This window comes from Sturnira hondurensis, unplaced genomic scaffold, assembly GCF_014824575.4.
Source record: "Sturnira hondurensis isolate 20B ecotype Veracruz unplaced genomic scaffold, ASM1482457v3 Scaffold0003090, whole genome shotgun sequence".
Classification (NCBI taxonomy): Eukaryota; Metazoa; Chordata; class Mammalia; order Chiroptera; family Phyllostomidae; genus Sturnira; species Sturnira hondurensis.
In genome coordinates this window covers 2,556,366-2,698,555 of record NW_028075721.1, presented here as the reverse complement: position 1 = coordinate 2,698,555, position 142,190 = coordinate 2,556,366, and the positions used below count along the sequence as shown (strand labels likewise).

Here is a 142,190-nt window from a genome sequence, read left to right as displayed (position 1 = left end):
AAAGCCAGTCCTCAAGTTATACTTGGATTTGAACCACAGCTACCAATCAGGATCATCTCAGCTAGCCTTGCTTTTAAAGACACGGCCTTGATTCACGTCCCCGCTGACGGAAGGGGCCTGGGCAGCCTGTTTGCGTTCCATAATCTTCCCCATGCCTGAATGGCCCAGGACTAGACACCTGACCCAAGCTGAGCCAATCGGATTCTTCCTATCAAGAATTTGAATCAACAGCCAGCCCTTGTGATGGCTGGAGAGTGATACCCAAACACACAAACAAAGCACATATTAAAAATCACCTGACAAAACACAGATTGCTGGGCCTCATCACCAGGATTTCTGACTCAGCAGGTCCAGGATGGGGCCAGAAAATGTGTCTCACTGACAGACTCCCAGGTGCTGCTGCCGCTCCTGGTCCAGGGCCCACAGTTGGAGAACTGAGTTAAATGGTGTCGAGCCCGGTCTTGATCGGGTCATGAAGACTCAGGCTCACAGTGGTATCATAACAACTTCCTGACCAGCTGAGGCTGGCCGGTGGGGCTCCTCAGAGAGCTGCAGGAACAGAGACCTTGGCCCAAGACAGAGAAGGCTGAGCAAGCCTGGCGAGGCCTCCTTGTGAGGGTTCCCTTCCTGGCAATCGTATGTCCCTCATTGGAGGAAAAAGTTAAGAAGGCTGAAACCAAGCCTCTGAAAGGTACCTGGGGACAGGTGTGCTGTTCCAGCATGGTAAGCTGAACATATGTCTGCAGCGTGAGGCCCCATCGACTGGCATCGCTGTACATCAGACCCTGCAGAAGGGAAAACATAGCGATTTACTTTAAAGAGCTCTATCGATAGAATCGTGGTCGTTTTGGTCACAGACAGCCATCTCATAAAACCCGTGTGGGGCTGAACTGGGGCCAGATATGAACCCAACGTGGTGACAGGGCCCTGAAGATGGAGCAGACGGAGACAGACACTGGAGCACTCACGGGACAGCCTAGTAAGAGCTGTCGTGGGAGCCAATACAAAGCAGGGAACATTCATTCAGACCTTCGATGAATGTCCCCTGAGTCCCTGGAGTCCACTCTCCATCCACAGCCAAAGCCCCTTCAACCTAAATCAGTTCTTGTTGCTCCCTGCTTACGACTTTCCAGTGACTTCCCACTGCGTCCAGAATCAAGTTCAAAGCCCTTACCAAGGCCCACAGGGCACCAGACAACCACTTCCACCTCCTGTCATCCCTCACCATTCTTCCGCTGGCTCAGTGACTTCCAACTACACGAGCCTCCTTAATGCTCCCCAACACCTAAGCACAACCCCACCTCCGGGCCCTCGCATGCGCTGTGCCCTCTGTCTGAATGCTCTCCCTCCAGATGTGTGCATTGCTCACTCCCACATGTCATGGTATAGGTCTCTGCTCAAATGTCACCTAATTAGAGACACCTCCCCCAGCTACCCTGTCTCAGCTAGAAGCCCCACCCACCACACTCTATTGCCTGGAGATGCAAAACATTTCCTGCTCCAGATTCCACTTGCTAGTAGTCTTACTCTGCTCTCTTCCCCATTTCTTTTTTTTTTCCTTGCGAACCCATGAAACTCCGTCTCTGCATTGAAAAGAAAAATCTCAGAAAGGTTAGGAGACACACTGCCTCTTGTCCGAGGGCTACGGAAACAAACATCTCTCTGCACCAGAAAGCCAATTCAGACAGAAACCTTTCACAAAACTGCCATGCTTAACCTTCTGTCCAGAGTGGAAACCTGTGTAAAAATATCTGAGTCTGTTACCCTTTGTATTATAAAACTGTCATTGGAAACGCCCTCTGTACCAAGGATCCTCAGACCCGGTCCTTGAGACTGGGATGGTGTCCTGCGAAATGTCACCGCCCTAATCCCTATGTCTGTAACTCTAGTCGTCCTGCTCAAAAACCCAGCCCTGGCCCCTCCCTGTTTCCTAGAAAGTGAGAAGGTTTCTGAGCCTTTTCTGTTTTGCCCAAAGAGAAGGACTGGCATTCCATCTTCTCTCTCACGCGTAGGGGTGAAAACTCTTTTCATGTCTCTGGGATTCTTTATTCAAAGACTCTGAGAGTTTCTCCTTGATTAAAACAGTATCTTTTTTTATCTGCTTTAGATTTCTTCATAACTCCAATCACTACCCGCCATATCACACATGTGATTGTCTTCTGTCCCCCCCCCCCACCCTGGAATATTAGGGCCAGGAGAGCAGGAGTGGGCAACAATTACTGGTTGCATGAACGACCAAACAAGCGCCTACTAAATGCTGGGCAGTGTTCTGTGTCCTAGCAAACAACAGGGAGCCAAATCAGAAGTAAGATCACTGATGTCCAGGCCTTGGGCTCTGCGCATGCGCAGGCAAGCCTCCAAGATGCTTGACCTTGGAACACCTACGAGCTGCCATCTTCCATTTGTCCCCTCCTCCAACCCAGCTAAGAGCAAGGAAGTGCGTGGGCAGGGGGCAGGCTCAGGCACCGGCACCACCCTTCCCAGGCAGTTAAGAGGAAGCTGTTTGTTCACGCAGGAAAAGAACACACTCACCAGAGGATTATGGCCACGGATGCTTCTCCACTTGGACACGGGCTCCGGACACACCTGCAAGGAAAGAAAACAGTGAAAGGCTGCTGTCCCTCAGCTCTGAGCTCTATGAAAGCATCTACGCATTGTGGAGGGTGAGGGGAGAAAGAATCAAAATCTGAGTACTCAAGATGAACCAAAATAGCTGAGCAGCCCTCTGTGTGGGGCCTCAACCCCACCTAAACATAACTTCCTCTCGTGACTTCCAGAAATGACCCAAGAACAACTCCACCCATATACATGAGTATAAGCAAAGGCCACCTCCCTGGCTGCTGGGGGGGCTCCCTGGGAGCAGAGCAGGCTCTCGAAACCCCTCCTGTGTGGGCTCCAGCCCAGCCCTTACTGCCGTCATGTCCAGCTGGGCGGGGGGGTGAGGGAAGCCAAGAGAAAAGCTAAGTCAGGCACTTCAGTCTGCAACTTGAAGCCCAACTTCTCTGCCTGGGGACTCTCCCATGACCTTGGCAGCCAGCTCTGCCTCCATTCTCTCTCTGATCACTGCACTGGGCACCGTGGCACCTGAGGGTCCTGTTTCTTTAAGACACTCCCTAGGCGGCTGTGTGGGTGTGTACTGGAAAGGATTTAAAGGGTGTTCTTGGGGCCAGGATTTTGAGAGTACCCTAATCCATCTGGGGACCTCCAAGTGCATGTGAGCAGGCACCAGAGGTCATGAGAGACCAAAGGAAAGCAATGAACAAGACCGTGGAAGAGTAACCTCCCCCAAGTCTTTACACTTCTGTGCCTTCACTCATGGTATTCCTTCTGCCCAGTATGCCTACCCCAATGCATTTCACATCAATTTCCATCATGTGGAAAACTCCTACACATCCTTCAAGATCCAGTTCAAATATCCCTTCCTCTGTGAATCATCCACTGCCCCTCCCAACCCTCCTCTCCCTCTGGGTCTTCAGCACTCCACTCCTGTGCCCTGAGTGGCACACGCTGTACCATTCGGACCTTGACCCTCCATCTGTGGCACTGTCACTCAACAAGCACTTGCTGAGCACCCACTATGCCAGGTGCCATGGTCAATACCAAGGAGAACAAGCACAAAACCACCCAGGCCTGCCTTCCTGGAACTTGAAACTGACTGGAGGAAGCAGATGATCAAAGAAATTGACATACATTTTCAAGCCTGAGAAGTAATATAAAACAGGGGCAGGGGGTCAGAAGAACTTACACCAGGGAGGATAATCTAGTTGGGGAGGTCAGAGAGCATCGAGCTGAGGTGGGAAGGCCGAGTGGTTTCCTTCCAACAAAGGCCTTCATAGTTTAGAAGAGCCAGACACGAACGTGGGCCCTGGAGCCAGACAGCTGGCTGACCCTGCAAGCCCGGCCAAGCAGTTTAACCTCACTGAACCCCAGCTTCCTCCTCTGCAGCTGAGGTAATAATAGTACCTATCTTACAGCGACTATTTTTGTAAAGATGAAACCAATGAGACAATAGAATGGAGCCTCCACACAGTGCCTGGCATATGGTTGCATCGCCTTAGTGTTAACCGCGATCGCTGTTACTATCGTGGTTGTTCATTGGCCCCACGGTCTCCAGGGAGAATACAGGTACGGTCCACCCTTGAACAACATGGGTTTGGACTGCATGGGTCTGCTAACAGATTTTTTTTTTCAATAAATCCCTGTAGTGTTTTTAGTCTGTGGTTGGAAGCCTACAGATGTGGAGGGTTGATTTGTGCCATTTTATAAGGGGGAACTGAGCACCTTGCAGCTTTGGTATCCATAGGGGAGAGGGGGGTTCCAATCCCCCACAGATACCAAAGGCAGTTAAGTTTTGGGGCTGTCAAACGTTATGCAGAATTTTGGACCACATGGGATCAGCACCCCTAACACCTGTGTTGTTCAAGGGTCAACTGTACTTTGAAAGCGTCAACAAGAGTGACGCCACTCAGGCAGGTGCATCAGGAGTCCCCAGGACCTCCGCCTCCCCAGGTTTGGTGATTCACTGGGAGGCCTAATGGGACACGGTATATAATCGTACTCAGAGCTAAGGTTTATTACAGTATGAAGATACAAAGCAAAACCGGCAAAGGGGATGGAGTGAAGTGTGGAGAAAAAACCAGGCACAAGCTTCTCAGGGGCCTGTCCCATGGGAGTCACACAGGACACCCTCTACCCCACAGCAGCGGGCTGAGACACGTGTGAAACAGTGTCTGCCAGGGAAGCTGGCTGAGCCGGGGAGTCCAGGGCTTTTATCGGGGCTCACTCATGGAGGCGGCCTCTGTCTGACACACAGAGGAAAACTCTGGACCCCTTGGAATGGATCAGGCATCCAGAAGAAACCGTACTGCGTGCACGGTTCAAACCCAGGGAGCTACACCTGTCGGTTAGCAAATGGGAGGAACTCTCCCAAAATCTATGTTCCCACACGCCAACCTAAGGGCTGACCTTGAAACTAGCCTCGTGAAGGACAGCAGTCTCCGGCCTGTGTAACTCTTTTCTGCACGGCAGGACGTGAACACAAGCCAGACAAGGGCTAAATAATGTTTACCATTTCTATCAAATCATATATATGTTTGACACACGTAAAAACAGGGAAGAAGGAAAGCAAATGACCCTAAAGGTATGGAAATTACAGGATCTGCAATAACAAAAAAAAAGGCCATAAACAGAAAATATGACACCAGTGAAACCTACAAAGCAAAAGAGTTGGCTCAGGGTCGTGGTGTAGAGATTATTCTAAAACTCATGTGCGGTTATTTTTGGTGACCGGGCTGTAGATAAACCAGAAATTATGTTAACTGACGATGTGTAGTAATAGTCCCTGATGCCTCGGATGTACCACCGCACCATTCCAGCCATTCTAAATAATCCGATTTCTTTCCCATGTAAACCCCCCAACCGAACTGCAGGGAGCCGTGTCCCTGCACCGTCTGCCACAGCGGCCATGAGCCACACGCAGCCATTACAAAGCTGAAAGAAAACAAGTCCAAATGGAGGTATTCCAAATGTGAAACACATTCCCAACTTCAAAGACTTAATATGAAAAACAGAATGTAGAACACCTCACTGATGATTTTTATATTGATTACCTGTTGACCTGATAACATCTGGAGTATATTATGTCAAATAAAAGGTTCTTTGGGGGGTTTTTAGCAAGCTGTTAGAAATTTTACATTCCATGTGCGGCTTGCATTTGTGGCCTGCATTCCATTTCTGTTGGACGGGGCTGACCCACACCCCCCCATAAATCACTCTGTCAAGCTTACGCAGGTTCCTTCAAACCTGCCGTGGAGGCTGTACCTCGATGTCCGTTGTGTTGGAGAAGAACTCCAGGCATGTCGTCTTCCCACTGGCAATGTTGCCCTCGATACAGATCTAGCAAAAGATAAATGCACATTAGAACCAGAAATCAAACATCTGTGGGAATAACGGGGAAGAATTTCTAGAGTACTGCTCAGGGAAACAGCATAATTGGTTCGGCCCAAGACTTCAATCTGGACACAAAAAGTCCCTCCACAGGCAACCCCCAAGGTCCCTGTGTTAGTAATAAACACACTGCCCCTCCCCTCCAGTGGCAGGCTCCAGGCCCTCCCTGGGGGGCACCAGACCACTGCCCTCCAGCACAGACCCGCCCTTATGTCAACCCCTAGACCACAGGGTTGTCCTCAGCCACCCCAGCTCTGCCCTTCCCTGGCTCGCCCCTTACACTATTACCTTTTAGGCCTACGTGTCTTGCCTTCTTAACTTCTAATGGCTTTGAGATTAGAAAGCATGTACATGCTCCCAGAACCTAACTCACAACGCAACGCTTGGTGCAGAAGAGTGTGCTCAGTCCTGGACGGGAAGGCATTGGGACAGGAGAGAAGGACTTGGCTGAGTGCCTGCTTGCAAGCCAGGGCCTAAGAGGGGTAACATACACCATGGCCACACTTGACCTCACCAGAACCTGCGAAGTGGTCCTGACATTTTCCCTGGGAGACCACTGAGGCTTGAAGAAGGGAGTAAAGCAGGGAGGACAGCCTGAGCCTGCACGCTGCTCACACTAACTGCTCTGGGGGAGGGAGGTGTCACAGACTGAAGGGAAGGGCCACAGAGAGCCATCTGGGGGTTATCTGTACCAACAACCAAGGACACTCCCACCAGTACCTCACTGTGGGAAGAAAGCATTCAAGGCAATAGTTTTCAGTCTTGAATAGACACTAGAATCACCTGGGAGCTTTCAAAAATCTATACAAGGGAGCCACAGCCCAGACGGATCACAGCGCAATCTCTCTGGTGGGACTCAGGCCCAAGGCTTTCCAGGTCATTCCAATTGCAACGTGCAGAAAGGCGAGCATCACTGGACCACAGACACCCTGCTTCGGAAGCACCAGACTCTCTGAATCAGACTCTGGGTGGGGGCCCGCATATCAGCTGCCCACCAATTCTGACAAGGCTCTGCTCCACCAGGCATTGCCAGGGACTTTGGTTCCAGCAGATGGCAAACGCAAATGGGCAGTTCTGCATAAGTAGGAAGACAAACTGGCCCTTGAGAACACCTCTGAGATGTCCCTGGGCCACAGAGAGTCAGAGGAGGCCTTGTTCTGCTGCACAGTGACCTTGATGCTCAGGCTGGAGGCTCCCAGAGAAATGCGGGCCATTTAGGTGACTTGCCCAAGATACCAGGCCTAGCAGGAGAAAGAGCTGTAATTCACGTCCAGGCAGGGCAGACCCCTCCTCATGACCCCAGTGGAGCCACAGTCACACCCTACATAAAATGTGAGGTCACAAGTTGCCCCACTTCCTATAAACTCTGTCCATGGACTGTAAAGGTTTCCCCCTGCCTTGACCCTAAACAGGTACCCGGGAGAGCTGGATGGTCACACTCCCAACAGACGCCAGGCCGCCCTCTGTTGGGAACAAGAAAAATAGTCTCAGCCCCAAGGAGCCTGCGTCCCTAGCAAACATCCTGTAAATTGATAGCCATCTGTTTAGTTTCAAATTTTTCCTTTCAGTTGAGTCAGACCCCACCCTGTTCCCCACGAACGGGCTCTGTAAGCCAATAGCTAACCGCCACATCTGCTTCTGTGCAACGCTTGCTTGCTTGCCTCTATATAAGGACTTGGCTGTAAGCGCTGGGTGCGACTCCTGTTTGCAGCCCCTGTGGGCACCGTGTCTCCAGACACTTGGAGAGTTCGCCCCTGCACAGGTTAAACTTGGCCAATAAAGTAACATCTTTGAAACCCTGAAAGTCTCCAACATTTGTTCTCGCGGTTGGTGGATGCAACACCCTCCAATTCCAGCTGCCTGCCAGCTCCCTCCTTTGGAACTGGAAACCACAAAATGAACCCAAGGGAGTGCACAAAAGGGAGAATCCCATTAGGGCACCTGCCATGTCCAATGCTAACCAGGTCGGTTGACACAGTCACGACTTGGAGATGACGGTTTCACAGAAGCGTTTTCCAGCAGGACGGACCTGGCATTAGTGGATATATGGTGTTGCTTTTATTCTTACTGTTTCTTAGTATTCTAACCTTCACACTTCTGATAACTTGGAATCTCCTAGAATTAATGACCACTCTCAGAGAAAAAGCAACAGTTGGCTCAAGTCCTAAGCAATATCACCCTGGCTGAATTTAGGCATCGTACTTTACTTATTTGTTCCTTTGAAAGCCACCCAAGAAAGAACAGTTCAGGGAAAAATATGTATTCCCACAGAACTGCCTCATAGAATAGCAAAAACCCCTTTAAGAAAATAGCCCCTGATTGTCAAAGAGTTGTTAGAGTAACAGCCCCTCCTTTACCTTGAATAGGAATATATATCAATTAGAATTAGACAGGCATAAAAACAGAAGAAGCTGGTTAGCTATTACAAACTAAGCACACAGAAACAACTACCAAGGAGTTAGAGTCCACAGTATACAAAAAAAAATTTTAGACAGCAAGATAGATAGCTAAGTTAGACATTACAAAGGCTTATAATGAATTTCCTAACCTCTGCTCGGTCTAAGCGTACCTGTTGCCCATGACAATTTCTGAGAACTTTAATAAACAGTAAGACATTCAAACTGTGTACATAGAACTATTTCAAATTGTCTGATTAATGGTTCTCCTGGTCAAAATAACTTTTGTTTAACATAACTGATCCTATGGGAACTTTCGTACTTTTCCTGGTTACCTTTGTATTGATTTTTTCTGCTTAACTGATCGTGCTATGCACCTATAAATGTTAATCACTACCAGAAATGAAAATATAAAAACCTGCTTGTACTTGCAATAAACGGAACAGTGCTTCACCTGCCTTTGGCTGTGTAGTTGCCTGTTACCCAGCACCAACGCCTACTCTCACCTGAGGGACCCTTAGATAAGCTGCGGCCAGACCTCAGCAGGCACCAGCAGACTTGACTTTTCATCGTTGTTCCTTAAAGGAAACTCTCCTCTTCCTAAATATTTAAAAAGAGCTTGACCAAACGTCATTCCGCACAGACTTTGTTTCCTTCCCATTCACTACAAGGGACATGTTGTTCAGATGAGAACTTCTGCGAGAAACACTTGTTTCAATTCCCACCGTGAAATCCTAAAAGCGGGTACATCTAAGGCCTTCGATTAATGCCTGGGTTCCCCGGTAGAGCAGACAAAGCATGAAGAACCCCACAAAGTCCCCCCGTCGTAGAGGGGAAAAAAGAGAAGCCAAGCAAAGGTCTTTCATTTTTCTTAAAAGTAATATCTAAAACTATTATAAGAGGAGTGTCTGCCCATTGAAGAAAACAGAAAAAAATCATAGAGCAGAAAATACCACTACGCTCCACCACTCAGAGAGAAACATCATTGCATCTCAGCAGGTTTCAGGCAAGCATTATTTTCTATACACCTTTCTCATCTTTGTCTTCTGACTGCTCATTGGAGGCCTACTGGGTGCCAGGCCCTGTGGACTCGGGAGCCAGTCCTGGCACCCACGAAACACACGAGTGTGAAGCTGGGAGAAAAGTGACAGGAGAGGGCAGGAAAGGAGGTTCGCCACACTGCGGAGCATGTGGCCAGCCTGGCCCACCTCCACTTTCCCCGTCCATTACACTCTGATTCCAGCTTCCCGGTGGTCATAATTAACCCTGCGAGGCACCAGCTGGGCTTAATTTTTAAATAATAATATTTAACCTTTCCTAAAAATAAAAGTTGAGCATTCTCACAGTAGGGAATACTGCAGACTAAAAGAAAAAAAATAAAAATCACTCATAATTCCAGAGATAACCACCATGCAGGTGTTCAGTCAGAACCAAGCATTCGAGAGGCAAACAGGCTCTCATTCCAAAGCTCCGAGAGAACCAAAACATACGGGATCCGGCACAAATGACGCCCCTTCTTTTTATTACAGAAACTTTCATTACAAGATCATAAGCATGCAACTCTGTAACATACCCATGTCACGCTCAAGCTTCACCATATGACATTTTAGGTGAAATGTTATTATTAAAACTATAAATGATTACATCCATATTATTACCCTACCAACCACACTGAAGCAGGCCTTACTCCGACTGGACCCTGTATATGTATGTCCAGTTAAAGACCCTGAGAAATAGTCAGTAAAATGGAAGCTTGCCCAAAAGTCTGACGACTCATAAACAGACAGAGTGTGGTACATCCACACAATGGAATACTATTTGGCAATAAAAAGGAATGGAGTATTAATACATGCTGCAATGTGGACGCATCTCGCAAACACGCTAAGTGAAAGAAGCTACACCCAAAGGACCAAATGTCGTATGATTCCATTTCACAGGAAATGTTCAGAAAAAGTAAATCCAAGGACAGGAAGTAGATTAGTGGTTGCTTGAGGCGCCGGCAGTGACTGCAAATGGGCGGGAGGTTTCTTTTCCTAGTGATAGAAATATTCCAAATTCCACTGCAGTAATGTTGCACAACTCTGCCAATTTACTAAAATTCATTCAATCGTACACTTAAAATGAGTGAATTTGGGGGTATCTAAATTAAACTCAATAAAGCTGTTTAAAAAACACCGTTTGATTTCATTTAACATGTAAAGAATGAAGGGAAGACTCCTCACCCCCCAAATTCTCTCTCCCTCTCATTCAAACCCACTGTTAACATGCCCCAATTTTCCCTCAATTGGACTGACAATTTCTGCAACAGTTTGTAAAATTTCTTTCCTGTTTTTTTCCTATAAAAAGTTTATATATTATTTCATTTGAATGATACTTCATATGTTTTTATCTTTTTTATCCCTTATGTAATGAGTATCTTTCCAGGTCACTAAATATTTTTCAAAACCATGCTCTGAATGGGTGAATAATAGTCCATATAAAAGATACCCCATGGCCTCTGGGGAGGGAGACTGAGGCCCAGGGATGGGGACAGACCTCCCTGTCCCTGGACATCCTCTGGTATTTGTTTTCTTTACTGTGAACATTCCTTCACTCTCCTCCTCAAAAAGAAATTTCTATATGGAAAGTGCACATAAAAGAGGGACTTACCACTGACTTTTTTTCTTTCTCATTTTCTTTGTCTTTATCTACAAAAGAAAGGAAATCAATGTTTAAACTCAGTTTTAAATGGATCACTCTTCTGTGTCCTGATTTGCTAAACCACCACAAAAACAGTAATTTCTCTGCTTGCTCCTTGACCTAAAAATGTTTTCCAGGACCCATGGGACCTTCCATGGGTGGACAGAGGCAGACGCTCTACAGCTGTCCGTCTGCTCTTGCGAGACGCTGTGCAACTGCTCTCTGGGTCCTGTTGGCACGTCCGCGCCGCGGCTGTACGCAGCTTTCTTCACCTAGGATATTATACTCTCCATCTCCCAAACATTTTATATCTATGATCCAGCAAGTGGAAAACGCAAAGTGGACTCCACTCGAAGTGCATCAGTAAGAGTTGGCTGTGGCCTTAGGTTTCGGCCCATGGCTCAGGTTTCTCCTGTAGGCCCAAGGCTGATAGAGAGTCCTACCCACCTCACAGGTGGCTCTAGGATGCCACCCAACAGCCTGAGGCCAAAGAAGCTGGCTCCTGTTTGTGAAGGGGAGGGCCTCCACCAGCTGTGGGAGAGGCAGGGCACCCAACCTAACACACACCCCCCGCCACCCGCTGGGGGGCTGTTTATCTGCAGCTCCCAGCCCCCATGGCCCCCTAGGCCAAAAGAATCAGACCAGAAGATGGACTGGGGACTGGAGCAGGCCCCACCCACGGGGAGTGGTGTTCTTTCTGCTCTTTAGAGGGCTCCCTAACTCCGAAAAAGAGACGAGCCGGGAGCCCCAAGGCCTCACTGGCTCGCAGCCGGCTTCTATCTGGCATGGGCGCCAGGGGCTGTCCCTGCCCCTTCCCATAGCCACCAGGAGTAATTCCCCAACGCTTCAGGAGGAAGCGTTTAGGGTTCGGGCGGGCCCCAGGAGCCCTAGGAGAAGAGTGGGGCGGAGGCAGCTGAACGCTGAGGCGTAAGCGGCATCGGTTGTCCGCAAGGTGGTACCCTACCCAGAAACGTTACCTTGAGGCCAGGCCCGGCGCTGCGCCCCTCGCAGCCCGTGGCCCCAGGCGGGGCTCCCTGGGCCAGCCCCGGGCAGTGTCCGGGCGGCCCAGCTCCGCAGCTGCCGCAGAAGCATGGCCCCGCGGACAGATCCGGCCAGTCTGCGCTTCCTTCCCCTTACGAGTTAGTGCGAGTCAGCTGGATCAGCGGCCTCGCTGGCCACATTCTACGCACCGCCTCCATTCCCCCGTGGGCCGAGGAGGGGCGCCTGCTGGGGCTGGGCTCTTAAAGAGACCGGGTAACATTTCACCTCATCGCAGAGAGGGAAAATAATTCAAGGTGAAGGTTAGCTAATTTTAGCCAGGAGGTCTTCCTGCTAACGGGATACTGGCAGAATTAACCCATGACTTGGCAAGACTGGAGGATAGGTGGCCAATAATAACAGCGACTGACTGGTCAATAATTACTGGAGATCACTTAATTGAGCACCTGTTCTAGTTAGGCACACACAGTGTATTTATTCTTCCCAAGAACCCTGGGAGTGGATATTGTCACTCCCATTTTCCGAGCTGAGCTGACCATTAGAAACTTAGACAACTTGTTTAATTTATCAGAAATGCTCATTACGAGCCCTGGCTGGTGTAGCTCAGTGGATTGGGCGCCAGCCTGTGAACCAGAGGGTAGCGGTTCAATTCCCAGTCAGGGCACATTCCTGGGTTGTGGGCCAGTTCCCAGTGGGGGACACATGAGAGGCAACCACACATTGATGTTTCTTTCCCTCTCTCCTTCCCTTCCCCTCTCTCTGAAGATAACTTTTTTAAAATATATTTTTTTAAAAAAGAAAATAGGGGGAGGATAAGAACAGTATAGGAGATATAGAAGCTAAGGAACTTACAAGTACAACCCATGGACATGAACTGAAGTGAGGGAATGTAGGTGGGAGGGGGTGTGCAGGGCAGAGGGGAATAAAGGGAGTAAATGGGACAACTGTAATAGCATAATCAATAAAATATATATTAAAAAATAACCAGCCAACTTTTTTACCTAATATAACTTCCTTATTTCTGCTCCCTTCTGCCTATAAAAATCTTCCATTTTATGCAGATCCAAGGAGCTCCATTCTATCTGCTAGACTAGACGCCACCCAGTTCAAATAGGTTTTTGCTCAAATAAGCTTTTTTAAGATTTTGTTTATTATTTATTTTTAGAAAGGGGGAAGGAGAGAAGCATCAGTGTGTGAGAGAAACACATTGATTGGTTGCCTTTTGCTCACACCGCAGCTGGGGACAGCCCGCAACCCAGGCATGTGCCACGATTGGGAATGGAACTGGTGACCCTTTGCTTTGCAGGAAGGCAAAGCTGAAGCCACACCAGTCAGGGCTCAAATAAACACTTTAACTTTTTAATATTGGACAAGTAGGAGGTGGGGAGGAAGCCTATAAACCCCATCCATAGCCAGGTAGCAAAAAGTTAGCTCAGGTGTGAGGTAGAAGCAGCCCAGGCCCTGCAACCTAAGCTATTGCAGGCAGGTGCCCACCCCAGTGCTTGGGTGGAGGGGTTTCCCAGCTCTCCCAAGGAGGGCAACATGCTAGAAGTCACCTGGTGGGCACAGAAAAGGAAACCATTTGAGACAGGGTTCACTCAGCCTCTATATCTGTTACCGGAAACCCTCAAGCCTGCCTTTCGCTTCCTGTAATATCTGCCACAGACCTATCACATGGCAAGTCTGTGCCTTCCATGAACAAACTTAAGGATAAAGTTCACAGCCTTTTGCAAGTAATTTGAGATGAGGCTGTTGGAGGTACCTGCTGATCAGATTTGACTGAATGAAATGGACTGAAGCTGAGATGGGCAGGATCCAAGAGGTCTGAATGGCAGGGCAAGGAGTGATGGCCAAATTACCCAAGACAGGATTTAAGTCACATAAATGCAGCCACACACCCTGGCCAGTGTGGTTCAGTTGGTTGGAGCGTCATCATCCCATAGCCCAAGGGTTATGGGTTCAACCTACCGTCTGTGCACCTAGGATCCCAGTCTGAGAGTGTATGGGAGGCAACCAATTGATGTTTACCTCTCTTCCTCCCCCTCTCTCTAAAAGCAATTTTAAAATGTCCTCGGGTGAGGATAAAAATAAAATAAAATAAGCAAAAAATAAAAGGAGCCACACATAACTTCATACCCCTCGAAAGAAAGGCTCCAAAATGGTGACTAGGCTTCCTAGGAGCCCTAGTGAAACACAGGAGTTGAACTAAGTGCCTGCGGGGCCACAGGCTGTTCTAAGGAAGAATCAGCATCAGTGAGTGGGAGGCCACAACACACTTGCGCAGAACGAGCAGGCTCACAAACCCAGGTCGTGATCCCCTGGGGGCAGGTGCAGGGACAGGGTATGAGGCTTAGGCCATTAGTTCAGACTACGCATATTCTATAGCTACCCTGTGCCAGACCCTCGGGACCCTGCAGGGAGAAGCACACTGGCGGACCCCTGTTTTTGTGCAATTTATATTCTTAAGGTATGTACACACCAGCTAGTGGTAAATGCTAGGAGCCGAGAGTGATGGTGGCTACTCCAAACAGAGTAACCAAGGAGGTAGCATTTGAGATGTCCAGAGTCTGGAGTGGCAGGATGGCCATTCCTGGAGCGCTTTCTGCCAGGAAAGTTACAGCGGAGAGCTGAGGAGCGGTTGTCTTCGGTGCCTGGCAGGGAGGGGCGGGGCGGGGCTGGGTGGTGCAAAACCCCGGCGCGACTAACTCCAGTATGGGAACGCAGAGTTGGGCAGACAGCAGGGACATGCGCATGCGCACCTGTGGGCGGGGAGGGAGAAGCCTAGCCGAAAGGGAGGGGTGAGGGTGGGCAGCTGCAGCCGTTGCAGCCGCTGCTGGAGGCCGGGTCTGCTGGGGTGGGAAGCTGAAGGGCTAGTGCAGTTGCTGACTGTGCGGGCGCGATGCAGGCCGGGAAGCCGAAGCATCGACCTTTCTGCTTTAGCGTGAAAGGCCATGTGAAGATACTGCGGCTGGTGAGGGCCAGCTGCGTGGTGGGGGCAGTGTGCAAGCGCGATGACGGGCAGTGAGAGGGCTATAAAGTGGGAAGTAGAATGTCCTGTCCTCTCTTCCAACCTTGTGTATCAAGGCCGCCCCAGAGGCAAGTCATTTCACTGTGAACCCAGAGGAAAGGAGAGAAATAAGGCACTGTCCTCACTTTTGGGGACTTCGCACAAACGTAAAGCAAATCTACCTGAATGGCCTACAGTTGGACCCAAAACCAGGTACCGAGGTGAGGCAGCTGCAATTGTACAAGTTGGCAGCTGCAGAAGCCAACAAGATAAGAAGACTCAGGTGGATGCTGTGTTTACTTACTATAAGTCAGAAGGGACCCAGCTCGAGGCTGATACAGCTCAGAGCCAAGACTAGATGGAATTGCCGTTCCTGGCGCCTCCTACCTACCCACCAGGAGCACTGGGGTCAGGCGGTTGAGGAGAATGAATCATCATTTGGAGAACACTGACCTGCCTAGTTAGAAAAGGGGCAACTACCATAGGAGAATACATTGAAGGAATTCAAGAGAAAGAGGGAAGGAAAAAATAATTTTTAAATTTTAAAGGAGTGACATGTGGGAAACGGGGTGGAAATAGTTAAAAGTTACAGGGAAACAGCTCTGGTTAATCTGAGGAAGAATTTTATATTGCGAGAGTCCTCCAAATTAAATGGGCACATGGGAAGGTAGTACATTCTCGGAAAGCAAAAGTAACAGGCATAGATAAGCCCCCTTGGTGAGAATGTTAAATAGGTAAACAGCTTCTGTCACACACATGCACACACTACACATTTTAGTCGTTCCTCTGTTAGATGTGTGTGGCAGAAACTGGTTTATTGAGCTAATTTTGAAATGATCGTTTTTACAGCTTAAACTTGTATTCAATAATCATTGATAAATCATGTTTTTCCCCTTACAGGCATTCGCTGTTACCTCTATGACCTTTTTTATCATCTCACAAGCCCCCGAATCATACATTGTTATCACTGGATTTGAAGTCACTGTGATTTTCTTTTTCATACTTTTATACATGCTCAGACTTGATCGATTAATGGACTGTATGTTTTGGCCTTTGCTTGTAAGTGTTCAGTTTCATCGTTAAAATTAACTACTTTTTCCTGCCATAATGAGACATTTTAATAAACTCTATTCTTTCGTTTTCTTGAGCCAGTAAGGACCTCTGATAGGCGTAGGAAGAAGGAACTCGACCCACTGCTAATGTGCTCTGTATAGTGCCCAGGAGAGGTTCTCAGGGAACCAAGGCGATCACAGAGCAGAAATTCTCCCTTGGGCTCCATTTGCAAGTTGATGTGGCTGAGCCTTCTGTTAGAAGAATTCACCTAAGTGTAGCTCTTCTCAAGGAACTGAAAGTGAAGATCACGATTAATTATAGATTATTGTTCACCTTTACCTCCCTGTTAAATGCATGTTGGTATGGCCTCAAAATTGGGGGACAGAGACAGAGGCAGATACACAGTATCTGTATCTTGCACATCCCCAATCACTAAATGGAAAATCAAAATATTGGGGAGGCTCAGTAAGGCACAAAATTGCCTTACTCAGAAATGTCTGCAATTATTAATGCTAAGCAACTTTTAACTCATCTTGTAGAGCCTTGTTTGGGAGCATACGGATTTCATCTCCCATATTCATAGCATTAGGAATAACTGCCCAGTGGGGTGCCCAGATGGTTCTGTGAGCTCTCAAAATAGGCCAGTTGAAGACACTGAGGTGTATTCGGTCCTTCAGGCTGGACGATAAACTGGTTCTAGGACTGAGTGACTTCAACTCTCTCTCCTCTTTCAAGTCTCATCCTCAGCACCGTATCTCCATAGACCTCCCTCCGGAGACCCTCGGCTGCACCTGTGTCACCCTCTGAACGTGCTGGCACCCAAGCTGATAACCCCTATTTAAGAAAGAGAACATCAGAGTTATTCTGTAACTATAAGCATGCCTTAGAGTAGTACCTTCTGGAACCATCTTTGAAGGCCAAAGATGAACATTTCAGGCTAATTACAAGCTGAGAAATCCCCAGAGGGTAAAGCTTGAAATCAGATAGGGTCTTCACAGCACCTCTCCAAATGCTCACTTGATCTACACTTTAGACCAGGACCTGACTAGAGGGAAGTCTAGGAGAAGAGATAATAAAGCCTTTGTCTGCTGGCCCTCAGAGTCCATAACATCATTTAGTGGCAAAAAGACCTAAGCTAAATTATTCCAAGGATTTTTTTTCAGGGAGATGATGGACATCCTCAGAAATAACACTATAATTGGCCAACCATGGCATATAGATGTGTGGGAGTTTCTTCCTAAAAATTACCACTTTCTTCTAAGTTCTTACTGTGTTTAGTTTTATTCACTGCATTTTAGTAACATTACAAACTTGTCTGACTTCCAGTGCAGACTACTTCACACTTCCTCCTACATTGCTACAATGGGCATCCTGCCTTCCCAGAGTACCTACCAATCTACCTTAAACCGTCCACAAATGACGTCGCCCACTCCTAACCTGATGAGTTCTCACTCCAAATACATTTAAGGAGGGAAAAATAAGCCCGTTAAGTAGTTACATGATTGGTGCATTATAGGTTAAGAAGGCTGCTGGGCACCCTTGTAGACCAGACACACTACAGGTGTTATTTTACTGTGGCGGTTTGGTTTCCTAAAATATACACAATAAATTTGTTTAATAAAACTGAATTTTTAAAGTCTTTAGGGGGCTCTTTTTTGTGTGATCTTCATGTAAAGCTGACCCTTCTATTATGTGTTTCAGGATATCATCAACTCATTCGTAACGGCATTATTCATAATGATCATATCCGTGTTGGCGCTGTTACCAGAAACCACAACGTTCATACTCCTCGGAGGGGTAAGTGGCGGCCCTTCTGGCTTCTTCCTTCAAGGTGGATGAGAACTCAAATTCATCTGGAAAACAGATACAGGAACAGAAAACTATACTGTACCCATCCTTGGGTCTCCTAGGCCAGGTCATGGTACCCAGTGGCTGAATACTTTTTTTGTATGAATACATGCCCTGATTAACATGAAAGAATATGAGTTCACACTAAAACTAATAGGAAGTTAACCAAATAAAGAGGCTCCTATGTATTTCTCGTAGGTAAACAGGGCTAGACTAGACCGCAAAAACACAGACTGAGAAAGACTACCGAAATCAGTTACAATACTCAGCTCTGAGAAACGTGATTCGAAACACCACCGTGAATGAGTTGCATAACTCTCCCTTAAAAACAAACAAACAAAACAACATACGACTCATTAAGGTGAGACAGACCATTCTGTACTCAAGTATCTCTGGTCCTTGTTCGGAGGGAACACAATGACTCATGGTAAGGGAACGGTGGTGGGAAACCTTGTGACTGAAGGGTTATGTTGAACACTGCTTGCTGGGACAAAAATCCGTTTAATCAGACTTTATCCTGAAAAGCAAGCCAAAGGAAAAAGTGTCCAGTCATGTAGTTGAAAGAGTCCCATCTGCTATTCTTCTGAGATTTATTTTAGGAAGTCCAAAATCATTTGGCTTTTCAAAGTGAATTAGAAAGTTCTTAAATAAATCTCTCTCCTACTTCCTCACCTTTTCATAGCATGGGCCACTTAGAACCGACCACTCTCAGATAGCCACGCATGGCAGAATCCATGGCTTTGCATCTCCCCTGTTAGGCCCTAAGCAACTTCATGAGGGACGGGAATTATTCTGGAAATGAGATAGTACTGTAACAGCAATTTTCCCCGTTGTCTTTAAGATAAATCTAACCTCCACTATGAAGAAAAAGGGACCAGGCACAGGATTAACTCTGATTCACTTATTCATTCATTCACTCATTTATTCACTCACTTATTCTTCAAGTGCACTTTAGCAGGGGCTGACAAAGTATAGAGATATGCTGTCCAGTGTGGTAGCCACTGGCCACATGTGGCTGCTGAGTACTGGAAATGTATGTGACTAATCAGTATTGAAATGAGCTGTACCTGCAAAATGCACACTGAATTTCAAAGACTTACTACCCTGTTTTTAAAGAGGATGTATAATATTTCATTAATACCTTATTATACTGATAACATGTTAAAGGAATATTTTGGATACATAGGGCTAAGTAAAATATATTATTAAGATTAATTTCACTATTTTTTCTTTATTTTTAAATGTGGCTATTAGAGAATTTTTACTTAATTACATGGCTTACCTAGACTGGTGACTCCCACTGCATTTCTTTTGGACGGCACTGGACTGGAGTGTGAGCCCTGTCCACAAGCTGCGTAGAGCCTAATGCAGGAAACACAAGTGCAAACAGCTGTCTGTAAGCTGGTGACAGGACTGGGCACAGAAAAGAGAAAGCAACTTTTCTCTGGCGGTGGAATCAAAGTTAGCCAGGAACAGAGGGACCAGGGGGCATGGCTCCAGATGGAGGAACCAGCCACATGCAGGGTACCAGAGCCATGAAAGGATAAGCAGGAGGTACTTAGTGTGGTCAGAACCTAGGAAGCCACACTTGAGATTCAGGGTGGAAAAGAGGCTGTGTCTGGAGCCAGCAAGCCAGATTTGCAGGCCTTTAGATGGAGCTGAACACACAGCGTGCATGCAGGGAAGGGCATCCGCCTTCTCCAGCCCAGGCACCAGGCCTCACTGCCTAAAGACCGTGTTCGAGTTTATTCCCTTGATGTTAATTTTACTTTCCTAAGGCCTACATAGAGTCCCACCTCTTACGTGGACGCACCCAGCCTTTGAGAGATCCCTTTGAATTATTTTATCATGCCGGCTCTCCCAGGAGAGAGAGCTCTCGGCACAGCTCCCATCACCATGGTTGAATCTTGAGCTGGTGTTAACTTGGACCCTTTCTCCAGCAGAGCTTGCAACAGGAAAGTAAACCGCGGACCACTGGGGATATAAATGTAGACTGGTAATCATAAATATTGTCAGTAGGCCTTTAAACAAGACTTTCCAGGAGCAAGTCAAGAGATCCAGACAAGTATTTATTTCAGAGGCCAATCTGGTAGTACCCCTGCCCAGTAAATCACCTTCTCCCTTTCTCTAGGCAAGTATTGGGAAAACCTGGGAGTGAGAATAAGGTGATCTCTGAAGTCTCTCCCCAGTTTTAGAATTAGGTGGCTCAGTAGGGAGCAATCCCAGAACCCTGGCAGGAGAGGAAACCAGTGGGCAGACCACTGGGCGGGGGGGGGGGGGGGGACNGGGGGGGGGGGGGGGGGGGGGGGGGGGAACCTGTGTGAAAGACGGAAGTCCAGATGACGGCCACAACAGTGACACTGTGTCCTTGTTTCCAGGTGTTTGGACTCCTGACAGTGGTGTGCTGCATTGCCGACGGGATTCTTATTTATAGGAAGCTTCTATTTAATCCAAGTGGTCCTTATCAGAAAAAAGCTGTTCATGACAAAATATAAGTTTTGTAATTTTATATTCCTTTTTAATATTAAACCTATCTCTTTATTCTCCCACATGACTTGTGCAGTTGTTCTCCTTTTAATCTCAGTATGGGGGCTGGAGGAAGAGATTTAGGAATTTTGAGCCCAGGGTTCACCCGTACTGTGCTACGAGTGCCAGGCGGGATCGGTGTGGTTCTCCGCTTGGGGGCTGGTCGGTGGTGGAGGCGCTGGGACTACTCTAAATGGCCTTCGGAGCCCCCTTCCTGGCTGGCTGGCTGGCTGGCCGCACTGGAGTTGGGGGGCGGGGGCGGGGCAGACACTGAGTTCTCAGGCTAGGCCACTACTCTCACCTCAGGTGGCGAGGAAGGTGGCTGAAGAGCATGGTGTGTCCTCGGGCAAGGAGAGCTGGGAGCGCGCGAGCGATGGGCAGCCGACAGCCGGCAGCCGTTGGGGCGCAACGCTGATGACCAGGAGAGGACCTGCGCTGACCCTGCACAGCCAGAGGCGCAGGGTTAGCCTGACATAGCCAGTCCTGGATCCACCATGCAGCCTAATGACGCCAAGGAACCTTCAGGGGACTTGCCATCCCATGAACATCCCCAGACCCATCCAGCACCCACGGGGCATCCCGCCTCCCAGCATCCTGAGCTCGGCGCACACTCAGGGCTGCAGTCCCAACGTCCAGTGCAGCCCACAAGCTCTGGGCATCCGAAACCCAGTGTGCAAACCGCGCCCTCACAGGAGCCCACAGGTCCCCCACTACGGAAGCCTCGTGAACCACGGCCCCTGAGTCCATCAAAGAAGGCGGCTATCCGAAAACGTGCGGTGGGCCGGACCAGAGTCCCATCCAAATTCAGGGACAGCATCAAGCGGTTTTTCTTCTCGCCCACGGGAGCGTTGAAGATCCTGAGGCTGGTGAGCAAAGAGAACCGGTGACTTGGCCGGGCAGGTGCTGGGCAAGGGCTGGGCGGTTGCGGCCTCAGCCGCGGACAGCTCCCCTGGTCCCCTTTGCCAGTCCCCCTGGTTTTGCCTCATCTTTTCCCCACCTGTCCCCTTGTTCCTCTTCCACATAGTGGAAAATAAAAACCACTAAAATAACTGGAAAGACATATTTTGTTCTGGAATAGTAAGACCAAATGTTGTAATTTCCAGATTATAAATTAAATGAAATCCCAATTAAAATACCAAAAGTCTTAGTTTGGAGAACTTGACCAAAACAAGCACGGAAGGCCTAAACAATCTGAGAGAAAGGGGATCCAGGTCAGATTATATGATATAAAACAAGTTTCTTGTAATTTCAAAAGTACTAGAGAAGAAATCATGTAATCAATGGGAGCAAACAGTCTCCAAAAAGACCCAAATCCACCTGAGAAGTTAGCATATAAAAAAGATTGGGCATTAGATCAGTGGGGAAAATACTGATGTTTCCCAGTAAATGATGTTGGGATCAGCAGCAGCTGTTTGGGAAGAAAGCTGGCTCTCTCCCTCACTCTATCAAAATCGATATATACTTACTCTAATTGTATATACATACTTCTTCCTGGTGTAAAACATATACTGTTAACAGTGGTTACTTTTAAGGAGACAGACTAGGGTTGGGTTAAGAGAGGAGAAGTTGATGTTATATTTTTGTCCTTCTAAACTGTGTGCATTTTCATTATTTGCATGCATTATATCATCTCATAAAAATATTTTTAAAATTCAGAGTAAAATGTATGTGCAAAACAATATAGTTTCAATACAATCATATTTGCATTCTGACAGTTTATGTTCTTGTTTAATAGCCCACGCACATTAAAACAAAATCTTTTTTTTTTGTTTAACTGCAGGGTCTTCTCATAGGATCAGCAATTTGTTTCCTCATCGCAGAAGCCCATGAGTCATACATAGTAATCACAGTTCTGGAAACCTGCATTGTTCTTTTTTTTATCCTAACATATATGCTAACACTTCACCGCTTGGTGAATTTCATGCATTGGTCCTTACTTGTAAGTGTTCATTTTCATAATTCAAATATAAGCTTTGCCCTCGGCCCCAGAGGAGAGGCTGACTTCAGGGAGAACACCCAGAGCTATCTCTCTGGACAAGGACACAACTGAGATGTCACAGTTGAGGTGTTCCCTGTCCCTGGGGGAGAAACTAGCCTTGGTCCCCTCTGTCTGCAAGGCAGCCAGCACACACACCTGCTTCCATCTCATTAGGGCCCTGGACACACAGGACTTTTCAGCTTGTCCTAAAGAAAATTTTAATTCATGTATTTGTAGATACCCATTTCTTACTATTGCTCGTAAAGCAGCACAAGCTTCTACTTTCCAAACAAAGCAAGAGGGGACGTGGTGGAGCTGTAGAAAGACTGAAGGAGCCCTCCTTCCCATGCGTGTTCAGGGTCCATGCTCCCAGAGGGGTGCCAGCGGGTGGAGGGGACATCGCATGGCCTTCTTCCACAGCTGTGTCAGAATCCCACATTCTTTCACAACTGAAAGATAACCAAAGCTGATCCCTCGGGTCTCAGAGAAATGCTGCTTCTTGTGGAGCCTGAGGCGCTCTCTGCCTCCTCACAGACTAGACAAGGACTGCGGTTTTGTCCAGGTCCTGACACGGGCCCAGTTCCCTGCCCTGCACCTTCCTAGCTCTGCGAACTTTAGCCTCAGTTTCCCCGTCTAGGAACCTCAGGGAAGGAAAGGTGTGCCTTTCCTTCTGCCTCCTAGCATGCCTGTGACAGCACAATGCTTGGCACAAAGTGTGATACTCATCACGAAAAGTCTGGCAGACTCCATAAGGTAGCTGGGCAGCTTTTACCATTTTAGTTTGCACTGTGAACAATCCTAACTCTGAGCTCAGGCCTCTTCTGCACCCCACTTCCTAATAGAGCTTTTTTCTATCCTGAAGGTAGAATTGGTTGCTATTGAGCTAAAACTCAAAATATTTTCTCCAAGTGTCTGAGAGATTTTCTGCAAAGGCTTGCTGAGCTTTCTCTGCCCCACAGAGTGCTGAACAACAAGAAGCAGACACAGCCGAGGCTGGGCCACTGTAGCTGGACTTAGGGAAGACCCTCCTAGTTACAGAGCACCGTAGCCACGCGGAGGGTTCAGAGGGGACACTAGAGTTTCTGTCCATGGAAACTGTCCAGAAGGGAAGGTAACGTAACTGTTCTTGAGCACGTACCATGCGCCAGATGCATTTTTCATGCATCTTATCTTATTTAATCCTCACAACCACCTGCCAAGGTTGTGGTCTTGCCTCACTCCCTGTTTGAGGGGTGTGCACCTGGGGTTGAAGTTGCCTGTGGGCATGTGTGGGCATGGGAACTGAGGTTTGGACCCAGGTCTGTCTCTCTCTGCAGCCCAGATTCCTTCCCGGCTTCACATATGCCCTATTGCTTTGTGATGGCTTCTGTATCTCCACGCTCCCTCCATCTTCGTTTTCCCCAGATTCTCTGAATTTTACGTTCTCTGTATCTTGTCCTGTTTCCAGGGGTTTTCCTTCAAATTTGGAGCCAAGGATGAACTGATTATCCTGGGGGAGGGGGAAACAGGTCTTTGGGGTGAGTGACAGAGGGCTGCACAGTACCAAGGTCAGCGGCTGTGGGCAGGAGGACCCTCTGAGCAAAGGCCCACTGCCATAAAGCAGGAGAGAGGTGCCAGGCACTCTGCTTCACTGTAAGGCCCAGGCCGGTGTCCAGGAAGTGTCTCAGGCAGAGGCAAGAGGTGGGTGTCCTCAGCATGAACCAGAAAGGTCCGGGGAGAGGAGCTATTCTCACAGCGGTCACAGGCAGCTCAGGCCAGCTTTGCAGAGTTGCAGGCCTTCGGTGACCTCTGACAAAGCCAGGCCTCTTCCTGCTCCCTCTGTCCTCGGGTGAGAGCATTCTCTTTTCTTTGGATGGCTGTGGGAGCGTGATTCAGAGTCCCTGCTTTTTCCTTGCCTCCGTCCTCCAGGGTGTGAGCCAGGGCTGGGACCAGCACATGGATATGCCTGGTGAACTCCCGGGAGCTTCGTAGGTGGGGGACTTTGTCCTACCACAAAGATTGTCCAGTTATTCTGATGTTCAGCTAACTAGCAGTCCACATCAAAGCACCCACTTACTAACCAGCACAGTTGGTCAAGTGGCGAGTGATCTAATTGACTTGGAAGTTTTCTGAAAACACCCATGGAAACAAGATCCAAAACTGCATTCTCTTCTGTCCAGTCCCTCCCTTTCCAATCTGCCCTTGCAGACCCTGTAAGGCGAAGGACGTGTACATATTGCTCAGGGGGGTCAATAGCTACAACCGGGTGGTAATAGGGAGGCCTTGGCACAGTGACAACTGTGCTGGCTTAGTGACAGCACTGATGCTCAGGAGGTGACTAAGTGAAACGTCAGAGGGTGGGTGGACTTGGAGATGCGCCAAAGTCTGTAGGGACCTTGCCAGAAGGTCAGTGCAGCAGGCCAGAGACCACATGACCCGTCTGATACTGCCGCTGTTCCAGGTCTCCACACAGGCCCGCAGCCCTGTCCACACACAGGCACCACTTTCTTTCCGCTGTTCTCTCCAGGCAAGATGGTTTGGTGCCCAGGAGGCAAAGGACTAGAGTAAGGGGCATTGATTTTGAGTGGCAATTTCCGTAAAGGCTCGCAAAGATAAAGTTCCTGATTCCCCTATTCTCATTCTTCTCTGGGAAAGAGCTAAGGGTGAAAGTCCCCAGCAGGGAGCTGGAGAGTCTGATGAATCAAGGTGTTAGACCCTCAGCAAGGTGGCACCAAGAAGTACTGGCCTCATATAAGATGACCTACTGAGGTCTGTGGATTCCGGGACCATATTTTGGCAGGAGATATGTTGGAGCCTGGGCTTGGGGGCCCACACCCCAGTCTCAGTTGCAGCTTTTCACTTCTGTGAAGGTTGCACCAACGACCCTGACACCCATGGGGAGGGCGCAGATCCAACCCTCAGTCAGTCCCTGGCTTGTCGGCATGGCTGTGCATCAGAACTAGTTGGAATGCAGCGTTCCTCGCCTCGCTGTGACAGGCTCCCCCTCCTCACTGTTAGACTTCATCATCAACTTTACCCACCCCGGTCCAGTCTCGATACACCATGAAGAATATAAATTGCACATATTGTCTTCTGAATCGCCCATGATTTTAACACTTCTACATTGTAAAAAATATTACCCAGGACAGTCAGAGAAACTGAGTCCTGGTCAAGCAGATGTTTTCGCCCATAGAAGGCAATTTTTAAAAAATATTTTATTTATCTTTAGAGGGTAAGGGAAAGAGAGAGGGAGAGAAATATCAATGTACGGTTGCCTCTCGTGAGTCCCCTGCTGGGAACTGACCTGCAACCCAGTCATGTGTCCTGACTGGGTAGAAGGCAATTTTTAAAAAAGAACATAATAAACATGATTTAAAATAAAACTCTGTAGAAGCAATGATTCAGAAACTACCAGCAATATCTTTACATTTATCCATGAGAAGTTGCAGCTTTAGAACGTCCCCTTCAAATAAGACGAATGGAAAACAGCGGTTCTGGCGACTTCTGATGAGACCCTGCCAGGTGTTTGGAGAACTGGCCCGAAGGGAGCCAGTGAGAGCCACAGTTAAGCTAACCACCACCTCGTGTGTACTGTGTATAAAGTCGTGTTACAAATGCCACACTTTGCGAAACAAATTTAAATGTTGAGCTTTTTTCTAACAGTGGTATTCAAAAATTAACATTCAACATTAGCATCTTTTTCTTTCCCAGTTATAATTCTCTATCATTTGATTTAGAGAACAGTTTGAGAGCTCTAAGGGAAAATAACCATCAAGTGACAAACCCACGTCTCAGTCTGGCCAAGAGGAGGTGCCTTGAGTTACTAGGGTATTTAGTAAGGGGGGGGCACATATGAGGGATAAGGATGGCATGTATGGGGAAACCAGAAGTCCTGTGCACGTGGCAAGGCTCAGCTGCAGTTTTACCTGATCAAGGAGAATGCATCTCTCTGTCAAAGATGAGGTTAATAAGAGGGTCTGAGTCTAAGGCAAAGGGGGAGGGGTTAGTCGGGAGAAGGCCCTTGGACGCTCAAGTCAGACTGCTGAGGGTCATGGCCACTCGCTGGCTGGACAACCTCTGGTCAGTTGCTTCCTCCTCTGTAAATTGGAGGTCATGAAATTTTGTTGTGAGAATCAAATGAGATCACGTATTAACACCCTGGCACAGAATGCGGCACATAGTAAGTGCTCAAGAAACGTGAGCTACAGTAGGAATGTTAGGTACAAGGCAAACATTAGCCCCAGGGGGCAGTTCAGGAGAGCGCTTCCTTCTGAGTCAGAGAAAACTGTAACATCCAGTAGTCCAACGAGGAGACGGATTCATGACAGGGAGTCAGCGGCTGGCTAGGTAGGACCTCTTCTGCATTTGGTTTATTATTAGTATCATTATTAGTGTATTTCCACCCGAATTTTCAATGGCCTATGACCACAACTAGTTAATTTTTATTTTAAAAAGTCTATACTCTGCTTCTTACTTGTAATAGTCCTTGTTCACATCTTCAAACGTCTCAGGTGCACAGACCTCAGGTGCTGAGTTTCCTGCAGAGCTGCAAACCACTGTACCTGTCCCATGGTTGCCAGACCTGTCACTCAGCCTACAGACCCCAGCTGGAACTTACTTCCAACCCTCACCAGCCCTGCTCCATGTATGCCTTCCAGTGTTACCCACCAGGTGCCCAAAGAGACATTAGTACCCTTCCGAGAAGCAAGTTCACCCTCCACAAAAGGGTTCCTTGCTTGCCAATCTCAATAGGAAAAACGTCTGGAGTCTGCCAAGTTTACTGTCTGTGCATATTTTGAGGACAGACATCACAAAGCTACGCTTGGATGCACCCCCACCACCCACAAATGCCAGGCATCTTCCCTGATGCTTTCAGATTCCTTCGGCCATGTAGTCCTCAGATCAACCCAGTGAATCCCAGTGATTATCTTCACGTTAAAAACTAGCGTGTGGGCACAGAGGAGTGATAAAACATGCCCCAGGTCACACGTCTAGGAACTGGCGGGCCAAACATGAGTTTGACATGTGACGTCAACGAAAGGCACGGTCACCTCTTCTGTCCTGTACCATGCTGACCCTCCACAGCCCATTCCACAGAAAATGTCAAAGGCAGATGTTGCACTTCCCACCTAGAGGGACAGTTCATTTCCTCCTTATTTGGGTGTCTCTCCTTGGCAGATATTCAATCTCAGGCAATTTAATAACCCTCTCTAAGCCCGTTACATCTTCTTCAATGGAGAGCATAAGAATGCTGGCTTTGCAGGGTACTCATGCGGGTTAAATGAGATAGTGACGGGGAAAGGCTCGGCCCACTGACGAGCTCCACGGGAGCCACGAGGACGCTATACCCTGGGTGGCGGGGCCCTTGCTGTGTTTGGGGAGGTACACCAGGCAGGCTGACACTGTCAAGTCAGGTCACTTTAAAACTAAAGATGTTCAAATTAGACACCTGAGCCACACCGTCCTTATAGCACCCTGGGCTTTTGCCCGTCTCTTCCATTATTGTTCCACTACCAAAGCCCAGCCTCTCCTGTACTCGGGAATGCACCCCACCCACCCATCCCCACCCCATATTTAGCAGTTAAAGAACCCAGTACTGAAATGCAGAAGGAAGGACACAGTAGCCCGTGGACGCCAGGGCCCTGTCTTAGGAAACCGCACCTGTCCATAGCGCAAGCATTTACTCTGGAATATCAGGCCTGCTCATCGGATGGGTTCCCAACTTCTTCAGATGTGTGATCCTACAGAATAAAAGTGACCCAACTTCCAAAGGCTTGGGAGTGGAATTAAATTGGCAAAGTCCTGCTCTAAATTTTTATTTTTATATGAAAACAAGTGTATTGTGGAGTAGACTACAGAAGTACATTAATTTAAAATATAAGGCTTAAAAAGTCATATGTATAGAAAATCAATATGGGGTAGGCCCCCCAGATCTCTACCCCTTTTTTAAATTTTATTTATTTATTTATTTTTAGATAGAGGGGAAGGGAGAGAGAGAGAGGGATGGAAACATCAGTGTGTGGTTGCTTCTCCCATGCCCCCTACTGGGCACCTGGCCTGCAACTCAGACACATGCCCTGTCTGGGAATCAAACCAGTGACCCTTGGATTCGCAGGCCAGCACTCAATCCACTGAGCCACACCACCAGGCAGGGCTCTAGATTTTTTTCACGCTCACTTTTCTATGGCCTGTAAGAAAAACCTGATGGAAAAGTTGTCAGCTTTTTTTGTAATGGTGTTCTTTGATGAAATTAAACCTGTTTCTATTGACAAAGTCTTATCCAGGACCTTAAAGTCACACAAACTCATGCCTCTGTAAGATGTAAGAATTATGCGGCTGGAGGTTTCTCTTTTTTTTAAAGCATTTTTAAAATTTAATTATTGTTCAAGTACAGTTTTCCGTCTTTTATTCCCAGCCCAGCCCACCCCCCAGTGCTCCCACCTCCCTCCCATTTCCACCCCCCCTTAGTTATTGTCCATGTGTCCTCTATACTTGTTCCTGTGAATCCTTCCCCTTTTCCCCTGAAATTCTGGAGGTTCTTCTTAATCAAAGAAAAAGTTTTCAAAAGGCATCTACCTTTAGCTGGGTAACTGACCAACTGAAATATTTTTTGAAATTACATGTTCATGTAAAGTTGACGATTTTTAATTCTGTGTTACAGGATCTTATCAACAGTTGCATTACAACTGTGTTCCTTTTGATAGTTGCTGTCTTGGCAATGCAAGAAAAGAAAAGAAGGCATTTATTCTACATCGGAGGGGTGAGTAGAGGTTTTCGTGACTCTCTTTCAGATGAGTATCTCGAGGCTCTTTGGAAAGGGAAGCTGGCAGACCTTCATTATTTCACCCCCAGAACAACGTCCTAACCACCCCTCCTTCCTTTCCCCATCGACTTCAGAAGATGTGAAGTTGCACCAACGCTAAGCTCAAGAAAACCTTCCTTCTAACACTCATTCTCCAAATAGGGACAAAAACACGTCTGTGGAGCCCCTTTTGAGAGTCGTGCACACCGTTTTTTGAGCCCTTGCAACAAGTCTATAAATAGGACTTTGCCTTTGGATTAGTCCTATAAATAGGACTCTTTGGATCAGGGAGTATTTTAAAGGCACGTGAAAACAGTGATTGGAGTCGGGAGTGGGTTGTGGAAAGTGGGTGCCAGCCTACGCAGGGAGGAAGAAAGGAAGTTCCCAGCATGTGCCCCACATGAGGCGAGGCACATTTTTCCTTCATCCTTACAACTCATTTTACAGATATGGTGGTAAATACCTTGCCCTGGGTCACAAGGCTGGGGTGGACTGGCACTCAAACCCTCATAGAAAGAGCACAGAATATGGCAGATTACACGCTTGGAAGGTGTGGGGTGGGGAGTGGGGAGGTGAGACTTTGGTTCAAGAAGTTAAGCAATGGTAACAAATTAATCCAGAAAAAAAATTTAAGTTCTTTGAATTCATTCCATAAGCAGTAAATATTTGCCAACCCCGTTGGATAGTGCCAGGCTTAATGCCAAGGTGAGAATTCTTGCCCCCTGGGGGAGCTCACCTGGGAAACGTTCATGGAAGCAGCCAGGGGATTAAGTGGAAGTGACCAGAAGGAGAAACATCCAAAGCAGAGAGGAGCTGATCCCCATCTGCTAACTCAGCCACCAGGTCTTCTCCTACCTGCAAGGGTCTCCATCAGTGCTCACCTGGGTGGTAGGAGCCCCACCACCATCCACTGGTCCCCTGCCTCCAGCCTGGTTCGCTCTCCAGTCACCTCCCCAGTCAGCAAGTGGGCTTTAGCAGGCTGCCAGCCGACCTCCCCTTGATGAAGTCCCAGACCCTGCATGTCCCCTCCCTCAACAGCCCCAGAGGTCTCAGCCACCCCAGACTCCTTGGAGACCTCTGTCCAGCACCTGAGTCCTCCTCCCAGCTGGTTCCCTTGGGCACCCCTTCCTGCCCTTTGAAATTTAGCCGCAGAGTTCTGCCCTCCAAGCACCACCTCAGGGCCCCAGCCCCACCTGGGCCTCCTAAGGCCAGGGCCCATCTCTGGTCCTTTCCTGTGTCTCAGGGATTGGATGAGGCCCTGACTGGCAGAAAAACACCCCATTTCCAAAATTCCTTTTCCTGGGAGCGGCAGAAAGGGTCACAGCAGGAGTTAGAGGATCGGAGAAGGCCACGGGGCCACCAGCATTCAGGGACGGGGATAAGGAAGACAGGCTGCTCCTGAGCTGCACAGTAACCCCTCCTTTCCTTCCCGCACATGGTCCTGTGTCTGACAGTCCCTGTGTCTCAGTGCGGTAGTCGTATGTCTCATCGATGCGATCGTGGTCACCAAGAAGATGAGGAATCTCATGAAGAGAGTGCTGAGATTCGAAGGCGAAACCAGTTCCTCCCCAGACCGGGCAGAACCCGCCGCAGAATCCCAGCAGCTGCTCATCCCAACACCCTCTCCGGCGCCCGTGCGGGCACCCTCGCGAGCCCCCTCTCCGACACCCTCTCCGAAACCCTCGCAGGCACCCTTGCAGGCACCCTCGCCGACACCCTCTCCGACACCCTCTCCGAAACCCTCGCAGGCACCCTTGCAGGCACCCTCTCCGACACCCTCTCCGAAACCCTCGCAGGCACCCTTGCAGGCACCTTAGCGGGCACAAGCGGCTGCGTCTCCCTCCTGCTCCTTTCACCACTGAGCTCACGTTCTGTTACCCATTTCATCCCACATGTGATCATAAAATCAGGGCTGCTACGTCGGGAACACTTCTGCTTCCACGTGTTGCCTGTGTAAAAGTCGCGTTACATTTTCCCCCCGCACAGGCAGGTGCGCCCGTGGGGCTCTGGGCACGACTGTCCCGGGGGCCGGCGAGGCCACCTGGCGAGGCCACGCTGGACTGTGAGGGGAGCTCCGGGCGGAGGTGGGCCCCCGGCGGGGGACCCAGAGGTGGGGTGGGAGGACATCTCGGCCCCGCGGTGAGGTGGGCGAGCCCTGCGCAGTGAGGAGGGGCGCATGCGCACGTGTGCAGGGCGTCAAGCGTTAGCCTAGCCGGTCTTGGCCGTTGGCTGCGGGTGGCCTCTGAGGAAGCCAGTTGGCATCAGGCTGGCTCAAAGGCCAGGCCCGTCTGGGGACAGCAGCTGAGGAGTCCCACGCAAACATGGCCGACAAGGGCAAAAAGGGCAAAGCGGGTGCAGCGCCCCCACCCCCCGCCGGGGCACCCCCGCCCCCCGCCGGGGCTCCCCCGCCCACAGACGCCAAACCAGTCGATCAGAAAGGTGTTGCAAAAGCAGAAGCCTTACCGCCCAAGGTAAAATCGGTACAGCCCAAGGATCAGGTGGGCACCAGGAAGGGATGCCGCCGCTACAGGTGGGAATTCAAGGACAGCAACAGAGAGTACTGGGTTATGGGGCACGCGGAGGTCAAGATCCTGAGCTTGGTAAGTGGGCCTGGTATCCCCGGGTGGGGGGCCGAAGACAGAGAGAGGGAGGAGCAGGCCCCAAAGGGCTCTAAAGGGGCTCGGGAGTGGGTGAGAGCCCTTTGCAGAGGCTCAGGCTTGTGTCTCCCGGCAGGGCTGCCTGGTAGCTGCACTGACCATGTTCACCGGGACCACCGTGCACCCCCTCCTGACACTCATCATCACCATGGAAGTGTCCATCATCTTCTTTTTCATCGTCATCCATACCTTCGCCATCCAGAGATTCATGCCCTTTATCCTGTGGCCCATTACTGTAAGTGAGGGGCACCACGGAGCGCCCCGGCCGGCGTGCGTTCACAAGTGTTGACAGAGAGAGGCCTCGCCTCCCACCTCAGTGCCCAGACACGGGCTCCGCACCTTTGGGTGGGGCTGGGGCAGAAAAGGGTCCCAAACAGCCCAGCTTGGGGCAGGAGCCTCTTACGCACCTCATGGTCAAAGCACAAGGCCTTCGCTTCCCTAAGGATCTACCCTACTTGGGGGAGAGGAGGTGTAGCAACTACCTTTCCCTCCCAGCCCCTGTGCCAGCTCGCATCTGACCAGGGAGATCACCCAAAAGGCACCCCATTCCCAGAATGCCAAGGGAAAAACAATCTTCCCATAAATCAGTAAAATAAAATGAGAATTTTTTTTGAAAAGCCACTTTTAAAGCAGCCTCAGATCTCCAGTGACGATCCCTGTGAAGGGGGTTCAGCTCGAAGCAGTCCTCCACTGCAAGGAACAGGACGAGGCACGTTACCCAACCACTTCCAGCTTCTGCGCCCTCCTGAGTGAGAGCAGGGCCCGTAGTACTCACTCCGGTGGTTGTGCCTGAGGAGTGGATATGAGGCGCTGGAGGAGGGGCCCGAGGACCGGAAGGCCTGCCTGTTACCTGTGTGACCACAGAGCACACCTACACCAAACTCCCGCCTCGCCCAAGGCCCCCTTATTCCCCACACATTCACAGCATGCCTCCAGAGTCCTGCACTCAGTGGTTCACTCACTTTACACGTGAAATGGGCTCAGTGCGGCCAAGTAACTTGCCCCAGGTAGCTCAGCCAGGAAGTGGCAGAAAAAAAGATTCAAACCCAGCTTTGTCAGTAGACTCTGAGTCCTTAACTACACTCTGTCCTGCCAATTGGTTAAAAATTATTAGGGTCCAGCCCCGGCTGGCGTAGCTCAGTGGATTGAGCACGGGCCTGCGAACCAGACGATCGCGGTTCGATTCCCAGTCAGGGCACATGCCTGGGTTGCAGGCCAGTTCCCGGCAGGGGACACACCAAAGGCAACCATACATTGATACTTCTCTCCCTCTCTACTTCCCTTCCCCTCTAAAAGATAAATAAATAAAATTAAAAAAAATTTATTAGGGTCCAGCCCTGGCCGGGTGGTGAAATTGGTTGGAGCGTTGTACATCAAAAGGTTGCAGGTTCAATTCCTGGCCAGGGCACATACCTAGATTACAGGTTCAATTCCCACTCAGGGTGCATACCTAGGCTCCAAGTTTGATTCCCAGTCAGGGCATGTATGGGAGGAAACCAATCGGTATTTCTCTCTCCCATCTCACTCTCTCTCTCCACCCCAACTCCCTCCCTCCCCCCTCACTCTCCCCTTCCTTTCTCTAAAATCAATAAAAACATATCTTTGAGTGAGGATGAAAAAAGGGTCATTAGGCTCCAGGGATCCACAAGTCTCCGTGAAGTATGTGAGGACCCCCAGTATGTTGAGAAAGGAGAGGGCCAAATAAGACTCTTAGAAAAGGGATAAGCAGAGGACAAAATAAAGGGACAGGCAGAGAACAAGTTCCCCGCCCAGGAGTTTGAGAGAAGACACTTTTGGTTCCAGCAAGATGAAAAATCAATGAACCCTGAAAACGCTCCTGCTGCGCTTGCCTAAACTTCAGTAGCTACCTAAACTCCTAGGGGCCACGTAACTACTGCTGCTTTAACTGAATGGCTGCGCTGGCAAGAAAAGAAAGGGCAAACCCACAGGCTTTGGAAATGGAGAACAGGAACAGTGGTGGAATGAGCCACTGAGGGGGGGGTGGGCTCACGAAGGGCTATCGCAGAACCACTCTCACGCTAGGAGTGAGGCCTTGGCCCAAGCACCGTGGGGACTCTGAACTGAGAGTCCTGCGTAAAGCCCGAAACCTGCGAAGACAACCCCCTCAGGGAAAAGACAAAGAAGACACCTTTCCCCCACCCAGAAGAACAAGAAAGCAAGACGATGGGACAAGAGATGTTCATCTCTGCCCGAGCTTTGAGTGAAAAAGCAAACAAACAAAGAAGACCACCTTGAGAAACAGAAATCTAGAGCTTGGACTTTATACATTTTTGGTTTGAATTTTCACTACCTTCAGCTTAGAAATCTTAGAACACGTAATGCCTGAGAATTTGCATAAAAATTGATCCCCATTTGATGATATTTTGATGATATCCATGGGGCTCTTGACAGAAACAAATATGAAATCCCAACCAAAGCCTAAAGAGAGTCTAACAGGATGGGTGTTGGGGGTGGGGGGAAGCCTTCCCCCCAAATGAACTCACAGTCTTATTCTAAAATCCCCATGACTAACAATCAAGAATCGGCAAACATAACAAATGGGAGGATTAGAACACTGAAAATACAAGATCATTGAAAAGCTGTCGGAAAATAGGAAATATATTTAAAAGTATTAAAGACATAAATAAGAGCCCTAAGAAAAGAATAAGACATTATGAGGATAGAGTAGACAGATGTATTTTATAATGGTAATTTTTTTATTGATTTGGGAGAGAAAGAGGAGAAGGGTGGAGAGAGGGGGAAAGAGAGAGAGAGAGAGAAACCCTGACTTGCTGTTCCACTTATTCATGCCTTCACTGGTTGCCTGTTGTATGTGTCCAGCTGGGGATCAGCCTGCAACCCCAACACATCGGGACGATGCTCCAACCCACTGAGCTACCTGGTCAGGGCTGGACAGACCTTTTGTAAAGTACAAAATATGTTTAGAATTAAACATACAAGGTGAGGCAAAAGGAGGTTTACAGTTGTGCGTTTGGAAAACAATACAATAATTCACAAATAACAAAACAACACACTCTGTGTTTTGCACACTCACCACTGTAAACCTACTTTTGTCTCACCCTGTATAGTTATTGAAATAAAAATGTCAATAGATGGGTTTAAAAAGCATATCAGACAAAGCTGGAGAGTTAGTGAACTAAAAGATGTAGAGAAATTACCCAGAACACAGCACTGGGAAAAAATATATAAAAGAAGTTGAGACAGAGGATATGGAATGAAAAAGCCCATCATAAGCCTCAGAGGAGTTCCAGGAGAAGAGACTCAGGAGAAGGTAGGAGAGGAAACACCCAAACGATAAGAACGGAGAACCCGCGAGATTTCAAGATGATGTGAAAATGGCAAAGGAAGGAACTCTGACAGTCTACCCCTCCATTAAAGCAATGACTCGGGTGTCAAGCCAGTCAGAATCAACTTTTTCAGCTCTGGAATCTAATTTTGAAAAAACTTATAATAACCAGGGGAATGCTTACTGAAGAAATCAGCTGTTGAACTTCGGTAAGAGAGCGTTGCGACATTCTAACTTCCTCGCCTGCCATCGCTGGCCCCTCAGCTTCCCAGTCATCGTGAAGACGACAGTCCACCTTCCTGGCCACATTCCTTGTCGGTGGCAAAGGGAACAAGACAGGCCTTGTTCTCAAAGCATTGCGACGTGTGGTTTGGCCTGTCTGGCGGCTCCCTGAGGGGTTGGCCCAGAGACTTGCCTTTGTTCACCCGCCTCAGGGCTCACTCAGGGCCGAAGAGGCCTCCTAGAGAGAATTTGTCAAATTCTACTTCGGCCAATATACTAACTAACCATAGCCACCGGGACAAAGGGAAATACACAAGGCAAGCAGCAGACAGACCGGAAGTGTGTGAAGGAAGAGGGTGGAGAAGGAGATACATGGAGCAATCAGAGCTATGAAAAGCTTCTCCCCACACCAGGGGATTTAGAAGGCCATGCACCTGTCCAGGCAGGGGAATGCATTCTCAGAAGACTCCAGGCTTTCAACTCTGGCTGACCTTTACGCTCTACACGAGCAGCAAGTGGAAACTAAGAGCCGCGAACAGCCTGGACAAGGGCGGAAGCACCTGCAGAGACTGGTAGAGCGTTTCTGTTTGTTTGTTTCCAGATATTTACAGAAATGTCTGTCAAGCCACGACCTGACTTTTAAGCTAATGAAACAGAGACTTCAGTGGCCACACAAGAGTAAATAATACAGTTTTTCAAAAAATAGTTTCGAAAACGTCACTAAACACACAAATGACTGCAATTCACAAGCAGCAACGACTGACCTGGGGAGAAGGGAGAATGCAGTTTTCAGAGTAACGGTGTTATTGTATTCAAAATTCTCGGGTTTTGAAGAATTACGTGGCATGCGAAACAAAGAAAAAAGGTTAGGCCCACTCACAGAAAACAAGTTAATAAACACCATTCCTGAAAGTGGCCAGATATTAGACATAATAGACAAAGACTTTACATGAACTGTCTTGAAAGTGCTCCAAGAACTAACGGAAACCAGGAGAACAATTCATGAACCATTTACCTGAAAAAATACACATTCAAACTATTAAGCAAATTATGTATTTTTCAACAGTGACAGCGGCCAGAAAATAATGGACTGATTTCTTTGAAGGACTGAGGTGGGAAAGGTAAAATAAAGACACTTTCGGACAAAGAACAAAAACATGTATATTCACTGACCCTCACTGAAAGAACTACTAAAGAGTGTCCTTCAGGAAGAAATAAACCCCCCAAAATTGTTGGCAATGTCAAAAAAGAAACTGTAAGCCAAAAACCTAGTCAGCTTATAGGCTGACTTCAATACACATTAAGACAGAGGGTTTTTAAAAATATATAGTAATAGCTTGTTTTGGGGCGAGAACATTAAAACTTGTGGAAATAAATCAACAGTGACATGGTAACACGTGAGACCACAGTAGTTGTGTGTGGTAAGAGCTAAAAGTTCTTGACTGGGGGGTGGTATTTGGCAGTAATATAGACATAATGATAATATAAACATTAACATATTAAAACATTCTACTATATTCTTTTTAAGAATACAATTCTGGGGTACATAACATCAAGCCTGTTGAGGGGGAAAAGGTGAAATGGAAGGGAAAAATAAAAAGGAACATGTGTGGTGTATGTTAATTAGAACAAATGAAATGCTACACATATATCCAAATATACCAGAAATGATGGCAAATATAAATGGGCTATAGTCTTCACTTAAAAGACAGAGAACTCTAAGAACAGAATTTTTATTAACCCAGCAATATACAAAATTACGCCCTGGGTTGGTGTAGCTCAGTGGATTGAGTGCGGGCCTGCGAACCACACGATTGCGGTTCGATTCCCAGTCGGGGCACATGCCTGGATTGCAGGCCAGTTCCTAGCAGGGGATGCACGAGAGGCAACCATACATTGGTATTTCTCTCCTTCTCTCCTTCCCTTCCCCTCTAAAGATGAATAAATTAATTAATTAAATTAAAAATATACAAAATTACAAGGCATGTGGGGAAAGGTTATAAGAAATGGGGGAGGTTGGGGGTGGAGGGATGGAAAAGGAGAAAGGATTCATGGGCATGGACAGCAGGGAGGTGACTTGTGAGGGAGGGGAATAAAAGGGGGGCTAAACGGTGATGGAAAAAATACAATAAAAAATTAAAAAGCAAGAAATGGAAAAAATAATGAGAGGAAAATACTAACTAAAAGAGATATGGCATAACTTTAGTACCAGATTATACCAATTTAATATTTTTTAAAAGATACTTAAAGAAGACCATTACCTATATCAATTCTGAACTTGTATGCGCCTAACACTATAGCCCCCAAATATAAAAAAAGATAAAAATAGACTTCACTGTAAGAAAGAATTGGCAAATAGCAACCATAATGGGAGATTTTAACATGCCTGCCTAAGTAATTGATAGCTTGATCCACAGCATATAGAACACACAGAACCCTACACCAAACAGTAATAGGCTATATATTCTTTTCAAACACACTTGGAACAATCATTAAAATTATATCCTTAATAAGATCACCAAGCAAATGTGAACAAGTAGCAAGGAACTGATTATCATACAGATAACATTCTCTAATTTCAATGCAATATAATTAGAAATCAGTAAAATTTAACTAAATCCCCATGTGTTTGGGGGTAGGAACTTCATGTTTTCCCTAAACATATGGGGATTTACTTATATATAGTATTTGCAAATGCTACCTGTAGGATGCAGCTAAGTAATTCGAATTCGAGCCTATGTAATTAGAAAAGAACACTGAAAACTAACAGTTTAAGTGTCTATCTCAAGACAAAGCAATGTAATGAAGAAGGCAATGCCAAAAATAAGAGCTAAAATTAATGACATAGAAAAATAAAAGCCATAGTAATTACTAATAAAACCAAATATTTAGTTCTTTGAAATGACTAATAAAGTGGATAGATCTCAAATTTTTCTCAAGGTCTTTTTTTAAAAGAAAGAAACAGAGAAAATGTTCGTACAAAGATCAAGAGCTTTCAAAGATCACAGGGAAAATATACAGGCTTATGTGAATAAAGTGGAAAGACTGCATAGTTCATTTCCTAGAAAAAAATACAACTTACAAAAGTTAACACAAAAATTTAAAAAACAGAATAAAAGAAAATGTACAGGCAACCAAGGTAATTCACCCATGTTTTCATCTGGCACTGGCTTCATGTTTTACATTTAAATCTTTTCACTCCCCTGGAGTTATTTTGGTCTATGGTGTGAACCGTGACACCAGCTTTAAATCCTGATGGTTACCCGGCTGTTTACTCTGCCCCTATAGTTACTAGTGTATTGGACGGTACGTGTTTTCCTCACTGCTCTGAAATGCCATTTTTGTTCAGCGCTAACTCCCATATACAGGGTTCATATCTGGATTTTATATTCGGTTCCATCAGTCTGTCCCTTTTCTCTCTCTCCCTTTTTCTAAAGGCTTTATAACGTGCTGTACTATCTTCTGAAGCCTTGATCTTAAAACCAGACATTATAATAAAGGTAAACCGTAGGCCTATCTTATTTGTATGTAGCCATAAAATAGGAAAATGAAGCCAGCAGTATATAAGCAAGCAATAGATCATGGTCAAGCAGGGTTTCCACCAGGGATGTAAAGATGATTTAGTTTTCAAGATTCTATTAATATAATTCACCATCCTTCATTTAGACAAGAAAAACGTTTCATCGTCTCATAAGCTGCTGAAACACTATTTTGTAATATCCAATGCTTACTTTTAGAAAACCAGGAAAAAAAGAGAATTTCCTTTCCCTAATAATAGGTGTTGACCCAAAACTAAACTAAACATTTCATTTCATGGTAAAACTTTAAAGGCATCTCCTTGAAGATGACTCCCATCCCCACTTCTGTCCAGCATTCTGCAGAGATCTGCGTCAGTCCAACGTGACAAGGAAAACGAAAGACACATGGACCGGGAAGGGAGAAAAATCCAGCACTTGTCACCCATCACAGGACCCTCTACACAGAAAACCCAAGAGACTCTACGGTCCACTGCAGTTGATCCGGGTCCCACAAGGTTACCAAAGCCAAAAGCAACAGCACTCCTGAATACCAGCAACAAGCAACGAGGAAATGTGGCTTTTCAAACACAGACGTTTGAAACAGCAGACTACCAGGTATCTGAGAATAAACCTGCCCAAAGGTGCATGTGTGTGTGTGTGTGTGTGTGTGGCTTTCTATAGCGATTACAACATTTTATCAGTGGGCACAAAAGAAAACCCTAAGAATATGGAGAAATATACCATGCACAGGTGTGAAGAGTTACTATCATAAAGATGGCAACTGATTCCAAAGTAACCCATAAATTAAATGAGATTTCATCCTAAGAGAGGTCCTCTGTGAGACTTTACAAGGTGATTCTAAAATTCTTAGGGAAGAGGCAACCTCCGGCNACTACCAGGTATCTGAGAATAAACCTGCCCAAAGGGGTGTGTGTGTGTGTGTGTGTGTGTGGCTTTCGATAGCGATTACAACATTTTATCAGTGGGCACAAAAGAAAACCCTAAGAATATGGAGAAATATACCATGCACAGGTGTGAAGAGTTACTATCATAAAGATGGCAACTGATTCCAAAGTAACCCATAAATTAAATGAGATTTCATCCTAAGAGAGGTCCTCTGTGAGACTTTACAAGGTGATTCTAAAATTCTTAGGGAAGAGGCAACCTCCGGCCAAGAGGGAGGCATAAGTAGACACACTGTGCCTCCTCGCACAACCAAAAGAAGGATAACAACAAATTTAAAAACAAAAACCAACCAGAACTGACAGAAGATCAAACTGTATGAAAGTCTGACAAGCAAGGAGTTAAAGAAGACACATTAATCCAGACTAGTAGGAGGGGCAGAGACGGGCAGCCAGGTGGAGAGGACTCAGGGCGAGGCGGCGGCTGGCAGGACCTGGAGAAGTGGCGGCTGGCGGGCCGAGTGGTCCCACATTCACATGTGGGTAAACCAGAAAGAACAACTGGGGAGCGAGACAGACTGTGCAACCAAGGGCTGCAGCAGGGAAATAAAGCCTCAAACCTCTGACTGAAAACACCTGTGGGGGTTGAGGCTCAGGGAGAGACTCCCAGCCTCACAGGAGAGTTGGTTGGGGAGACCCACAGGGCCCTAGAATGTACACAAGCCCACTCACCAGGAATCAGCACCAGAAGGGCCCCATTTGCTGATGGGGAGTAGGGAAAGTGACTGAAATCCAGCAGAGAGCAGAGCAAGCGCCATTGCCCCTTTCTGTCCCCGCCCCCACATACAGTGTCACAACCCAGGGACTGGGTTGCCCCGCCCTGGTGAACACCTAAGGCTCCGCCCCTCATATGTAACAGGTGCATCAAGACAAAAAAAATGGCCCAAAGGAAAGAACAGATCAAAGTTCCACAGAAAATACAACTGAGCAATGAAGAGGTAGCCAACCTATCAGATGCACAGTTCAAAACACCGGTAATCAGGATGCTCACAGAATTGGTTGAATTTGGTCACAAATTTGATGAAAAAATGAAGGCTATGCTAAGTGAAATAAAAGAAAATGTACAGGGAACCAATAGTGATGGGAAGGAAACTGGGACTCAAATCAATGAAGTGGACCAAAAGGAAGAAAGAAACATCAGATGGCAACTGATTCAGTTGCCAATGAGAAAAGAATGAAGAAACAAGAATTTTAAAAAATGAGAGGCTTAGGAACCACCAGGACATCTTTAAACATTCCAACATCCAAATTATAGGGGTACCAGAAGGGGGAAAGAAACAGTCACGAGTGGAAAACTTATTTGAACAAATAATAAAGGAGAACTTCCCCAGTCTGGCAAAGGAAATAGACTTCCAGGAAATCCAGGAAGCTCAGAGAGTCCCAAAGAAGTTGGACCCAAGAAGGAACACACCAAGACACATCATAATTACATTAGCCAAGATTAAAATGAAGGAGAGAATTCTAGAAGCAGCAAGACCAAAGGAGAGAGTTGCCTACAAAGGAGTACCCATCAGACTGTCAGCGGATTTCTCAAAAGAGACCTTACAGGCAAGAAGGGCTGGAAAGAAGTATTCCGAGTCATGAAATGCAAGGACCTACAGCCAAGATTGCTCTATCCAGCAAAGCTTTCATTTAGAATGGAAGGGCAGGTAAAGTGCTTCTCAGATAAGGTCAAATTAAAGGAGTTCATCATCGCCAAGCCCTTATTATATGAAATGTTAAAGGGACTTATCTAAGAAAAAGAAGATAAAAAACATGTATAGTAAAATGACAGCAAACTCACAATTATTAACAACCACACCTAAAACAAAAACAAAAACAGACTAAGCAAACCACTAGAACAGGAACAGAACCACTGAAGTGGAGGGTTAGCGACAGGGGAGTGGGAGGAGTAGAAGGGGGAAAAGGTACAGAGAATAAGTAGCATAGATGGTAGGGAGAAAATAGACAGGAGAAGGGTAAGAATAGAATGGAAAATGTAAGAGCCAAAGAACTTATAAGTATGACACGTGGACATAAACTAAAAGGGGGGGATGGGGGGAGGGGGTGTACAGGGTGGAGGGGAATGAAGGGGGAAGTAGGACAACTGTAGTAGAATAACCAATAAAATATATTTAAAAATAAAGATAAGAGAATTTTATTTTCCTTAAGATTTTATTTATTTTATTATTTTTTAAAGATTATTTATTTATTTATCTTTAGAAGAGAAGGGAAAGAGAGAGGGAGAGAAAAATCAATGTATGGTTGCCTCTCATGCATCCCCCGCTGGGAACTGGCCCGCAACCCAGGCAAGTGCCCTGACTGGGAATCGAACCTTGATACTCTGGTTCCCAGGCCTGCGCTCAATCCACTGAGCCACACCAGCCAGGGCTATTTATTTTATTTTTAGACAAATGAGAACAGAGGGAGAGAAACATCAATGTGTGATTGCCTCTCACACAACCCCTGGCCCACAACCCAGGCATGTGCCCTGACTGGGAATTGAGCCAGTGACCCTTTGGTTCAAGTCTGACACTCAATCCACTGAGCTACACCAGCCAAGGCAGAAGAGAATTTTAAAAGCAGCAAGAGAAAAGGAGACAGTTACCTACAAAGGAGTGCCCATAAGACTGTCAGCTGATTTCTCAAAAGAGACCTTACAGGCAAGAAGGGGCTGGAAAGAAGTATTCCAAGTCATGAAATCCAAAGACCTACAGCCAAGATTGCTCTATCCAGCAAAGCTATCATTTACAACGGAAGGGCAGATAAAGTGCTTCCCAGTTAAGGTAAAGTCAAAGGAGTTCATCACCACCAAGCCCTTATCAAGTTAAAGGGACTTATCTAAGAAAAAGAAAATGATAAAAAATATGAACATTAAAATGACAACAAACTCACAGCTATCAACAACTGAACCTAAAAAAAACCCCAAAAACTAATTAAGCAAACAACTAGAACAGGAACCGAATCACAGAAATGGAGATCACATGGAGGGTTATCAGCAGGGAGGGGGATGGGAGAGAATGGGGGAAAGATACAGGAAATAAGACGTGTAAGTGGTAGGTACAAAACAGACGGGGAGGTTAAGAACAGTGTGGGAAGTGGAGGAGTCAGAGAACTTACATGTACAACCCATGGACATGAACTAGGGGGAGGGATGCTGGAGAGAGGGACGGTGCAGAGCAGAAGGGGATAAAGGGAGGAAATAAATGGGACCACCGTAATAGCATAAGCAATAAAATATACGTAAAAAATTCTTATGGAAGAATAAAAAGAAGTACAAAAACAGACTCACCACGCACACGATACTTGAATTACTGTAAAGCACAGAGGGCAAACACGAATCCGGCCCTCCACCTTGTTTTATCCCGCCTGGCACCTGGTTGCCACCCGGCAGCAGCGCTGAGCTCTCGCTTAACCATTACGGAGTAGTTACATTTGTACAGCCCTAACATTACATTCGGCCCTTTGAAGGCAACTGCAAGGCTGATGTGGTCCCCGGTGAAAATGAGTCTGACACCCCTGCTGTAGAGCTTTGGTACTAGCTCAGGACTGACAAAAAGACTAATGGGGTTATTATGGAGTGAATGTTTGTGCACCCCCAAATTTCAGATGCTGAAATCCTAAACCCTGTGTGGCTGTAATTGCAGATAGGACCTACAGAGTAGTAATTAAGATGGAATCAGGTCATAAGGGTGGGGCCCCAATCCAACTGGATTAGTGTTCCTACAAAAAAAGACAATGCTCTCCTTCCTTCCTTCTCTCCGGGCTCCCTCTCTCTCCCCTCCCCCCCCTGGCACACCATCTAAAGGTCATGTGAGGATATAGAGAGAAGGCAGCCATCTGCAAACAAGGGAAAGAGCCCTCACCAGAAATTAAATTTTCTGGCACCTTGATCATGAACTTCCAGCCTCCAGAACTGTGAGAAAATAAGTGTCCATTGTTTAAACCACCCAGTCTGTGATTTTTTGTTACGGCAGCCTGAGAAAACTAAGAATGGAATAGGAAAGAGATCTCAGAAACAGACCTACATACGTACTGCGATTTGGTACACAACAGAGGTGGTATTATACAGAACAGTTGAATGGAATATTTACCACATGTTCTTGGGGGAGGGGAGCTATGCAGCCCGTTATAATTTAAAATTTACAACAGAAGACATTATAAACAAAAAGTTTTATGCAAGGAAACACAAATACCTAAAACATGTTTTTAAAAATGCTTCACTAGTACCCGGTGCCCTGAAAATTTACAGCAGCAGCGAGGTAGCATTTTGACTCTCCAAACAGGCAAAACTAAATAAGCCTGGTGATCCCGGGGGTTGGCAAGGACATGGCAAGTGGAAGCCCCTATACCTTGTTGGGATGAGTGGGAACTGGCACGAGCACTTCAGAGAGAATCTTGGCAACATCTAGTCGAGGAGAAGCTGTGTGTAGGAGGCGCAGGCAAGAGCAGTCCCTGTAGCAGAGTCAGTAATAATCTTCTAGACGGCGGAAACAAAGCCCGGCTGGGTAGCTCAGTTGGTTAGAGTGTCATCCCTACACGCCAAGGTTGCGGGTTCAATCCCCATCAACAAATTGGCATTTCTCTCTCATTCCCTCAAGTCAAACAATATATATATTTTTTTTAAAAAATGAAAAGTAGAAACAACCTGATGTCTCTAGTTTGGTTTATTCATACAGTAGGATACCTCAGTTAAAATCAGTGAATTCAACCTGCACATCTCAAAATGGGTAAATCTCAAAAAATTTTAGTTTAAAAAGCAAGTGCTAGAAGATGGTATCTTTTATTTCAATTAAAATGTTTGAAACACACAAAATAGTATATATTGTTTATGAGTACAGCATATTACGGGAAATACTAATACACACTTGGGAAATCTACCCATCAGCTTCCAATACATGGTTGCCTTAGGCACAGGGGCAGAAAAAGGGACGGAATAGTGAGACTGTAGCTTCACCAAGGTTCACTTCTATTTTGTGTATTTGTTTGCTTGGTTGATTGCTTTTAAAGAGACCTGAAACAAATACTGCAAGACATTAACACCTATTTTTTTCTTTTTTAAATATATTTTATTGATTATACCATTACAGTTGTTCTATTCCCCTCCTTCATTCCCCTCCACCCCCATACTCCCTCCCCGACCATTCTCCCCCCTTAGTTTATAACCACATGTCTCAAGTTCTTTAGATTCTATATTTCCCCCACTATTCTCGCCCTCCCCCCATCTATTTTCTACCTACTGTCTATGCTATTTTCTGTACCTTCTCCCCCCTTCTCCTCCTCCCACTCCCCTGTTGCTAACCCTCCATGTGTTCTTCATTTCTATGGTTCCGCTCCTGATCTAGCTGTCCTCTTGGTTTGCTTTTGTTTTAGGTGTGGTTGTTAATAACTGTGAGTTTGCTGTCCTTTCACTGTTCATATTTTTCATCATCTCTTTCTTATATAAGTCCCTTTAGCATTTCATATAATAAGGGCTTGGTGGTGATGATGAACTCCTTGAACTTGACCTTATCTGAGAAGCACTTTATCTGTCCTTCCATTCTAAATGAAAGCTTTGCTGGATAAAGCAATCTTGGATGTAGGTCTTTGGATTTCATGACTTGGAATACTTCTTTCCAGCCCCTTCTTGCCTGTAAGGTCTCTTTTGAGAAATCCGCTGACAGTCTGATGGGTACTCCTTTGTAGGTGACTGTCCCCTTATATCTTGCTGCTTCTAGGATTCTCTCCTTCATTTGAATCTTGGCTAATGTAATTATGATGTGCCTTGGTGTGTTCCTTCTTGGGTCCAACTTCTTTGGGACTCTCTGAGCTTCCTGGATTTCCTGGAAGTCTCTTTCCTTTGCCAGACTGGGGAAGTTCTCCTTTATTATTTGTTCAAATAAGTTTTCCACTCGTGACTGTTTCTTTCCCCCTTCTGGTACCCCTATAATTCGGATGTTGGAACGTTTAAAGATGTCCTGGAGGTTCCTAAGCCTCTTCTCTTTTTGAATTCTCATTTCTTCATTCCTTTCTGGTTGGATGTTTTGTTCTTCCTTCTGGTCCATTCCATTGATTTGAGTCCCAGTTTCCTTTCCATTGCTATTGGTTTCCTGTGCATCTCCCTTCATTTCAATTAGTTTAGCCTTCATATGTTCCTCTAATTTGTGACTATAATCAACCAGTTCTGTGAGCATCCTGATGACCAGTGTTTTGAGCTGTGCATCTGAGAGGCTGGCAATCTCTTGGTCGCTTAGAGTTATTGGCTCTGGGACTTTGAGTTCTTCTTGCGCCATCTTTTGGGCTGTTCATGCCTGTTATGTAGCAGGATCGGAGCCCTAGGTGTTCACCAGAGCAGGGCAACTCAGTCGCTGGGTTGTGACGCTATATGTGGGGGTGGGGTCAAAGAGGAGCGATGGTGTCCCGTCTGCCCCCTCCCACTGCGGCCGCCACAGGTGCCACAGCTGCCACCGTCACCGGGCCCGCTTGTTTCGTCCCACTGCACTCGAGTGTGTCACCGCCGTCAGCCCTCCACCACTGGGTTCGTCCGCTGGGGCCTGCATGGTCCATCTCACTGTACGAGAATGTGTGACCTTGGTCAGTATGCCCCGCACCCTGACTGGTTCCAGGCTGCCTGCGCGCCCAGGTCAGGGGATCTTTCCTGCTAGACCCTGCTCCGCTGCTGGCTCCGCCCCTCTTACAGGTCCCGGTTGAACAGTTCGTTGTTGTCGGACTTCCGTATAATTCAATTTTCTGTTCTTTGGCTGTGTCTTTGTTCTCCAAACCTTTGTTGTATTCAAACTTGGATGTGGGAGAAGGCACAGTGTTTCCACCTATGCCTCCATCTTGGTGGAAGTCCCATTAACACCTATTTAATGTCAGTGATTCATGGCTGGTGGAAGTGGGAGTAGGAATGGGATGTTTTATTATTTTGTTTGTTTGAAATGTGTTACAGTTCAAAACAGTGAAAGGGAAAAGAAAAGGCCTGAGACAAAGTGATCAGAGAAGGACAATTTTCGGAAAACGGCATCCTGGAAAGCGTGGGCATCGACCATTCACTGCTGCAGGGCCGGAGACGGCCCCCTGGATGAGGGGTGCACAACTCTGGGCTAGCATCACCCCAGAAGCACTGGGGGAGGCAGCAGCTGGCTATGGCTGTGGTTTGGCCAACCCCGACGAGTTTGGCTGTGCCAGGGAACAGTGGTGCATTGTGCTTGAGGGGAGGCCAACGTGGGAGGCAGCCCTCTTGCCCACCTGGGAACACCGGGACCTTGTCAGTAGGGTAAAGGGAAATTAGTGTGGGGCGAGGGCAAGACTGAGGCCACAAGGGATGGGAAAGAGGTGTGATTATAGAGGAGGTGGTGCAGCCTTGCAAAGCGGGGTGCCACTGGGAAGGAAGGTGGGGATGGGGGGGCAAGGAGAGCGCCCGAGCCCAACAGAGCTTCCCACCGGCAATACAGCCTGCGCGGCTCCAGAGTGGGCAGCTGGTCCTGAGAGCAGAAAGATGATCGAGATGGTGCTCATTATGTGAAATAGTTTTGCATTTATTTAAATGAGTACTGGCAGGGCAAGGGGTCACCAACATAACGAGCCATTAAATGTATGCTTTCATGGATGAGATGGTCACAGAGGGAGCCCGAAAAGCCATTGAACATCCTGGGCTTTGGGTCTCGACTAGAAGAGCCCAGCTGAGGGGGTCACAAGTATGTCCACCAAGCCTGATTAGAGATATGTGGAGATAGATAGATACAGATGCTAGAGAGAGATACAGAATAGATACAGATACATCTGTCCAGAAGGTATCCAGCCATGTAATATGAAAAATAGAGACATTTACTGAAGAAAATACAAGATACAAGGAACATTGCACATATGACAGTGACGTCTCAGTCCCCTTCAAAGTCAGCACCTTGGGACCTCATACAGTTCTCCCTGTCACCATCAGCTGCCCCATCCTATTTTCCTGAATCTCACTATTGGTCTGAAATTCTGAAATCTCTTCTCTTTCAAAGGTGACTTTAGTTTGGGGAAAAGCCAGAAGTCACGGGGTGCCAAATCTGGGCTGTAGGGGGCTGAGTCACCTGGGTGATTTGATGTTTCACAAAAAATCTCTGCACAAGACATGATGCATGAATAGGCAGGTTGTTGTGAGGAAGCTGCCAATCACCAGTTGCCCATAGCTGTGTCCATTTTCATCGTATTGCATCTCTCAACTGATGAAGAACACTGAGGTAGTACTTTTTAATTGCTTGGCCCGGAGCAGCATACCTGTAATGGACACCTTTCCAATCAATAAACGCAGTTAACATGGTCTTGATCTTGCTGCGACTTTGCCCCACCTTCTTCAGGTGTGGAGAACCAGGCAACTTCCATGGGGATGACTGGGCCTTGTTTCTGGATCATAGCCATAGACCCACGATTCATCTCCTGTTATATGACCTTCTTGAGGAAATCTGGTTCATTGGTAGCGGTTTGAATCAAGTCATTGGCAACTGCAGCACAATGTTCCTTCTGCTCTGGTAGCAGAAGCCACAGAATGAATTTTGCCACATGTTTCATGCCAGGATCCTGCATCAAAATCTTGAACACAGTAGTTTTGGGGACCCCCAGTTCAGCTGCTGGTTCTCACACTGCCAGTCACTGATCTTTGCTGATTGCAGCCCGTGCCCATTGAACATTCTCAGGTGTTCTGCTTGTTGCAGGCCTTCCAGAACATGGGTCACTTTCAACAGATTCTTGTCCATCTTTGAAACATTTGTGCCACTTTTATTTGTGCTACACTCATTGAGTCATCCACAAAAGCCTTCTGAATCATCCGAATAGTTTCTGTGGAGGAACGTTCAAGCTTAACACAAAATTTGATGCAGATTCATGGCTCTACTCACTCAGTCATTTTGAACGTGATGGCCACACAGGACACGTGCTCGCTCAGTGACATCTACCACCCCCAATGACTGGTACAGTGAAGTCTTCATTGTTCACGTGCACACAGTCCACTCTCCTTGGCTGCCAGGTTACATTGATGTCAGGAAACTGTTCTCATTATATTAACAATAGCTGGACTTTTTCCAGACAGACTATTTTATACACACACACATATATTTAAAATTAGGCAGAAGTCTGAAAACCATTCTCTTTGGAGGAAGCCACGCGCTCTGACAGGTCAGGTGTCAGTGGGGCCTGGGCTGTGTCTCAAGCTGACACTCATCTCTCCCATGGTTTCAGGACATTCTCAACGACCTGTTTGCCACCCTCTTCCTGGCCGGGGCTGCAGTGTTTGCTGTGCAAACTCGACAAACCATGCCAGTGAACTATGTTGTCGCTGTGGTGAGTCTTCCTTGTGGGGCTGTTTATTTGCTCAGAAATCACCTCTTCTAGAGAATGGGTGTTTTCCCCATTTGAAGAACAGGGCTTCTTTTTTTTTTTAATCTTTAGAGGGGAAGGAGAGGGAGAGAAACATCAATGTATGGAGAAACATCAATGTATGGTTGCCTTTCGTGCATCCCCTGCTGGGAGTTGGCCTGCAGGGAACCAGCCTGCAACCCAGGCATGTGCCCTGACTGGGAATCGAACCGTGATCCTCTGGTTTGCAGGCCTGAGCTCAGTCCACTGAGCTACACCAGTCAGGGCTACAGGGCTTCTTTTCTTTTCACAGAATCTTGAAACCCAAGTGAAGTTTGAAAGGAAAGCTGATAAATTTTTTCGGTTGAGAAACCATTTAAATAAAGATGAAGTCTAGGGAGCCAGCCACACTAATAGCTTCCTCCTCATAGCTGCTGACCCAGAGGCAAAAGGCCCACCTTGGCCAGGTGTCAAGAGAGAAAGAGGCAGTGGGGATCACAGGGCAGTGGGGGCGGGGAACTCAGTCTCTGGGGTCTGGTCGTTGGAGGGGGACAAGGGGTGGTTAACAGCACATGCCCACAAACTAGAAACCAGGACGGAACTATGACAGCTTCGGAACAAAAAGCAAAAACAATAAAGCTCCTTTTGTTTTCCAGGTCCTTATTGGTTTGGCTGCATTTTTTCCTTTAATTGATATATGTCTTCAAAGAAAACACTTCAGAGGCAAGAAGATCCAAAGGAATGTGCTGGTTCCTGCTGAAAAAAAGGAGAAAGGAAAGCCAGAGCCGCCTGCAAAGGGAAAGGAAGAGGAAGCAGGAAAGCCCAAGGAAGAAGGGAAGCCCAAGGAAGAAGGAAAGCCCAAGGAAGAAGGAAAGCCCAAGGAAGAAGGGAAGCCCAAGGAAGAAGGGAAGCCCAAGGACAAGGGGACTAAGAGGAAGAAAAGCAAGAAATGACATGAAGGAGACACCTATTGTCAGAAATGGCAGCGTATTTTACGACAAAGCATAGTTCCACTGTCTTCCTTGTCTGCTTAATGATCCTTTCTACTTAAATAACCACCTCCGCTTGGAAAAGAAATTCTCTTGAAATGGATTTTTTGTTCATTCCATGCAAGTTCCCGAAAGTTTTGGTGCAGAGAGTGAGGCGAGGGCCAACCCTCTCCAGGCACTGGAGATGGCAGGGTGCAGAGGGTTTGGGGGACCAGAAATCTGGGTGACACCGGCTGTCAGCACTGACCAGCCATAGGGGCCAGAGGAGAAGGAGACCTAAAAACGACAGAATGCATTTTGATCGTGTTGATTTTTATTTTATGTATATTCTTCAAGCATCTGGGTAGTCGCTATGAGGGAAATAATGTGGCTGGCGTGCCTGACTCTTACTCTGTAGTTCAGTATTGGTCCTCACTGAAGGGGCCCCAGACCTGTAGCATCGCTGTCCAGTGAAGACCTGAGCGTAAGCCCTAAACTAGCCCCAGCTGAGCCCCAGAGCCACAGTTCCCACACACAGGCCTTGGTCAGGGCCCCACTCCCGCTCGATAGCCCAGCCACCCTGGCGGGACAAGAGTCATCCTGATGAGAGGAAAGTGAGGACCCACTCTGCTGCTTGAGGAGCTGGGGGAGGTCTGTGTGTGTGCCCATGTGTGGGCCTGGGAGGCAAGCCCAGCGTGAGAGGCAGGTGAGGAGGGTCAGGGGGACCTTGGCTGCCAGGGTGAAGACTTGGGCCTCTGATGGAGATTCCTGAGGACAAAAAAGTGGCAGGGTCTGCTTCCGCTGAGAGGAGATGACACTCGGCCACTGCTGAGAAGGAGGCAGCCACCTGTCATTGGGGTGAGGAAGATGGGGGCTGGAGCAGGTCCCTGGTAAATGGGGAACTTGGGACAGTGCCTTTGCACTGGCCCCACCCACAGTGCTTCTACCATTCAAATCCATCTCTGGAGCCCCCACACCACCCCCTGCTGGCCATGCTGGGTGAGGCAACCCTACCAAAAGGGAACACTTACAAGGATTCACATTCTAGGGAAAGAAAAAAAACGTTAAAAAATGTATACCATCCTGCCGTAGGACCCACAATACCCCTCCTAGATATTAAGCCAAGAGGAATGATATACTAGAATGTTCATAACAGCCAAAAAAGCTAAAAAGAGTGTGAATGTTTCAAAGGAGACACACTGTGCTACATTCACACAATAGACTGTGCTCAGCAATAAAAACAAGCTGCTGACACAGGACAGCGCACGGTGATAAACGGGAGAGAGCAGGTTTATAGTTGTTCGTATGGAAAATAATACAACAATAAATAATAACACAAGCATGAACTCTGTTTCACCCACTCACAACTGTAAACCTACTTTTGCCCCACCCTGTACACCTGTTTTAGTAAATTAAGATATCAAGTAAAAAAAGCATAAGTACACAGAGGGTTAAAATTACATAATTTAAAATTACATATGATACATAGATAAATATATCAACTATTAGAACACAAAGAAAATCTCAAAAATTCCAAAAAGCAGAACATATAGAACTATTCTCTGAACAAAATAAATAATAAAATTAGAAATTTTGCCCTGGCTGGTGTAGCTCAGTGGATTGAGCGAGGGCCTGTGAACCACATGATCACGGTTCAATTCCCAGTCAGGGAACATGCCTGGGTTGCAGGCCAGTTCCTGGCAGAGGACCCACAAGAGGCAACCACACATTGATATTCCTCTCCTTCTCTCCTTCCCTTTCCCTCTAAAGATCAATGAATAAAATCTTTAAAAATAAATAAGTAAAAATAAAAAGAATTTTTTAAAAAATTAGAAATTTTGTGTGCCTTTCTTGGTTTTTGTGGTTAGAAATAATAAAAATTAGATTTTTTTCTATTTTTTTGTGGTTGGAATTCTAAATTTTATTATTTCTAACCACAAATGTATAGAAAACAATTTATCTAATTAAACATTTACATGTCCTTTTAAATTATTCATGGATTAAAGAGGAAATTAAAACTGAAACTACAAACTAATTAGAAATGAATAAAAATTAGAGCAATATTTTTGGGATGTGTCCAAAGTGGTCCTCAGAGAAAAATTTAAAGCTTTAAGTTAGGAAACAGCTTTCATTAGGAAATAAGAAAGACTTAAAGACTTTAGTAGTAAAATTATTTTTATTTTTTTAAACGGCTCCTCCTAATGAAGAGCACTTTAAAGAATTTATTTATTTATTTTTAGAGAGAGGAGAAGGGAGGGAGAAAAAGAGGGAGAGAAACATCAATGTGTGGTTGCCTCTCTTGCGCCCCCAACCGGGGACCTGGCTCACAACCCAGGCATGTGCCCTGACTGGGAATCAAACCTGTGACCCTTTGGTTCACAGGCCAGTGCTCAGTCCACTGAGCTACCCCATGCACAGATAAAATGCACCCATGCACAGATAAAATGCACCCCTAGCCCAGCTAGGGCTAAATAGTAAACTTAAAAACTGCAAGCCCATTCTATTTGTGAAACAGCAAANGAGAGAGGAGAAGGGAGGGAGAAAAAGAGGGAGAGAAACATCAATGTGTGGTTGCCTCTCTTGCGCCCCCAACTGGGGACCTGGCTCACAACCCAGGCATGTGCCCTGACTGGGAATCAAACCTGTGACCCTTTGGTTCGCAGGCCAGTGCTCAGTCCACTGAGCTACCCCATGCACAGATAAAATGCACCCATGCACAGATAAAATGCACCCCTAGCCCAGCTAGGGCTAAATAGTAAACTTAAAAACTGCAAGCCCATTCTATTTGTGAAACAGCAAAAGCCCAAATAAAATACTATCAATATAAATCCAGAGGTTTAGCAAAAGAGCAGATACCCTGAACAAGAAAGGCACATCCCACAAATGCGAGGATGGTGAGAGTCAGGAAAACCACTACTGTCGTTTACAACGTTTTTAGATTAAAAGAGGAAAACAGCAAGTTCTAAAAGACAAAATCTGTGTGGTAAACACACAAAGTGAAAGACAAATGACATATCAGGAAAAAACATAACATTTCAGAAAAAGGACTAATTTCCTGTATATGTGTTCTTATGTATCAACTTAAAAAAAACAAAAATTAATAGAAAAAATAAAGGATGTGAAAAGTCTATTTTCAGAAAAGCAAATGCAGATGGCTCTCACGTACTCTTTTTCTTTAAGTGCTTGTGCCACTCATAACTAGAAAAATGCAAATTAAAAGTGTCAGGAGAGATTCTAGTTTCTAAATACCATTCTTCAATAAAAAGCACCAGAGGGTCTTGGAGAATTGGCTAATTCTAGAGTCGGAATGGGGAGAATACAAAGTGAACCTGAGCATAGGGTCAGGAAACAAGGAAATTGGGGGGATAGGGCGGGGGGGGGTGGGCGGGGGTGGGGGGGTGGGGGGCAGTGCCGGGAGGAGGAAGGAGTATGTTAGCTAGACAGGAGCCCACCTAATGGCCAAAGGTGGAACAACAACCAATAAAAGGAAGCCCCATAGGAAGGAGTTCGTTATAACCCAAAGAATAAAACATGCCTTACACAAGGAATGTGAAAGGAAGAGAGCCACCCTCCTCTGTTCCTGGTGCCATCCTGTGGGACAGGTGCTGGGCTGGGGCTGGTCCCCCAGGGAGCCCACAGCCTGGGGGAGGACAGACAGTGGACCCGGGTGCCTAGCCACCTCAAGCAGGGGCACTCACCAGGTTGTCCTTGCCCTCTCCCTGGGCCCTCTCTGCCACTCCTGTCTGTCACCGTATTTTCTTTTTGTACGCCGTCTGTGAATTGAGATGTAAACTACATGAGATAAAATGCACCCATGCACAGTCTGAAATGTTTTGACAAATGCATGTCCCCCTGGAACCACAGCTCCAGTCAAAATAAAGAACATTCCCAGTACCCCAGAAAGTTTCCTCCTGCCCCACCCCAGGTAACTACCGGTCTGATTTCTGTCACCACAGCTTAGCTTCACCCATTCTAGCATGAAAACGGAACCATATAGTACGTACCCTTTGAGTCTGGCTCCTTTCTCTCAACATCGTATCTACAAAATGCATCCTTGTTGTTCCATGTATCAGTGATTTATCCCTTTTTATTTCTGAGAAGCTTTCTCTCATGTGGATGTCCCACCGTTAGTTCATCCCTTCCCCTGTTGAACCATCAGGCAGTTTCCACATTAAGCTATTAAAAATAGAGCTGTGCCCACTCATGTACAAGCCTTGGAATGGACATGGGCTTTCATTTCTCTTGGGTGAATACCTACAAGTAAAATGACTGGGTCATATGTCAGGCCTCTGTTTAACTTCTTCAAAAGTGGCTAAACTGTTTCCCCAAGTGGCTGTAACAATATAGCTCCACCCCATCAGCTGTGAGAGAGAGCTCCATCAGCTGGCTATACATCCTCACCAGCATTTAAACAGTAGCATCCCTTTTTATTAGGCCATTGTAATGGGTGTAGAGTAGTATTTTATTGTGCCCTTAATTTGCATTCTAGCTGTCATGATGTTGAGCGTCTTTTCACGTGCTTATCGAGGGCTCATACATCTTTGTTGAATTGTTTGTTCAAATACTTGGCCCCTTTTAAAAACTCGGTTATTCTATTATTTGAGCTGCAGTTTTCAGCCACATTTTAATTAACAGATTAGAACAAGGTGGTCCTCCGTTCCAACCCCCATCTTGTCTCCTCCCAGGGAATTTGGGGTAAATCCCAAACAGCAGGGCCTGGGCCTCCACAATCTGCCTCCTCCCGCTGGCCCCTAGCTCAATCCTTTCTGCCACACAGGCTGCATGGCGGCCTTCTGAACCGGCCAGACATCCATCACCAGCAATCAACTTACTCAGAACTCTCTGAACACATTTAGTGTTCCCCAAAATAAGCTGGGGAGTCCCTGCATCTTGGGCTTCTATCCCTGCTATTGAATGAATGGGTGAATAAATGAATGAATGAATGAATGAATGCCTCTTACCTAGCTGGAGAGGTCGGCGAGGTCTTCTTTCCCGAGGAGGTGATGCCGCATTATGAGCACAGAAGACTAAAGAGGGAGGAGAAAGCGCACTCCAAGCAGAGGGGACAGACTGCTGATGCAAAGGCCCCGCCGCAGAAGGAGCCTGGTTTGTTTAAGAAACTGTGAGAAGGCAGATGGGTGGGAGAGACAGAGGAGAGGGCAGCGAGGGGGTTATGTTTTGCCCTATACTAGGACCCCGACCAGGGTGGGAAACTCACAGACCTTTTCGGGTGAGGAGACGGAGGTGACCGTGACTGAGGATTCAAGCATCGCTTTGGATGCCAAGAGAGGAAGTAGAGCAGAGTTGTGCTTCCTCAGAACAGTGCTGGGAGGCGGGAGGAGTGGCCTGGGATCTAGTGGACGCCTTGGTGGTGGTGAGCAGTGGGCGGAGATGAAAAGTTTAGCAGATGAAGACGGGCGGCTTTCGTGGCGAGGATGTGGAGAAAAAGGACAACCCCCAGGGCTCTGGCCCTTGGGGTGGGAGGTTGGACGTCAGCGCCCCTCGCGGAGGCGCGAGAATGTCTCGGGCTGGTCTTGGACACTGAACTGACGCCCTGAAGACGTGCGCACGCGCGGGCGTGGTTGTGCTGTGCTGTGTTGTGTTTAGGCTGTGAGGTGTGAGCCTGGGCACGCGCCCGGAATAAGTGGGGGCGATGCACGGCGGAATGTCCCAGGGAGAAAAAGAGCGGGAGCGGGGTGGGGAGCTGCCAGCGCGAGTCTTGCAGTTTGGACGCCCAGGGTCCGGGGTTCCAGCCCTGTGCCCGGGCACGGAGCTCGACGGGAGACAGCGAGTGTAAAGCGACCCTTCTGGGCAAGGAGGGATGGGTGGCAGCTCCGACGGGGTGTTCAGGGGTGGCAAAGTGGAGGTCTCGAGCTTCCGGGATAGGGGTGCGAGGAGAATGTGAGGGTATGAGGAAGCCCCAGGCCGGGCAGCCGGGGTCCGAGGGGAGGAGGGGAGGCGAAGGAATGAGGGCGGAAGAGGGGAGGTAAGAGCGGAGGAGGGGGCAGGAGGAGAGGCGGGGCGGGGGCGGGGCGGCGAGGGGGATGAGCCCCTGCGCGGAGCTCGCCTGGCTTTTCTCTCCTTCCGCACAGTCTGGGTTTCCGCTTCCCTCCCGGGTGCGGGGCGTGAGGGAGCAAGACCGGGCTTTGTCCTTGTCGCCGTCATGTGGCCCCCAGACCCGGACCCTGACCCGGACCCCGAGCCCGCTGGCCGCTCCCAGCCCGGCGCTGCGGTCCCAGGGCTCCGAGCCCTCCTGCCCGCGCGCGCCTTTCTCTGCTCGCTCAAAGGCCGCCTCCTGCTGGCGGAGTCGGTGAGTGCAGCGCGGCCCCCTCCCGCGGGCCCCCTAGGCGGCGCCTCCAAACGCGCTCGGCCGACCCCTCTGGAGGCCCAGGCCAGTGGGCAAACTTGCCCACGTTTCGGACTGACTCGCTTAAGCTCAGCGCGCGGGTCAGAGGCAAGGCGGGGCCTGAACCCGAGACTTCCCGGGTCTTCAACACGCGAGTGCAAAGCTGGGGGAAGCCTGGAGAGGGATCCCGGGCTCCTGGAAATGCAGCCCGGCGCTGTGTGACCTCGGGCCCCTCCGCCCTCTCTGGGCGCCTGGAGGAATCAGCCCCTCTCCGCCCTTCACGACCCCCGGGTAGGGATGCCCTTGCCCGCTTTCCGGGGTGCAAGGAGGGCCAGCTGGGCCACGAGCTGCAGGGAGGAGACTGGAGTGGAGTGCATCTAACTGGGGTGGGGACAGCAGAGAGTAGGGAGAGGAGCCCCCGGGACTGGGTGAGGCCCCAGCAGCACTGTGGGGGGCACACGGGCCGAGGGACGGGGGCCGGAGCCCAGCGTCAGCGTGGTGACTTCATCCCCCTCCTCCCCTTCCTGGTCGGGATCCAGCCGCCCCGCCCCCGCTGAGCTCTTCCTTCCCGCACCCCCCACCCTGGCCAGTCAGGCCTTTGTCCTCCGGACACTGCGAAAACTCCCGCACTGTCCGCTTGTCGGGTGGGGGCTGGTCCTGGGCCTGCGTGGAGGGAAGAGGAGAAGGACACCATGCAGAGGGGACACGGATGAGGGAGGGGCATTTATTTCTTAGATCCCCATTAACTTAACAGCCCCTGTCTTCTTTCCCACTTTGCAGACAAGAAAGCTGAGGCCAGAGCATCCTAGGGGATTTGACAAGTGGATGAAATGGGGGCCAGGTGACAGCAAGGACTGAGGGGGTGGGGGTCAGAGGAAGGAGGATTCTGCCTTCCTCAGGACCTCAGGAGGCAGTTAGTGGCTCTGTCACCTTTGCCGTGCCTGGAGTCAGCTCAGAGGCCGACAGCCTAGGACCTGCCCAACTCCCAAGTGAGGCACCAGGACCCACCAACAGTCCTCAGTTCGAGGGGTTGCCTCCTGGTTGGCCACCCCAGCCCCACCCAAGAGACTGATGGGAACTACTTTTGGGGAGAAGCCTTGAATCCACCACCCACTGAGGGGACCGCAAACCCACCACACTCAGGCCCCCCTCCTAGGTCAAGGGGTAGCTGGCCGGAGCACAGAGGCCAGAGCAGAGGCGGGTGCCAGGAATCTCAGTCTGGCAGGACCAGGAGCAGGGAGGAAGATGAGCTGCTCCAGGTCACTCCTGCCCCCAGGCCCAAGCAAATGGGGAGGCTGACTGGACAGCAAGGGGGAGGAACTGGCTACCAGGAATCCAAGAATGAGGAAACAGGGATCAAGAGGGGATCCCCAGAATCAGGCTTCGGGAGGCAGGGAACAGGAAGGAGAGGGATGAAAACACAGCCCACCACAGGAGGCGCTGTGGAAAGGCCGGATCAGGGTCCCCTACCTTGCCTTCCTGGGGGGCCCTAGCAGACTCTTAGCTGCCTCTGTGCCCTAGTTTCTCTTCTATTCAAGTCTGACTCAGCTACCCTCATGGCTGCGTTCAGAACAGATGTGGATGCCCTGGGGACTCCCTGAGATCTCTGTAGCTCGTTTGCCTAAAGCAGCCACAGTGCTTCCTGTGGGGCACATGGGTATCCCCTGAGGCCCCTAGGCCCCACTCCAGGCTCGGCCATGGACATGTTCAGACCCAGACAGTGCAGAAACCAGGGCAGATAAAAGCCCTGCCCTATGGGTGTTGCTTGTGTGGGATCAGGTCAGCCCTGGGTTCAAATCCTGGTGCCCTCTTAATAGCTGCATGACACTGAGCCATCACTTCACCTGAAAACCTCAGTCTTCTTATCTGTAAAGTGGGCTGGGAGCAGCGCCTGGCACATGGTTGTAAGGATCGCAGGAGATCCCCCCAGCCTCGGGCACCTGCCCAACACCCAGCGCTGTCACCCTGGTCTGCTCTGCAGCACCCAGTCTGCAGGACTGCCTGGGGGCTCCTGAGGTCTGCCAGCATCAGTTCCCACACGTGGTGTAGGGACGAGCTGCAGAGAACATCTTTACTCTTAGAGGCCTCGGTGCAGCTCACCCACGGACCAGCAGGGCCCAAGGCATCCATGTCAACACTGCTGTCCTGGAGGTTTATTTCATATTATTACTAAAAATTGCAAATGTATTAAAAAGCTGCAAGAGTTATGCTGGTAACACCCATATACCCACCACCTAGATTGTATGGCTGTTACCATGTTATACTTGCCTATCTCTCCATCGACCTGTCCATCAATCCATCTTATTTCTCCACAAGTTAAGAGCAAATTGAAGATATCAGTACATTACATCTCTAAGCACTTCAGCATCCATATCCTTAATTAAACATAAGATTTATTGTTTTTCAGGTAAAGATTACATTCAGTGAAAAGTACAAATCTCGTGTGCTGGGAATGATTTTTTTTTTGGATTTGGTTCCTGCTTAGTGGGCTGCCTCCAAGGCTTATTAGGTTTCAGCTCCTATTGGGCATCCTCTGAATTGGGTGGGTTCTGCCATAGAGCCTGCTAGGGTCAGGGTGGGGGTGAGCAGCCCCAGAGGGTGGCCTCCTGGGGAGCAGGACACACTGGCAGGCTGGGACCTCCTGACTGGGTCCTGGCAGGGCACTGCATGGGGTTCAGGACTCGGCCATGCCCAGAAACACCGGGGGCAACATGCGTATGAGCCCAGGCCTCACGAACAGACTCCAATGCTGCCAGCTTCGGGACTGAGGACAGGTCGCCTCCTGTACTGAAGCCTCCTCTGCCCTTGACTGCAGGGTAGCTTAGTCGGGCACTGGACAGGGAATCTGACTTCTCCCTCCCCACTCCAACCAGGGTCTCTCCTTCATCACCTTTGTCTGCTATGTGGCGTCATCAGCATCTGCCTTCCTCACTGCGCCCCTGCTGGAGTTCCTGCTGGCCCTCTTCTTCCTCTTTGCTGACGCCATGCAGTTGAATGACAAGTGGCAGGGCTTATGCTGGCCCATGATGGTGAGGGCTGGGGCCCCAAGAGGAAGTAGCTAGCTGGCCATCAGGGAGTTGTACATTTGGGCCCTGCCCTTTCTTCAGTGCAAGGGAGGGGCTGTTTGCTGTTGGTTGGACAGGCGAGTAGGCCTGGCTTCAGATGATCTGGGCCCTACCACTCAGCAGCTATGTGAGGAGATCAGGGCCTTAGGGTTCCTCTGTGAGGCTGGGAACCCCAGGCTGCATTCTTGCCCTCGGCCACCAGGCGGCACTGGTGCTCCCAGCTGAGCCTGCAGGAATGAGTCTCAGGCGCAGAAATTCAAGCCACTTCCAGGAGGGCAGGGCAGGGTAACTAAGCATTTGCGGGACTTACCCAGATCCCCACCCTGTGGCAACTCGTTTTATCACCTGGGAGGGCCCAGAGCCCTGTCTCACACTTTGCTGCAGGGAATGGGTCAGAGAAAAGGGACAGCAAGCCTGTACTTGAACGCTGGTCATACCCAGCATTTTTCCTGATGGGCTGTTGCCACTGTATCCCCATTCTAGGGTCAGGTAAACAGACACCATAATACATAAGTGGATCTGCAACAAGTATGTGGCAAAGCGAGGCCAAGGGCCAGATCCCCACAGGCCATGCTGCAGCCTGGTCCATATGCTGTCCACTGGGCAGAGGATGCAGCCTCAGCTGCTGGTAGCCTGTAAGAGGCACCAGAGCAGGGGCAGGACAGGGTGGGAGCCCCACAGATGCTGGACCCAGGAGCCAGGCATGTATCCTGGCTGCCGGGCCCACCCTCCTCTGGAAACTGGGATTCCAGCCATTTTCTACCCTCTGGTGGGCTTCTGAGCCTGTCCCCTGCTGTACCCCACCCCAGGGAGTTCAGGGCAGTGTGACCACATCTCTCTCCCCAGGACTTCCTACGCTGTGTCACAGCAGCCCTCATCTACTTTGCCATCTCCATCACAGCCGTCGCCAAATACTCAGATGGGGCTTCCAAAGCAGCCGGGGTGAGTAAGCTGCCTTTCCCCTGGGAAGGGGGTGTCCAGTGATGCCCCCTCAAGCTCACCCGACCCTTCCTAAAGCCCACTATGCCCCTTAAGATACTTGCTTAGCATCTGGGGCATATTTTGTCCCTGCTTAGGCCCCCCCAAATCTCTTATTGGAGATTTATTCTGCGTGAGCTTTGAAAGGCTGTTTGCCAGCCAAGTTATTAGCTCCTTTTCCCATTTGTCATTAATGGGAGGGGCCCGTGCCTGCCAATCCAAGCTGCTTATCCAAGCAGATAAAACCAGGTGGTGGGGCTGTGGTGGCTGCTTCTCAGGCTCCTGGACCAGGGACTCCCAGCCCCTAATGACGCATCTCATCCACCCTGTCCCGTAACCCACAGGTGTTTGGCTTCTTTGCCACCATTGTGTTTGCAATTGATTTCTACCTGATCTTTAACGACGTGGCCAAATTCCTCAAACAAGGAGGCTCTGCAGATGAGACCACAGCCGACAAGGCAGAAGGTGAGTGGCCACCCGGCCACCCTGAGGGTTTCCACCCAGAACAATCAGGGCAGGGGCCCTGCTCTCCCCTGGGAACACACTTGGCTGGTTTGAGGCTGGAACAGGAGCATTTATTCTTTTCCCATGAACAGGAAGTGTTTTCGTAGCCTGGTTCTCATATCCCTTCACGCAGCACTAATCGTAGAGCTGGTCCCCACCGGGCTCCCCAGGGCCTCAGCCTTTCCAGGAAGGCCCAGCTGAGGGCACACCCAGCCCCTCCATCTTGGTGAAACGGTCCCTGACACGCACCCAGGCAGGCAGCCAGCCAGTCCCTTCACCTGCCGCGAGCCAGCGGCCCCTGCAGCCTGGCTTGCCTGTGGCTTAAGGGCCTGCAGCACCCAGACAAGTTAAGGCTTGTTCTGCTTTTCACATCCAAGGGGAGTTACGACATTCTGGCCCCTGCAGCCATCCTTCAGCTCAGGTGGTTGTGCCATTACCTAATTTTAAAAAAAAGAAAAGAAAAAAGGCTCCAAGTTGGATGGCTGGTTTTCCATCTGTGACGACACAGCCGTACCATATTTCTGATCACAATATAAAATAAGGATGGGGCCAGGAGGACTAAAAGTATAAAGTGGCCAAAAAGAGAGGTTTCTTGATTTTCTAGTATATTGAGTTTCTTGGACAATTTCTTGGAGGGAAATAGTTTTCCCTCATTTTCCTGCTGGATTGTGGGGTGGGCTTGGGTATAGCTGTACCACCCTGGCACCCCAGGCGAGAACTCGGGGAGACTGGGGCACATGGAGCCCCAGAGAAGAGGGCCCCCGGCCCCCACACCAACAGCAAGAGGAACTTGAGCTGGGGGCTCCTGGGTGCCACCAGCCAGGAACCGCCTGCCAGGCCCCTCTTTGCTTCCCTTCCAGAAGAGAATTCTGACTCGGACTCCGACTGAAGGGCTGCCCTGCCCTGGCAACCTGAGCCACGCGGGCCTTCACTCCTGCGCTTCAGACTGGCCAGCCAGAGCGTGGCCTGTGGGACCCAGTGCCTCGAGGCCGTGACTTCTCGAGCAGCGGCAGGAGCTGCTGATGGAGCGGGCCTCCTCGCCCCTCTCAGGTGCCGCGGCTGGGCCCAGCACAGGAGGTGGCCCTTGGCTTAGTGTGGCTAACCACTCCGCACAGGAGGCCGTCGTGGACAGCCAGCCACTCCCCATCTCTGTTCCGTAGACATATGCCCTTTAGCCTCTCTACCAAAAATAAGCACAAGGGACAGAGCAGACAGAGCCTTGTTACCCCATCACAGGAGTATTCCACGCCAAGGGGGTGGGTGGGAGTAATGGGTCGAGGCACAAGACAGAAGCCCCCCAGGGGCCAACCACCAACCCGCCTGGCCCCCGTGACTCGTCTGCATTTGGTGCCCCTGCTCATTCCAGGCACTTTGTCAAAAGGGATCCTTCCAAAGCTTTGCTTCGGGAGCACTCCTTCCCTCCTCATTCTTTAAGCGGGGAGAAAATTGCCCTTTGCCCTTAACTGACACCTCACAGCCTCAGAAGCCATGTCTTCTTCCGGTGGCCTGACTATTCTGGGTCTAAGACTATTTTAAAGAAAAGCTGGCAAAGCAGCTTACCAGGTCCCAAAGATGAAACAGCAGGGACTGCATCCTGGGTGGCTGGGCAGGCCCAGCCACGGCTTCTCTTTCCCTGGGGACCCGCCAGCAGGTTCTCGGGCGGCCAGGACAATGTACTTCTAGACACCAGAGCGGGTCTCCTGACCACCTCCCAAGAGGTGGCACTTGCCTTCTGTGTTCACCTAAGGAACTATGCTGTGTATATATCTCCAGTGGGACTTTGTAACTTTTTCTGTATATTTTTCTACACAAAAGCATCTTCTTAAATAGCATTTCCTGTGACCCAAGAGGCCTTGTGAAATGAGCCAGAGTTCTGGACCCATATGGGGGCATTTGTAACTTTTGTTCTTCTCTTGCATGTCAATCTCCTATCCTGAAAAAAGCCAAAATGAATTAAACCAGACTGACTACCTGCTTGGAGTGTGTTTGGAAAAAACCTTGGGGAGAGGAGGGTATAAGGGGACTACATGGTAATAGAAAAGAATACAATGAAGATTAGGTCAGGAAAAGAAAACCCACTTGCTCCGCCAAGGGCAGCGGGCCCCGTCCCTGTGTGAACCCTGAACACTGACGGCTGCAGGCTTCGGCAACAATACACACACACTTGCCCCCCACCAGGCACCCAACTGAGCACCTCACACAGTCCTGCTTTACAGTCCAGGAAGCCTACAGAAGGTTCAGGATCTCGCCCAGGTCACCACAGACCCTCCCCGGAGGCCCAGGGCCTCTCACATGTCGGGTAACACCCCATAGCTCTGCTCAGGCAGCCAGAGCCTGGCGCTCTCGCGTGGTTGGATGGGGGACCTCAGAAGTGGAGCCCGGGAGGAGCTTGGGGCTGGCAGGTGGGAAGAGGCAAGGCATTCTGCGCCAAGTTGCACACAGGTTCTGAAAGTGCCTAGAAAATTGACTGTGCAGAGGCCGCAAGGGGCTCAGGGTGGGAGTTTCTGCTCTGCTGACTTTCTGGCCCCAGCCAAGCCGCCCATCCACACCTGTTCAGAGAGGTCCCGTCCCCTGGGCAGTGGTTGTGTTCAATCTCCCCCCTGACAGGCTTGTTTCAGGAGCCGGACCTGCTGCCTTCAAAGGGACAGGAGCTGAGTCAGCACTGCAAGAGACAATAACCATTTTTACATGTCCATTTATTAAACAAGAACTCCTTCATGACGATTTAATACAATATTAGCGATTAGTGTTGAGAAAATTATTTTCCCTCTACATACAAAAATACAGATTTGAACACTATGAAAACAATCAGGACAAGTACCATGAAAAGTTGGTCCTTCAAAGGAAATAAAAGGGGAAACTGAGGGCAATGTGAAGCTCTGCCTGCTGTCGGGGACAAACCAACCAAAGCGAAGGCTCCGGGGCCCAAACCGCTCCACGTGGACCGAGTCCAACCCGAGAGCTGGTCGGAGCCTGCGGGGCCCACCCCTAGGAACCCGTGTTGACACGGGGATTTCTGACCAGCCAACAACATAAACCAGAATTTACCCACGGGCATCACTTCAGAATGCCCCACAGCTGTGTCTAACTGTCAGAGAAACAGACTTTTGTGAAGAAAGTGCAATGGTCGTTAAATGAACATCGTGCCTCGATGTTGCCCCAAAGTGCCACGGGGCAAGTGCGAATGAGTCATCGAGTTAAGAGTTAACCACCTGACTCAACTTCCTTTGTTAGAAAGTAACTACATACTCTGACCCTTCCAAGAAGACCAAAAAACTAACAATTTTATGTTTCAATAGATCCATTCCTTCATGTTGCAATGGCTCAGCTAGTTTCCTCAAGATTTTTCTTAACCAGATAGAGCTCGTGTGCTGTAGGGGGAGGCAAAGCAAGAAGGGCAGCTAGAGCGCCCTCCCGTGGTGGTTTCCTCGAGCTGCTCGCAGCAGGGGATTTTGTTCAGACCCACAGCCAGAAAGGGCCAGGGAGCCTCACCAGCTCCCCGAACTAGTGAGGGGCGTGCCCCGGACCAGCGGGGGCACCTCAGGCACAGGCAGCGCAGCCCAGCTGGGCCCCAGCACACCCTCCGGCTCACAAGGCTCAGACAAAAGCCCTTCCCCCAGTTTAGACCCAGAGAAGGGAGGTCGGAGCACCAAGGGGTGTTGTTCCTTTCTCTGTCTATGGAACCACTGCGCTGGATCTGAGGCGGCTCATCGGAGGCCACTATCAGTGGCTCTCCACACTGAACACGTGGTTTAAAAATGCCCAATGCAGTTATACCGATTAAGAATTATTTCACAGAAATATACTCTTACTCTCAGATTGTTTAAATAAGCAGAAACAAGATGAGGGGGAGAAAGCAGCAGAAAGGACACAGGAACAGCCAGGGGGGGTTTCCGTCATTTTCTTTTTAAAAATACACACGAAGTCCAAAAGGAAAATGGCCAACCTCAAAACCAGCGCTGCTGAAAGCAATATTAAAAGGACACAATCTAAAATCATGCTACAAAAATAGTGTTATCTGATTTAATTAAATGTACATCTTTTTTTTTCAATTCCATGATTAACAAGAGTGTTTATGTGACTGACACATGGAAGGCACCAAAGGTGAAGTGATTATAGTTGTCTTGAAATATACAAAGACAGAATTACCTACTTGGGGGAAAAAAACATAGTCGTACCTGTAATAAATAGTTAAGTGTTTTTCCCATGGGTTCCTGAACCCCTACAAATTTCAACATATACAAATAGTTGCGATCCCTAGCATTCTCCTAGAGGGAACCGCAACAAAAATCAAGTTATGAAAAGCACTAGCTCTACCCATATGTGTCATTTCATTGTGAGGCAGAATTTGAAGACTCATTTTTAAATGGGCTGACGGGGTGGAAAGAGTTGAAAGCAGGTGGCCCCTCTGCGGGCCTGGGCCACCCTGGGGGCCATCCGGGCAACAGAGCCAGCCTTCCCCCACCCAGCCTTGGGCCAGCCAGTTCTTCCTTCAAGCCCCAGATATTTGCCCTCCTCACTTTTGCAGAGAGGGAAGGAGAATCTTGAAACTTGCAAATCGAACCTGGAAAAGGCCCCACAGAGGGAGGGAGCCATCAGCCAGACCTGGCCCTGCCTGGCATGGGCACCGGCCAACACAGTCCCAACTTCCCGATCTTCCCTCTGTATGGCTTTCCTGATAAGAGGAACTTCCCACTGGGTTCCAGCAGGGCCCTCCCAAAAGGACCAGGATTTGATGGTCTCAGGTGGCTACTGAATCACAGACAAACCCCATCAGAACCAATTGTGCCACACCTTCTCTCAGCTCGGAGGCACAATTATGAAAAGAAACTTCAGGCCTGGCCCTAATCCCATCCACAGAGGTCATCTGAGACATTTCCTCCTCTAAAAACGAACTGTAGAAGTTCTGATGGCTCACTGGAGCCCAGGCTATTAACCCCTTAATGAAGGCTCTCCCGCCTTTGAGTGGAATGCATCCCGAGCCACCCCAGGGTGTGATTTAAGGTCTTGGCATCAAAAAATGTTGACAACAAAATAACCCCATTAAAAAGACATACTAATCAAGGATCCATAGCCTAACCTTCATTCTAGGAAAACTACTACTGAGTCATTCAGACTCAGGGGGTTTGCGGGGGACTCTTTACTGCTACCCTCACAGAGTCTGACAAACTAGGAAAAAAATCCCCAAGATTGAGGAAACACATCCAAATGGAATAAGAATACAGTCCAGACCAAAGAAGGTAAAGTGTATCAGGCCCCACTCCTCCGTTTCAAGCCCAAATGCCATTTACTGGTGTGAGGAAAAGCCAAACAGAACAATGGCCTTCAGAAGACAGTTCTTCAAGACATGTTGGGGGTATTTTCTTTCAGAGACAGTTTTGAAGTGAAAGAAATGGAAAGGGTCAACTATTTCAAATTACCTTCTCACCAGACAGTTCTTAGCATTTATTTCAGCAATATCTGATGAGAAGAGAAGAAACCCATTTCTTCCAAGCTTCGTGGGGAGCTGGGAAGTGCGCCCCAGGCAGTGCTCCGTCTTCGTCCTCTCCAAGGTGGGAGCTGAGCCACCTGTCTAGACCTGCGAGCTCCCAGACTCAAAGGCAAGAGCCCCAAGGCACACTGGTCCCTACATTCAGCTCTTGCTCTCGAGCTGATTCCAGAACGAGATGTCACTTTTCTGAAGACGAGAGGATAGAAAGGCGGTTAACCAAGCACTTTTCTTCAAGACTTCCTGGGTCAGTAACCAGTCTGGTGCTCTCCGTAGCAAATTGAGTCTGGGCTGCAGCCCCCCACCCCCCACCTGCCCCTGCTCCCAGCCTGTCACCTTGCTGGTTCTAAGCGTGGGTGCTGATAAAATAAGCAAGGTCTGGGGAAGAGAGAACCCCTGGGTTCTACAAACTTCACTAGGAAACTGAAAAGGTGCCTGTAGACCTCACAGGCTAATGGCAGCCCCTGGAGCAGGCAGCAACTTTTTATTTTGCTCCAGAGAGTCAGTCGGCAGCAGCCCTCAACCTAAAAAGTGTTTGCCTTTTGCTACCTCTTCAATGTCGTTACCGTCCTTTAAACAAGACACGGAGGATGAGGAACAGGCAGTGGCACGACGACTCCCTGGCTGCCATGTTTAGAACAGGGACGGTGCCATGGGAACCACATCAATTGTCACTGCCTCCCAGAATCATTACCTTGGCCACAGGCTGTCACCACACTCTCCTCGGCTGGCAGGACAGGTAGTTCTAAGAACGACCCTTGGAAAGTCTCGCACCTGGAGGTTAGAACTTGTCCAGCTCTGAAACACCTGGAGAGTCGAGGAGTGTCTTCCCAAACAGCACCGGTGTCCACAAGAAAAGGTGATGTTAGGCCATTCACAGGACATGACAAATGAGGGGTCATTCAAGGTTATTCACCGCAAACGAGAATTCACGTACATGCCCAACAGAAGGGTAGGTGCTTCTCAGGGACCACCTATGGCTTCACACAATGAGTCAGTCACAGAGAAACCTCCAAAGACAGGTCAGTGAGGCTGCAAACTTCCAGGGAGGGATGTTTTCAAGTGAGTCATTAAGCTCTCGCCAGAAGCATCCAACACAGGGTGGAGGTCAGATGCACTCCACCTTCCCACAGGCACAAGAGTTCCTGCAGGGGACGGTGATGGTGCCCAAGGGGCTGGGGTGTCACCCCAAGCCAAGGCCTCAGAGCTAGGCCAGGCCCTTGCCAGCTTCCTGTGGCCACACTGGGCTCTGCTGATGCTGGCCCTTCGGTTCAAGTTGCCAAAGAAGACACAGGTGAGTATTGGGACTGGGTGGGCCACACATTCTTGCCTTTGTGTAGGCAAAAGTTATCCCTCTTGAATGACTATTGCTGCAGTATAAAAATCTAAAATAAACTACTTTATTGTAAATCAAACTTCTGAGATTTCGATCTGTAAATGCTTTGGTCCTTCCCCAGAGTTATATGGTGCCAACAGGTGTCTGTAGGCTTTTATGACTAATCTCTGTGTACAAAAGGAAGAAGGTATTTCCCTTCGTGCCTTCAAGCAAAGAGAAGGTAAAGGAGAATCAGAGAAAAAAATGACCACATCCACCAAATCAGCGCCAAGATAAAATTTCTCTGAAGACATCAGTGTTTGCATCCATCTGAAACCACCAAATACTTGAGGGTTTCAACCATACGGTCTCCAGGAACAAATTCAAAGGCACAGAGCAAAGTAGTTCTCTTCAACTTTGGCATGAACTGTGAAAGCCATCATCATCCCACCAGAAAACTGAGAGACGCCGAGATTGCCTCAGCCTGAAAATGCCCCAAAACAACCTGACACTGATCCACAGTGGAACTATTAAACTCAAAAATACTCTTCCTTCCATTTGCAGGGAAAAAATTCTTTAAGCTCCCCCCCAAATCTAGATGGCCTTATTTGTACACAGAGGCAACACGGGAAAATGCAGGTGCCTTTACATTCACCTAAACAAACACATTCCTTCATAACTTCTTACCGCCACACTGCCATGGGTGACGAGACAGGTGTGCAGCACACCAGGTTGGAGGACTAGCTGGCTACTTCCGGTTGTAGGGACAGCTAATTCATACAATGAAATATACTTACTAAAACCATAGGAGAGCCTCATGGCACAAAGGATGTTAAATAGTTACAGGGACATAAATAATTCCAAAGGTTCTGAAACTAAGATGCAAATTAGCTCCTAAGTCACTCTGAGGCTAACGTGTCATCACTTTTTGTCACCCGTCAGCATTTACGGTTTCCACGGGCTTCAGAACTGTTTCTTGGGGCTGACGACACGTCCTCAGGAGGCCAAGAGGCTCCTTCTCACCAGATGATAAGCTGGCCTTATTGAAGTGACTTGGGAAAACCTGGGCAGCAATCCTGCCTGAATGGTATTCTTTTCTTCAGTCCTACTTCAAAGGCGGTTTTTTATTGAGGCCAAGTAACATGATTCCCAGCAGGAGATGTCTGATAAAGCCCAGGGTGGTCCTTCCAAATGGGCCCCATTTAATGCAAGGCTGACTGAGTCTCGGTGACCCTGTCTTTAAATGGAACTTGCAGAGGGAGATAAGCCCAATTCTGACTAGGCATACACACTCAACAAATGCAAAATAAATATATAAAATGAACAGATAAAATCCAGGTGTCAGCATCCTCTCAAAAACCACTCCCTACAATAGGTTCAAAGTCTGTGAGGCATGACTCGCACTGCTTCATGACAGGCAAGGAAGGCGGGCTCGGTCAGACCTGCTTTGCAGCAGGTCCAGCCATGGCCAGCCCTGGCTGCCCTCTGGGGGACCGCAGGGAGGTGAGTTACCACCATGCCAGCTGGGTCTGCACGGGCCGCCATGGACCCGGAAGCACACAAAGCAGCCTGCCCACGTGACCTGGGCCACTGCCCCGGGAAGGAAGTACCGCAGCGCCCAGACAGCACCGGACGTTCGTTCTGGGAGCTAACCCCTCGCCCGCCCACTCAGGGACAGCACAGCACCATTTCCCACAGAGCCCTGGCCTGGCCTTGTCACCCGATCACCCGCGACGCTGCTCCGTTACGAAGAACACAGCGCCACCCATGCAGAGATGGACACTGCCTCACACACGCTCTCCTTTCAACACCCCACGGACACACTCCCGCTCTCTCTCATCACACAGCAATGCTGCTGAAGTGGTGATCGGTCACCAGCACAAGGTCCGGGGGATTCTCCAAGTTACTGCAAAATCTTCCTTCCCCACCGGCAATAAATGTTTTTTCCTTGATCAGGGCCAATCACAAAAATATTAGAGCGAGAGTGAGGTCTGTAAACATTAAAAACAGTTCGGAGTGAGAACCTGACAAGTTAAAACAATTTTTCCATAAAAGATACAGTTAGTTTCCAAAAGGAAAAATCAGTCTCCATTACAGCATCATAGGGGCTCATTTAACTCCTTCACCACAATAATCTTCACTCCATCAAGAACCAGTTCGAAACCTAACACACCCAGAATTCTTCCCAACAACTTCTAAGCTGGATGTTCAGAGTAGGGACCCAGGGCATAAACAGCTACCGTTCGTGCCTTCTGAAATATCAGGGAAAGGACACGTGGTGCAAATTCAAGTATGTTCAAATCCTAGACAAGTCCACTCAGAAGCACTCCAGAACTCTTCTCAGGTATCTGAAAATTAGCCACATCTCTAAAGCAGAGGTGAGAAAGGGGGTCCCCCTTCTGCGGTCTCACCACAGGTCCCCACCTGCGGTCCAGACAGGCAAGTGTTCTGGCTGGTGGAATGGATCAAATTCCTTTCCTGGCTTTTACCTGAAAAGGTGAAATTACAGAAAATCTTCAATTCAGCCTCAAAGTATTAAGGGCAGGCAGGAGAGTGAAAAGCAAGACGCTCCCCATGTTCCTGGACGAGAATCTGGGATTTGGGGAGGTGATTCATTGGAGGAAGCATCGAGTGCTTTCTCAGCAGGGTGGGAAATGAAGGTGCCCCTCCCGCATGTCAGCCAGTCCTGGGGAGCTGTCCCAAAGGGACACCAGCTTTGCCCACCCCCGTAAAGTCCAGACCCAGCCAAGAGCTTGCCCAGCACACCCATCACCAAGATCCTCAATGACACGCCTGGTTTTCGGGGCCTGTGCTGGCTGCCTCGATGCCCCGGGCATGGAACACAAGCAGGAGGGGAGGGTCCTCATAGCGAGGCTAATGCTGATGGAGCTCACCATGAGGCCACCCAGGCATCACTGCCGACAAAACTGTTGCAACCTCACACCTCATTCCTTGGTTTCCACCCCGTCCTGGCAGCTTCCGTTTAATCCAATGTGTTGGTTTCTCACAAAGACACATGACAGGGTGGCTCACAGTGAGATGGGAAGCCTGAGCTCGGGGACAGTGAGGACCTAAAGTGGACATGGCAGCCAGGCAGGCCAGCTGTCCCCACGGCCACCAAACCCTGGAGAATCTGTAGGTCTCTCCCACCCACTTCTGTCCGAACATTGGGTACAGGCGTTCTCCACCTCACATTTCTGCTAACAGGACCACTCTGGAGGGGGGAAACCCTTTCCCAAAATGAGCTTTTAGCGTAAAGGACAAAATTCAGCTTAATCACATGAAAATCTGACATGACAAGGGAAAGAAAACTTGATTTAAAGGACGGAAATGAGGACGAGAGGAGGAGGGCCCTGGCGGGCCCTCAGGTGTCCAGGCGCTGGATCTCCGGGCGGCCGTCCGCGTCCCTGGACTCCGTGCGGGCGCGGATGTAGTCACTGGCGCTCTGCTGGCGGACGCTGACCCTCCACTTCCGCACCGCCAGGAACGTGTTCACAGCATAGGCCGTGGTCGCCAAGAAGCCAAATATCTGCAAGAAACAGCCGCAGTGAGTCCTCAGACACAGCAGCAGTCCACAGGGTGTTCGGGCGCGACCCTGCGCGGCTTTGTGGTGGCGCCCCCAACACCTCACCCTGCTGAACACTTAGCTGTCAGACTGGGGCCGGGTCTACAGTTTGCGACCCACCTAAGTTGTGCCCGATCTGAAAACAACCTAAGGTTTCTTTCATGGTATTCTGGATTTTTTTTTAATTAAAAAAAAAAGGCCTCTTTTACAGCACCTTCACAGTCACTGCTCCCAGATGGGAATATACATGTAGACAAAATGCCATATATACAAAAAATCAGGGGTTCATGGGTGAGCCCAACTCAGGTCACAAGGCCTGACATTCCACATCACAGCCCCTGACCCCCACCTCCTCTCCAGCTGCCTCTCCCCTTGGCAGCTCCAGGGTGAGAAGCAGAGGGCTTGGCTTAGTCAATTACGACTCAGGAATCTACTGAGCGGCACCTCCCAGGGAGAGCAAGTTTAATACTTTTTACGAACCTCTTTAATCGCCCCGTTACTAAAGTGCAGCATAGTCTTTGTAATGCAGCGCACAGGGGAAGTCTTACGTTATCTGGTTCCCACCCCTCCCCAGTGGCAATCACCCTGAAGAGCAAAAACGTCACCTGATGGCTAAATGGTGACAAGACTGTGTTCTTCTTCATTAAGACCCCCCCAACCCCCCCACTGGCAGGTAAGGCTTGGAAAAGCAACACATTAACAGACAGACGTCGTGTCCTGCTGGAAACGGACTAAAGCAATGGCTCTCAAACAGCATCTGAGTCAGCTGGAGGGCTGGCTACACTCTGATTCCACAGCTCTGCCAGAGCCCGGGAAGGGCATGTCCTACAGGTTCCTGGGTGACGCTGAGGCTGCCTGTCCGGGGCCCACACTTTGAGAGCCACAGCACTGAAGGAACAGAGACCCCTGCAGGCCCAGTAACAACTTGGTTAGCAAAGAAAAGGCTGAAGGAGAATGAGTAGGATACATACTAGGAGGGAGAGGAGAGAAAGTCACAAAAAGTGTACCAATCAGCCCAAGTTTTAACCACTTGAGTTCACCTACCACAGCTGCAATTTCTGCTCCGGTTCTGTGATTTAAAGCAGCCAGTACAATTGAAGCGATAAAGAAAAAAAAAGTGCTGAGTCCAGTGTTGACCAAATCCTAAAGAAAAAGATAAATAAAATCACTTGAAAAGAAGCATTTTGTGCCTTGCCCTCAAAGCCATTGAGGAACTTTCAAAGTGAGAGGCCCGACACCCAGCCTCTCTGATGGCTCCATATTTGAGTCTCAGGGTGCTGGTTATATAAAGAAAGGCAAGGACAGTAACGGCTCCTGATGCTGTTCCATAAATCACCACAGCCAAATCCATGTTACTGTTTCTTAACGTCTCACACTTCAGAAACCCAAGCTGCTAACCTATCAAGACTATACACAATAATTACCATTTACAGTTCTATTGCCATCTTTTAAAAACTCATTCAAACCACCCTGGCACAGACAAAGCTCCCCAAAAGTCCAGAACAGCAAGTTTCAACTGGTGTGCTGCAAGAATTTCAAAAATATGCAATACCTGACTATTTAGTCAGGGGCACTGACCTCTTTACCCTTAGAATGTCAAATAAAATAAAAAAAATGACACCTGGCTGGTGCAGCTCAGTGGATTGAGCACAGGCCTGCGAACCAAAGGGTCACAGTTCGATTCCCAGTCAGGGCACATACCTGGGTTGCAGGCCAGTTCCCAGCAGGGGACGCATAAGAGGCAACCATACATTGATATTTCTTTCCCTCTCTCCTTCCCTTCCCCTCTAAAGATAAATAAATAAAATCTTAAAAAAAAAAAAGAGACAAGTCAACACAACCATAGACATCCAGTATGAATGAATCAAAATTATACCTGTTTTTTGTCAGATCAGCAAAAACATATTTTTTGGTGTGCCACAAAATTTTAGTCATTAGTCTATGTGTGCCGCGAGATGAAAAAGGTTGGAAATCGCTGGCCCAGAATGTGCCGAAAGGCATGACACCCTCTCAAACATCCTCTCGGTCACCTGTGACCCCTCCAGCACACCGTTTCCAGGCCTGGAGAACACGCTTCCTCGGACCTCACCCTCTTCCGTGCGCTTGGTCTTTCAAGCTTCTCTGTTGTTAAAGCCTGGAGGATTGGCTCCTGAGCTTCCTGACAAGCAAATCAGGTTATACACCCAATGCTCCAAAGATTTAACTCCTGTCTTGTCAAGAGAAACACTGCCCAATGATTAAGAGTCACAGCCAGACTGGGGTCCTAACCGATGGATGGTGACTTTGGACAAGGCACTTCCCTTCTCCTCGACTTACATGAGAAGGGAACCCCCCTCTCAGAGCTGTTTCAAGGATGACGTAGAACAAAGCATGTGAACGGCCGAGCTCAGTGCCCGGTCCACAGTTAGCGCTGCCTGCACCCCGCTGTGACTTCTGTTACTACTACTGTGGCCTTAGGCCCTGACGGCCTGGGCCACACCAGAGTTCCTCTGTGGCCTCTACAGGAAAGAAAAAAAAAATCAGGTAAAATTCTAAATTGCTTACGTGCCAGACTGACAGCACCAACAACACCAGGTCGATCCTCCTGGCCGGCCTGGCTTCGAGGTCTTCCTCCTCTTTTTAAAGACTCGAGAAGGCAATGTTCACATCATCACAGTGGGGAGCCCGTGCAGCAGGGGCCCCAACACACTCCTGGTCATGCTTCTGCACAGGGTCACCGGGTCACGGGGTAACAGGGTCATGGGGCGGAGCGAGGGCTGCCCCCAAAACTGTCTGGGGTGGCTGCCCACAGGGACAACTTCAACTGGGACCAGTGTGTTAAGCCAGAACAAGTTTCTCACAAATTCAACCCAAGAAGCATTGAGTTACACTCGGCTTTGGGTAAGGTGCTGGTGGAATACAGAGAAGTCTATAAAATGTACTTTCCGAACCAAAGACTATTTCGACACGAGCAAAATGTCTTGCGATACAATGCAGAGGCCAAACACCCAACAAAACAGTGTGTACCTTCATGGTGACTATATGAAAATCAAATAGAGTAAAGGGCCAATAGATATTAAAGGTTTTGAAAAGGTTCGTGTCATCTGTGTATAAATTCCACATCTGGACCTCATGTTAAATATCACACTCAAGCCAAAAGGTCTCAGTGCAAAGGTGCTCATCGTGATATCATTCAGAACAGCAAACAGACAAGCAAACAAAATGCTCCAGAATAGGGCATCTGTTAGATAAAATGGTATTTCCACAAAGGAGCACTATGATGTAGCCATTAACAATGATGATATGGTTGTTTATTTAATGTGGAAGATACTTACGACAGTTTAAATGAAAAAGCATGACTTTTATGGTTCTATTTTTCTTACATATCACAACATGCATGCACATATGAAAGACAGTCTAGAGAATATAGTCAAGAAGGTTACACCCAAGTGTTACAAGTGGCTACCCCTGAATGGGCTGTATCACATAAGATTTTTTTAACAGTTTTATTGAGATATAATTCATACACCATATAATACACCCAATTAAAGCATGCAATTCAATAGTCACAATCTAATTTTAGAGCATTTTCAGCATTCCAAAAAGAAACCTCGTACTTAACAGTTAATTCCTCCTCCCTCCCCTAATCCTAGGCAACCACCGGTTGGCTCCCTGTCTCTATGGACTTGCCTGTTCTGTACATTTTGTATAAATAGAACAATATACTACATGGTCTCTAGTGACTGGCTTCTTCCACGTAGTGTAGTAGTTCTAAGGTTCATTCATGTTGTAGCAATACGTCCTTTCTCTTATTACTGGGTAACATTCCTCGGTTCAGATACACCACATTTATCTTTTCCCCAGTTTTTGAACATGTCTACTTTTCAGTTATTATAATAATGTTACTATGACCTTTTCTACAGACACAGGTTTTCATTTCTTTTGGGTGAGCACATAATTTTATTTATTCTATTTTATTATCTATATCTTCTAGTTCTTCTATAACAAACAGTTACCGCTTCCACAGTTCAAAAGGCTTAAAACTGGAGCACTGCGAAAGCCAGGCAACACCAGCTGCGTGCGCACCTTGGCCCTGAAACAAAACCAAGGCTCTTCACACACGTGGTTCCGCTTTTGTTAGGGGCGTGCAGAGACTGCCCCTCAGGTGTAGAGTTTTGAGAATTTTTAGTCAATATTGATGTTTAATTTTTTAAAAAAATACTTTTAATGGGACGTGCACTCTAAAAGCCACATCTTGGCCAGTTTGCCACACTCATCCCCACCCCCCGAGGTCGCACACCTAGCCACTTTAAGTTCCCTGTCCAACCCCTTAACAACCCAGGGCTGTAGCCCCCCTGTGCTCAGAGGAGAGGAAGGTCACACGTTTTCAAGTCCCTTCTTCAACGACACACCAGTAAGGACAGTGGAGCCCAAGTAAACCCAGTAGCAGCATATCAAGGGGATCTGGCCCATGGACAGGTTTGACTCGTACAGTGTTCAAATTTGGACACGCCAACATCTAAACACCAGAAGCCTGCATATAAAAACTAATTTCCAAAAAGCAAACAAACCAAAAACCCAACTTCCACCTGCTCTCGAAAAACTGGCCCAGAAGTCCCATGAAGCAGCAGCACAACTGGCTGGGGCTGAGCAGGACCACCTTCCCCATCACCTTGACCCCGGCCCATGTTCTCGCTTGCCCAGCCCCAGTGGGCCCTGGGTCTGTAACGCTGCTCCAGCCCGGGAGACTGGCCTCCTACGACACGCGCCACCCTCTGTGCTCTGTCCAGGGAGCACCCACCCGGGATCCTGCAGTCTTCTCTGACTCCCTCCTGTGCTCCACTGCCTCCTTGCCAGCGTCCCCCAGGCCTCATCCAACAAAACTGGACCCTCAGAGCACACCTGACACAGGGGAGCAGCTTGCATCTCCCCACCCTGCACTTTCAGTTCCCCAAACCTGGCGTAAAGCAGGTGTTTGAGAAGCGATCACGAATGAGGCCTCTGTAGCAGGCCCAGCCCTGCCTGTCACTGCAGTTGCCCCCCAAACCACTAGGCTCTGGGGCTGGCTCTAGTCTCAGCACCACACACGGTGTGAAGTTTACAGCCAATTGACCGTACTGTGCACTGACTAGTGTGCAAATGGCCCCCGTATCGAAGGGGACATCGTAATACTCATGACAGTCATAATACAGCCATCGACAGTCTTCTGTGCCAACCATAGAACAGTGTCTCGCCAAATCCTAACCTAGTTATGCTCCAAAACACCGGTAAGACAGGACATGTTATTCTGTTCTACTTTTAAAAATAAGGAAACTAATCCCAGAGAGGATGAGTGCAATTAATGAAAAACATATATTTTGTCTTTCTCCCTAGTTCTTTAAAATTTGCTGAGTGATAGGAGCATCTTTTATCATTCATAATGAGCCTCTTTCTACTGTCCCTGAGTTTACACTAATGAAGTGACCCTGGAGCCCCCAGATAGCTTCAGAATGGGGGATGGGAAAAACCAACCAGGTCATTAGAGGGTTGAAATTTTCAGCCCTGCCATCCCCGGACTCCAGGGAAAAGTGAGGGGCTAGAGACTGAGTTCAGTCCCCAAATGGCCAATGCTTTAAATAACCACACCTGCACGATGTAAAGTCCATAAAAACCCTGAATGAGCCCTGGCTGGTGTAGCTCAGTGGATTGAACACGGACCTGCGAATCACACGATCGCGGCTCGATTCCCAGTCAGGGCACATGCCTGGGTTGCAGGCCAATTCCCGGCAGGGGACACACGAAAGGCAACCATACATTGATACTTCTCTCCCTCTCTCCTTCCCTTCCCCTCTAAAGATAAATAAATAAAATTTTTTTAAAAAACCTGAATGACACAGCCCAGGGAGCTGTGGAGTTGGTGACTGCATCCACGTTGTACCCCAACTCTGTGGGACCCTTCTGGACCCTGCCCTATGCACCTCCTCTTCCATTTGGCTGTTTCTGAGTTGTGTCCTTCACAACAAAACAGTAATTGTGAGTAAAGCACTTTCCGAAGTTGTTCTAGAGAAGTACTGCACCTGAGGAGGGCGGGTGTGGGGACTCCTGAACCTGCTGGCCTAGGTGGGTCACCTGGGACCAGTCTGTGGCTGGTGTCTGAGGTAGGGGCAGTCTCATGGGACTGAACCTCTAACCCGTGGGGTCGGTGCTAACTCCAGCAGTTAGTGTCAGAACCGAATTAAATTGCTGAACACCCATGTTTGGGGAGAATTACAGAACTGCTTGGTATACAAAAGCCTTGTGGATTTTTTTGTCAGAAAATAACCACACATTTGGCTCAAAACTGGTATGGAAAACACAACACAATGAGTTATGGCCAAGGCCTCAGGGCGCTACAAGTGAGCCCTGTGGGTGATTCCAGACTGTTCTTAACTCACCACAGCCCGTGGCCCAGAGTCTCAGACAGGGAGAGGCCTGTGGGAGGAGGAGGGGCCCCTGAGGTGTTCCTGAAAAGGAACAGCAAGGAGAAAACCAGAAAACCAGGATAGAGCGGTGTCACAGGAGGCGAGAGTACACGGTGCACCAGGAAGTTCCGAGCGTCCCGCAGCAGACACCGCCGGAGTGTTTGGTGGGGGGACTTAAGAATGACCAGATGGGGAGCGCAGAGGCCCCCGTGCTCCTGCACAGAGGACTTTTGAGGACAGAAGGGGCAGTGGATTGGGGGCGTGAGCAGGGCGGGCTGTAGTCGTGTTTAGGGGCACACATGAGGCTTTTGGGATGTTGACACTGTCGTACCTCTTGGCCCAGGTGCTGGCTACATAGTCTTTATCATTCTTCAGTAAATCATGTTTGCTTTTGCAAATTTTTTGAATGTGCTATATTTGACAATAAAAGATGAGAAAACAAAGATTAGAAGATAGGGAAATAGAGAGGGCATGTACAGACCTCCCTCCTCTTCACAGAAGTTTGGGTGAGCAGGAGGGTGGGAGCCCCTGCCAGGCTCCGGGTGGTGGGAAGGGAACGGGAGAGTGATCGGGGGTGGGGGTGGCATTAATCAAGGTAAACAGAGGTGAAACAATGACTGCCTGAGCTCCTAATATACAGAGAAAAACAAATATAGCAGAATTGCCCCATAGATTCATAGAAGAAGAAAAAAAAAGCCTGGTGTGGCTCAGTGAATTGAGCGCTGGCCAGCAGACCAAAAGGCTTCGGGTTCGATTCCTAGTCGGGGCACATGTCTGGGTTGTGGGCCAGGTCCCCAGTGGGGGGCGGCACCGACTGACGTGTCTCTCCCTTTCTCTATCCTTTCCCCTATCTCTAAAAATAGAATACATAAAATCTTTTAAAAAAAAAACATTAATACACTCTGAGTGCATCAAATTATGTTATATAAAATATTTTTTGTATCATCCTTGTTTACCATTTTCATGCATATTTGTATCAACATAGGCTCCTGAAGTGACCCATTTTTTTAAACCTGTACCAGTCATACCCCATTTCACTCCCCAGCTGGCTCTGTTGGGGACAAAAATACCCCCAGCATCTTGTGAGGAAAGCACACACCCAAGGCCAACCCTCCATAGTGACTTGCTGAGCTGTGATTAACTCTGAAAACTTCACATTTGCTCTCCTCCCAGAGAACAGGTGACCAGATGCCCCTCAGCGAGTGCCATCGCCTCACGTTCTTATGACTCACATGCCCTTTTGCTGGGTGCGCACACACCTTCCTCTGCTCTAAACGGAAGCTCTGGAAAGGGTCCCAGAGGATAGAAAGATGTTCTCAAGCGGCACATCACCACCCAGGACTTGCCCCAGCCAGCACCAGCCAGGAGGCAAGGACTAATGTTTAGCTTCCCAGTGAAAAAGACGCACTCTGAAATGACCAGAGGGTGTAGTCAATAAGCAGAAAGTCTTTTGTGATTAAAATAGAAAAATTAATATTTCAGAAAGCTCACTAAATAGGTATTTCCGGGGATAAAACCCAGAATAAATTAGTAAGAAATCTGAAGTCTGAAGTTTTTTAGTGGATTCACCTCTATCAAATAAGCAGCTAAGACAGAATTAAGGGAGTCGAGTCAACCCTGAGGAGAGAAGTCTACAGGGGGACGAGGTGGCTGACAGATGGCAGCGAGGCCTCGCACACGTGCTAAGTGTTGCTGCCTGGTAGCAGTGACCACTGGTTTGAGGAGCTTTTATATACATTGTCTCTTTTCATTCTTTTTTCAAAAAATACTTATTTAATTATTATTTTAGAGAGAGGGGAAGGGAGGGAGGAAGAGAGGGAGAGAAACATCAATGTGTGGTTGCCTCTTGAGTGCCCCCAACTGGGGACCTGGCCTGCAACCCAGGAGTGTGCCCTGATGGGGTATCAAACCAGCAACCCTTTGGTTTGCAGACTGGCACTCAATCCACTGAGCCACACCAGCCAGGGCTCATTTCATTCTTAAAACAATTCTGTAAAAAATTAAAAATTATCATCTCTAATAATGGTGGAACTTACAGGTGACTTTAAGTGACCTGCCCCAGGGTCATTACATAGCCCTGATGAGCCACCATGGACTTGAACCCAGACAAGTCTGTCTAACTCAAAAGTCCCTGGTCTTAATCTTTCCTTTTTTGGAGGGGGGGGGGTTCCCCAAGAAACCAGCACATTTATTGATGTCTGTTCAAGTCCTTCAGGTCCTGAAGGCTTCTTGGTCTCACTTCTTATGCGGGAAGGAAGCCCAGCCAAGACAACACAGACTGTGGACAGTGCCTCCAAGACACAGCGCCCGTGGTGAGTCGCCGTGGTGAGTCGGTAGAGAATGCTGTCAGTTCCCCCACCCTTCAAGTGCACCAGGAGGTCATTGTCCGCCTGGAAGAGTTTCTGTTTCTCAGCCACTTGGTTCTCCAAGCGGTTCTGGGCTGTTGAACTGAAGGAGCGAATCAATGCCTGGGAAACCTTCAAGGCCCTCATTCTGAGTCCTCTTCGGCCGGAGTCACCTATCCTCTCCCAGTCTTTCCTTCTTTGTCAAAAAGTTTTCCTGCAGATTTCATTCCAAGTCCACCCAGGCCCTTCCCTCAACATACATTTACTGAGAAAGAAAGCCTTGGAAATGCAGGGATCTGGGTTACCCACGAACCTTGCCCCCAGGAGACAAGGGCAATGACCTTACCCCACAGAACATGCGATTTGTCTGGCGGAGGTTTATGAGGTTCTCTTTTGGATCTGCCTACTACATTATCAATTCGGATAACCACTCTGCAAGCATTTTCCTATGGATAACACAAACTCTACCTTAAAAATAGCTGAGACATTAAAACCTGTCACCAAAACTCAGAGGAAATGCCTCCAGTATCTTGAGGTTTAGAATTTAAATTTAAATTCAAATCACATTTTTCTCAGTTTTTCAATGCTGAGACAAAACCAACTGAGTTTTCAACTGACATCACCTTTTCTAGTTCCGCTCTGCTCTTATTTTTCCTCCTAAAAGAGTCTGAACAACACAGAGAGCATTCTGCCGGAAAGACTTCGGCTCTGGACTCCTCACCTGATCACCATGGGAGTGGCCCTGCCAAGCAAGGTGACCCGTTTCCGCCTCCTCCCCAGCTCCCTCCCATGGGCGACACTTTCACTGGCGCTACACCCATCAGCACCCAAAGAGAGGGGGGCTGTCTCAAGGGCAGCTGTCCCAGCGCCCTCCTCCCCTCCTGCTGCTCCCGTAGCAGCTGTGGGGCCCCCAGGGTTTTCCTCCTGCAGCCACAGAAGAAGAGTGAGGCAGCTGACTGCTTTCCTGCGCTTCCCTGATTTCCTTTGAGCTCTTGCACATGCTTGTTTGCAAAGAAATATCAAGAAAACTAAATGCTGTTAAGTTTCCTGCCCCATTTAGTGCAGTAATGACAAGTAACTCGAGTCCAGGAGAAAGGGCCTGGGAGTGACCGGTCGGAGGGTAAGGCTGTCACAGCCGGTGTTCAGAACCCAAACCACAGAGAAAAAGAGGAGGACTGACCAAACTACCAAACCCTCCTTCCAGCCCTTGCAGTTGCTTTGTATTTAGTAATATTCCTTGGCTTTGCAAGTTATTGGCATTTTCATTCATATTTTTAATTCTCCCTGAATCAATCCTTTTGTAAATGGCTTTTGGGTCCAGTGTGAAAAATATGCAAAATGTATTAATTCCATTTTCTCTTTCCCATATTCCGTACATCTCAACATTACCGGTTTTCTCAGAGGATCGTGAAATTGAAATGACGTTTTTAAAGAGGTCAGAATAATTGTTATGATATTCCCACCATTACTAAAGATTCCATTTGTGTTGTAGTTTTGCTCAACCCAGTAAAGAGATTTAAATTTTCACAGCTGAACTACAAAGGAATACTTAAGTATCAGAATGAACTGGACCCAATTCACTGGAGAGACTCCGACCTTGCCCGGCAGGCAAGCAGCACCCTCTCCTCTCACAGCCGCAGAGCGGTGACTTGTACTCACTGTCAGGTTCCAGTTGATCTGGGGGATCCTCATGTGGAGGTTGAGACTGAACAGAATCAGCAAGACTCCAGTCACCACGAATGCACTACAGCTCACAAATTCAAAAAAGTAGAGGCCTTCACACGGGGAGCATTCCATGATGGTCTCTATGCAGATGAATGCAATCAAAGCCAAAATCTAGGCAGAAAATTGGAAACATACACGTGTAACATATATTTAGCACACATCCGCAGACAAATGTGCCTGCCACATTTAAGTAAAACTCACCATCATCACCACCACACGCAGCCCCAGAGTCTTCCTCGGGGGCTGGCAGTTACCACGGTCAGGAGCATGGCGGATTCAATTGTTACGTAAGTGTGTAAACGTATGGGGCTTTTACCGACCCCCTCCTACGGAGAGCTGAGCCCCACCCCAGGACACTGGAGCCAGTCTGGGTGGTGCGGCTCTGTGATGAAGCAGAAAGGAACACTTCTGCGATGCTTTTCGTTCTGTCTCTGCCACACGTAAGTGGACACTGCCTATGCATGCGTGTTTCTAATTTACAGTCTCTACCCTAAAAATGAGGCCCATTTAATTAATTCATGAGCTATGCTTTTCTATTTAAATGCTCACCCCAGGATATTTATTGATTTTAGATAGTGAAGGTAGAGAAACCCTGGACCGGGAATCAAACCCGAAACCTTCTGGTGTATGGGACACACTCCAACTGACTGAGCCACCCGGCCAGGGCATGAGCTATGCTTTTTTAAAGTTCATCATTGGAGCTGGTCAGACTGGCACTTGATTAAATAACATGGTTAAATCTACCAAAACAGAATCAATTTCTTTCTGAAGGACCAAAGTAACATTTTAGCAATATGTCCCAAGAGATTGGATTGGAGATCAGAAGGTGAAACAGGTATCCATGGAAATTACCAGGTGAACTTTTAAAGGAAGCTTTCAGGAAAAGGAGCCCAAAGGCTGAGTTAATGGCCCTGTGATCAAGGGGAGGTGTGGTGGTCTTACACCTGAACCAGAACAGTCTCGGTCCCCTGGCCTCTGCTTTACTTCTTTCACTGAGCACCTCACCACCTATCCTTCGCCAAGCCTACACCGGAGCTTTCAGGCCAGACGCCACCTCAAAGGTCAAGGAGGTACAGGGAGGCAGCTCTGGGGTCCCAGGTTCTCCATAGAGCCAGGGACGACAGCATCACCAGGAGGCTTGTTAGCCATGCAGCATCTCCCATCAATGACCTGCAGAGTCGGAATCCGCTTTTCTGACAAGATCCTTGGGTGACTGAAGCGTGGGAAGCTCGGAAGCACAGGCTGTTCTGGGGCCCTTCCCCCGCACCCCGAATGTAGCCCCACTCCTGCCTTGCAATGCTCTACTCACTGCCCCCTCCTCCCCGCGCCTTCCCTGATTCTGTCTCTCCCTGCCAGACATCATCTGATTCCACCCTCACAGGGAAGCTTGCTCGTCTGTGATTGCATTCTACCCGTTCTTATACTTACCATTGTGACTCCTGAGCTTTTGAAGGGTACAGCCAGCCCATCTCTCTCTACTCCCAAGATAATAAGCAAAATAACTTGCACACGACCGGGAAATGGGGCTCCCGGGGTCACTAAAAATCCATGCCAGCAATTCCTGATGCACCTGTTAGCACCCTACGAAAAACAACCAATGTCTGTGCTTTTCCCACTGCCGATACCTCCACGCAGAAAGACACCTTTTCTAACAATATGTGGTACTTTCACAGCCCATTCTAATCAACACATGAAACATAAAGGGTTTTTAAGCACACACTTTGTGCTTCTTCTATTGGCTCTCCTTATAATTCTCTACAGAACCGCAGACTTTAATTCTGCACCTGAATTGCATGCCTAATTTGCAAGCAATTCACAAAGAAATAGTTCATATAAAGGAAACTCCTAAACTAGTTTTTTAACCCCCTGTAATTGGATCTAGCAATCGTGGGCAAGAAATAACACACCATACTGATCAGTTACAAATGTTTCTGGTGCACTGACTTTAACCACATCTGCGTGGGAAGGCAACACCTACACTCTTAGACATTAAACTAAAAATGGTTTTAAGAATTTGCAAATCTAAGAGGCTGCTCAATATAGAAGTGAAAAAAAAAACAAGACAAAATTCCCTGTTCTCTAGCTCATACACTTTATTTTTTTAACTGATCTTGGAGAAAGAGAGAGAGGGAAATATTGATTTGTTGTCCCAATTATTTGGGACACCCAATACCCTACAGTATTGCGCCCTGGCTGGTGTAGCTCAGTGGATTGAACACAGACCTGCGAATCACACGATCGTGGTTCGATTCCCAGTCAGGGCACATGCCTGGGTTGCAGGCCAGTTCCCAGCAGGGGACTCACAAGAGGCAACCATACATTGATATTTCTCTCCTTCTCTCCTTCCCTTCCTCTCTAAAGATAAAAAATTAAATCTTTAAAAAAAAGATTTTATGAGATCTGTGCCAGAAATGGAATGAAGAAAAATATATATATATTTAGTATTATAAATCACAGTAATTCATTAAATCACCAAAATTGATATGTAGGGAGAAATACAGATACATAAACACACACATACAATCATTAAATCAATCCTCCTACTGAAAGGTATTTTGGCGGTCTCCAAGGCTCCGTTTCTAGAAAACAGTACACCTTTCTTGCCCACCTTTTCACACAGAGAATGGATTTCCCTCCAGCACAGTGAATTCTAACAATCGTTGCTGAAGTAAACCCACCCACTGATCAACAAGATGAAAATCAGGCCCTGGCTGGTGTAGCTCAGTGGATTGAATGTGGGCCTGAGAACCAGACAATCTCGGTTCGATTCCCAGTCAGGGCACATGCCTGGGTTGCAGGCTAGTTCCCAGCAGGGGACACATTAGAGGCAACCATACATTGATATTTCTCTCCCCCTCCCCTTCCCTTCCCCTCTAAAGATAAGTAAGTAAAATCTTTTTTAAAAAAGATGAAAATCAGGACACAAAGTTATCTGGGGAGTCAGCAACTTCAAGGCAACCAAAGAGTCAAAAGTCACTCAACTTGTAACAACTTTTAAGTAGACGAATGTCACATGAAAAATTGTACAGAGACATTGAACAAGATGTAAATAAGGTCATGGGTGACCTCAGAGAGATCCCCTTCCATCCACCACCTACTCACTAACCAGGAGTAAATATTTTCATAGTTGGCAAGTCAGCTGACATTAAAAGGCTGTCCGATTTCCACAACGGCAGCAAATTATGATTGGCAACATCACAAAGCAGGTAGGGAGGACTTCTGCCAAGATGGAGGCATAGGTGGAAACACTGTGCCTTCTCCCACAGCCAAGTTTGAATACAACAAAGGTTTGGAGAACAAAGACACAACCAAAGAACAGAAAACTGAATTATATGGAAGTCCTGCAACAACGAACCGTTCAACTGGGACCGGTAAGGGGGTGGAGCCAGCAGCGGAGCAGAGTCCAGCAGGAAGGATCCCCAACCTAGGCGTGCAGGCAGCCCGGACCCAGTTAGGGTGTGGGGCAGACTGACTGCAGTCACACATTCGCGCACAGTGAGACGGACCATGCAGGCCCCAGCGGGCAAACCCAGTGGTGGAGGGCTGACGGTGGTGGCACATTTGCGTGCAGGGGGACGAAACTCAAGGGCCCGGTGACGGTGGCGGCGGCAGCAGAGGCAGGAGGCAGCAGACGGGACACCATTGTTCCGCTTTGACTCCGCCCCCACATACAGTGTCACAACCCAGCGACTGAGTTGCCCTGCTCTGATGAACACCTAGGGCTCTGATCCTGCTACATAACAGGCATGAACAGCCCAAAAGATGGCGCAAGAAGAACTCAAAGTCCCAGAGCCAATAACTCTAAGCGAACAACAGATTGCCAGCCTCTCAGAAGCACAGTTCAAAACACTGGTCATCAGGATGCTCACAGAACTGGTCGATTATAGTCACAAATTAGAGGAACATATGAAGGCTAAACTAATTGAAATGAAGGGAGATGCACAGGAAACCAATAGTGATGGAAAGGAAGCTGGGACTCAAATCAATGGAATGGACCAGGAGGAAGAATGAAACATCCAACCAGAAAGGAATGAAGAAATGAGAATTCAAAAAAATGAGGAGAGGCTTAGGAACCTCCAGGACATCTTTAAACGTTCCAACATCCGGATTATAGGGGTACCAGAAGGGGGAAAGAAACAGCCACGAGTGGAAAACTTATTTGAACAAATAATAAAGGAGAACTTCCCCAGTCTGGCAAAGGAAATAGACTTCCAGGAAATCCAGGAAGCTCAGAGAGTCCCAAAGAAGTTGGACCCAAGAAGGAACACACCAAGGCACATCATAATTACATTAGCCAAGACTAAAATGAAGGAGAGAATCCTAGAAGCAGCAAGGGATAAGGGGACAGTCACCTACAAAGGAGTACCCATCAGACTGTCAGCGGATTTCTCAAAAGAGACCTTACAGGCAAGAAGGGGCTGGAAAGAAGTATTCCAAGTCATGAAATCCAAAGACCTACAGCCAAGATTGCTTTATCCAGCAAAGCTTTCATTTAGAATGGAAGGACAGATAAAGTGCTTCTCAGATAAGGTCAAGTTCAAGGAGTTCATCATCACCAAGCCCTTATTATATGAAATGCTAAAGGGACTTATCTAAGAAAAAGAAGATGAAAAATATGAACAGTGAAAGGACAGCAAACTCACAGTTATTAACAACCACACCTAAAACAAAAGCAAACCAAGAGGACAGCTAGATCAGGAGTGGAACCATAGAAATGAAGAACACATGGAGGGGTAGCAACAGGGGAGTGGGAGGAGGAGAAGAGGGGAGAAGGTACAGAAAATAGCATAGACAGTAGGTAGAAAATAAGATAGGGGGGAGGGCAAGAATAGTAGGGGAAATATAGAATCTAAAGAACTTGAGACACGTGGTTATAAACTAAGGGGGGGAGAATGGTGGGGGAGGGACTGTGCAGGTGGAGGAGAATGAAGGGGGGGAATAGAACAACTGTAATGGTATAATCAATAAAATATATGTATTAAATAAAAAAAATTTTTCATGATAAAAAAAAAAAAGCAGGTAGGGAGCCCTGACTGGTGTAGCTCAACAGATTGAGCGCCGGGCCGGCCTGTGAATCAACAAATTAGTCGCTGGTTCGATTCCCAGTCAGGGCGCGTGCCTGGGCTGCAGACCAAGTCCCCAGGAGAGAACACAGGAGAAGCTTGTGTTTCTCTCCCTGCCTTTCTCTCCCTGTCTTTCTCCCTCCCTTCCTCTCTCTAAACGTAAATAAATAAAATCTTTTTTTAAAAAAAGGAAAGAAGGGATTGGCTGATTCAGTTACTATAAAGCTTTTTAAAATGTCCTAGTCCCTGTTACTACTGTTGGGAGTATCAACTGTCAGGGCCTCTCTGGAGGGTGGTGGCAATGAACAGTACCACTCACTCACTCACTAATACACGTGCCTGGCGGGCACACACTGGGGTTGGAGATTTGTGCTATGAGATCTGGCCAAGGCGACTTATTCTCCAGATGATGAATGAAGCTTCGAGAGTTCTGTACTCAGCACTCACCACTCCAACTTCCAGACTATCACAACTCCTGTGCCAACAGGTGATGGAACAGCAATGGGCATTTGGGGGACCCGGAAAACCAAAGGTTGAGTGAGAGATACGTTAAATCGGGGCTTAGCTTTCACTTCCACACAGAGTTACTGCAGTTTTCCCACTGTAGGAATGGCTTCCAGATATGCTTTGATCTGACATCATGATGAAGAAACAGGCCCTAAACTTCACAAGATAAATGGGCCTTCCAATGCCACAGAAGCACGTGGGTAGTGAAAGAAAAATAGGGTTTGAAACACATGGAGCCAGAAACTGACCTGTGGAGAATTCTTTGGATTATCAAATGCATGATACTGTAAGTGGACAATTTTGTTTCCATTGGTACCTGAATCAGTTGTACCCCATCAGGAATATGTTAAAAACTGCAGAGTATGCAATTATTAACACACTCTGCATTTTCTCCCTTTGTGGTAGAAATCACATAAAACAGAATTTATTAGAATTCCAGGGTTCACGGGGCAGAAACCTGCAGCGGTACCACGAAGAGCAAGTGCGCATTGTGGGAGAGGGCAGTGCCTGCATCCCCACGCACAGATGGCATCGCGGCACAGCCAACAAATCCCTACCTGACGAAATCCAACAACCCCAAAGAAAACGGCACGCAAAACTGCCTCCAACACAGTGAAACGTCCTGAAAACAAATGTCCCAGCAACAAATTCCTACACACATTCATCAGAAAGCTGGTGTGTGTAGTCTTCAGGCATGCTGGCTGTATAATGACGACATGTGACATACTGCAGTGGCCATCTGAAATCTGAATTTTTCAGGTGTACACCTACATTTCAGATTGACTGTGTGCACTTTTTCAGAATTAACTGACCATACTAAAATTCAAATGTGATCTATCTTAGTAGAGGCCAAAAATAGAAAGGGACACGTTCTAAATTTGTGATTTAATACATTTCTCATTCCGAATAGTCACTACTGTACCTAGTTTTATATTTTTAACTTCATATCTTCTTCCTTACTGTGGGCCTCCAAAATCATAGGAGTCTCAAACCCCTCAAAACCTGATCTGAGTTTGGGCAACAAAAGGTGAGTGGAAGAGACACCCGTTCCTTCTAGCAGAAGCCTTTAAGACCCATGAATAATTTCCCCATGCCGCCTGCCCCGCCAGAGCAGCCCGCAGTGTTCCAGGTCAGGGTGGCTTCTGTGTGGGGCCGATGGGCAGCCAGCTCACCACTGACCTGAGACAAGTGTGTAGCCCGGGCGAGAAGCAAACGTCCCTTGTGAGATTCTAGGCTTGCTACTATAGCATAATCCAGCTCATGCCGACTAGAAAGGGCACCTCGGCATAATGTTAAATTTGCACATGTACTGCTTATCTAACCCAAAACTGCAAATTGACAGGAGGAATCTGTTACCACCCACTCACTCTTAAAGATACCAGATTCAATGGTTTTAAAGACAAACTCTAACCAGATTGTCAAAATAAAGATATTGACTATGTTACTTAAGCTTTTACTTTTTAAATCAATTTATTTATTACTTATTTATTTATTTTTAAGGGCGGGGGTGATGGGAGGGAGGAAGAGAGGGAGAGAAACATCAATGTGAGACAGAGGCATCCATCAGCTGCCTCTCATACACATCCTGACTGCAGACTGAACCCACAACCAGGCCATGTGCCCTGACCGGGAATCAAACTGGAAACCTTTCATTTTGCAAGACAATGTCCAACCAACTCAGACACACCAGTCGGTGCTACCTAAACTCTTTTAAACCCGTATCAAGAAAATACTCAGAATTTCAAGAATTCATCTATGTGGTTAGGGCTATAAATACACATTTTTTTAAAATACAGGCTTCTTTTATTTTTCAATGTTTCTAAAATAAATATGTATTTTTATTTTAAAAATTAGCCCTGGCTGATATGGCTCAGTGGACTGAGCACTAGCCTGCAAACCAAAGGGTCACAGGTTCAATTCCCAGTCCAGGCACATGCCTGAGTTGAAGGCCAGGTCCCCGTAGGGGGTGTGTGAGAAGCAACCACACATCAACGTTTCTCTCCCTCTCTTTCTCCCACCCTGTCTCTAAAAATAAATAAAATAAAATCTTTAAAGAAAATTAAATATACAATGTGTAAACACTTTTTGAAACATCTAGGTTTATTATGAGGGACAATCTTAGTGTCCTCTAAGAATCAATCCTCATTTGTTTTGAAACCATTCAAGAATATTTTGAAATGACGAAAACTTTAATGGAACATGAAAGTCACCCTGCAAGTCCCTGTTGGTCCCATTTCTTTTTTTTTTTTAAAGATTTTATTTATTTATTTGTCATTAGGGGAAAGAAGAGAGGGAGAGAAACATCAATGTATGGTTGCCTTTCGTGCGTCCCCTGTTGGGAACTGGCCTGCAGGGAACCTGCCTGCAACCCAGGCATGTGCCCTGACTGGGAATCAAACCACAATCCTCTGGTTCGCAGACCTGTGCTCAATCCACTGAGCTACACCAGCCAGGGCCCCATTTCTTTACCAGAAGAATTTATCATCTCTAAAGCCTTCTTGAGAGCACACAATCCTACACCCTGACCACCACCACCACACGAAAGCTGCAGCAAGTGGGCGCAGAACAGCCCCACGGCCAGCACATCACCAAAAGGCCACGCTTACTCTCATCAATGTGATGAAAAGGACCCCCCAGGAAATAATACTGTCCCTAATATCTACAAAGACCTCTTCAAAGATTAGAAAAAATCTTATTCTTCCTTAATATCCTATTTATCAAATGATGTAATGCAGCTCTTTTTTTTTTAAGAAAGTTAAATGGACTTCCGGTCAAGATGGTAAACACGAGGTAAACACGCTTCACCTCCTTGAATAACTACAGAAAAATTACAACTAAACTACAAAACAAATATCACCCGGGTTTGTCAGAAAATAAACCTGATTGGAATTCCAACCACTAAGAATTTAAAGAAGCCACATTCATCCAGACAGGCGGGAAGCACAGAGACACGGTGGCACTGAGAGGCAGCGAAATGGGTGGTCCCACATTCACATGGGGTGGATAAAAATCAGGGGGAAACCTGGGGAGCCAGTGATCCTAGCCCCAGACCAGACCACCCAGCCCAGGGTTCCAGCTCCAGGAAGGTAAGTCCCTACAACTTCTGGCTGTAAAAAAACAGTAGGGGTGGAGGTGGCAGAAGAAAATGCAGGATTCTCAGGAGACTCCTCATAAAGGGCTCACAAAGGTCTCAGGACTGATGCAGACCCACCCCCTCTGGGACTCAGTACCAGGGCAACAGCTGGAAGGACACAAGTGGCACACAGGGGGAAAGCAAAGTGACTAGAAACAGGGCAAGTACCAGGAGACAGCTTTGTCCTGGGCAGATCTCCAGAGGCCAGGCAGAGGCACTGTCCTCTCTCTGAGCCCTCCCCCACACAGGGCCACAGAGTGGTGAAATGGGCTGTCCTGCCCTCCTGATTGCCTAGGGCTCCTCCCCACAGTAGGCCAAACATCTAAGACAAGGAGTCAGAGCAGTGCTACCTGATACACGGAAAGAAACACAGGGAGGCTGCCAAATTGAGGAGACAAAGAAATATGGCCCAAATGAAAGAGCAGAACAAAACACCAGAAAAAGAACTAAACGAAATGGAGATAAGCAACCTATCAGACGCAGAGTGCAAAACACTGGTTGTCAGATGCTCAGAGAACTCACTGGCTACTGCAACAGCATAAAAAAAGACCCAGGCAGAAATGGCGGTTGCACTAAGTGAAATAAAGAAGACTCTACAGGGAGCCAACAGTGGAGGGGATGAAGCCAAGAATCAAATCAATGTTTTGGAACTTAAGGAAGAAAAAAAGCATTCAATCAGAACATCAAGAAGAAAAAGCAAAAGAATTCCGAAAAATGAGGCTAGAATAAGGACCCTCTGGGACATCTCCAAAGGTACCAACGTCCAGATCATAGGGATGCCAGAAGGAGAAGAGGAAGAGTAAGAAAATGAAAACTTATTTGAAAAATAATGAAAGAAAACTTCCCAAATTTGGTGAAGGAAATAGGCATAAAAGTCCAGGAAGCAGAGAGAGTTCCAAACAAGTTGGACCCCAGCAGGACTACACCAAGATGCATCATAATTAAAATGGCAAAGGTTAAAGATAGAGAGAGAATCTTAAATACAGCAACAGAAAAGCAGTTAGTTACCTACAAAGGAGATCCCATAAGTCCGTCAGCTGATTTCTCAAAAGAAACTTTGCAGGCTAGAAGGGACTGGCAAGAAGTATTCAAAGTGATGAAAAGCAAGGACCTACAACCTAGATTACTCTGTGCAGCCTAGCTTCCATTTAGAATGGAGGGGCAGATAAAGTGCTTCGCAGACAAGGTAAAGCTAAAGGAGTTCAGCATCACCAAGCCATTATTCTATGAAATGTTGAAGGGAACTGTGTAAGAAAAAGAAGATCAAAAGTATGAACATTAAAATGGCAACGAATTCACAATTATCAACAACTGAATCTAAAAAACAAACTAAGCAAATGAGCAGAGCAAGAACAGAATCATAGATATGAAGATCACAGGGAGGGTTATCAGCTGGGAGGGGGAAGGAGGAGAATGAGGGAAAAGTGCAGGGATTAAGAAGCTTAATTGGTAGGTACAAAATAGACAGGGGGGTGTTAAGAACAGCATAGGAAATGGAGTAGCCAAAGAACTTACATACATGACCCTAGGGGATTACTGGAGGGACTAGGAGTACCAGGTGGAGGGGGACAAAAAGGGTAAATTTTGGAAAACTGTAATAGCATAATCAATCAAATATATTTTAAAAAGAAAAAAAGAAAGTTAAAGCAAAAGAAAGGCACTTGGAGCTTAGGAGAGAGAAAGGTAAAGGTACTGGGGGGGTGGGGGTGGCAAGGAAAGAGGAAGGGAGAAGGCACCTCATTTAAATATACACCCAAGCAAAAATCACAGTGTTTAAAAACACTTCGAAGACTGTCTGTGGCGATGTGACTCCGCAGTGGCTCAGTGGCCCTTGGAGGCTGCTTGATGTAGCTCACAGTCTCAGTTCCAACCCAGCCAACACCCCCGCTACACATGCAAAGACAGATAACTAGCCAGATGCCCGGGGCTCGGGGCCCAGGGAGGTGTTGAGGGTTGACAGATGGAGGGTCACAGAGGGCTTGGGCAGCTGTCAAACTGAGCTACTTGGTTGGGATGAGGTGGAGAGAAGGGCCAGAACCCGGTCCCTCACCAAATACCTCTGCTTTTATGTCTGTGTTCCTATTAGCAGTGACCCCTAACCTCTTCTGACCGGAGAGCACAACACCTGTGAACAGCCTCCTGAACTCACGCTCCAGGGAGCACAGTTCGCAGCTCATCAGTCTGGTTTATACACTGTGCTTGGCTGCGGCCCCCACGGCCATAAAGCGTTGGGGTTTCTCATGCTATTTTCATCATAACTACATCCTTGGTCGTGGGGTACTCAGAGCACCTCAGTGTATTAACAGGTCTAAAGAGCCTCACAGTAAAAAACCTGTTCACCTTTACTGAATGCAATGTTTACATTACCTGAACACAGAATTTTTCCCCCTCGGCACACCTATTAACACTACATCACGGTGTTTGTAGGAAAACCAGTTGGGGAAACATAAAAAGCAGGCGCCGGTTGGCACTCTGGTTCGTCAGGTCACACACAATTTAAATGCACAGAGTAAAATACAGAAGCTCAGCTACCCAGCAGGGCAGCAACTGCTGAGGACCCTGAGGACCTTGTTAACTGAGTGATGAACACACCCGCACAGCAGGGTCCCAAGTACCTTCAGAATCAAACTGCGCTCTAATCAACTCTAGCACATTCAGAATCAAAATGGCTCTCTTCCCACCAATGGTGAAAAAAATACTTGAAAGATGAGACATGGCTTGTGTTGAGCCCACAAAGACACAACAGGCAAGTTGTTAAACCGCCACTTCTGCTGGAAGAGATGTGCAGAAGAACCCAGACAGGGCAGCGAAGGAGCGAGGAAGTGACTGCAGTTCAGACACCAGCTCCATTCTCAATCACAGCTGATGCTCAGATGAGATTCTGGAGCCAGAACCTCAGAAGAGGCCCAAGGCCTTTCCCCACCATCCTTCTGAGTCCAGAGGCCAGGGGTTTTAAGCTGCTCTAACATGCACCTATCTGTTAAATGACAGATCACATTAAAACAAGCTCCCAGGCCTTGTCATGTGGTCTGCCAAAGGGGCTCAAAGAGCTACCTGTGCATTGCCAGGCACCGCAGAATAACAACGCCTTGCGTTTAGGGAACATCGATAATGTGAGGATGGTCTCCGGCCCTGTGCTGGGTGGGCACAGTTCATTCATCACCTTGGGTACTCACACCCACCAAGGAAGCGGGTGACATCTCCATCATGGTGCCCAAAAGGTTTGCCCAAGGCCCCAAAGCCAATCCCTCCCCATACCTCGTTCTCCTACACCAGATGACTAACATAACTTATTCAGAGTCTATTCCTTCCCCACACCCTTAACTGCAGAGAAAACTCTCACTGTGTCATTTCTGTCTTCGAGGGACACTGTATGAGACCCAGGGAGCCAGCACCACTAGGCTCTCTGACAAAGCACACGACCTGGTTCCCCATTCCCAAAGAGATCTAACTACTACTGTATTTTTCTAAGAAAAATAATCCTCGGGTTGCTCCCCTCAAGGGAGGCCATCCCGTGAGGAAGATATTACCCTCCTCTCCCCCGAGACGATCAAGCAATAAGCAAATATATTTTGGTTCCGAATCACAGGAGCTAAATGCAGGTGGTAAATTATTTAACCTACGATCAATGTCTTTGCATGCGGACTTTGGTTCCACTGTTTTTTCTCCAGCTAAATAAACAACATCCACTGTACGGATCTGAGAGATGCGGAGAATGAAAAGGAGGCTGCCTGTTCTGGAAGGGCAGGGATGCCCTCAGGTGCTCACGCCACCCAGCTGGCGGTAGCACTAATTAGACAGCAGGATTAGTTAAGCAAAGCAGCCAGGGGCATGGGCGAATGAGTTCCCTATTGTTGAGAAGAAAGGGAGAGAAGAGGATAAATGCGGGAGGCTGCCAAGGGCTCAGGGCGGTCAGGAGAAGAGGCGGCTGTGAGGACCGACTGGGGCAGCGGCAGCTCTGCCAGGTACACCCAGCTGGCAGTCCAGCCAGCCACACCCCAAGCTGCGCTCCCTTCGAACCCCTGAAGCTTTGTCCCACTTGAGGACAGAAGGGCTAGGGCTGTCACCGCGCCAGGAAGCTGTCAGCTCAGTCTGGTCTGAGCTTGGCCCACGTCACAAGGCCTACTCGACCAGTGCTCCTGAAACACTTTCCAAGCTGGGTTCTGCTGTGTAAATAATTTTGCTATTTTGGAATCCTAAAGCCAAACCCAAGTTAAGAGCTGAACTCAAGAGGCTGTATTTCGATTTCTCTTCTTGGCAAGACTCTCACCTTTAAGTAAGTTACTATACTTACAGCGTCGCGAGCCCTAATGTGCGCACATCGAACCCACAGGTTACTTGTCGACAATGGCACGCCACAGCAGATCACGGTCTCCGGCGAATTTAAATAGGCTAGGACAGCCAACTACCTAGAGCACACGGATGGTATTACTCAGCGAAGTGCAGAATATTTTGGGTTTTTTTTTAAAAGCCCATAAAACCTAATTATGTGGTTTGATGACATAATTGCGCATGATTTCAGAAAACCAGAGGACGGTCAGCATCTTTCTTGCCAAAAGAATGCCCACATTTTCCTGCAAATGCCTCCCTGACCAAACAGCTATACACTTTCAGACCATTTAAATTTCTAATGAAGCCCGTGTAGAGGACAAAGGAAACAAGCCGCCCGCAAACCGTACACGTCTGAAAATGTTTAACTGCTGCTAGCACTCGTGTTTTCTGTTCCCTTTCCTTTCTCACATCCTGGCTCCACGGATAAAGCGGAGATCCCTGGGAGTGGCATCACCTCCCCACACGATTCAAAAGCAAACCCTTCCTCCTTCCCTCCTCTCTGCCCTAACTCTTGGGCACCTCCCTACCCTAACATCTCTGACAAACCACCTTAAGTTGGGAAGAAGGAGAGTACCGCTTTTCTCATTGAATGAGAAACAAGAAGACCAAGAGTAGCTTTTTTTCTAAAGACTTGATTTAGGCTAAAATAGTGAACCATAAATCCTAAGAGGCCAGGAGCCAGGAGGAGGTCCACCTGGAAAACCCAGTTCTGCTGTGAGACCCGAGAGCCCCAGCCACCCCCAGCAGCTCCGTAGCATCCAGCTGACCAAGGTCCAGGAGGGGAGGAGCCACCCTCAGTGGCTGACCATGAGCCTGCCCAGGGCCTCGCCACAGACTCGGGGACTTTCTGTGGGTCCAGGTACCTTCCCCCCTACCTTACCACACAAATTCAGCAGCCTTCGTAAATAGTGTCCCCTAGCCCCAGAGACAATGAAAACAGTGGCCCCTAAAATGCACGCCCCATGTCCTTAGGAGGACCAATGCATGCATGTGGTCCTCCTAAGAAATTCAGTATTTTCTAAGTCCTTCTACCATGGGTCCAATGCTATGCTGGACATGGCTGTAAGCATGCTCTCATTTAATCTTCACTTCATCCAGCGAGGAACACGGTTGGTGTGCTTGTTTTTAATTGAGATATAATTCACGTGCCATAAAATTCACCCACTGAAAGTGTGTAACTCAGTGGTTTTTAGTATATTCAGAGTTAGGCAACCATCACCATTATGTTATTGGGTTGACCAAAAAGTCCATTTCATTTTCTCCATAAAATAAAAGACACATTTTTCATTTTCACCAGTAACTTAATTGGTTTGGATATTTTGAGTATGTCGGCTCTCTCCTGCTATTGGCTTCTAGTGGGTGGAGGCCAGGGGTGCTGCTAAACATCTTTCAATACATAAGGCAGCTCCACAGTAAAGAATTATTTGGCCAAAATGTCAATAGTACCAAGAAACTTCGCAAACTACTTTTGACATATTCGATCAGTCATAGCACCTTCTCCATACACTGCACAATTTTTTTTGCATTTCAGTTGTGTTTTTAGCTTTCTTGAAATATTAAAGCATCATATGCTGAAATGTGTATTTCTTCCATCTTCGGTATTAAAATGGCCACACAAAAATTCACTAATTTTTGCCCTGGCTGGTGTAGCTCAGTGGATTGAGAATGGGCCTGTGAAGCAAAGGGTCGCCGGTTTGATTCCCAGTCAGGGCACATGCCTGGGTTGCGGACCAAGTACCCAGTAGGAGACACGTGAGAGGCAAAAACACATAGATGTTTCTCTCCCATTCTTTCTCTTTCCCTTCTCCTCCCTCTAAAAATAAATAAATAAAATATTTTTTAAAATTCACCAATTTTGATGTTTTTTTTTAATGCACACTGCTATGACAACTGTCACAATACAGTCTAACAAAATTGTTTTGAGTGAAGTTAAAGACAACTAAACACTACTAGAGCCATCTTACAGAAAAAACTAAACAGACTTTTTGGCCAACCAAGTAATTACAGAACATTTCATCACCTCAAGAAGAACATGGTTTTTAATAACCATCCTACTGATGAGAAGGGAAAATGAGAGAAACATGTTAAGCAACCCATTCAAGATCACAAAGTCTCATTAATAGCAGAGATGGGGTTCAAACCCAGTCCCTGAACCCTTTACAACACTGGGCACTGCTGATCGATCACCCCTGCCCCCACCCTTGGCTTTCAGTGCTCCGGTCCTAGCCTGGCTCCCCTCAAACGGTGGGTGCTCCGTAGGGCTTTGTCACGCTGCTCCCTCAGCAGACACCCGGACCCACAGGTTCCTCTGCCCCAGACTCCCCCTCTCAAATCTACTTCTGTCTGAGCTGCAGATCCCGGCCGCAAAACTCCCCGCAACACTCCCCGCACACTGGGTAACTCTGCCTAAATGTAAATGCCCGCAGGTACCCACAAATGTGAGCACAAAACTCCCCTTCCTGACTCAGCTAATGGCATCACCAGCCATTAGCACAGTCACTTAGCATAGCAGTTAATGAGTTCTTAGTTCCAGTTTCAGCTCTGCCACTACTGAGCTCTGAGACTCCATGCATGCTGGCTCTCTGCTCTGGCCCTGTGTTCATCCATGAAATGAATGGGAAAAATTCCTATCTCATATGGTTTGCTACAAGAATTAAATGGAAAATACTTAGCACCGTGCCTGGCACACAGTGAATGTTCAATAAAAGGTAGCCATTACCACCACTGCGTGAAAGTCTAACAGAGCTCAGACGCAGCTCCTTCCTTCACCAAGCTGAGTCTGGTGGGGGGATGTGCGTGCCGTAGCATGTACCGGCATTCCCTTCCTTCTGGAGGCTGAAGAACATTCCACTGTACGTGTGTATATTCTACAGTTTGTGCATCCATTCCTCCATCAGCGGACACCTGGGATGTTTGCACCTTTCGGCCATTGTGACTAATCCTGCTATGAACACAGACAAACAACTATCTGTCTGAGTCCTTGCTTTTTTTACACTTGATCTTAGCCAAAAGGCCGAGAAGCAAGAGTCCTTGCTCTTTTTAAAAAAGATTTTATTTATTTTTAGAGAGAGAGGCAGGGAAGAAGACAGAGAGGGACAGAGAAACATCAATATGTGGTTACCTCTCACAACTCCCCTACTGGGGACCCAGCCTGCAACCCAGGCATGCACCCTGACTGGGAATCAAACCAGCAACCTTTTGGTTTGCAAGCCGGCACTCAGTCCATTGAGCCACAGCAGCCAGGGCTGAGTCCTGGCTTTTAATTCCTTTGAATATATACCCAGAAGTAGAATTGCTGGATATATGGTAATTATATGTTTAATTTTTAGGAATCAAAAATTAAGCATAAAAGAGATAAAAATATAAGTAATTAAATAAAAACTCTCAAATCTTTGAATAAGATGTATTAAGATAAACTTTTATTTTCTGTTTTTAAAATAGCTGTATCCACTGAAAAGGCCTAGAAACAACTGAGTAACAAGGAGCACCCCCGGTGTCCAGACTGAAATCTCTAAATATTTTTTCCCAGGGAAGGAACAAGAGAACTCACAGGAGAAATGGCCGATTCCAGGTCTGGCACAGGACACACAAAATAAGCCTGTGAGAAAGCAAGGGCTCTATCACGGACGACTGAGGTTGTGTCAGGACACAGAGGTCAACTCCAGGGGCTCCCGTGGCCAACAATGGGACCATAGAAACACACACACGCATCAACATAAACATATATACATGAAAACAGTAACATCCAAATCTTGGTTTCCAAATGTAGCACTTTTCCCTGAAAGGAGCCAGGGCTCCTTGGGGAATTCGAAGGCTGGGGAGAAGACGAGCCTGGGGACAGGCCTAAAGGGCACGAGCCACGCATGGGGGGCTCCCAGCGGCCAGACCTGCCACAACCTGACCACCAAAATAAATAATGACAGGTATCAAATCCATGAATAAAATATACACCTGTGAGTCCACACCGATGTAAATAAACAGGGAAAGAGGAAAAACTCTTCCTCTTGAGGAAGAGTTGAAAACCCAGCTAATAAATATTGAAGGAAAGATGGATTTACAAATTTGCCATTTGGCAACCACCATAACATTACTTAATTGAAGAATCATCAATGGATATTAAAACTAAAAGGTGTTAAGTTTAAGAAACTACAGGATATTTACACAGTTTGTAAGTATCTCTTCACAATATACTTACTAATTACATGGGGCGGGGGGCGGGTAACTGGACAGTGGAGAAGCTGGCAGACATCATGTTGACCAAGTTAAAATCGCGAGTCACAGAACAAATCTACACCATTTGCTTTCTGTGGTGTCCCTGATAACACCACCAAGTACCTGAATGTAAATAGGACAAATGTCCGAACACCCAAACTGAGGGACATTCTACAAAATAACTGGCCTGTCATCTTCCAAAATGTCAATGTCCTGAAACACAAAGGCTGAGGAACTGTTTCGGACTCGAGGAGATTAAAGAAACGTGCCAAGTGAATGCAACACAGGATCCAGGACTTTCTTGTACTGCAAAGGACACTTCTGAGACGACCAGGGAAACATGAGTAAGGGCTCTAGTTCAGCTACAGTATTTTATCAATGTTAATGTCCTGACTTAGGGATTAAGAGTCACTGAGTCTGCAATGTGCTCTCAAAAGACTTAGAATATCAGATAAACATACATGTACACATGCATACACTACGTACACACACATCAACAAATGTGGCAAAGAGTTAAAAAGAGGATCTAGATGAAGGTGTTTATTATTTTATACTACTCTTACGACCTTCCTGTAAGTCAGAAATTATGTCAGAATAATTAGTCTTTTTAAAATGAGCACAAAATACTGAAATATATTAAACACATAAAAATTCATAAGTTTGTATTGCTATCACAGAGGGAGGAAGTTCCATTGCTTGCCTTCAGAAATGGCTAAAGCATCCCTTGTGATTCAGAAAACTGAAAAATAAAGGAAAAGTAGGAAAAGTACTAAGTATGTACCCTGCCGTTCCCGTACAAACTGTATTTCGGGGTAATCACATGGACGGTGAGGAACAGTTCCTCCAAGAACTCGAGCTAACACGCAGAAGGAATGAAAGAACCAGAAAATCACCACTCTGTAAGGGACCCAGGACAAAGGTTCTCCATCCACCTGAAAAATAGAAGATGGTGACTTTGCTGGACTCAACCTAACAATATTCCTTTTGTGTCTATTCTCGTAACGAAACCATTCTCCTAATGCCCTTTCATGCCATCCTCCCTCCACTAAAGCTCTCTCTGGCCGCTTCTTCAGCCCGAATCACTCTTACCTCTCTCTGATTCCTGCAGCTCTTGGTCTACACCAGTGGTTCACATCCTCGGTTCAAACAGAAATCTTTTCAAAATCCTGATACCAACACTGCGCTCCAGAACAAGGTTTCTCACGATCTGCACTACTGGCACTTTGGACCAGATAGTTCCTAATGGTGAAGCCTGTCCTGTGCATCGTACGATGCACGGCAACATCCCATGCCTCTCCCCACTGGGCACCAGTACTCGACTCAGCTCCTGCGACGGCAACCAAAAATATCTCCTCATATAGTCAAATATCCCCTGGCGGGCAAAACCTTCTCCCACCTCCAATGAGAACCACTGGTCTGAGCCATGATCATCAACGGCTGTTAAGTTCCTGACGCAGGCATTCCAGCCGCACACGCGGCAACATGGAAGAACATCTCAAATGCAGCACGCTAAGTGAAAAAAGCCAGACTCAAAAGGCTTCACACTTTGTGATTCTATTTATGTGACATTCTGGAAAAGGCAAAGTGACAGGGATGAAAACAAAATCACTGGTTGCCAGGGGTTGAGTAGCAGTAGTGAGAGGGGCTGATAAAAAAAAGAGCAGAATGAGACAATTCTGAGGGGTGATGAAATTAGTCTGTACTTTGTGGTGGTGGACATATGACTACAATTTGTCAAAACTCACAGAACTGTACACTATAAAAAATTGATTGTATGTAAATTTAAAAAATAAAATGCCATGAAAGCCAATTATTAAAGAGAGGCATGCATGTAACAGTCATGTTACAGAGCAGCTGTGTTGTGTGTGCACGTACACGTTAGTAAACACACACGCAGACCAAAGTGTTATGCAGAATGTGAATGGTGCTCATCTCTGATAAGTAAGATTCCAGGAAATTTGTCTTCTTCTTTTAAGTTACTGATATTTTTCTATTTTTTTTCCTAAAATAAATTAGTATTGCTTGTGTGATTTCTTTAAAAAGTAAGTTTAAAACAAGCGGCTTAAAAGATCAATGCAAGCTCTCTGGGAAGCCTTCCCTGATCCCTCCACAATTAGCCTCTCCCCCTCCTGCTTCACCTCCACCTCCTCCAAGCACTTAGAGCAGGCTGCCCTGTAGCCTCGGTCTCTCCTGCAAACTGAGCTGAATGCAGAAGTGCCCCCGCTTCCTTGGTCCTGTGTTTACTCCAGTTTACTGCACAGTGGCACGTGTCTCAGAAATCGTGTCTATCTGGTTTCCTGCTTGACCCCCTCCCCCCACAACACGGATGCAGTAAAGAGCTAAGTCAATCACTGACCAACCAGTGGGGATACACAGGCATCTAATAAATGACCATTAACCCATACCCACAGGTAACTGAACACTATCCAAAGGGTGATCATTAATATTTCATGTCAGCCTAGAACACGGTTCAAGTGAAAGACTTTTGGAATGGCCCCTTGCCCATTTAAGTTGCTGGCAACTAGTTGGGAGAAAACACACAGGGTTGGCTTATCATTTGCCATATTTGTAAATAAGAGACTTGGAACTGTTAACTATAAGAGGATAAGATTCAAAACTATCCCAACAGCACAGAAAGCCAGGCTGATGCCATGAGGTTGACTCTAACCGACACACATTTAAGGTTCAAAGCTTAAGCTATAGGGATACAGAAAAGCATGGCATGGGATTTTACATGGCATTGGTCATGCTGAAGCTAAATGTCCATCAGTAAGGGATGACGTAAAAGACTTAAATTTGGGTGGCATGGGTTGAGCTGAGAGGTCACAAACCTTCTGTTACCTAGGACACTCCGTTTTCACATCTGCAGGCAGAAGTCTGTTCATTAGTTTAAAAGATATTAAGTCCAAACCTTATTAAAATGGGTATTTTTTATGGTTCCGTGCACATGCCAGCTACAGCCAGAGTGATATTTAAATAGCACCTTGCTTTAAAAACAAACAAGGAAACAAACCAAAACACCACAGCACCATGATTTCTCTCTAGCCTAAGCAGACCAGGGCCCCAGCAATCTGCAAGCCAACAGCCTATCTGCTACAGACAATAAAAATAAACTAGATGGGGGTAAAAGGCAGAAAACTGTACATGAACAACAATGCAAATACAATAAAAATAAATGAATAAAAATAAAAGTAAACTAGAAAGCTCCCAAATATCACAATTTTGGAATCCCAGTTAAGTACACTGCACCCCATTCACCCCACTAAACGCTGCTAGAGATCTGGAAACAATGTGTGGAGCAACTACTCCGTGACTCTGAAAAACAAACAGTAGTGGGCAGATGGGGGAAACAAGAATGGAAAGTACCAATGAACCAGCAGTCTGTTTCCTAGTTTTTCTCCAAAATCCCCTAGCTTAGACTCAGAGACCTATACAGTATCTCAAAATGTCTACTCTTTGTATGATTGGAATCCCAAAAGTGGAGGAGAAAGAGCATGCAACAGAAAAAAAAGTATTTGAAAAATAATAATGGACAACTTCCCCTATTTGGCAAAAGACATAAATTTCAAGATTTAAGAAGCTCAGCAAACCCCAAACAGAAAAAAACTCAAAGAAATCTATGCCCAGATGCATCATAATCAAACCATTGAAAACGAACAAAGAAAAAGTCCTAAAAGCAGCCACAGAAAAATTACATATTACACATAGAAAAAAAAGATTTGAATGATGTCGATTTAACATCAGAAACCATGGAGGTCAGAAAGTGAAATAAGATTTTTTAAGGTGCTGAGAAACAGATTGACAATCCAAAATTCTACATTCAGCAAAACTAACCTTCAGGAATAAATGTAAACGTTTAGAACATTTTATGTTCTAAAAACATTCTCAAATAAAAGAAAATCAAGAGAATTTGTAGCCAGTGGACCTGCTCTAAATGAAATGCTAAAATTTTAGAACTTCAGGTCGAATGGAAATGATACCAAAGAGAAACTTGGAACATTGGAAATAAAAGATCAACAGAAATGGTAAAAACCTGATCGCAGTTTGATTCCCAGTCAGGGCACATGCCTGGGTTGCAGGCCAGTTCCCAGCAGGGGACTCACGAGAGGCAACCATACATTGATACTTCTCTCCTTCTCACCGTCCCTTCTCCTCTAAAGATAAATAAATAAAATCTTTAAAAAAAAAAAGAAATGGTAAAAACCCGGGTAAATATATCAGACAATTCTTCTCCTCTTAAGTTCTTTAAAAAGTGTGATGGCTGAGAGCAGAATTTCTAACACTGTCTGATGGGGTTTCAATGCATACAACAACTCAAACAAGGAAAGAGAAAAGAGGCAAATGGACCTATGTAATGGTAATAATGTTCTGTATTTTATTTGAAGTAATAAAATAGTAATTATAATTAGACAGTAAAATGTTAATGTTATGTTAATTGTGTATATAGTTACTCCTAGACCAAACACTTAAAAAACCTGTATAAAGAAGTCAATTACATTTTTAAAAAAAGAGTGATCAATTACAATGGAATACTAGCAAATATTCAAATAATCCAAAAGGAGAGAGAAAAATAGAAAAAGAAGAACAAAAGAGAGAAAACAAACAGAAACTAAATCATAAAATAGCAGGCCTAAATCCAAACATATTAATAGTAACTCTAAATGTACATGGTCTAAATACACACTAACTAAAAGATGGAGATGGTCAGAGTGGATTTTAAAAAACAGGACCCAACTACATAATGCCTGTAAGAAACTCTCTTCAAATATAATGATTTAGGTAGCTTAGATGTAAAATGATGGCAAAAATAAACCACGCAATCCCCAATCAGAGAAAGCTGGGGTGGCTAAATTAATATCAGACAAAGACTTCAGTCAACAGAAAATAACCAAGGATAAAAAGGCAAATTACATTTTAAAAAATGACCCAATTCACTAATAAGATATAATGATTCTAAATGTGTACTAATAATAGAGTCTTAAAAATATATGAAGCAAAAACTGATCAGTGAAATAAAAACCTATGTTCACACAAAGACTGTATATGAACGTTTACTGAGCTCCATTCATAATCAGCAAAAACTGTAAACAACCCAAATGTCCTTCAAAAGATAAACGAATAAACTGTGGCACATACCTACCGTGGAAAACTAGTCAGCAATGAAAAGGAACAAACTGCTGAATGAATGACACGAATGAATCTCAGACGCATGGCACTGAGTGAAAGACAGTCTCGGTTTAAATACTCCCTGACCCCATTTGGACGGCATTCTGGAAAAGACAAAACCACAGTGAAGCAGAGCAGACGAGTGGGGCAGCGTGTGACTGCCGAGGGGGCAGTGAGGGAGTTGGGTGGGCTGACACTGTTCTGTATCCTAGCTGTAGTGGCTACATGGATGTATATATGTATTAAAACTCATGGAACTGTACATCAAAAAAAAGTAAATTATATTGTAGTTTAATTTTTTAAAGAAGCCCACATGGAGACCACCAATACCCTTGCCACGTGTCCAAATTCTACAGCTCAAACTTCTGGCAGTTTTCTTATGCTCTCAGAGAGAAAATGGTGTGCGTTCCCTTATTAGATTTTTTCCTTGTTTTTTTTTATTCAAAACCATGATATGAAAAATTCTAAATTAACTTTTTAAATTTTATTTATTTATTTACTTTTGGGGGGGGAAAGACAGGGAGACAAACATTAATGTGCAAGAGAAACACTGATCAGCGGCCTCCTGTGTGCCCCCAACCGGGCACCTGGCCCACAACCCAGGCGTGTGTCCTGACCGGGCATGGAACCTGCAATCTTTTGGTTTGAAGGACGATGCCCAACCCACTGAGCCACACCAGTCAGGCCTCTAAAGTCACTTTTATGTGCTGTTTTCCCCCCGATTCAAAATACAGAACAAAAGGCTTCAATTTTGCCACTCAGTCACGAAACAAAACAAAAACTGTTCTAAAGAAAGAAACAGATCAATTTCCAAAATGGCGACCAAAACCAAAGCAAGACAGGGTAGTCTACTGGACAGAGCCAACCAAGGAGCACCTGAGTCACCATCAGGCATAACGCTGACATGTTAGCTGTGTCCTTAAGGTCTGTGCACTTCTCCGTAGCTACACTGTACTTCCACAAAAAGTTCTTAAAAGCAATGCTATAAATCTATTTATAACAAAGAAAACCCACTTGTGCCACACCCCATGTATCATATCCCATTTTTACAAGTATGAACACACAGGAACAAAATCTGAAACAATATAAACCTATTCATGGAAGATCTCTTACTACTGAGAATACCAGTGATTTTTAATGTTTTACCCATTTTTTAAAAATATTTTTTATTATTTATTTATCTTCAGAGGGGAAAGGAAGGAGAGAGGAAGGAAACATCAATGTATGGTTGCTTCTCGTGCATCCCCTGCAGGGAACTGGCCCCTGCCAGAAACTGGCCTGCAACCCAGGCATGTGCCCTGACTGGGAATCGAACCCCGATCATCTGGTTCGCAGGCCCGTGCTCAATCCACTGAGCTACACCAGCCAGGGCTTACCCATTTTTTTTTTGTATAATGATCTGATGTTTTTAAATAGACACAATACTTTTATAATCAGAAAATATTTTTTTCCATTTTAGAAAATAGCATTCAAGTTAAAAATGTGATATTTGTATTGCAGTTTCATTCAAGTATGCCTTAGACGGTGGTCCTTGACATAAAGGGGCTCTGCAAGCCTCCCGCAGCACAGGGGTTCCAGAAGGCACTTTACCAGATGTGTGGCTGGAACACAAAGAACAGAAACATGGAAAGCTCCTCTGGTGTCTTTGAAAAGGCAGGGCGGGGGTGGGGGGGCAGGATCAGGTGAGAGGCAAAGGTGTTTGGATGGAAGGAGTCCTGTGAGTGGTGGTGAAGAGGCAGAATGGATCCTGACATGGAACAAAGGCAGGCGAGTGAGCCGAGGAGAAGACCAGGACATCTGGAAGAGAAGGGGAGAGCCCCAGCACAGGCTTGTGATGGAGACAGTCGGAGTCATTGCACAGGGAAAGATGGGCATACACCGCCAGGAGCTATTCCATCCCTCCTCCTTCCTCACCCCCAAGAGAAGTGACCCCAGGCTGTCCCTTGCACAGGGGTGGCATGATCAGGACCTGAGCACTCACCCGGAGCGCACAAGGTGGTAAGCTAGCCAAGCAACTCTGGGAAAGCCCCGCCCAGAGAGACAGCGTGGTAATCAGGCCACTGAGACGTGCTCTCTGGAGTTTAACCCGAGTCAGCAAGTTGGCATCAGACCTGGAATGATTTTAAATAGATGATCTATTCATAATATGTATGAACATATCCCTATCAGAAAATGCAAGGCCTACAACTTTGCCCAAGCATTTTTATGACTCCTGTGACCTTTAAGAGTTGCGTTTTGGGTCACTCCATCATTCCAGGAAATACCTCGGGGTTCCCCCTACAGCCCGAACACTGCCCCGCACTTTTGCACGGCTGCATAGCAGCGCAACGTCGTTTGCTCCGTGGGGCCTCTTACATGCCGTTCCTACAGCAAGGGCTTGTGTTCCCGTGGCCCACCGGTCAGCAGCGACGCTTTCCACACACCTCCTCCCACTCTACTTCCTTTTGAACAGTGTTTTCCTCAGCCAGTTCTCTCTTCTCAGAAGCAACCAAGCAGAAAGTTCACATTTTATGAAGAAAACTGGTACCTGCTTTGACCTGGTTTTCAGCCACCACTCAGGTTCTTGACCAGACCTACTCCTGGATTCTTTCAGGTCAATGGCAGCCAGTCCTTGGCTATCGAGATAGACACAGTGGCACAGGCTGCCCTCCACAGTGGGGCCATGGCCCCCAGGCCCCACCAGCCAGCTTTTGCCCCCCACTTCTCAGACGGAGGTCATCAGCGCTCTAAGCCCCGGCCAGAGAAGCCTGACGGACAGACACTCACTCCTCCACAAGAGGCCCGACTGGCAGAGGACGGAGCACCTGGGGGGCCTCAGGCTAAACTGGGGCCAGCAGGGAGCAGAGCCCAGTCCCCTTTCAGATATGATTAGGTCGAAGTCCAGTCTGTGCAGGGGGGACAGGGGCCCTCTGTGGCCCACAAGCCAAGGGCTGCCTTCTGACTGAGGAGCCTGAAGGAAGAGTCCCCTCGAATGAAGCACTGGCTCAGGTAAAACCCCCAAGGGTCACGAGGCCCAGGTCTCGGGCCCTCCCTGGGTCCCTCCAAGGCCCGGTTTGCCTGGTCCTGAGCAAACGCAAAAGGAACCCATGTGTCTATTCCTGGCAACTCGGCGTTGGCCAACAGTGTAGGGATGGGCTTGGCCTTGGGAGCAACCCACCCAGTCACGCACCCAGACAGGACCTCCCAGAGTGGAAGTTGTATCTGGTTATCTGCACCAACCTGGACTACCCACTGCACATTGATTGTTTGACGGGTGTTCTAATGATAGTTTAGGTTCTGAGCAGTACTGAAAGTTTTTAAGTTCAACATGGGAGCTCTGTTGAAACAAGGCAGCAAGTTACCTTTTCATGTGTGTTCATCACTCAGTCATGTACTGCTGAATACCTCGGCATCCTCACGCCTCACAGAGGGCCGCACGGGAGGGAGGGAAGGCCCTGCACATGCTTACTAATTCCAAATAAGTCTGTTTAAAATACTGTATCTGGAAAATGAAATTTAAAGCTTATATTTTTGTTTTCTTTGGTCTTATTTAAAAGTACACTCTCTGTCCTGGCTGGTGTGGCTCAGTGGATTGAGGCCTGGCCTACAAACCAAAGGGTGGCCAATTCTGAGTCAGGGCACACGACTGGGTTGCAGGCCAGGTCCCAGTAGAGGGTGCACAAGACGCAATCACACACTGATGTTCTCTCGCTCTCTTCCTCCCTCCCTCCCCCTCTCTAAAATACATAAAATCTTAAAAAAAAAAAAAAAGACACCTTCCTATCTAGCTTATTATCCCAGTTAAGCCACGTCTCTAGAATAAGTTTCCCACTTAAATAAGATCCGAGCTGCTCCACACAGCACATGTGTGCCAGTCAGAAACAGATCCCAGCTGGGGTGGGAGCTTGGCTTGACAAGAGGACAGCAAATTGAAAATGGCACCCCTCTGGGCTAACAAACTGGGAATGGCAGCCCTTCCTCCCACTGGATCCCACACAGGGCCAGGGCATGTGCCTTCACGGGCAGAGCACTCGGCTGGTTCTCAGCTTCCCCCACCCTCTGGGCTACACCCACCATGCAGTACGCAGCATGCTGACTGTACAAAGGAGCTTTGAACGACAGATTTAGAACAGGATATTGGGGACTTTCCTTGTTTCTCTCTGACAATAATATTACTGAAATCCTGTGTTTGACAGGACTTTTTAAAAAAGATTTTATTTCTTTATTTTTAAGAGAGAGGGGAAGGGATAGAGAAAGAAGGACAGAAACATTGATGTGAGAGAGAAACACTGATCGCCCGAAAGGGGACCTACAACCCAGGCATGTGCCCTGACTGGGAATCAAACCCAGCCTTTCGCTTTGAAGCATGATGCCCAACCAACTGAGCCACACCGGTCAGGCAGGGCTCAGCAGGTCCCGATGACGTGTGTGGCAAGTATTAACGAGTTTACTGTTGTACACAGGTGGATTATTTGAAAATTTTTTAACTTTGTTTTCATTTATATTGATCTGCTCTGAGACACAATGGCTGATTCTATAGCCCATTAAAAAAAAGAAAGACAGAAAAGCAGGTATCCTACAGAACTCCATAGAGATACCTAAGAGAAGCTCCACAAACCACTGTCCCGGCCAGGCTCCCCCAGGTCTCCCTCTACCCTGCACTCTGTCACCCTTTACCAGCACACCGGCACCACCCTCATCCGCACCTCCACCACCGTCACACATTCCAGGACCATGCAAGGAACCACGAGGATGTATTCGCCTGTCTTAAGTGCGGGTCTGTTTTCCAGTCTGACCTACAAAATCATACTCTAAAAGAATATAAACCAATTTGCTGGCAAATCATCCTGACCTCAATTTATTTTCAGAGAAATTAAGGAACTAAAAGGCAATTTTTCACCTGCAAACATTATGGTTTTGTTACAACCCAAACTTCAGAGCTCCCAAGTCAGGTGCCCACCCTTGGGCAATACGCCTAAGTTGGATAAACACCTGCACTTTATTTCTTTATTACATTTTATTAATTATGCTATTACAGTTGGCCCAATTTCCCCCCCTTTGCCCTCTCCACCCAGCACCCCCCACTCTCTCAGGCAATCCCTACACCAATGTTCGTGTCCATGCGTCATGAGTGTAAGTTCTTTGGCAACTCCATTTCCTATGCTGTACTTTACATCCCCTCACCAGCGATTCCGTAACTACCTATTTGTACTTCTTAATCCCCTCGCTTCTTCACCCATTTCCCTACACCCCTTCCCATCTGGCAACCATGAAAATGCTCTCCAAATCCATTATTGTCTCTGTTCTTATTGGCATAGTTTGTTCTTGTTGGCATAGTTTGTTTTTTAGATTCAACTGTCGATGGGTTGGTATTTATTGCCATTTTATTGTCCATAGTTTTGATCTTCTTTTTCTTAAATAAGTCCCTTTAACATTTCATATAATTATGGTTTGGTGATGCTGAACTCCTTTAGTTTTTTCTTGTCTGGGAAGCTGTAAATGATAGCTTTGCTGAGTAGATCAATGTTGGCTGTAGGTTCCTGCTTTTCATGACTTTGAATATTTCTTGCCAATCCTTCAACATGTAATCATATAAAAATTGTTATTTTGCATTTTTCCTACTATATCTTTAAGCTCCAGCACATACTTTACACTTATGCACACCCCAGTTCATACTAGCCACATTTCAAGGGCTCAGCATCCAGAGCCCTAACTGCTCCCCACCTCTTTCAGAAAACCCAAATCCATTAACCTTATAAATCAGGCCCTTTCCAACCTGGGTCCCCTCCTCTCCTCCCAGACCCTTCCCTTCCACACCTTTGCCTGGTGAACATTCGTTCATCTCCTTACCACCCCTTTCTGAGGTTTGCCCTCGACCCCCAGAACCTGGTATATTCCTTCTCACAGGACACACCATACCTTATGCCGGGCACTGACATCAACACTCAGCATGTGAATGTGCCCATTTCCCAGAAGGCCAGAGAGCTCCCTCGCCAGGCGCAGGGTCCCCAGCCTCCAACAGAGCACTTGGTTCCAATGAATGGAATGGTTTGTGTACTTTCTTCGCACCATACCAAACCCTCACCCCCAGGTAGACTGGGGGTCCCTTGGAGGCAGGATTTTTACCCTATTTACCTATGTCTAACAGTACCTGCCCCCACCCAGGCATTCAAACCTACATAGAGCACAGATTTTTTTAAAAGGGGGACAATGTGTCAGAATTTTTCCGAACATCTAACTACTGATCTTGATCTACCTCTAAAGTTACTTACCCAACTTTCAATCTCAAAGGATACACATGGGCAGGGTTTGGACCAAAGATGGGAGAAAGGAGACGAGCTAAAGAAGCGACTACTGCTGGAAGAGCCATTGTTCCAGGGGTTTGTTCTTTTCTTTTCTTTTTTTCCATTGGCACAAAAATCTTTTAGCCTTAAACTGTTTTTCATAGCTGTGCTGGAATAAACGAGAAACCACAAAAATGAAGGCTTCCACTGGGCCAGTCATCAAATCGCAAGGGCAAGAAAGAAGCCATCCAAAACCATCCACATTTGATTAAACTCCGATCACTGTGAGTGTTTACTAACCCACTTAATTCCCAAACTCAACCAATCATTTGAAGTGCTCAGGGACAAAATTCCTCATTGCTATATCTCACGGTTCTCTCCCACCTCCGGAAGGTTGAGGCCTCACTCTTCAGCCCCCATGAGTGGCCATTCTTTTATTTTAATCACAGACCTTCATAAAAACAACCACCAGAACTCTCGGTCTCAACCCAGTTGTGACTCTTCCTTTACACATGTTAAGTGTCTGCTCTGAGGACTCTCGAAATGTTCGCTTGGTGGATCCTGAGCGACCCTCTCTCGCGACACGTCAGGCAGAAAGCGGACGACTCCAATAATAATTACAGAATCCTTGTTTTTCCTTTCACATTCCCCTAAGCAAAAGGCCCAGCAAAGCCTCTCATGGTTCTCCCTCTTTCCCAAAAATCTGTCTCCTAAGCAAAAGCTTCTGTTTCCTAGTAGCAGTGAATACACTTTTAAACTTACAGTTAAAAAAAGAAAAAAGCAATTACAATGGCATTTTAGTTCCATACTTCCTCCCCAACATTTTCCACCTAGAACAGAGTCCAGAAGTTTATTTACTCATAAATATATAAATATGTTCTTTTTCCCTACGGATCGCATGTTTTCAAATAAGGTGACCCTGACCTTACAAACTACATTAAGTAATATCCATTTTTTCCTTTATTGAACAGATAAGTCTATTTGTCCATTCAACTGTTTATTCTGACCTTACTGTGTGCTGAGCACTATTTTAAACACTAGATAAAGCAGGAAACACCTCTGCTCTCATGCAGTTGATCTTCTCAGGCTGTAAATAAAGCAAGGTGAGGGGGACAGAGTAGGGACAGGAGAGCGTCCTCCTTTCTTTTTTTTTTAAAGATTTTATTTATTTTTAGAGAGAGAGGACAGAGAGAAACATCAATGCGGGAGAGAAGCATCAGTCAACCGTCTCCCTCATGCAACCGGGAGCCGAACACATACCCAGCTATGCGCCCTAACTGGGAGTTGAACTGGTGACCTTTCCATTCTTGGGACAACGCAACCAACTGAGCCACCCTGATCAGAGCTGAGAGCGTCCTACTTTAGACAGGGTGGTCAGGGAAAGCCTCTTCTGAGCAAAACGGAAGAACAACAATTCTGAAGAATAGAGCCAAGCCAGCATTTTGGGGAAAGGGTTGGGAGGCAGGGGATGAAAGAATAAAATCTCACCTGCAAAGAGCAAGTTAATCTAAATGTTAAAGCTTCTACCCTGGCTGGTGTAGCTCAGTGGATTGAGCGCGGGCCTGCGAACCAGACGATCGCAGTTCGATTCCCAGTCACGGCACATTCCTGGGTTGCAGGCCAGTTCCCAGCAGGGGCCATTTCCTAGCAGGGGACGCCCGAGAAGCAACCATACAGTGATGTTTCTCTTCCTCTACTTCCCTTCCCCTCTAAAAATAAATAAATAAATATTTAAAAAATAAAAAAAATAAATAAATAAATGTTAAAGCTTCTGATCAACATGAAATAAAACTCCAATCCAAAAAAAAAAAAGCCCCTATTCTGTTTAAGGCAGTTTATATTAGACTTTTTGAAATATAACTAGTACCCAGGCCCCCAAGTCTGACTCTCAATCCTCCATTTCTACAGTAATAAATTCAGGGGCTCCCTGGAGGCCCCCCTCCAAAAAAGAGTGACAGACCCCATCGTTTTAGGTGAGGAGACAAGGCCACATACGAGAGGCACTGAGATGAGGGCTGGGTGCCCCCTTTAAGTGACAATTTTTCACACAAAAATCCTCCCATCAAGAAGGTCAACTGCTTAAAAATTAGACACATTTCCCAACCCTAAAAAAAGCAAGACCTTGCCCCAAAGGTGGCGTCACCTTCTGAATTCTGTACCCCTCCTCTCATCCATCCCCTCTTCAGCCAGCTGCAGGCCAGCTCCAGCCAGCCCTGGACAACTCTGAACTGAGCCTTTGGAAGTCTCATTTGGCTCTTTCCCACCGCACAAGATGCTGAGGCTGTCCCTTCGGCCGGGGCACCTTGCTCTCGCATTCTCTGCCTTTCCCAGTCTGCCCTCCCTCCTCTGGGCCCTCTAGGTCCCACCCTGCTATGGGATCCAAGCCCCAGCTCACCTCATCCTGCTTTTCACTTCTACGTATACAACCTGTCCCTCCGAAGCAATCTTATTTTCCAAACAAAAATCTCAGGACACAGTGTCAATACATGGATACTTGTTATAGGAATTACTCTAATTTCAGCGCTTGGAAGAGTTCATAGTTCAAAGCTAGTAATCTGTCAAAACTTAGAACACACTTACACTGAAGCTAAAGAGATGCCACAGGAAATGGGGACTGCCTGCAAAAATTTGGACTGTGATCGCGGTCACGGGCCTCAGACTACTGCTCTATTCTCTAACAAACAACGTTATTTTCTGAGGAAATCCAACCTCATCCTCCAAAAAGATCTGCCGGTCCTTTCAGGAATAAGAATAAAGAGGCAGTGACAAGTGGCTGTGAGTGGAAGGCCAGAAGCTGGTATCCCAGGTTATTTCAACAGCTCGGGTGCTGACAGGAGCATCGTGGAAAACAGTCAGCCTCAACTGCCACGCAGACCTCTGCCCTTAACGGGGTGGATGCCACACGTGCTGCCGCCCAGGGAAACCCAGAACCACCTCGTAGCTGGAAACATGCCACTCTCCAGCACGTTTCCACTGGGAGGAAGCGGCATCTTGGGTTCGAATGGGCACATACCCTCTTGTCCCTGCCTCCTCCTCTAAGCATCCTCTGAAGTGCCATGAGCTGGGAAAGGCTCTTACCACTTCCTGTTTATGAACATGGTCCTCCAGGGCTGTCAACAGAGAATTCGCTTGGCCTTCTGACCCACGAGGAGCCAGGAGGCTTTACTGAGCTCATCACTGCCCACTGGTTAAAGCAAGACATCCAGATATGTTATAGAGAAAAATGCTGAGAAAGTGCATAATTTCTTAAATGGTCAGAAAATATTTTAAATATATTTTATTGATTATGCTATTACAGTTGTCCTAGCTTTTCCCCCTTTGCCCCTCTCCACCTGGTACCACCATTTCCTCCAGCAATTCCCTCCCTTAGTTCATGCTCATGGGTCATGCATATAATAAGTTCTTTGGCTACTCCATTTCCTATGCTGTTCTTAACACCCCCCTGTCTATTCTGTACCTACCAATTATACTTCTTAATCCCTGCACCTTTTCCTTCATACTCCCCCCCCCAGCTTGATAACCCTCCCTGTGATCTCCGTATCTATGATTCTGTTCCTGCTCTGCTCATTTGCTTAGATTGTTTTTTAGATTCAGTTGCTGATAGTTGTGAATTTGTTGCCATTTTAATGTTCATACTTTTGATCTTCTTTTTCTTACACAGTTCCCTTCAACATTTCATAGAATAATGGCTTGGTGATGATGAGCTCCTTTAGCTTTACCTTGTCTGCGAAGCACTTTATCTGCCCCCCATTCTAAATGGAAGCTAGGCTGCACAGAGTAATCTAGGTTGTAGGTCCTTGCTTTTCATCACTTTGAATACTTCTTGCCAGTCCCTTCTAGCCTGCAAAGTTTCTTTTGAGAAATCAGCTGACGGACTTATGGGATCTCCTTTGTAGGTAACTATCTGCTTTTCTGTTGCTGTGTTTAAGATTCTCTATCTTTAACCTTTGCCATTTTAATTATGATGCGTCTTGGTGTAGTCCTGCTTGGGTCCAACTTGTTTGGAACTCTCTCAGCTTCCTGGACTTTTACATCTGTTTCCTTCACCAAATTTGGGAAGTTTTCTTTCATTTTTTTTCAAATAAGTTTTCATTTTCTTACTCTTCCTCTTCTCCTTCTGGCATCCCTATGATCTGGATGTTGGTACCTTTGGAGATGTCCCAGAGGGTCCTTATTCTAGCCTCGTTTTTTGGAATTCTTTTGCTTTTTCTTCTTGATGTTCTGATTGAATGCTTTTTTTCTTCCTTAAGTTCCAAAACATTGATTTGATTCTTGGCTTCATCCCCTCCACTGTTGGCTCCCTGTAGAGTCTTCTTTATTTCACTTAGTGCAACCGCCATTTCTGCCTGGGTCTTTTTTTATGCTGTTGCAGTAGCCAGTGAGTTCTCTGAGCATCTGACAACCAGTGTTTTGCACTCTGCGTCTGATAGGTTGCTTATCTCCATTTCGTTTAGTTCTTTTTCTGGTGTTTTGTTCTGCTCTTTCATTTGGGCCATATTTCTTTGTCTCCTCAATTTGGCAGCCTCCCTGTGTTTCTTTCCGTGTATCAGGTAGCACTGCTCTGACTCCTTGTCTTAGATGTTTGGCCTACTGTGGGGAGGAGCCCTAGGCAATCAGGAGGGCAGGACAGCCCATTTCACCACTCTGTGGCCCTGTGTGGGGGAGGGCTCAGAGAGAGGACAGTGCCTCTGCCTGGCCTCTGGAGATCTGCCCAGGACAAAGCTGTCTCCTGGTACTTGCCCTGTTTCCAGTCACTTTGCTTTCCCCCTGTGTGCCACTTGTGTCCTTCCAGCTGTTGCCCTGGTACTGAGTCCCAGAGGGGGTGGGTCTGCATCAGTCCTGAGACCTTTGTGAGCCCTTTATGAGGAGTCTCCTGAGAATCCTGCATTTTCTTCTGCTATCCCAACCCCCTGGTTTCTACAGCCAGAAGTTATGGGGTTTTATCTTCCTGGTACTAGAACTGTGGGCTGAATGGTCTGGTCTGGGGCTGGGATCACTGGCTCCCCAGGTGTCCCTCCTGATTTTTATCCACCACATGTGAGTGTGGGACCATCCATTCCACTGCCTCTCTATCCACTCTGCCCCTCCTGCCCATCTGGATGAATGAATGTCGCTTCTTTAAATTCTTGGTTATTGAACTTCCACACAGCTCGATTTTCTGATGAAACTGGATGTAGTCTAGTTGCAATTTTTGCTGTAGTTGTACAAGGAGGCAAAGCATATTTACCTATGCCTCCATCTTGACTGAAAGTCTGAATGTTCAGAAATTTAATGATATTGCCCTTTGATCTAATAAAAACAGTCACAGTCCTTGAAATTTACCAAAAATAGTAACAATTGAAAAGAAGAATTCAGCCCATTTGATGAATCATTCTTCCTAACAGAAAAAAATTGGAAACTATCATCAGGGGATCTTATAAAGCCTTTGAAAGAAAAATAAATCAGCCCTGGCTGGCAGAGCTCAATGAATTGAGCTCAGGCTGCAAACCAAAGGGTCACAGGTTCGATTCCCAGTCAGGGCACATGCCTGGGTTGCAGGCCAGGTCCTCAGTGGAGGCCACACGAGAGGCAACCACACGTTGATATTTCTCTCTCTTTCTCCCTCCCTTCCCTTCTCTAAAAATAAGTAAATAAAAATCTTTTTAAATAAATAAATGAATAAATCCCAAAGTTATTTTCATTCAACTCTTTCATATTAAAATTTTTTCTCCTGATTTCTGTCAGTGTTTCAATATGTTTTAACTGAGATATAATTCACATGCAACATTAGTTTCAGGTGCACAGTGATTATATATTTGTATATATTGCCTACTGATCTCCACCATAAGTCTAGTTAACACCTGTCACCACAGTTTTTTTCTTGTGTGAGAACTTTAAGATCTATGACTATGTTACCAACTCCTAAATATACAACACAGAAATATTAACTATAGTCACCACGGTATATACTGCATATATCCCCACACAATGTTTTAACTAATAAACAAAGGTGAATTCCTTTCTAGTGAAAGAAATGTTGCCATTAGCTTCAACAAACATATTAAGCACTCCTATTTGTGCAGAATGCTTGCTTTTTTTTTAAACAGAAAAACACTGAAAAAATTTAAGCTTCAAGTTCCTTTAAGTTCTGTATTATCTAAATAACTCTCCTCAAGGCCTCCAAATTATAAAGTAAGGGCAGTAATAAAAGGTTAATTAGAGATTATGGTCAGTATATTAGCTCAAGGCTAATCTATACAAAAGCAAAGCTAATTACAGCTAACATTTTAGTAATTTTTGAATAGAAAATATTTGCATGTGGCATACGATTCAAAAAAGATGAAAAGCTATGCAGTGGGGAAAAAAGTCTCCCTCCCACCTTGGCCCTCAGCCACCCAGTTTTCCCCTCGTATCATTCTGGAGCTATTCCACAGTGCCAACGGGTCTGGGTGACTCGGTACGTGAGAGACACTCTGCCAAGGACTTTGAATGGAAGGCTCATCATGCAGGTAGCACTAATATCAGCCCAAATTTTTCTTTGGGGCTTGCTTCTGGCCTAAAGAGAAGCCACTGGCTAAAAGTCTCGTGGTAAAAAGAGACAAAGTCCATGTTCTTGGAACCTGTCCTCCTCCTCCCCCCACTTCCCCAAACACACATAAATACACAGAACCCTTAAACAAGGGTGACTGCAGGTTACATTGTTCCCTTTGCCTGCACACTCTTCCGCCAGCCTTCACCATCCCTTTGCCTAGCTAACTGGACTTTCCATACACATTTCACAACCAGCTTGTCTTTAAAAACATTTTGCTGGGATTGTGGGATTGTGCTAAACGTACAAATCAACTTGGTGGAGAATCGGTATTTTCACAATATGGAGTCTTCCAATCCATGAACACAGTATGTCCATCCAGTCATTTTAGATGGTCTCTGACTTCCTTCTCCAGTGTTTGGCCGTCACTGGTGTGTAGATCCTGTAGTGTTTTGTGAGGTTTATACCCAAGCATTTTCATTCTTTTCAGAGCAACCGTAACTGATAGGGGTTTGTGCGTTCTTTTTAAATTTCAGTTTCCAATGATTTGTTGCTAGGATACAGGAGTACAATTGATTTTTGTGTATTGGCCTTGATTCCTACAATCTTGCTAACTCTCTTATTAGTCCCAGGAGCTTTTTACAGATTCCCATGGGGCTGTCTACACAGACAATCATGCCATCTGCAAATAGGGACAGTTGTTCTTTCTTTTCCATCTGTATGCCCTCTATTTATTTTGCTTGCATTGGTTAGCACTTCCAGTAGAATGGCGAATACAGTGGGGGGAGCAGACATCAGTGCCTTGTTCCCCTTTTGGGGCAAAGTGTGCCCCCTTCCAAACACTGTGTTAACTGCACCTATGCATGCTGGCTGTAGATTTTTGGTAGATGCCCCTCTTCAGGTTGAGAAAGTTCCCTTCTCTTACTAGTTTGCTGGTAGCATTTATCATGAATGAATGTTGAATTTTGTCAAATGTTTTTTCCGCATCCACTGACATAATGGTGTGGCTTTTGTTAAGCTGTTCATATGGTGGAATACATCTATTGATTTTGGAAAAGTGGAACAGTCTTTTGTTCCTGGGACAAATCACAAGTGATGTGGTGCACTATTCTCTTTACATAATGCTGCTGGATTTGATTGCCTAATATTTTGTTGAGGACTTCTGTGACTGTTCGTGAGGGCAATTGGTTTGTAATGTTCTTTTCTTGAACTGTCTTTATCTGGTTTTATTAAACAGATGTGTATATTATACACTTTTCTGAAGTCTCAGGTGACAATTTCACTGGTTTAATCATCATGAAAACTTAAGAGAAGTTTTATCTTCACTTTTCTGTTCGAATTTGCAAGTTCGAGAGGAGAAAGACAACTTCCAAAGATAACAACAATCACCCTCGGGGAAAATGAGGCTGTTTTACAAGGAGGACCCACTGTAGCTCTGAGAATGCAATGCCATAAAATCCACAACTTTACCACCATCACCTGCACCACCCTCCCCTGCCCCAGCACATCCCCCAGAGGGTAGGATTTGTGAGGGACTGTGCTAAGTGGCTTTGGATGAAAAACAGACATGGTTTCCACCAAATAAAACATATACTATTATCTCACCCTGAAATGCAAATACTCACATTTGTCTTTGAGTTACCTAGGAAAGTACCTGTCAAACAGTAACCCTTAGTCCCTACAGTTCCTAAAATGCTCAGTCATTCACCCGCATGCTACTCACTGAGAAAGTCAAGGCACAACAGGGTTAAGAGATCAGTAGAGCTAGAATTTGAATCTAAACATCTCCTATTACCCAACTTTGTTAGCAAAAGCCCTACACAAATGCAATGCAATGTCAGAAGGTCAATCGGGCATGGGAGGGGCTCAAGAAAGGGATCCGTAGCAAAAGAGTTCCCTGAGGGGTCTTTTCAGAACTAAAATTCCAATTCTGCTCTTGGCACTTTTGAGAAGGCGCATCCCCTCATTGCAGGAAGCTGGCAGGTCTGTTGGGTGAGAAGCCGGACACCACCCCAAAATGCACACCTAGAAACGCACCCTGCACACCAAAAAATCAAAACCCTTGTACGTCTGTTGCTTAAGCATGGAAAAGTCATCCTAAAGGTCACCAGGCTGCCCAAAGACCACAGAAATGGCCTTGGATTCAAGGTCTTCTGCTCTGCTCTGTGAAACAATTCAAAATGATGTGTCTGGGAGGCAGCAAAGAGCACACTCTGAAACCAGACTTCCTATATTCAAACCCCAGCTCTACCGTGGCACGGGAGCCAGGTGGCCCTGAACAACTCACCACCTCTGAGCCTCCATTTCCTCATCCAGAAAATGAGGGTGACAACGGTGGAGTATGCATTCAATCAGTGATACCTGTTATTATTTTTCAATCCAGGGCCTGTCCTTTTCTGACACTGTCATTTCATCATGCTATGTGTGACAGTATGCCTTTCCCTCATCCCCACCCCAAGAACAAAAGTATGCTTCCAACAAAGGTGATGGGGAAAAATAAGCCAAAGACCTACATTGAGAACTTCATTAAAGAATGTCTGGGAGTAAAAACCAGTTAGCTCTCAGAGAATCCATACTTGTAAGGGAGAAGGTAATTTAAAGCAATTGTTTAAACCAACTCTTCTCCCACAAAAAGTACATTTTTACTGTCTGATATAATAAATCACAGGAGACAGTCTCCCCAACTAAAAGACAGGTATGAGTTAACTTTAAAAGACACAATATATGAAAATGCAGTGATTCATTTTCATAATATTCCAGATAACTTTTACTATTAAATAACATTCCATTTGAAATATCAATTTAACTTTTAAATTGCTAGGAACTGACCTATCTTCCATTCAAATACACAATTACAATTTGGGGTTGGCATTTTCACCAAGTTTCTTTAAAGACAGGAAATACCAATTAGCAATAATGATGGCTGATGTTTCTTACACACTAACTAAGCACCTAACAAGCTTGGTGCTAATTTCTACATATTACCATACTCCATTCTCTTAATCCTTTGAGGAAGGTACAGGCTCATTTCACAGAAAAACCTCAGCCTTGAGGGTGACTCTTAATGGTTCTGATAGAGAAATGACTGCTAGCACCCATGTGAGGTTGTAATACAAAGGCAGGAAAAGACAAACTTTGATGTGCATGTGAATCACCTGAAGAGATCATGTGACTCAGAAAATCTGGGCGGGGGCGGGGGGGGGGCCCTCTCGGATTCTGCATTTCTGACAAGCTTTCCAGCACTGGAGATGCTGCTAACCACACTAGGGGTAGCAAGGTTCTACAGGTCGTGGTGGGCCACAGACCACAAGGAAACGCCTACAAAAGCTAAAATGAAAAAAAGTCCAACTTCTCTCAAAAAAACACAATTAGAACTTATCCATAATTCTTGATGAAATTCTGAGCCTTCCAACATCTTAGAAATATCTTCATAACTTCTTCAGGACTTCTTTTTCTTTCCAGTTTAAATTTAGATTCCAATTTCTTGGACTTTTGGGGGGCTTTTCCCCTAAAAACCCTGACTATTATCAAGGCTGAGAATCCAAGGACCCAGAACACTGTTTCAAGTCACCATACCTTTCAAGCAGGTTCCCTCCCACCCTTCACTCACCTCCACATAACCTGTCTCTGTTTAAATTCTAGAGATCAGACAAATGGCAGAGTTAGGTGAGGTGTTAGGGGCTGGGCCCCAAAGCCCTTCCAGATGCAAAGGAAAGCTCTGAGTCGTTACACCAAAATAACACCTTACAATACCACTGGCTTCCATTACTGGCCTTAGGTGACAAAGTTCCAGCAATGAGGTGATAACGGCTGGATAACATTTTATACAAACTACTGGGTTTCAATTCTTTTCCCAGCTCTTCTGAGTGGCAAGTTCTATTTACTTCCAAAAGTCTGCAAGGGAAACAAAGCAAGGTGCTAAACCAGGCCCCATATTCTACCTGGACCCGAGATGCCGCCCTGCTCTCTGGTCCATTTCTGATCGTCTGTGCTGTACTCAACACTGCCTAGCTGCCTCCTTCAAAAGGCAGTTACACACTGCCCCCCATCTCCTCCACTCTCTTCGCTAACAGCAATGCATAACTACAGAACCAACATATCTCAAAGAGCACTGCAGCTTAAAGGTCGGCTTAAAGCTCTGGAAAGGGATGACCTACTGCTTTTGTCTTTCCTCAGAGCCCTTCAAAAATACCCTCCAACAGTCAGCAGAACAAGCATTTCACCCAAGAGAGATAAAACAGCCTATGACCCTGCAATTTACAAACACTGAGACCTTTATTCAAAAGGTGTCCCCAAATGACGTTATTCCCAAGGCACGCTTATCTAGGTACTCAAGTGAGCACAAGAAGCCCAAGGCTTAGAAGAAACAAAATGCACATACATTACAGCTCCGTGTAAATGGCTTCTCTGGCTGAGGAGTCTATAAAGTTCTGCTGCCTGGCCTCGCAGGAAGGCCTACCTGTGACAGGGAATATCCGGACAGTTTTTTCCTGAACCGGAGCATGCCCTGTCCACAGCAGAGCTAAGGAAATGCCCAAAGAGGCCTGCTACAAAACCACAAAAGAGGGGCTGAAGTGACAGGCCCCTGCCTTGAGCACCCTGGAAGCTAAAAATAAGAATTCTAAGAAATGAGCTCTACCATAGGCAAGTCCAACAGAAAGTTCTCTGTTTCTGTTACTTCCCAAACTGGCTGCCCTCCCAGAGTGATTTAACTATGGGTACCAATTGGGCAAAGCCAGCCACCGTGCTGGGGCAGAGGAGTCAAGGATGCCGGTTCTGACTAGGTTAATTAAGGACTCAAACCTCTGCTGTGTAAACTGGAGACTTTTTAATGGGCAGACCTGGGCTTCCCCACTGCATCTAGGCGACATGGCTCCATTCGACAAGTCTTTATTGAACGTCTATCATATGCCAGGCGCTGCTAGGAACCAGGGAGCAAGTCGAGCCACGGTCCCCAGTGGTGGAAGCAGAGAAGGACCATCATCAGGAGGGGTGGAGGTTGTGCGGGCCCGAAAATCTGTCACAAGTTGCTATGACCAGTAGTGCCCAAGGGACAGCATAACCCCCAAGCGGGCTCCACGGACTACCAAAGCCGAGAGAGCGAAGGTGGGAGTAAGGCAGGTAGGCCTGGGGGCAGGTGTTCAGGCAGGAGGCGCACACCTGAGGCGACAGAGTAGAGTCCCCAAGGGACTGGGAAGGGCGGCCCTGGGACCCCGAGAGGGAGAAGGGGTGAGTGGGGCAGGGGTCTGGCCCTGCGAAGCGGATGCGCGGCGGAGGCCAGCCGGGCCTCTGCCCCAGGAACAGAACAGGGGGAGAAGGCGCGCGGCTAGGCCGCCCGCCGTTACCTGGGGCCCCGCCCGACACCTACCACTTGGGCGACCTTGAGGCAGCCGAGCGCGCCGCGCAGGTAGTCGGGGTCGCAGCGCAGGCCGGCAAGCCCGCGGCGCTGGCTCACCGGCTCGGTGGTGGGCTGGTACGGGCTGCTGGCGCCCGAGATCATGGAGGTGCTCGAGGCCTCGCCCTCGAAGCCGTCCAGCTCCTCGCCGCTCCGCATGCTGCCGCCCGGCCCGGGCCGCCTCGCGCGGCCGGTCCCCGGCGCCCGGAGCTGGTGGGCTCAGCGGGGCTGCCGCATCGCCGCCGCCGCCCCACTGACCGCCTGCGGCCCGCCCCGCCGCCTCCTCCCTTGCGCCCGCCACCGGCTGCGGCCGCGGTTCGGTCCGCTCGGGCTCGGCTCCCGCCGCCTCGGCAGCGGAAAGGAAAGGAGGCGGGAGCGGGTGGAAAGGGAAGGAGGCGGGAGCCGGCGCGGCGGGACGGGAGGGGGCGGAGCTAGTGCCCTCTCGCCGGCCGCTCGGAGGCGCTCCTGGCTCCGGAGGGGCGGAGGTGGCGGCCGGGCGCCGCGGCCCTCTGGGGGTGGGGCGTCCGTAGGCCCCGCCCTCACCTGCCGGTGAGCCGGGGGTGGGGCTCGACTCGGCGTCTGGCGATTCGGGAGTGCGAGGTTGGAAGTCCGGGAAGGGGTTCTGGGGACCCGGAGGAACCGGAGCTGAGGGGGAGGGTGTAGGTGAACCGGGGCACGGAGTTGCTGTCCCAGGGAGCTGCTTCAGTTTTTCCTCTGGAGAATGTGGGGTCCTCTGCAGGTAGCCCGGGGTACTTCCCGGTGAAGACGAGGATGCGCTGCGTGATTTGGCTGCTAGGAACAGTGCGTGGCCCAGGGTGGGCCTGACTAGGGCTGTTTGGCTCACGAGAGGGGTCTAAGTGTCTGGGCTCCCACACTGGGCGCCTCTGGTCCAGGGGCTGAGTGCAGCAGGGATGAAGAGTCGGAACGAGTGGGGGTCACTTAGTATGTGTCTGCAGGACCAACACACGGTAAATATTTGTGAATAACTACAGTGTCAAGTTCTCGATCAACTAGCCTGACCGGGAAGGGGCGCTAGCACGAAGTAGACCCTCGGTGACCCTCTCTTAGTTGAAAAGATTTTATGATCTCTGTCTAATCATCAAGTTAAAAACAGACTTTTTGCCCTGAAAGGCATTAATTAGAGACCAATCTGTAATTCAAGTGTGAAGACTTAAGTAAAACATTGACTTCCTAAGAACTGTCGTTTTGGTATTGAACTCTACACACCACCTATGTGACGGGAGCCTCCCATGCTCCAGGCACTGAGCAAGGCACTAGACGGAGGTATTATTTTTACAGGTTCCCATTTTACAGGAGAAATGACTAAGACTCCAGAGCGCTGTAGTAGCTTGTCCCAGGCCACACAATTCATTGGCGGACAGAGCCCAGATTTCAACTTTCTTCACTGCACAATGTTGCCTAATATACAACCCAGATGAGTTTGTGAACTCCAAGCTAAGCAGTAAATACCAAAAGGAATCTCACCTTTTTGTTACCAAAGATTGGAAACTCAGTGCCTCTATTCAACCAACAAATATTGGGCACTTATTATGCACTAAGCAATGTGCTAGGGACTGGAGACAGGCTGGCAGTTAAAGATAACAAGTTGAACGGTTGGGTGTAGGCTCTGGCCTCTGCTCTTCCCCTAAATCCCAGTGAAATAATTACGGGGATTTATTTTTTAAGGGCATAACACCATCGGGACAAAGAATGGGAAAGGAGACAATAGCAACAAAATGTTGGAAGCAGAAAAGCAAATGGGCAATTGGTGGCTGATTTCGCAAATCCAAGAAAGCTAAACCCTCAGCTGGCACAGGGAAAGGCTGAAATGCAACCTAGATCCTATCACAGAACAAAGGGCTCTGGAGTGGGCAGCACCAGCACATGTGTGAGTGGTGGTGGTGGAGGCAGGAACAAAAAGACAAGGTCAGTTGAGAGTCTTTTTAAAAAGCAGTTCAGTTCCCTCCAAGACTGTAGTTCCAGTCTCTGCAGGAGGTAAAACTGAAGGGCTCATCTGGTCACTAGGCACACAGTTAAGGTCAGGGGCACCATACTGAAAATTGTGTGTATGTGTGTGTATCCCTGGATATTAAGTAATATGAAAGGGAAAAAACAACAGTTCAAGAAAAGAAAATCTCACAGGAAATAGAGCCAAAAGATAATAAGATAGAAAAGGAAATTACAGCTATAGTCCAAGAGAATAATAGAATAAGACTTCCATAAAGTTGGAAGAGAGAGATGGAGGGAAGAAGACATAAAATAATAATTCAGCCCTGGCTGGTGTGGCTCAGTGGATTGAGCTCAGGCCTGTAAACTGAAAGATTGCAGGTTCGATTCCCAGTCAGGGCACGTGCGTAGGTTACACAGGCCAGGTCCCCAGCTGGGAGTGTGCAAGAAGCAACCAGTTGATGTATGTCTCTCACTTCGATGTTTCTCTCCCTCTCTGTCTCCCTCTCTCTAAAAAATAAATACGTCTTTACAAAATAATAAAAATAATAATTCAATAACATTTCTCAGAACCAAAGAACATGACTTTTGGACTTAAAGGACCCATCAGTGCCCAGCATAGTGAGTGGATATGGATGGGTACCAAGGCACATCAGACCACTGGGGCAAAGAGAAGATCTTTGAGATTGCAGGAGGAGCAGAGTAGATTCCAATTACAAAGGGTCAGGAATCAGAAAGTCATCAGACTTTTCCATTGCAGCTTTGTGAGCTACAAAAGAATAGAGCAAACCCTTCCACATTCTGAGGAAAAGCGATCCCACCCAGAAGTCTGGTTCCAGCTGGAGTATCAGNTGGATGGGTACCAAGGCACATCAGACCACTGGGGCAAAGAGAAGATCTTTGAGATTGCAGGAGGAGCAGAGTAGATTCCATTATAAAGGGTCAGGAATCAGAAAGTCATCAGACTTTTCCATTGCAGCTTTGTGAGCTACAAAAGAATAGAGCAAACCCTTCCACATTCTGAGGAAAAGCGATCCCACCCAGAAGTCTGGTTCCAGCTGGAGTATCAGTCAGGTATGAGAACTGATGGAAGACTCAGACATGCAAAGACTCCCTGTCTCTTTCTCAGGAAGCTGCTGGGGGAGGACATCACCAAAACAAGGATTTAAACCAAGGAAGCAGAGGACAGAAAATCCCAGAAAGAGTGGACACAGCCTAGAGAGAGGCGATAAGTATTCCAGGGTGAAGGGCAGAGGCCCACATGCAGCAGGACTGGTAGTCAACCAGCACAGATGGGAGCAGCCAGAGACTTCTAGAGACTTCTTCAAGATGAAATTAAAAGTTGGCCCTGGCTGGTGTGGCTCAGTGGATTGAGTGCCGGCCTGTGCACCAAAAGGTCACTGGTTTGATTCCCAATCAGGGCACATGCCTGGGTTGCGGGCCAAAATGCTAGATACACTGCAAAGCAAGATACATAGTTTGGGGAAAATTTTGATATGCACATAGGAAACTAAGCAAATATTCATTGATACTAACTATACAGAGAATAAACTGATCTATAGAAAAAGATAAGTATGGTAAACCACATAACTCAACTGGGAATAATATTTTTGTAAATATAGTAATGTAAACAATGAATACTGACCCACCTAAAAGCATGTGACCATTCCAGGAGAGGATGGGGTCCAGGATGCGTGCCTGTGTGATAGGGGGAAGGGCAGGATGTGCAGGAGACCTAAATACCCATCACACATCATGGGAGCTCAGTGGATGCTTAAAACTGGAAGACCAGGAGGCAGTAGTAAATGCATGTTCATTAAAAATATAAAGATGAAAACAAAAATCATCAGTTTCGAGTTCAAAGTGCTGCCTCTGGGGGCAGGAAATGTAGTGGGGGTTGTAGGCCTTATAGAACTACTTGAGTCTCTCAAACATGTGCACTTATAACTTCAATAAAGATGAAAGCTAAATTAAAAACCATTTTTAGAAAAGGAACATGCGAGCCGGTAACTAGTAAGGCAGACAGAGCTCCTGCCACTGCAGCCTTGGAGACCAAGTACTAAACCCAGTGAACACGACAGCAGGTGCTGAGTGCTGTGCACCAGGGTACAGGAATCTCAGCAACGAGTCGGTTGGGTCCGTGGGTCGGAATGTCAGCTGGGATTTGAAATATGAACAGCAGTTAGCTAAGCAAAGAGATGGTAAGGGTGGATGGAACAGTGTTCCCTGGGCAGAGGGAACAACATGTGCAAAGGCCCAGACACAAGCAAAATCAAGGCACAGTGAAGAGGCTCACGGGCAGAATTCAAGGGGAAGAGGACCGGCAGACAAGACCCAAAGCTGAAACATAGCCTTGGGCCAGTCCCTGCAGGGCCTCATGGGCCTCGTGAGAGGGTGGACTCTGAATGGAAGAGTGGTGAGCAAGAGAGTGACCCGGTGAGGCCTAACTTTTAGAGTTACTCTCTGGCTACAAGAGGGAGATGGACTGAGTGGAGGCAAGATTGGGGGTTTCCTTCAGTACTTACTGTTTCCTGTCCCTGGATACAAGCCTAAGTTTATTTTTAGTGGCAAGGACAGACTCATTTTTTTTTTTGACAGAAGTTCACAGACTTCCAAAAGGCATTGTTGGGAATTCCACATAGTAATCGTACATAAAACCTGGTATTATGAGGCCTTCCCCAGCGTTAAATTGCAATACCTCATGAGTCTGTGACTATGGCTGTGTCTCTGGGTGTCTGTGAGTGCCGAAGTCAAAATGAGGCTAATAAATGACAGAGAAGATAAATTAGTGATAAATGCATAGGGAACTAAATGCCTTGGACAGGTCTCTGGGTTTCAGGGTCTGGTCCACTTACTGAGAGCTGACTCAAGACAACCAGACTCAGAAGAGACTGATGAATAAACCAGATGCTACTTCACCAATTGCTGCCAGGGGAAAGACTCCGCCAGCAACCACAATGCAGATTCTTATCTCAATCCCCAGCTCGCCCTGAAAGAGCTGCTCAGAGTATAGCATCCTTAATATGAGTTATTCCCCAGGATACCCCAGTTCACCCGGATCAGGCCTGGCCTCTCCCCAGGTCCCTCGGCCTCTGTTAGCCCTGGGCCGTCTCCTCAAGGACAACAGCCTCCCAGTCAGGGAACCCCTCATTCTAGTCCCCGCAGCAAGCACACTGATTCCATGGACTCACCGAGAGTCCTCGTGTCAAAGGCCTTGATCCTACCAGTACTTTAGAGTCTAAATTCCATGCAGGCCTGAGAGCAGAACACCTTCCCAAACTGTGGTCCTGCGTGGTCTGCCTCTGCAGGTGGTGCCTGACAAGGTGAAGGGCAGGGGGGAGGGTGCTCGCATCTCACTGCAGGTTCTTACTGAGATCTCTCCCCAGTGCACCCTGTGAGTGTTGGGGTGGGGGTAGCTTTTCCTTTAACTTCATTAAACAATAGATCTTATCTATTGTACTACTCTTAATAAGCTCAGGAATTGCCTCAAACAGAAAAACATAAACAGTGGCGGTGAGATTGAACATTTCAAGTATAAAGTCTATAGTAGAAAGACCAATTAAGTTTATCAGAAATAATTGATCAATACCAAGCATTAACGAAACACCCAGGAAAATCTCACGTTTAATGTTACATGACTAATGACTTGGTTTGATATGATTCTCTGTACTCTTAAAAAGTCTTTCAGAAAAGGGCGCACACAAATTCCTTACGCCTGACGGATTGGATTCAAAGACATAAACAGCTCACTCTGGTGTTTGAAAGGAGCAGATGCCCCGTCCTCTGTCAGGGGACTGACTGGACTCCTCCAACAGTGTCCCCGCGTGTCTGGAGGGCGGGGCCGGCGCCTGGGCAAATTCCAGGCGGAGCGGTTCAGGGGTTAGTTAACTGCTACTTCTGAAGAAACTTGTCCCTTCAGCCAGAAAAATGCTCTCCAAGTCTTCTCTAAAAATAGTGCTCGCTGGGATTTTCCAGTTTGACATTCCTTTGGTTCCTGTGACCAAGGGCAACCCAAGCCAATCCATCTGCATCCCTTACTGGAACCTCCGGTGGAATCCCAGTCTTTGTGGGACCCCAGTTTCTACAGCTCCTGCTGCCTCCAGACCCTGCTGGCATTTGACAACCCTGGGGAAGATTGGTCTGCTCAGCAGCTGCCCGGCCTCTCCCTGGCTGCCTGCTGCCTTCTCTGCCCGTGGCACAGGGAGAATGGCCTTCTGGGAAAGAAGGTAAAAAGGGCGGCGGCAAGGAAGTATGGGCATTGCCTTTACTCCAGTGCCCAGGGTCATGCCAGACCGGGTGCTGGCTCAACTAGCCCTGTGAACCTCAGGGAGTGGCTGAGGTAGCCAGGAGGCAACCTCGGTAAACCAAACATTTGCTGGTGGCCCACCCTTGGGCCCGGCCCTGCACTACACGCTGGGACCCCAAGGCCCTCCCAAAAGAACTGTGGGGGTAGTAATTATGGAACTAGAGCAGACATGCTTGCTTCTGTCTGCTGGACATCCACCCCACTGCTTCTAATGACAGCACCCCGCCTTGTTCTAGGCCTACTTCTTTTCTACTTCCACCTCCCAGGTGATGCTCCCCGAGGAAGATGGGCACTTGACCCAAGAATGACCTGTCAAGGTTCCCTGCCATCCTGGACCATAGCTCAGGGCGGGCACGGGGGCTGAGCAGAGCCAATGAGACTCTTACCCCAGGATTTTCTCTCCAGAATGCAGGGGTTTGTGAACTCTCACATGCAGGGGAATCACTCAAGGAGTAGACAGGTTCTCAGGACCTCCGCTGATGCTCCAATTCATAGGCCTAAGGTGGGGGACAGGAATGTACTGCTACCAGTACCTGCAGAACCGCAAGGTCCATACAATCATCTGGGCCAAGAGAGGGCAGGGAAAGCTTCGGGAGTTAACCCGGGTTCTGAAGGCTAAGTAGGAGCTCCCTCGGCAGCATGGGATCCTGCCAACTGTGTCTGCCTTCTCGAAACAGTCTCCTTGCTTGGCATATGTGACCCCGGGCTCTCCTGCTTGTCCTCCTACTTCTCTGGTTGCTCCTTTCAGTCATCTTTATAGGCCTGACCCCTAGAATTTGTGTTTCTCAGGGTACAGCCATCCCGCCCTTACCTGAGAGGGATACAGTCCAAGACCTCCAGTGCATGCCTGAAACCGGGGGTAGTACCAAACCCTATATGTACATACATATGTGTTTTTCCTATGCATACATACCTATGATAAAGCTTAATTTATAAATTAGGCACAGTAAGAGATTAACAACAGTAACTAATAATAAAATAGAATAATTATAATATACTATAATAAAAGTTATGCAAATGTTGTCTTTCTGAAAATGTATTGTAACCATCTCTTACTTGCAGTAAAGGGCGTGGTGGCCCTCATTTCAGAGTGTCCCTTGCTGACATCTTCCTACAGACAGGCTCAGGGCTCTCTGGTGCAACACGTTGCCATCAGTGGGAACACGTTTGGTGTTCATGTCTTCCCCCCACAAATGTAATGCCTTTCTGCCTTAACCAAGCACGTATCCACACACTGTGGCCCTCACTTTTGCACCGTGAGACGTGACAACACAACTGGCAAGAATTTTTTTTCCTTCTTCACAATTTCACAAACAGAAGATTTGTTCTTATTGTAGATCTTAGCAACCTCAACATTATGATTTTTCTTTCCTTATGAAGAATGTTCACCTTCTCGATGAAAGGGAGTACTTTATCACTTCTCTTTGGCATGACCCGATTGCCAGCATTACCACTCTTGCTCTTGGGGCCATCACTAAATAAATTAGGGTTACTTAAACACAAGCACTGTGGCAATGCTACTAAGTGACCACCAGGCAGGGAGCATCCAGCCTGGAGTCACTGGACAAAGCGACAGTTTGCCTTCTGGGCAGGAGGGTGTGGGACGGTGGAGGTTTCATCACACTACTCAGAACAGTGCACAATTTAAAACTCCTGAATTATTTCTGAAAATTTTCACTTAGTGTTTTTTAAAGATTTTACTAACTTTCAGAGAGGAGGGGGGAGGAAGATAGGGAGAAAGAAAGGGAGAGAAACGTTGGATGTACGACACATAATCGGTTGCCTCTCCAAGTGCCACAACCCAGAAACGAACCTGCAACCCAGGCACGTGCCCTGACCGGGAACCACACCAGGGAGCCTTCCCTTTGCGGGGTGACCAACACCCAACCAGCTGAGTCGCACCAGTTGGGGCTCACTCAATATTCCTGGGCTGCGGTTGACCGTGGGCAGCAAACTGAGGGTAACCGGAACTGCAGCAAGTGAAACCAGGTAACAGGGGGATGCTGTTCTAGCTCCATCCCCCTTCCCATGACTCCAGACCGCTCTCCCGAGCTCCAGCCACTTAGACTCAGCTGCCCACTAGGCACTGTCTTCGTCATGGGATTTGGTGACCCAAATTCATCATCTCACCTGATGCCCCTCCCCCCAATAAACATACCCATTCCTTGATGAGGCCAATAGGTGGTAGAGGAGGCACTTTTAGAATACATTCCACATGGAATGCACATAGATACGGCTGTACTCAGTTTTCATGGATTAACTCATTTAATCCTCAAAACAGCCCAATGAGGACTAACTCCTGGACATTCTGTAGGGCTCAGACCAGATATTGGCTCATTCAGGGACACCATCATGAGTCCTCTGGCTGGGACAGGTACTCCAGCCCTGGCCTCCACAGCCCCTTGCATCAAATTCTGTATTATGCAGTGTTATGATGCACTGTTTACCCATCCATCTGCAGCCCTTCCAGCCATGAGCTCTGAGAGGGCAAAGGCCTCATTTATTGCCATTGTGTCCTCTGGGCCTGGATCAGGGCCCGACGTGGGATAGGCACACAAGGAGCCATTCGCGGAATGTGGGGCTATATTCACCGGCTGTGTCTCCTCAGCCAAGATATTAACCTGTGGGCCTGTTTCCCCATCTGCAACTTGTAAATAGTTTAGAATTATTTCAGCAAACGTTCGCTCATTATTGTTGCCATTGTTCTGAACAAGCAAGGCAGGGCAGAGCTTTCTGGAAAGAATAGATTTCCTGGCCCTGACGTGCATGGTTCAGTTGGTTGGGCGTTGCCCCGTAGAGCAAAAGAGGACATGGGTTCGATTCCCAGTCAGAACACTTGCCTGGGTTGCAGGCCTGGTCCCTGGTTGAGAGCGTGCGAGAGGCAACCGATTGATGTTTCTCTTGCACATCGATGCTTCTCTCCTTCTTTTTCCTCACCTTCCCCTCTCTTTAAAATAAATAAAATCTTGAAAGGAGGGCAGGCAGGCAGGCTACTACCCCGATGGGAAGGCCTGAGAGGTTCAGAAAGAGGTCAGCAGCCTGGATTCCTGCTCAGACAGGCAGAGGTTAAAAGCTATTGAAAGGGCATGGGGCACGGACAGATAGGCTGGGTCCACGGGAACAGGTTCTGAAGAGCCCCAGCAGCCAGGGGGGGCCACCAGAGCTGCGTTTTGCTCTTTAAGCAGGGACTGACACGATCAGATTTGGGTGAAACAAAAAGTACAGATGAATAATTTAAAGTCTTATCTCCTCTGCATCAAATGGGTAGTAGAGATTCTGTTACCCTGAATAATGTACGGTGCCCTTTAAAAAACCAAAGTCTCAGAGCCCCCAAGAGTACATCTGTGGATACTCAAGGGTCCCTAGACTCAACTGGGCAGAAACCCTGGGGCAGCCGGAAATTCCCTTAACAGTTCAGGAGGCCTGACTCTTGAAAAGGAGGGTGGGACCGAAGGCTGTCCAGGTCTGTGGGCACCTGAGCTAAGAGTGGAGCACAGGCAGGCTTTCTGTTAAGTGATCAGAGCGGGCAGGAAACACGGTGTGAGGGCGCTCGAAGGGCAGGTCTAGGAGACCAAGAGATTAGGGGAGGGGATGAAATATCGGCCCAGGGACACACTAACTTAAGAATCATGGGGCTATTGCCAAAGGCCTGAATGTCATCCCAACTTGCGCTGTTTTGCCTGCATGCATGAGCATACTTGAAGCTGTCGTTTTAGTTCAATGTTTAGTTCAATTGGGAAACTATCAAAATTATCTAAAAACAATGAAAAGGCTGTACGTGCAGTACAAAGAACTCTTTTCCCCTGAACTATTTGAAAGTGAGTTGCCAACCTGATACCCCATCACCCCCAAGTACTTTCGCAGTGCCTATGTCCTACAAACGGGGGCCCTTCCCAGAATATAATCAGGACATCATTACTGATGCATTGCTACCACCTAACCCCCCGATGCCATTCGAGTTTTGCCAATGTCCCTGTCTTCACAGCAAACTGATCCCATTCAGAGTCACGCGTTCCCTCCCTTGCCCTGTGTCTTCAGCCTCCTTCAGACCGAAACAGTTCTTCGGACTCGTCTTCCCTTTCATGACCTTCCCACTTCTGAAAATTATAGCCAGTTACTTTGCAGAACGTCCCCCCATTTGGGTTTGTCTCATGTTTCCTCAGGATCAGATTCAGGGTACACACACTTTCGGCAGAAACACACTGGAAGCGATGTGTTCTTAGTACTGCCTCTCAGGAGATGGCTGTTTGTCCTTTTACCAGTGATGTTCCCTTCAGCCAGTTACTAGGCTTGCGTCCACCAGACTTCTCCACTGGAAGTTACTCTTGTCTTCTCTTGTAATAAAAACACACAAACAAAAAACTTGGGAGAATTTGAACAGCCTAAATGTTGATCATAATGTATTATAACCCACTGATTAAATGTAAATTTGGATGAGCAATGTCGTTTCTCTTGAAACTTTCAACTTATTCACTTATACCAATCTGGACTCACAGCTTCCTGTTTTACTCAATGGGTTGTACTCCATCACGACCTTTCCTTTTTTTGATGCTCAGGTGGTCAGAGTAGCCAGGGGCTCCTGTTTTTGTTCTGACATGTTTCCATTATTCTCTGAGCCTTTTTACTCTCTGGCACGGATGTTCCAAACTCACTTATACTTTGCTTGCCCCAGCCCTGGAATCTGCCATTTCTCCCTGGTTTATTTTACTGAAAAATGGTATTTAGAAATGGAGATCTTGGCCTGGCTGGTGTGGCTCAGTGGATTGAGCCTGGGCCTTCAAACCAAAGGGACATGGGTTCAATCCCGAATCAGGGCACATGCCTGGGTTGCAGGCCAGGTCCCCAGTAGAGGGTGTTTAAGAGGCAACCACATATTGATATTTCTCTCCCTCTCTTTCCCCTTCCCTTTCTCTCTCTCTAAAAATAAATAAAATCTTAAAAAAAAAAAGAAAAGAAACGGAGATCTAGGCACAAGGCATGCTCATTGCTATTAGGTTGTGTGTGCTCCCAGGATCTCTCGGCGCAGACAGCAGGGAATAGACATATATAAACATACACATATATATGTATTTCATATCTGTGTGCGTTGAAAACCATGAGTCTGCACCCATAGCCCCAACACCAGCCCAACATTCTAGTTTTCTCTTCCCATTATTTTTAACTCCCTTCTCTGCCAGGGGAGAAACCTGTTTCCTGTCACGCAGTAACAGACTTGATCAACGCCACTGTTCGTAACCGTTCTCCTACCCCCACCTCAATCCTACCCCTGCACAAATGCCTCCCTACCACACGACCCCCACAGTGGACTACATCTCGGGTAGAAGTTCACTTCACACCAGATTCCGACAGCCCGTGTGGATGCCCTCCTCACCCCACCCAGGCTGACACCCAGTCAGACTAGTCCCCATGGGTTTGCTCTCCTGGCCCCACTTGGGCTCTGACACCCTGTGCCCTCCCTACCACATCCCCACCAGGAAGATGCCCTTTTCACCCTCCCTGGGCTACCCCTCCATGCCAGGCCATTCCCTGCCTCACACGACCCCCAGGGACATTCTCTTCACCCCACTCAGGTTCCAAAAACTGGCTCTGAGTCACCACAGCTCCCACCCCAGCTCCAGACACCCACCATGCCCTGCCCACCTAACAACTTTAGGGCCAAATCAGTGGGGAAGAGGAAGACCGCCACGAAGACTTCAGTTTATTTTAGCAGAAAAGCTGACTGCGGTGGCAGAGACACCAGTTGGCTTGTCTGTTGCTCCCAGACTACTAGCTGTGAGGGGCAAGGCACACCTTGTTCACCTCCTCACTGGCATCTTGAGGGTCACCCACCCATGCCCACGGTTTCTCGGAAGATGGCAATGGTGGCTGAGGAGCAGCAGGGAAGAGGCCCCAGGGGGCTACATACTTCAACTGTGTATTCGGAAACCCACACAAGCAGATGGCGAACTGCTTTGCCCAAGAAATCAGGCAGTTACCCAGGTGATGGGAGTTTATGGTGTGCTGAGAGCTTGTCTGCCCAAAAATAACTCTCCTGCTCATAGTCTAAACTAGCAGTTTATGTCTTCAGAGTTAAGAGCTGGTGTTTAGCAATGCCCAGGAGGGAGGAAAGTGTGCAGATTGGGTAGGGGAAGGCAGCAAGGACTCCTGCTTCCTGGGTCCCAACCCTGCTCCCCTCTGTGTGACCTTAACAGGTAATCTCCCTCCCTAGCCTCGTTCCCATCCTGAAAGCATGATTTCTCAGGCCCCTTCAAGAACTAAGGCCGTCTCCCACGCAGCTGTTTCAGGACTATCTGCATGCTCGGCACTGCACCAATCACCTGTCCCAGGGCATCCAGCCTCCCCGAGAGGTAGGCGAGAGTCTCCTTACTCCTTTCCTGAAGAGGAGCTAAAATCCAGAGAGGTCAAGTGACTTGTCTGTATACCTTTACACATGGTGAAGTTCTGGAGTCAGGACTCGAACCCAAGTCAACCTGACTCAAGGTTGCCAGCTGAAGCTGTGGGCCGCAGTTTGCCTTTGATGTCAGAGCACTTCCCGTTCAGCTCAAGCCTAGAAATACTTCTGGTTACAAGTGCAGGTGAAATCCACCCGGCAGAGGGGCTGCTTGGAGACTACTTGCTGACGCCTCCTCTGAGGACTCCAAGTCAGCAGCAGGGGGTGTTGGCTGCACTATCCTTTGTACCCAGGGCCATGGCGCCCATGGGAGTCACAAGGGAAACCTTCTCCCAGGGGGTAAAACTCCCAACGGTGTCCGAGTTATGGCAAACCCACCAGTTTACAGATGCTGATTCCTCCTGGGGCTGGGGGGGTGAAAGGGAGGAGAAGGTGGGGCAGGCAGGAGCCGAAAAGTGGAGAGGCCACACAGGAAGACCCGCAGGGTCCAAATTCCCACGGACAGGCGAATTCCCGTTCCCATGACAACATGCTTTGACGAAGCCTTAGAAGCCCAGTGTGTGGATGTTCTCAAATGGCATCTGTGGAGCCAGGACAATGCCCACAGTCACAGCCAGTTGAGAAAGCCCACAGCTGAGCCTTTCTGGAGAGTCGCACACACCTACCCAGTCACCCGTAAAACTAATTTTTTTGAAAACCACCCAACCTGTTTAATTTAGTTAAACCCAAGTCTTCCCACCCTACTTAACCACCTGTATGTCCAGAACACACTTTGGAAAAGCCAGATTTTGGCTTTGACGAACGGGAAGGGGAATGTCCAGAGTGAGGCTGCCAGTGAGGGGTGAGGCGCCCCCAGCAGCAGCAGCAGCGCATTCTCCAGCAGTTGCCACAGTGCAAAGCAACTCCTTGCTGTCTGCTCACCTCCCACGGGCTGGCTGTAAGAGAGAACACATCCTCTTGGATGGGTTTTCAGGGTGTAAAACCACCGAAAAGTAATTGGAATGGCTCAAATACCTTCTGAACACATGCATTTATCTGCATGCAAAGTTTAAACAAATGCAGTGTTTAGTTTCCTATATACTCCCCAGTGGAATTCCAGGCTAATATTTGTCAGATGACTCTGAGCAGGTCACAAATGGATTCCCAGCCAAGTGGTGCCAAATATTTGAACTATCGAGGACAGATGTAACGTGCCAAAGGCTGCTGACAGACATACTAGAGCAGCCCCTCTCTAAAACAAAGCACAGCCTTAAAAATGAACACACTTCTAAATTGCTGAACTCTTCTTCAAACAAAAAATTAAGATGCTTATCATCTGAAGTTCAGATCTTATTTGCCTTTTCCAGAATTTTAAATAGTTCCTTAAGCTGGTTGGGTGATGAGGGTTTGCAGGGAGGCAGGGTGGGGAAGATGGAGAAGCCTGATGACCACTTAGGAATGTTCAGTTCAGTGTTCTAGAAAAATACCTCGACATTCTTGTGATTTATCTTGAGTTGCTTGATAAAGACAATCAAGAGAGAACACAAAGTTAAATGCTAACAGTACTGGGAAAAATGTTAACCTTAGCCCTGGCCAGGTAGCTGGGTTGGTTGGGATGCCTTCCCAATGCTCCAGGGTTGTGGGTTTGATCCCTGGTCCAGGCACATACGAGAATCAATCAGAGGGTGCACGGATGGGTAGAGCAATGGCTCCATGTCCCTCCCCCCAAAAGTCAGTAAGTGAAAAAACTAACTTTATCTGTAGGAATTAACAAAATTAGAAACACCTGAAAGGTTAGGCACTTTCTGTGTGAAATGCTGACCAAGGTCTCAAACCACCCCCAAAAGAACCCTGGTTCCCACTGATCTGTACCCCCTAAACCCTTATTCCTGGCCTCTTAAACCCCTGCTATCTCAGCGTCTCCCCTCCCTTCCCGCTGTAAGACTCCCTCACTATCAGAGACCAGGGAGAGGCCACTGGGCTGTCTCAACTGTGGCCCAGCCCACTGCACCAGCAAGGTGCGTTCTCTAGCCACAGTGGGAATTTCGGCTCCTTCCTTCCTCCTGCTCTCAACACTGCTCAGGGCTGTCATCTCCGCCTTCTCCTAATCAAAACACCGTCTGTGCCTCATCAAACCAAGTCAGAGAGCCTTTGCATCCTTGTGGCTATCTGCGGGCCCTGCAGGGTCAGGAACACAGAGTTAAGGAGCCAGCATGGTCCAGGTGTGGCAGGCCAAGGAACTATACCAGGAGAGTGGTTACAGGGTCCATCCCTCCAACCTGTCTCCAAACCTGATACTTAGTACAAAATGTAAAATGCCACAAATGGGAAGTGTAGACTCTACAGGGCACAAAGGGGTTGCTGGAACAATGTTTATTAGGGTTTCCTAGAGGTATTCTCGGAGCTAAAAATCACACTGAAAACCTACCACATGCCAGGCATGCATGTCTCTCCTCTAATGTTTGCAATGAGTGGGAAGAAATTCTATGCCCACTTTACCAAGAAAGACCTAACAGGGGTTCAATTCCCCAGTCTAGGTTGTTCTCTTGTTCTGCTTCTCGATCAATTTCTCATCTAAAATGTATTTGCCTGATTCCAAAGTAGTAGGACTTCCATAAGGTCAGAGGAAGACCAGGATTTGAACCCACAGGAGCCCATGCCCTCCCTCCCTCCCTCCCCACCCCGCAACACTCCAGCTGCCTCCCTCCATGAGCTGCTCCCAATCCAGATGCGGCAGGAGAGGAAAATCCAGAGGCAGATCTGGTGAAGTCTACTTCTCAGGGCCGGCCAAGTGCCCTTACCACGGGTGACCCCCTAAGCTCTTCAGGCCTTGGGAGGTAGAGGGCCAAGATGGGACAGTGGCAGGCACCTCAGCCAGCCTTCCTTAGCAAACTGTGACTGCAGACCCTTCCCTTTTCAGTTATGCTGTACACTATCTCTTTGGGTATATTCTCCGCCATTGTTCCCACCTCACAAGAATGACTCCTCCATCCATGACAGAACGGGCAAAAGGCTAGACAGCTCACATGCTTAGGACACAGGTAAAAACACTTTCAATTAACGTATTTTCCCCATCCGCTTTAAATGAGTACAGTAAGTACCTGCACAGCAGCACAATGAGCTGAAACTCAGAAACTAGACTTTTTGGGTTCGAATGCTGGCTCAGACCTAAGCAGCTGTTTAGCCTACCCATGCCTCAGTTTCCTCGTCTGGGAACTAAGATGGAGAAGACAGAGGCTCTTGTCCCAGAGTTGCAGTGAGGACTAACCACTCCATGCAGAGCACCGGAGTCGCGGCGTACCGCAATCTCTGGTGTATCTGCTGTCACACTATTCCTGCTGGTGTCACTGAATAATCCCCCGTATGTTTGTGCACCAACCTTCCTAAATTCAAGGCAAAATATGAGTTATTAATTTCTACAACTGCTGAAAGGGGTACAGAATGATAATAACCTTTAAGGGGAAGGACCCTTCAGAATCTCAAGCAACTACAGATGCACATTTACCTTCTGACTAGTTGCACTGCTAGGAACTTACCCTGAAGATGCATCTCCCCAAGTAAAAATAACATATGTACAAGATTCTTAATTGCATCATTATGTAAAAACACGACAATGTCCAGCTATAGACTTGTTGAATGAACTATGGAACACCCACATAACTGAGTACTGTGAAACCTATGAAACTGTAAAAATAGATAATTGATATAAATCAACTTTCAAATAATGTCAAAAGTCTTTAAAAGCACATATTGCCCACTGAAAGGGACCAGATGCAACAGCATCCAGTAACACCAAGTATGCCTGCAGTCCAGATCTTAGGTTCTAAACCCCAGTCCCCACTAAAAGGAACCAGGACTCCTTGGGAAAATGGCTGATTCCACGTCAGAGGCAGAGGAAATCCAAGGTTAATCTGGGACAACCTTTCTGCGCCAGAAAGCAAGGAATTGTTGAGACCAATGATGGAGTGTCAAATGGACACAACGGATAACATCTAGTACTAGAATACAAAAAGAAGTCTTAGAATTCAGCAATAAGAAGACAATTTTTAACATTTTATTATTTTTTAAAATATTGTATTCATTTATCTTTAGAGGGGAAGGGAAGGAGAGGAAGAGAAACATCAATGTGTGGTTGCCTCTCGTGTATTTCCCGCTGGGAACTAGCCTGCAACCCAGGCATGTGCCCTGACTGAGAATCAAACCTCAATCCTTTAGTTCACAGGCACATGCTCAATCCACTGAGCTACGCCAGCCAGGGTACATTTCATTATTTTTAGAGGGGAAGGAAAGGAGAAAGAGTGGGAGAAATATCTATGTGTGGTTGCTCTAGCACACCCCCTACTAGGGACGTGGCCCTCAACCCAGGCAGGTGGTCTGACTGGGAATCGAACCAGCAACTCTTTGGTTCACAGGCTGATGCTCAATCCACTGAGCCACACCAGCCAGTGCTAAAAAGACAATTTTTAAATGAGCAAAGAATATGAATAGACAATTCTCCTAAGATGGTATACAAATGGTCAATAAGCACATGAAAAAATGCTCAATGTCATTAGTCACTGAGACAGCACTTCACATCTATCAGGAGGGCTATAATTAAACAAAAAACTCCCAGAAAACAAGTGTTGATCAAGATGTGAAGAAATCGGAACCCCCTGCACATTGGTGGTGGGAATGTAAAGTGGTTTAGCTGCTAAGAAAAGTTTGGTGGTTCTTAAGTTAAAATAGAACTACCATATGATATACCAATTCCACTCCTAGGTGTATGCCCCAAAGAACATGTTTACACAAAAACTTACATATGAATGTTCACAGCAACATTATTCATAACCAACAACTGGAAACCCAAATGTGTATAAACAGATAATGCAATGGGACGGTATTAAGCCATAAACAGGACCTACCGTAAGTACTGACGCACGCCAGTGATAAACCTGGAAAACATGCTAAATGAAAGCACACACACACAAAAAGGCCACATTTATATCATTCCATTTATGTTTTAAACTATCCAGAGTAGGCAAATCCATACATAAATTGGTGGGTACCAGAGAAACAGGGGGACAGAAGAATTGGACTAATAGGTATAGATTCTTTTGGGGAAGATGTTCTGAAATTTGATAGTGGTAATGGGTGTACAACAGTGAATACACTAATCCCTGAAACTGAACATTTTTTAAATGGATTGTATGTTGTAAATTACAGCTTAATTTTAAAAAGTGCCCTGGTTGGCATGGCTCAGTTGGTTTCAGCATCGCCCTACAGCCCAAGGGCTGCAGTTCAATTCCTGGTCCAGGTGCATGCCTAGGTTGCAGGTCCAANATCCATACATAAATTGGTGGGTACCAGAGAAACAGGGGGACAGAAGAATTGGGACTAATAGGTATAGATTCGTTTGGGGAAGATGTTCTGAAATTTGATAGTGGTAATGGGTGTACAACAGTGAATATACTAATCCCTGAAACTGAACTTTTTTTTTTTATAAACCCAACATACATACATATGTGTGTGGGCTTTTTTTTTAATTAAGATTTTATTTATTTATTTATTTTTAGAGGGGAAGGAGAGAGGGAGAGAAACATCAATGTATGGTTGCCTTTTGTGCGTCCCCTGCTGGTAGTTAGCCTGCAAGGAACCAGCCTGCAACCCAGGCATGTGCCCTGACTGGGAATCGAACCGCGATTGTCTGGTTCGCAAGCCCGCGCTCAATCCACAGAGCTACGCCAGCCAGGGCTTGAAACTGAACATTTTTTAAATGGATTGTATGTTGTAAATTACAGCTTAATTTTAAAAAGTGCCCTGGTTGGCATGGCTCAGTTGGTTTCAGCATCGCCCTACAGCCCAAGGGCTGCAGTTCAATTCCTGGTCCAGGTGCATGCCTAGGTTGCAGGTCCAACTCCCTGTATGGGCACACGCAGGAGGCAACCAATCGATGTTTCTCACCCTCTGTCTTTAAAAGCAATGGAAAGAAACTGTCCTCCAGTGAGGATAAAAAATTTTTTTTAAAAAAAGACAACTAGTTGAAGGGGTCACCACACATCAAACCTGGGGCAAGTTGAACATCAGGTTTATTAGACTTGAAAAAAATGAAACCAAATTCATAGTGAAAACTACCACCCAAAAAGTACAGAAGACAGAAAACTCTTTTTTATAGATGGATGCCAGCTAATAAAAATTCAGGAGAAATGACAGGATAAGAAAATTACCACTTAAAAACTAGTAACTGATTTTAGGCAAGGATCATCAGTGAATGCTATAAGCGATGTGCAAATGGTGGCTTAAGACCAAGTTATTCAACGGTTTTCATCCCACAGGTCTTTTTTTTTAAAGATTTTATTTATTTATCTTTAGAGGGGAGGGGAAGGGAAGAAGAGGAGAGAAACATGAATGCATGGCTGCCTCTCGTGAGTCCCCCACCAGGAACTGACTGGCCTGCAACTCCAGGCATGCGCCCCGACCGGGAACCAAATCGTGATTGTGTGGCCCACAGGCCCTTGCTCAATCCACTGAGCCACACCAGTCGGGGCTCATCCCACAGGTCTTTTGATAGATCTGGGGTTGCATTCACCTTAACCAAGGACACAAACCCAGCATCACCAATACAAGGATGAGCTGGTATGACACATCATATAACTGGAACATACACAACTTCACTTACATAGCACCCTTGCAAAGTTCAACCTGCCCTGACCAGTATGGCTCTGTGCATGGGTTGGGAATCCATCCGTAAAGCAAAAGGTTGCCAGTTTGATTCCGGGTGATGGCACGTACCTGGGTTGTGGGCCAGGGCCCCAGTTGGAGGCATGTGAGAGGCAACCAAAGGATGTTTCCCTTGCACATCGACATTTTCTTCTCCTCCCATCCCCCTTCTTTAAAACTAAATATACAGCCCTGGCTGGTGTAGCTCAGTGGATTGAGCGCGGGCCTGCGAACCACACAATCACGGTTTGATTCCCAGTCAGCGCACATGCCTGGGTTGCAGGCCAGTTCCCAGCAGGGGACTCACGAGAGGCAACTATACATTGATGTTTCTCTCCTTCCCTTCCCCTCTAAAGATAAATAAATAAATACATCTTAAAAAAAATAAAACTAAATAT

At 47.3% G+C, this 142,190-nt stretch overlaps 6 protein-coding genes and 1 pseudogene across 8 annotated transcripts in view; 4 read left to right on the top strand and 3 right to left on the bottom strand.

Annotated features, from left to right (window-relative positions):
• Positions 1 to 12,217, bottom strand: part of TK2 (thymidine kinase 2) — a 24,522-nt gene extending 12,305 nt beyond the window's left edge. The window contains exons 1-5 of one of the 3 annotated variants that reach the window (XM_037041587.1): positions 11,999 to 12,217; positions 10,992 to 11,029; positions 5,821 to 5,895; positions 2,533 to 2,586; positions 696 to 785 (exon numbers count right to left, since the gene is read on the bottom strand). In XM_037041587.1, the coding sequence (XP_036897482.1) occupies positions 696 to 785; positions 2,533 to 2,586; positions 5,821 to 5,895; positions 10,992 to 11,029; positions 11,999 to 12,113 (372 nt within the window). In that variant the 5' untranslated portion in view covers positions 12,114 to 12,217. Of the gene's footprint in view, positions 1 to 695; positions 786 to 2,532; positions 2,587 to 5,820; positions 5,896 to 10,991; positions 11,030 to 11,663; positions 11,824 to 11,998 lie in introns of those variants that run through there. The other 2 variants (XM_037041588.1, XM_037041586.1) reach the window with 2 other exon arrangements.
• A 2,635-nt stretch (positions 12,218 to 14,852) lies between these two features.
• On the top strand, positions 14,853 to 20,454 carry CKLF (chemokine like factor). The gene is made up of 4 exons (XM_037041697.1): positions 14,853 to 14,991; positions 15,928 to 16,086; positions 17,782 to 17,877; positions 20,307 to 20,454. Exons 1-4 carry the CDS (start codon positions 14,920 to 14,922, stop codon positions 20,421 to 20,423), a joined length of 444 nt encoding a protein of 147 aa, XP_036897592.1. The 5' UTR covers positions 14,853 to 14,919; the 3' UTR covers positions 20,424 to 20,454.
• A 299-nt stretch (positions 20,455 to 20,753) lies between these two features.
• LOC118983783 (uncharacterized) lies at positions 20,754 to 31,030 on the top strand. The gene is made up of 4 exons (XM_037041364.1): positions 20,754 to 21,320; positions 22,235 to 22,393; positions 29,073 to 29,171; positions 30,668 to 31,030. The coding sequence occupies exons 1-4, from the start codon at positions 20,949 to 20,951 to the stop codon at positions 31,028 to 31,030; spliced, it is 993 nt and encodes a 330-aa protein (XP_036897259.1). The 5' UTR covers positions 20,754 to 20,948.
• A 504-nt stretch (positions 31,031 to 31,534) lies between these two features.
• Positions 31,535 to 50,129, top strand: CMTM2 (CKLF like MARVEL transmembrane domain containing 2). The gene is made up of 4 exons (XM_037041363.1): positions 31,535 to 31,813; positions 31,947 to 32,105; positions 49,060 to 49,161; positions 49,833 to 50,129. Exons 1-4 carry the CDS (start codon positions 31,535 to 31,537, stop codon positions 50,127 to 50,129), a joined length of 837 nt encoding a protein of 278 aa, XP_036897258.1.
• A 6,107-nt stretch (positions 50,130 to 56,236) lies between these two features.
• Positions 56,237 to 63,012, top strand: CMTM3 (CKLF like MARVEL transmembrane domain containing 3). Its single transcript, XM_037041585.1, has 5 exons — positions 56,237 to 56,454; positions 59,364 to 59,519; positions 60,402 to 60,497; positions 60,878 to 60,998; positions 61,898 to 63,012. Exons 1-5 carry the CDS (start codon positions 56,308 to 56,310, stop codon positions 61,924 to 61,926), a joined length of 549 nt encoding a protein of 182 aa, XP_036897480.1. The 5' UTR covers positions 56,237 to 56,307; the 3' UTR covers positions 61,927 to 63,012.
• Positions 63,013 to 70,257: 7,245 nt separating this feature from the next.
• CMTM4 (CKLF like MARVEL transmembrane domain containing 4) lies at positions 70,258 to 122,887 on the bottom strand. Its single transcript, XM_037041584.1, has 4 exons — positions 122,447 to 122,887; positions 81,829 to 82,005; positions 72,450 to 72,548; positions 70,258 to 71,369 (listed from the first exon to the last, which is right to left on the bottom strand). Exons 1-4 carry the CDS (start codon positions 122,630 to 122,632, stop codon positions 71,205 to 71,207), a joined length of 627 nt encoding a protein of 208 aa, XP_036897479.1. The 5' UTR covers positions 122,633 to 122,887; the 3' UTR covers positions 70,258 to 71,204.
• Positions 79,984 to 80,364, bottom strand: LOC118983903 (cytochrome c oxidase subunit 7A1, mitochondrial-like; annotated as a pseudogene).
• Positions 122,888 to 142,190: the final 19,303 nt, after the last annotated feature.

Excerpts from the sequence above, each read along its gene's own strand:
- CKLF (XM_037041697.1), top strand. The coding sequence starts at position 14,920 with ATGCAGGCCGGGAAGCCGAAGCATCGACCTTTCTGCTTTAGCGTGAAA. Across the intron at positions 14,992-15,927 it reads ATGTGAAGATACTGCGGCTG|GCATTCGCTGTTACCTCTAT; the intron begins GTGAGGGCCAGC and ends TTCCCCTTACAG. Across the intron at positions 16,087-17,781 it reads GTATGTTTTGGCCTTTGCTT|GATATCATCAACTCATTCGT; the intron begins GTAAGTGTTCAG and ends TATGTGTTTCAG.
- LOC118983783 (XM_037041364.1), top strand. The coding sequence starts at position 20,949 with ATGCAGCCTAATGACGCCAAGGAACCTTCAGGGGACTTGCCATCCCAT. Across the intron at positions 21,321-22,234 it reads CGTTGAAGATCCTGAGGCTG|GGTCTTCTCATAGGATCAGC; the intron begins GTGAGCAAAGAG and ends GTTTAACTGCAG. Across the intron at positions 29,172-30,667 it reads ATTTATTCTACATCGGAGGG|TCCCTGTGTCTCAGTGCGGT; the intron begins GTGAGTAGAGGT and ends TGTGTCTGACAG.
- CMTM2 (XM_037041363.1), top strand. The coding sequence starts at position 31,535 with ATGGCCGACAAGGGCAAAAAGGGCAAAGCGGGTGCAGCGCCCCCACCC. Across the intron at positions 32,106-49,059 it reads TTATCCTGTGGCCCATTACT|GACATTCTCAACGACCTGTT; the intron begins GTAAGTGAGGGG and ends CCATGGTTTCAG. Across the intron at positions 49,162-49,832 it reads TGAACTATGTTGTCGCTGTG|GTCCTTATTGGTTTGGCTGC; the intron begins GTGAGTCTTCCT and ends TTTGTTTTCCAG.
- CMTM3 (XM_037041585.1), top strand. The coding sequence starts at position 56,308 with ATGTGGCCCCCAGACCCGGACCCTGACCCGGACCCCGAGCCCGCTGGC. Across the intron at positions 60,498-60,877 it reads GGGCTTCCAAAGCAGCCGGG|GTGTTTGGCTTCTTTGCCAC; the intron begins GTGAGTAAGCTG and ends CGTAACCCACAG. Across the intron at positions 60,999-61,897 it reads CACAGCCGACAAGGCAGAAG|AAGAGAATTCTGACTCGGAC; the intron begins GTGAGTGGCCAC and ends CTTCCCTTCCAG.
- CMTM4 (XM_037041584.1), bottom strand. The coding sequence starts at position 122,632 with ATGCGGAGCGGCGAGGAGCTGGACGGCTTCGAGGGCGAGGCCTCGAGC. Across the intron at positions 82,006-122,446 it reads GCCTCAAGGTCGCCCAAGTG|ATTTTGGCTTTGATTGCATT; the intron begins GTAGGTGTCGGG and ends TTTTCTGCCTAG. Across the intron at positions 72,549-81,828 it reads AGATCAACTGGAACCTGACA|GATTTGGTCAACACTGGACT; the intron begins GTGAGTACAAGT and ends CTTTTTCTTTAG.